General features: G+C 43.6%; 1 protein-coding gene, 1 long non-coding RNA gene and 1 other non-coding gene across 3 annotated transcripts; all 3 read right to left on the bottom strand.

Moving 5' to 3' along the window:
- Positions 1–38681: 38681 nt before the first annotated feature.
- On the bottom strand, positions 38682–41266 carry LOC130295871 (uncharacterized). The gene is made up of 3 exons (XR_008849031.1): positions 41183–41266; positions 40787–40907; positions 38682–38822 (listed from the first exon to the last, which is right to left on the bottom strand). It is a non-coding gene; the product is annotated as an uncharacterized LOC130295871 (long non-coding RNA).
- A 37549-nt stretch (positions 41267–78815) lies between these two features.
- Positions 78816–126651, bottom strand: PPM1A (protein phosphatase, Mg2+/Mn2+ dependent 1A). Its single transcript, XM_056547369.1, has 6 exons — positions 126307–126651; positions 104316–105172; positions 100478–100595; positions 96045–96156; positions 88870–88927; positions 78816–80935 (listed from the first exon to the last, which is right to left on the bottom strand). Exons 2-6 carry the CDS (start codon positions 105147–105149, stop codon positions 80906–80908), a joined length of 1152 nt encoding a protein of 383 aa, XP_056403344.1. The 5' UTR covers positions 105150–105172; positions 126307–126651; the 3' UTR covers positions 78816–80905.
- Positions 119293–119475, bottom strand: LOC130295992 (U2 spliceosomal RNA). The gene has a single exon (XR_008849087.1). It is a non-coding gene; the product is annotated as a U2 spliceosomal RNA (small nuclear RNA).
- Positions 126652–144179: the final 17528 nt, after the last annotated feature.

The raw sequence follows: 144179 nt of genomic DNA, 5'->3' as shown, positions 1-144179 counted from the left end.
AGTTTATTATGAAGCACAGTGATGTCAGTTTATTATGAAGCACAGTGATGTCACAGTTTATTATGAAGCACAGTGATGTCAGTTTATTATGAAGCACAGTGATGTAACAGTTTATGATGAAGCACAGTGATGTCACAGATTATTATGAAGCACAGTGATGTCAGTTTATTATGAAGCACAGTGATGTCAGTTTATTATGAAGCACAGTGATGTAACAGTTTATTATGAAGCACAGTGATGTAACAGTTTATTATGAAGCACAGTGATGTCACAGTTTATTATGAAGCACAGTGATGTAACAGTTTATTATGAAGCACAGTGATGTCACAGTTTATTATGAAGCACAGTGATGTCAGTTTATTATGAAGCACAGTGATGTCACAGTTTATTATGAAGCACAGTGATGTCACAGTTTATTATGAAGCACAGTGATGTCACAGTTTATTATGAAGCCCAGTGATGTCAGTTTATTATGAAGCACAGTGATGTCACAGTTTATTATGAAGCACAGTGATGTCACAGTTTATCATGAAGCACAGTGATGTCACAGTTTATTATGAAGCACAGTGATGTCAGTTTATTATGAAGCACAGTGATGTCACAGTTTATTATGAAGCACAGTGATGTCACAGTTTATTATGAAGCACAGTGATGTCACAGTTTATGATGAAGCACAGGGATGTCACAGTTTATTATGAAGCACAGTGATGTCACAGTTTATTATGAAGCACAGTGATGTCACAGTTTATTATGAAGCACAGTGATGTCACAGTTTATTATGAAGCACAGTGATGTCACAGTTTATTATGAAGCACAGTGATGTCAGTTTATTATGAAGCACAGTGATGTCACAGTTTATTATGAAGCACAGTGATGTCAGTTTATTATGAAGCACAGTGATGTAACAGTTTATTATGAAGCACAGTGATGTCACAGATTATTATGAAGCACAGTGATGTCACAGTTTATTATGAAGCACAGTGATGTCACAGTTTATTATGAAGCACAGTGATGTCACAGTTTATTATGAAGCACAGTGATGTCAGTTTATTATGAAGCACAGTGATGTCACAGTTTATTATGAAGCACAGTGATGTCACAGTTTATTATGAAGCACAGTGATGTCACACTTTATTATGAAGCCCAGTGATGTCAGTTTATTATGAAGCACAGTGATGTCACAGTTTATTATGAAGCACAGTGATGTCACAGTTTATTATGAAGCACAGTGATGTCACAGTTTATTATGAAGCACAGTGATGTCACAGTTTATTATGAAGCACAGTGATGTCAGTTTATTATGAAGCACAGTGATGTCACAGTTTATTATGAAGCACAGTGATGTCACAGTTTATTATGAAGCACAGTGATGTCAGTTTATTATGAAGCACAGTGATGTCAGTTTATTATGAAGCACAGTGATGTCACAGTTTATTATGAAGCACAGTGATGTCAGTTTATTATGAAGCACAGTGATGTAACAGTTTATTATGAAGCACAGTGATGTCACAGATTATTATGAAGCACAGTGATGTCACAGTTTATTATGAAGCACAGTGATGTCACAGTTTATTATGAAGCACAGTGATGTCACAGTTTATTATTAAGCACAGTGATGTCAGTTTATTATGAAGCACAGTGATGTCACAGTTTATTATGAAGCACAGTGATGTCAGTTTATTATGAAGCACAGTGATGTAACAGTTTATGATGAAGCACAGTGATGTCACAGTTTATTATGAAGCACAGTGATGTCACAGTTTATTATGAAGCACAGTGATGTCAGTTTATTATGAAGCACAGTGATGTCAGTTTATTATGAAGCACAGTGATGTCACAGTTTATTATGAAGCACAGTGATGTCGCAGTTTATTATGAAGCACAGTGATGTCAGTTTATTATGAAGCACAGTGATGTCGCAGTTTATTATGAAGCACAGTGATGTCAGTTTATTATGAAGCACAGTGATGTCACAGTTTATTATGAAGCACAGTGATGTCAGTTTATTATGAAGCACAGTGATGTCACAGTTTATGATGAAGCACAGTGATGTCAGTTTATGATGAAGCACAGTGATGTCACAGTTTATTATGAAGCACAGTGATGTCACAGTTTATTATAAAGCACAGTGATGTCACAGTTTATTATGAAGCCCAGTGATGTCAGTTTATTATGAAGCCCAGTGATGTCACAGTTTATTATGAAGCACAGTGATGTCACAGTTTATTATGAAGCACAGTGATGTCACAGTTTATTATGAAGCACAGTGATGTCACAGTTTATTATGAAGCACAGTGATGTCACAGTTTATTATGAAGCACAGTGATGTCAGTTTATTATGAAGCACAGTGATGTCACATATTATTATGAAGCACAGTGATGTCAGTTTATTATGAAGCACAGTGATGTCACAGTTTATTATGAAGCACAGTGATGTCACAGTTTATTATGAAGCACAGTGATGTCAGTTTATTATGAAGCACAGTGATGTCACAGATTATTATGAAGCACAGTGATGTCACAGTTTATGATGCACAGTGATGTCACAGAGACTACAGAATGTACAACTGTACGTATGATGAAGATGGCGGGATGCTATCGAAACGTCACATATACATGGGGGAATAAAACACTTTGTTTTTGCACCTTATCTGGGAGTGCCGCTGGATCTTTAGTTTTGTAGATAGATAGATAGATAGATGATATATATATAGATAGATAGATAATAGATATGAGATAGATATATATGAGATAGATAGATCAGTGTATCCCAACCAGGGGGCCTCTAGCTATTTAAAAACAACAACTCCCAACATGTCTTTGGCTTTATGAGCATACTGGGAGTTGTAGTTTTGCAACAGCTGGAGGCCCCCTGGTTGGGAAACACTGATCTATCTATCTATCATCTATCTATCCATCTATCTATATCATATATCTATCATCTATCTATATCATATCATATCTATCATCTATCTATATCATATCATATCTATCTATCTATCATCTATTAATCTATCTTTCTATCTATCTCATATCTATCTATATATATCTATATATCATCTATCTATCTCTCATATCTATCTATCTTTCATCTATCTCTCATCTATCTAAGATAGATATGAGATAGATAGATAAATAGAAAGATAGATAGATACATAAATAGATGGATTATAGATAGATGGATAGATAGATATGATATAGATAGATAGATATTAGATAGATAGATAGATAGATAGGAGATAGATGGACAGATAGATAAAAAAAAAAAAAAACTCCAGAAGAGCAGCACAACAAAATTAAGAAAACCAATGCAATGGTGCACGCTGGGTGTGGACCTTGGTGAGAGGTTCACTTGTACTAGAAAAAAGCAAGAGACCAGCAGCACACAGAAAAATTAGTGCAAAAAAGGTGGAGATTTATTGCATTATCCCAGTGTACAAGCTCCTTGAGAACGGCGACGAGAGGTCGCTGAAACGTCGCTTCTTTTGTACACTGGGATAATGCAATAAATCTCCATCTTTTTTGCACTAATTTTTCTGTATGCTGCTGGTCTCTTGATTTTTTTTTTTTTTTGGATAGATAGATAATAGATAGTTGATTGATATAGATCAGTGTTTCCCAACTAGGGGGGCCTCCAGCTGTTGCAAAACTACAACTCCCAGTATGCTCATAAAGCCAAAGGAATGCTGGGAGTTGTAGTTTTGCAACAGCTGGAGGCCCCCTGGTTGGGAAACTGATCTATCTATATCATATAAATGTATCTATATCATATCCATCTATCTATATCATATCCATCTATCTCCTATCTATCTATCTATCTATATCATATCTATCTATCATCTATCTATATCATATCTATGTATCTATCATCTATCTATCGATCTGTCTATCATCTATCTATCCATCTATTTATGTATCTTTCAATATATCATCTCTCTATCTATATATCATCTATTTATCTATCTTTCTATCTATCTCATATCTATATATATATATATATATATATATATATATATATATATATATATTTATCTATCTATCTATATATCATCCATCTACCTATCTATCTCTCATCTATCTGAGTTGGATAGATAGATAGATAGATAGATAGATAGATATGAGATAGATAGATATGAGATAGATAGATATGAGAAAGATAGATATGAGATAGATAGATATGAGATAGATAGATAGATAGATATGAGATAGATAGATAGATAGATATGAGATAGATATGAGGATAGATAGATAGATATGAGAAAGATAGATAGATAGATAGATGCATAAATAGATGGATATAGATAGATGGATGGATGGATAGATATAAGATAAATAGATAGATAGATAGATAGATAGGAGATAGATATATAATAGATTGATAGATAGATAGATCAGTGTTTCCCAACCTGGGGGCCTCCAGCTGTTGCAAAACTACAACTCCCAGTATGCTCATAAAGCCAAAGGAATGCTGGGAGTTGTAGTTTTGCAACAGCTGGAGGCCCCCTGGTTGGGAAACACTGAACTACCTCCCACTGTCTCCCGAACTACAACTTTCCCCCTCTCCCCCAAGCAAGTTACTTACTTTAAAAGGGCAGCATCAGCAGTGGGCACTGGGCAGGTAAGTCTTCCATACTGGTGGTGTCCGGGCCTGTATACACACAGCGGGCCTGCTCCACAAGGTCCAGTATACAGGGGAGTGAGAGAGGGGGAGGAGCTTCCTGTCTGCTCTTCCCAGTCTGCATAGCGCGGCCCCTGCGTGGTGACAGGGCTGCAGATTTATTTAAAAAAAGGATGCCGGAGTAGATGGCTCTGGGAGGCGTCGGGTGCAGCGGGGGCTCGGGCCCCTTACTGGTGGCCATGAGAGCTGCTAGTGACCTCCTGCTGCTAGGGGCGGCACAAGGGGGGGGGGCAATCATGATGTAGGGAGGGCCGTGACCCCCCCCCCCCCCCCCCAGAGACGCCACTGGCTGCAGGGGTGGTTGAACGCAGCGTCCATCCGGGTGCTGTCAAACTTGCTGTGGTCGGGGAGTATGCGGTGGTATGTGGCCTAATGCTCGCCTTTGGGGCCGGACCTGTAGAGGGCAGCGGGCCCCCTCTCACGCTGGGCCCTTGTGCAGCTGAACCAGCTGCACAGGCGATATGTCCGCCCCTGCCCCTATATGGTATGCAGATCCTTTGTACAGCTGGTATCTACCTTTATATGATCCTGGATACAACTACGTATATGGTATACAGGTTTGCAACAAAGGCCAAGACCACAGCACCAAAAATTATAAACTGATACGTTTAAGAGCTGTAGTTTATTGGTTGCCCAAAAGTTTTTTTTGAGGAACCAAAAAATAATAGCTCTTTTTTTCCAATTTTGGTGCTGTGGTCTTGGACTTTCTTGCATGTTTGGTATCCGGATTGGCTATCTGGATGACTACGGGGACAATGGATTTATCTAGTGCTGTCTTATCTGTTTATGCACGTGTGCATGCAAGCAAGAGTGTATTTGTGTGTTTGTATATGTGTGTGTGTGTGTGTGTGTGTATATGTATGTATATATATATATATATATATATATATATATATATATATATACGCATGCGTGCGGCGTGAGTTGGTAATTGAATTCCGTTATGTTCTTGACCTGTTCTCCGACTATGCACAGTTCCATTTGGCCAATGCACTTTAGCGCAAGGAAGGGACCGGCTCCAAGTTGTCATACACCGCTAGGGTTTCTAGGCAAGGGATGTCTTAGGGCTCACTTCTGCCTGCCCCTGTTCATTACACAAAGTCTATCAAAAGGTGGGAAGTATGTCCAAAAACTTTCTTTTATACTGAATAAAGGGATGTACTTCGTAGATAATATGGAGAGAATGATGGACCCCATAGAGAAGTGCAGGATCTAAAGACAGGCCTAATTATTCTGAGAAATTGGTTTAGCTTCAATTTGGCACTTGTTAGAATAGGCAGAATATGTTGGGAGCCCCAGTGGGGACAGAGACTGGTGACAATCTCTGTACAGCGCTACAGAATACATAAGAGCTTTAAAAGCAACAACAAAAATTTTTAATAATAGACCCTACAGAAAAGTGTTGGGTCTAAGTGAATAACATATGATAGAGAAATGTGTGGAACAGAAGGGATGAGGCAAGACAAAGTCAGGCTAGCGGGAGGTCAGGGCTGGCAGCACAGGAGCATAGTCAGTAGGGTAGGAGAAGGTCAATAGGCAGGCGGCTGGGATCACAGTCAGGTCACGGAACGCAAGGTCTGGTACATGGCAAGGAAACACGGAATACAGCTTTCTCTCAGGCACAAAGGCAAAGAAAGATCCAGGAGAGAGTGGGGGAGGTGCAGAAACATATAATGAACATGCAGGTGCAAAACATAATTACGGACACACTGGCGCTTTAAATCTGAGAGCTCCGGCGCGCGTGCCCTAGGAGGCGGGGACACATGTGCCGGAGCTGTGAGGAAACAGCAGGGGACAGACGTGAGTGACGAGCTGGGATTCGCATGCGGGCGTGTCCCGCAGTGCGAATCCCAGCCCCACCGGCCAGAGGAGGAGAGGGGACAATGCGCTCACGGCCCGGACATGCGGCCGGAGCGCAAGATGTCACAGTACCCCCCCCCCCCCATTTTGTCTCCCCCCTCCTCTTGGGACTGAGGAAACATTTGAGGAGACCACAATCCAGGATGTTCTCCTCAGGGTCCCAAGATCTCTCCTCAGGACCGAATCCCCTCCAATCAACCCAAAAAAATTTCTTGCCACGTACCAGTTTCGAGGCCAAGATCTCTTTAACTTGAAAAATATCAGAGGTACCGGAGACAGGAGTGGGAGCGATGTTATTTCTTTGAGAGAATCGATTAACAACTAGGGGTTTGGGGAGAGACACATGAAAGGAGTTAAGAATGCTGTTACGCCGAGCGCTCCGGGTCCCTGCTCCTCCCCAGAGCGCTCGCCGTGTTTTCCTCTCTGCAGCGCCCCGGTCAGACCCGCTGACCGGGAGCGCTGCACTGACACTGCCGGCGGGGATGCAATTCGCATAGCGGGACGAGCCCGCTCGCGAATCGCATCCCAAGCTACTCACATGTCCCGGTCCCCGGCTGTCACATCCTGGCATGCGCGGCTGCGCTCTCTAGGGCGCGCGCGCGCCAGCTCTCTAAGATTTAAAGGGCCAGTACACCACTGATTGGTGCCTGGCCCAATCACTGTAATTAGGTTCCACCTGCTCCAGGCCTATATTACCTCACTTCCCCTTCCCTGCTTTGCCGGATCTTGTTGCCCTTGTGCCTTGAGAAAGCATTTCCTGTGTTTGCCATACCAGTGTTTCCAGACCTTCTGCTATCACCATTGACTACGAACCTTGCCGCCTGCCCTGACCTTCTGCTACGTCTGACCTCGCCTCTGTCTAGTCCTTCTGTCCCACGCCTTCTCAGCAGTCAGCAAGGTTGAGCCATTGCCGGTGTATACCACCTGGTTGCTACCGCCGCAGCAAGACCATCCCGCTTTGCGGCGGGCTCTGGTGAATACCAGTAGCAACCTAGAACCGGTCCACCGGTACGGTCCACGCCAATCCCTCGCTGACACAGAGGATCCACATCCAGCCTGCCGAATCCTAACAGTAGATCCGGCCATGGATCCCGCTGAGGTCCCGCTGCCAGTTGTCGCTGACCTTACCACCGTGGTCGCCCAGCAGTCTCAACAGATAGCGCTACTAGGACAACAGTTCGCCCAACAAGGACAGCAGTTGTCGCAGTTGACCGCCATGCTACAGCAACTTCTGCCACAGCTACAGCAGCAACCATCTCCTCCGCCAGCTCCTGCACCTCCTCCGCAGCGAGTGGCCGCTCCTAACCTCCGCTTGTCCCTGCCGGACAAATATGATGGAGACTCTAAACTCTGCCGTGGTTTCCTGTCTCAATGTTCCCTACATTTGGAGATGTTGTCGGACCAATTTCCCACAGAACGGTCAAAGGTGGCTTTCGTGGTTAGTCTCCTGTCTGGGAAGGCCTGGTCATGGGCCCCACCGCTCTGGGACCGCAACGATCCTGTCACTGCCACTGTTCAGTCCTTCTTCGCTGAGGTTCGTAGTGTCTTCGAGGAATCAGCCCGAGCCTCTTCTGCCGAAACAGCCTTGCTGAACCTGGTCCAAGGAAATTCTTCTGTAGGCGAATACGCCATCCAATTTCGTACCCTCGCCTCCAAATTATCTTGGAACAACGAGGCCCTCTGCGCGACCTTTAAAAAAGGCCTATCCAGTAACATCAAGGATGTGCTGGCCGCACGAGAAATTCCTGCCAACCTGCATGAACTTATCCATTTGGCCACCCGCATTGACATGCGTTTTTCTGAAAGACACCAGGAGCTCTGCCAGGAAAAGGACCTTGACCTCTGGGCACCTCTCTCCCAGTATCCTTTGCAATCTACCCCTGTGCCTCCCGCCGAGGAGGCTATGCAAGTGGATCGGTCTCGCCTGACCCATGAAGAGAGGACTCGCCGCAGAGATAAAAATTTCTGTCTGTACTGTGCTAGTACCGAACATTTCCTAGTGGATTGCCCTATTCGTCCTCCACGTCTGGGAAACGTACGCACGCACCCAGCTCACGTGGGAGTGGCGTCTCTTGGTGTGAAGTCTGCTTCTCCACGTCTCACTGTGCCCGTGCGGATTTCTCCTTCTGCCAACTCCTCCTTCTCAGCTGTGGCCTTCTTGGACTCTGGTTCTGCGAGAAATTTTATTCTGGCCTCTTTTGTTAATAGGTTCTGCATCCCAGTGACCCGTCTCGTCAAGCCGCTCTACATTTCTTCGGTCAACGGAGTAAAATTGGACTGCACTGTGCGTTACCGCACAGAACCCCTGCTTATGAGCATTGGACTGCATCACGAAAAAATTGAATTTTTTGTTTTGCCCAACTGCACCTCTGAAGTCCTCCTTGGTCTGCCATGGCTCCAACGTCATTCTCCTACCCTTGACTGGACCACCGGGGAGATCAAGAATTGGGGTCCTGCTTGTCACAAACGATGCCTCACATCTGCTCCCACTTGTCCAACTCCTGAGGTCCCACCCATACCGCTCCCTCCCAAGGCTTACCAGGATATTTTCGGCAAAAATCAAGCTGGGATTTTGCCTCCTCATAGCCCCCTTCCTGGTAACACTCTGCCCCGTGGCAAGCTTCACCCTCTGCCCCCCCTCCCCCTTCCCACTTCTTCTGGATTGCCTGCCATTGTTGAAGTTACCCAGGACTTCTCTACCTTCTGGAAGGAAACTCAAGAATCGCTCCCAATGGCCTTGTCTCCCATGAAGGGACAAGCAGACAAAAAGAGGGGGAGACCTAAGGGGGGGGGGGTACTGTCAAGCCGAGTGCTCTGGGTCCCTGCTCCTCCCCGGAGCGCTCGCGGCGTTTTCCTCTCTGCAGCGCCCCGGTCAGACCCGCTGACCGGGAGCACTGCACTGACACTGCCGGCAGGGATGCGATTCGCATAGCGGGACGCGCCCGCTCGCGAATCGCATCCCAAGCTACTCACATGTCCCGGTCCCCGTTTGTCACATCCTGGCGCGCACGGCTGGGCTCTCTAGGGCGCGCGCGCCAGCTCTCTAATATTTAAAGGGCCAGTGCACCACTGATTGGTGCCTGGCCCAATCACTGTAATTAGCTTCCACCTTCTCCAGGCCTATATTACCTCACTTCCCCTTCCCTGCTTTGCCGGATCTTGTTGCCCTTGTGCCTTGAGAAAGCGTTTCCTGTGTTTGCCATACCAGTGTTTCCAGACCTTCTGCTATCACCATTGACTACGAAGCTTGCTACCTGCCCTGAACTTCTGCTACGTCTGACCTCGCCTCTGTCTAGTCCTTCTGTCCCACGCCTTCTCAGCAGTCAGCGAGGTTGAGCCATTGCCGGTGTATATGACCTGGTTGCTACCGCCGCAGCAAGACCATCCCGCTTTGCGGCGGGCTCTGGTGAATACCAGTAGCAACCTAGAACCGGTCCCCCGGTACGGTCCACGCCAATCCCTCGCTGACACAGAGGATCCACATCCAGCCTGCCAAATCCTAACAAATGCGTAGAGAAGGGGGTAGACGGAGTTTGTATGAAACAGGATACATTTTTTGTAAGACCTCGAATGGACCTAGGAATCGAGGACCTAATTTGTAATTAGGGATTTTGAATCAAATGTATTTTGAAGACAACCAGACTTTATCACCAGGAGAGAAGGATGGAGGAGGTCTTCTTTTCTTGTCTGCCTGGGTTTTCATGCGGGAGGAGGCCAGGGATAAAGACTGCCAAGTCTGTCGCTAAAATGGAGGAGAAATCACGGACAAGTTCGTCTACAGCTGCGACACTAGAAGAAACTGATACAGGAAGAGGAGACCGGAGATGATGACCAAAAACAATAAAAAATTGAGATGTCCTCGTGGATTCCGAATCTTTATGATTATAGGAAAATTCGGCCCAGGGAAGAAGATCAACCCAGTCATCCCGACGAGATGAGACAAAATGGCGTAAATAAGTCTCCAAAATTTGATTTACCCTCTCCACCTGACCATTGGACTGGGGGTGATAGGTAGGGGAGAAATCCAAGCTGATGTCAAGGCAGGAACAGAGAGCTCGCCAAAATTTAGACACAAACTGAACTCCACGATCTGAGACAATACTTTCTGCAAGACTGGTGTGGTGCTCTGCAGCGTCCGTTGCTGCTGCTGCGCCGTGTCTGTGGGGGGGTACGGCCCATAGACTGGTTTGAGTGACATTGGGGCCGCTCTGCCAGTGGGTCGTTCCCCCTGTGGGCACTGGTGTCGCGGCGGTGGTGGACGCCGCCCAATGCTACGCCATTTTATGCAAGGGACGTTAGGGACCCACTCTTAATAGGTGGCCTTGACGTGGCGAGTGGGCTTGTACCTTTTGATCAAAATGTATACTAACAACCTGTTAGTTTTTGAAATTATGCTGAGAAGCAATTAGATCAAAATACAAAATTGTGGATGTGCGGCCATGTCTGTTTTTTCTACCCGGATTCACTTTCTGCAAGACCATGCAGACGGAAGATATGGAGTAAGAAATGCTTCGCCAGTTGTGGGGCTGATGGGAGATCGGGAAGTGGAATAAAATGAGCCATTTTAGAAAACCAATCATCCACAACCCAGATGACTGTGTTGTTATGAGATGGCGGAAGATCGGTAATAAAATCCATAGCAATGTGAGTCCATGGAGTCTTAGGAATGGGCAATGGCTGCAAGAGTCCTGCGGGCCTCTGTCGAGGGGTCTTGTCACAAGCACAGGTCACACAGGAACGTACAAACTCAGAAACATTGTGTTCCAGATTCGTCCACCAATAATGTCGGGATATTAAAAGAGAAGTCTTACGCACTCCTGGATGACCAGCCAATAAAGAAGAATGACCCCATTTCAAGACTTTGCGTCTCAATCTGACAGGTACAAAGATTTTACCAGTAGGTACCTGCAGAAGATTTTGATCGTGATTTTGTTGAGACCTCTGTAATCAATACATGGGCGGAGAGAACCATCCTTCATGCCCACAAAGAAGAACCCGGCTTCGGCAGGTGAAGAGGATTTTCGGATAAATCCTTTTAGGTTCTCTTGGATATACTTTTGCATGGCTTGAGTCTCAGGTACAGACAGAGGATAGATTCTACCACGAGGAGGCATAGTCCCAGGCTGTAAATCAATGGGGCAATGGTAAGGACGATGCAGAGGTAAAGTCTCAGCCTGTTTTTCGCAAAAGACATCAGACAAATCTTGATAAGGGGAAGGCAGACCAGGCATAGGAGGTAAGGAAGAAACTACTTTAGGCAGGACCTGCACCAGACAACGATTTTGACAGCACCGTCCCAAGCTAGTGATCTCCCTAGACTTCCAGTCAAGCTGCGGGGAATGGCATTGGAGCAAGGGAAGACCGAGAAGTATCTGTGAAGTACAATGAGGAAGTGCGTAGAATTCAATCCTTTCCTTATGCAGGAAAAAAACACTTTACAGTCCAGATTTTGTCCATTGACAGAAGAGATGAACAAGGCGACTCACAGGAAGCCGATATTCCTGCACGAGAGAGGCATCAATGAAGTTGCCAGCGGAACCAGAGTCCAAGAATGCTGAAGCGAAGAATGAAGTTTGAGCAGAAACGTGGAGTTGAACAGAGATACACAAACGAGGAGAGGTAGTATTCACACGCAGGGACGCCTCTCCTACGTGTCCTAGATGCGAACGTTTTTCCGGACGCAGTGGACAGGAAGAACAGTCTTTGAGAAAGTGCTCCAGACTGGCACAATATAAGTATGATCCACTTGCATAGCCTGTGCGGCAAAAGACACTGAAGACTTAAGAGGTGGACGTTGAAACACTGGTGCCAAGCAAGGATAACGCCATGTTTGGGTTGGTTCACTTTCATTACAAAGTTCCTCCTGTCTTTCGGCAAAACGCACATCAGTACGTGTAACTAAACGGATCAGATCAGACAGGTTACAAGGCGGATCTGTTGCAGCAAGGACGTCCTTTATTCTGCTGGACAGTCCTTTTTTGAATGTAGCACATAAGGCTGCGTCATTCCATGACAATTCTGAAGTAAGGGTGCGAAACTGGACAGCATAGTCACCCACGGAGGAAGTCCCTTGTCTTAGGTTAAGAAGAGCGGTCTCAGCAGAGGAGGCTCGTGCGAGTTCTTCAAAAATGCTGCGAAACTCAGCTAAGAAGGCCATGATATTAGAGGAAATTGGATCACTGCGATCCCAGAGAGGAGTAGCCCAGGCCAGGGCCTTTCCAGACAAGAGACTGACCACAAACGCCACCTTTGCACGTTCCGACGGGAACAGATCTGCCATGAGCTCCAGGTGCATGGAGCAGAGTCACAAAGCCTCGACACAATTTAGGATCTCCGTCAAACTTTGTGGGAAGGGAAAGGTGAAGCTTTGATGCTGTTGCATGGGCAGAAGTTGCTGCATCATGGCGGACAGTCTATTTAGTTGCTGCGCCTGACGGCCCAACTGTTGCAACTGATGGAACACAACGGAAGGAAGATCTGAAACCTCTGGCAGAGGTACCTCAGCGGGTTCCATGGCCGGATGTTACTGTAAGACTCACCGCAGTCGACTGGCATTCAGTAGATAGTAGATCCGTGACACCACGGTGGTCTGGAGCTGGTGCTGTAGTGGATCCGCTGGACCTGTGTGGTAGATGACACGGCCGTACCAAGGAGCGGAGTCTAAGGTGCCACTGGTTTTCACCAGAGCCCGCCGCAAAGCGGGATGGACTTGCTCAGGCTGGCGGCACCCAGGTCGCTACCCCTGGCACGACTCGACCACACAGGTGGCTGAGGTGAAGCGTGGAACAGAAGGGATGAGGCAAGACAAAGTCAGGCTAGCTGGAGGTCAGGGCTGGTGGCACAGGGGCGTAGTCAGTAGGGTAGCAGAAGGTCAATAGGCAGGCGGCTTGAATCACAGTCAGGTCACGGAATGCAAGGTCTGGTAAACGGCAAGGAAACACAGAATACAGCTTTCTCTCAGGCACAAAGGCAAACAAAGATCCGGCAGAGAGTGGGGGGAGGTGCAGAAACATATAATGAAAGTGCAGGTGCAAAACATAATTACGAGCGCACTGGCCCTTTAAATCTGAGAGCTTCGGCGCGCGCGCGCCCTAGGAGGTGAGCACACGTGTGCCGGAGCTGTGAGGAAACAGCAGGGGACAGAGGTGAGTGACGAGCTGGGATTCGCATGTGGGCACGTCCCGCAGTGCAAATCCCAGCCCCGCCGGCCAGAGGAGGAGAGTGATCAATGCGCTCACTGCCCAGACATGTGGCCAGAGCGCAAGATGTCACACTCTAAAGTCCTGCAGTGTGCAAGTGAATGATACTAGAGGAGAACAGTTCGTAAATGACAGATCCTATAGAGGTGTGCAGTGTTAGTGAATCATTGATATTATAGAGGTGTGCAGTGTTAGTGAATTATTGATATTATAGAGGTGTGCACTTTGCAAGTAATGGATCCAATATTAGTGCGCAGAGTGTAGGTGAATAATGGATACTATAGTGGAGTTCAAGGTTTAAGTCAATAATGTAAACTACACTGCTCAAAAAAAAATAAAGGGAACACTAAGATAACATAACCTAGATCTGAATAAATGAACTAATCGTATGAAATACTTTCGTCTTTACATAGCTGAATGTGCTGACAACAAAATCACACAAAAATTATCAATGGAAATCAAATTTTTCAACCCATGGAGGTCTGGATATGGGGTCACACTCAAAATCAAAGTGGAAAACCACTACAGGCTGATCCAACTTTGATGTAATGTCCTTAAAACAAGTAAAAATGTGGCTCAGTAGTGTGTGTGGCCTCCACATGCCCATATGACCTCCCTTTAAAGCTTGAGCATGCTCCTGATGAGGTGGCGGATGGTCTCCTAAGGAATGTCCTCCCAGACCTGGACTAAAGCATCCGCTATCTCCTGGACAGTCTGTTGGTGGATGGAGCGAGACATGATGTCCCAGATGTGCTCAATTGGATTCAGGTCTGAGGAACGGGCGGGCCAGTCCATAGCATCAATGCCTTCCTCTTGCAGGAACTGCTGACACACTCCAGCCACATGAGGTCTAGCATTGTCTTGCATTAGGAGGAACCCAGGACCAACCGCACCAGCATATGGTCTCACAAGGGGTCTCATCTCGGTACCTAATGGCAGTCAGGCTACCTCTGGCAAACACATGGAGGGCTGTGCGGCCCCCCAAAGAAATGCCACCCCACACCATTACTGACCCACCGCCAAACCGGTCACGCTGGAGGATGTTGCAGGCAGAAGGACGTTCTCCACCGCGTCACCAGACTCTGTCACTTCTGTCACATGTGCTCAGTGTGAACCTGCTTTCATATGTGAAGAGCACAGGGCTCCAGTGGTGAATTTGCCAATCTTGGTGTTCTCTGGCAAATGCCAAACGTCCTGCACGGTGTTGGGCTATAAGCAGACAACCATCACCTGTGGACATCGGGACCTTATACCACCCTCATGTTGTCTGTTTCTGATGATTTGAGTGAACACATGCACATTTGTGGGCTACTGGAGGTAATCTGGCAGTGCTCCTCCTTGCACAAAGGCGAAGGTAGCGGTCCTGCTGCTAGGTTGTTGCCCTCCTACGGCATCCTCCACGTCTCCTGATGTACTGGCCTGTCTCTGAAACAGCAAACCTTCTTGCCACAGCTCGCATTGATGTGCCATCCTGGATGAGCTGCACTACCTGAGCCACTTGTGTGGGTTGTAGACTTCATCTCATGCTACCACTAGAGTGAAAGCACCGCCAGCATTCAAAAGTGACCAAAACATCAGCCAGGAAGTGTAGGAACTGAGAAGTGGTCTGCAGAATCACTCCTTTATTGAGGTGTCTTGCTAATTGCCTATAATTTCCACCTGTTGTCTGTTCTATTTGCACAACAGCATGTGAAATTGATTGTCAATCAGTGTTGCTTCCTGAGTGGACGGTGTGATTTCACAGAAATGTGATTGACTTGGAGTAATATTGTGTTGTTTAAGTGTTCCCTTAATTTTTTTGAGCAGTGTATATAGAAGAGCAGGATATAAGTGAATAATAGATTCTATGGAACAGTATAAGGTTGAAATGAATTGTTGATCCTATGGAAGAATGCAAGGTTCAACTGTACAACAGTTTTTCTAGAAGTGAGCCACCATTTAAAGGGGTACTCTGGCGCAAAACATCTTATCCCCTATCAAGAGGATAGGGGAAAAGATGTTAGATCACGGGGGATCACGTCGCGTACTCCGCTCCATGCCGAATCACTGGCGATTACAGCCGCACGCCGCCTCCATTCAGGTCTGTGGGAGGAGGCGTGGTGGCTATGTACTAACCGTCATGCCCCCTCCCATAGACATGAATAGAGGTGGCATGGCGTGACATCACGAACATGGGAGCTCCACGCTCCCGTGTTCCGGACGCCGCTGTCGGCCCAGAGATCGCAGGGGTCCCCAGCGACGGGATCACCACGATTTAACATCTTATCCCCTATCATTTTGTTAGAGGATAAGATGTTTTGCACTGGATTACCCCTTTAAGTGAACGATCCTAGAAAAAGGCAAGAGATCTAACTGAATGATGTATTTTACAGATGAGTGCAAGGCATAAAGCAGATTTCCAAAGAAGTAGAATAAAGAAAAGCCTAACAAATGATAAAAAATAAAACTATTGGAGCAATGGTTTTTTAACAAATGTGAGCACATCCTACAATACCTAAAACTGCTATACCATACATGGAAACTTAAATGGTCACTCTCATTAAAACATATCTTTGCTATTATACTCCTTATGATAAATAATAAATATTTCTAATATACTTAGTTTTTTTTTTTTAAATGACGTTTTCTATGTTTTATTTGTGCTTAAAAAAGCTCAAGAGCACATTTTCCCCCATCTCATACACAGATTTTGGACCGAAGCCCAAACACAGAAAGTGCAGCCTGGAGTGCTGAAAAGGGGGGTCCAGCCTCATCCAATCATAGCTCCTCTCACACTTAACTGCCATATGCTGTTGGTTGGACACACCCCTCTAAGCACTCCAGGATGCACTTCCTGTGTTTGGGCTTCAGTCCAAAGTATATGCATGAGATGGGGGAAAATGTGCTCTTGAGCTTTTTTAAGCCCAAATAAAACATAGAAAAATTATTATTATTATTTTTTTTTTTTTAAGTATATTAGAAATATTTTTTATGTACCATAAGGAGTGCAATAGCAAAAATGAGTTTTAATGAGAGTGACCATTTAAGGAAAAAACACATAAATAAGTTAATTCTAAGTAAAACCCATCCATACCTATGCATTCTTTTAAACTCTTGTGCTTGTTAGTCATTTTACAACATTTTACAAACTCTTGTACACTGAGCCCTAATAAACACATAAATACAAATGTTAAATCTTAATTCAGTTCCTAATCATTGGCCTTATTTATCACCAGGTATAGAAACTTAGATTACATATTTCCATTCTGTATAAAGAAGTTATGATTGCCTGACCTTCTGCATGCTTCCAGCCCTGAATGTGCTCCCGAATTGCCTTATTATGAAGCTGTTCTCCAGCCTGCATTCGGCCGCTGAAAACGTGCTTTTTGGACCACCCATGAAAGCATGTTTTTATTCTCCTGATTGTGCCAGTGAAAAGAAAATAGATACTCCTGCCTTTTAGCTGCTCCCAGCCTTCCATGTACTTGTTCTTTTCAAGCTAATTAGGTTAACTCATTGACATTATAACACAGGTGTACAAACACCTGCATGCCATACAAAAACGTTTCATTATATGGAACAATGCTTAAATATGTCTAGAGAGTGGGAAGAGATTGAGGCATTTTTATTTTACAAAATTAATTTGATGAGATATAAAAAAAAAACCCTATGCAATCATAACAACACTAAAAGGAAATGATAAAAACTGCAGGTTTAATCGGGATGCACTCTGACCTGATGTATCAGGGAGAAAAATTATTTCATTACTCTATTGTATTTGGTTGCTGTGTTGGTCTATGTCAGTTTTGGTATAGTAACTATGGATACTTTTTGTGTTTCATAATTGTTCCTGTAATAATTGGGTTACGTTCACACACTGTAAAATGAAAACAAAAAAGGCAGTAAAATAGTTATAAAAAGAGGCACATTTATAAATAATGTGTTCTTTTAAAGTCTATGGAAAAGTGGCCATCAGTACACACATTGCATTAAAAAAATGGCAGTAAGTCCAATGGTGAAGTTTTTTCTTTAACCTATTTTACTATTCTTTTCATTTTACACCGTATGAACCTTGCCTTAGAATTTCAGTGCCAGGTGTTTTTGCCATGAAAATACCAATTTCGGAGTCCATAGAATGAATATACTATTGTCTATTCTTTCTGTGGAGTCCGCATGGAAATGTATTGCTGTCTATGAGACGGCGCATTTCAGAGCGGTCCTAGTGCCTGCATGTTCTGCCAATGCGTTGCTTTCGTGGAATGTCCGCACGGAATTTTTTTCTCACAGAAATCCTCTTTCAGCTCCATGGTAAGATTAAACAAAATTTAATCGGAATTGGTGCAGATTTGGAGCAGAAATTCGAAGTGTCATTGACTACGTGGGATTTTGCTTGCGGATTCCAGAGGAAGAATGGACATGTTAAAGCAGAATTAGCATCCCCAATGGACATTTCCACACATAAATTACTCTGTGTGAACAAAGTCACAGAAATCTCATTAAAATAAATGGTTCAAGGTGGAATCCGTGTCAAATTCCTCCTGGATACAGTCTGAACTAGCCCTTAAAGGGAACCACACTTGACTATAAGCCAAGTAAGGAAATGTGAACATCATAGGAGGAGGGTTCCCTGCTCCTTTTCATTCAGCTGCTTAAAAGTAGTGGCTCACACTTAATGCAGATAGGGAGACAAAAAGAGGGGGAGAGGATAGCGCCTCGGGTAATTCAGTGGGATAATCCCGGTCCACAAACCCCAATGTTAGTGGTACTCACCTGGGGTATGGGTTGATATGTGCATATCACCCCTCCGCTTGGGGTCAGATGATCTCGGCTGCAGCCTGCAGGGTCCGGCCGGGTACTCGGTAGGTGGCTGGCAGAAGACTTGGAAATAGGGCAAATAATTAAAAGCGGTCTGCTATGGCGCTGCCTTATAGAGATCGCAATGTTGGTTCAGTCTTTTAACTATATTTTTGCAATTGAAAAAGGGGGAACTTACCCCCGATACGCGTTTTGCATGTCTGTATCTCAATTTATTACTAATAAATGAGATTTTTTACTTAAAAGACTGAACCAACATTGCGATCTCTATAAGGCAGCACCATAGCAGACCACTTTTTGTTTTTTGCACTATTTCCATGGCTCACACTTATGCAGACTCTACCCAGCAATGTATTTCCCGGTTAGACCATTCATTTGGATACAAGCCACCTGCACTTTACCCCACATTATCAGCAGAACAGAAGATTTTCTCTAAAGTGTGCATATCAGATCCAAACTCCTGGGCATATTCATTTTCTAATATATCTTTAAAACACAGTCAGAGCTCTGTTTTTCTGCTATAGAGCTAATTCATCTGCATAAATATTAAGTTAAAGAGTTTATGTTTAGAAAACCCATTTTCTTACACCCTATTTTTGAAAATTGAATCAATACCGGTTGGGGGTTGTCCTCTGTTCAGGACTCTTACCTCTTGGCTGGTCAGAACAGCAGTTACAAAGAGAATTTTTCATTCTGTCCTGTCCAGATTACGCAAACAACCTATTACCTTAAAAGAACACTATGCAATGCTTACTGAGGCGGAGCTGAGTGTTAAGTGCTATGCACCAACCTAGCAAGGAAACTGTTAACAAGCACTGCTAAGAAGCGCTAGTTAACTCCTTGGGAGGTATACAGCTATATATAGATGGCTGTATACTGTATACAGTGAGCAGAAACTCACTTACCCACCTCATTCCTGATCAAGCCTGGTCCAGTGCAACTCTGCATCAGCTACAGACATCAACGAGGGTTGGTAAGTAAGGCTCTGTGCCTTTTCAGCATGCTTTTTTCTTTAAAAAAGGAATGTTAATATTTATTATGTAGGGGGCATGGCGCCGACAGAGATGGGCGCACGCTAGGCCTGCTCCCGCTCCTGTGGCCGCAAGTCAGCCCGAAACTCCCGGTGACCCTGCTACCTTAAATGGGGAGAACTTCCCGACGTCGCCTGAAGCCTTCCTACACTACCCGGCTGTCCCCCGCTACACCTTGTGGCATCATTCCCTACCTATGGGTGCCTCCCGCTTCGGAACCAGATTGCCTGCCCGCCATCACAGGCCCAGCGCAAGGCCTGCGGTCTTGCTCCCGGGGTCCTACCTCAGTCCAGGCTGCTGATCCTCCTGTGCTGCAGCTTCCTATACCGGAGGACCTGTGGACACCTCCACAACAGCTGCCGCCTGTAACTGCTGCTCAGACCCGGATCTGCACGATGGTCCAGTTGCCTCCGCCCTGCTCTTCTGCGTAGTCCAGAGAGCTTCTGGTCCCTGACGTTGCTTCTGCCGGAGCAATTAAAACACCTTCTGAATGCCTGGACCTCACAGTAAGTGGTTCCCTCACCCTGTCAGCCGGGGATTCCAGTCCCCTGGGTGCCACTCTGCAGCCCTTGCCTCTGGGGACTTTGACCTCCTCCCCCTTCTGTGCGCAGGGCCACCATCTTGGGCCTCAGTAGTATGGGGATAACTCTCGTCTCCCCCCTGCCAGCAGGTGCCCTCTGCTAGTACTCCTCGCTCTGAACCCCCCTCACCTGCATCTCCTGCCAGGGGGTCTGAACGGCCTTCCTCTGTATTGCCTACCTCAGAGGGGTCTTGGCTTGTGCTGCCTGACCATTCCCTCTTGCTTTCCCCTGAGCCCCTCTCTGCTAACTTCCTCCTACCTACTTCTCCCAAACCGCAGAGGGCCATGTCTGCACAAAAGATGGCTGCTGGAGCCTCCCGCTTGCCCTCCCAGGGGAGCTCCCCACTTTCCTCTGGGCCCACAGTGCCTCATATGACAGTGACAACCAACCTGTCCTGAGATGCCCTTTTCGGAGGTGGATCTGACCTGCTCAGGCATACCTGCACCCTCACCTGCTCTTCAGGATTTGAGTCAGCTCCTTTCCCAAATTCCAACTAAAGTACACTTCCGTTCACTTATTGCTGAAGTCAATGATACCTGTCGGGCTGAGATCTCATCCTTGCGCCAAGACTTACAGCATGTTTCTGACTGGGTCGAAGGTTTGAAGGATGGCCATGATGCCACCAGGGCCTACATTGTTCAGCTTAAATCTAGAATTGCATCTCAAACTGACTTTCTCAGTGATCTCCATGCCCACGTTGGGGACTTGGACAATAGGGGGAGGCGTAATAACATTTGGGCCTCCCGGAGGCCACCTCTAAGGAAAACCTTCATGGCAGCCTGAAGGCTATTTTCAACCTTTTCCTGAGTGAGCCCTCTTCCCATAAGATCAAACTGGACAGGGCTCACAGGGCCCTCCGCCCCAAATCCGCTACAGGACCTCCTAGAGATGTCATCTGTTGTGTGGTGTACAATTTCCAGCTTAAGGAGGCCATCATGACTAAAGCTCGACCTTTGCGGAACTTTGATTTTGACGGGGCTCCTATCCAGTTGTTCCAAGACCTATCCTGGCTGATGCTATGGAAGAGACAGATGCTTCAACCCCTCCTGGCAATTTTGCGCTCCCATCAAGTGCCTTATAGGTAGAATTTCATGCAGCCGCCCAGTCCCCCTCTGCTCTAAAGAACTCCTCTGGTGTGCTCCACTATCACCCTGCTGATATTTCTTGCCTTTTTGTTAACTATTACTCTGGCCTTTACTCCCTTCCTTCTCATCTTCCGTCTGATCCGGTGGAGCGAGCACCTGCCCTTGATTCTCAACTCTCTCGATGTGGCTTGCCCACTTTGACGGAGGCTGATCGTGAGGTTCTCAATGCTCCTATTACTAGTAAGGAACTCCTGGAGGTCGTTAAATCTCTTCCTGCTGGTCACTCCCCCGGCCCAGACGGATTTATGTAACTGTACTACAAGACTTACTCTTCTATTATTGTCCCTAAACTTGTTCCTCTTTTTAATTCCTTCATTGGGCAGGGGGAGGAGATCCTGCAGTCCTTTTTGCACTCTTTAAATCACTTTGATACCTAAACCTGGGAAAGACCCTCCCGATTGCTCTAGTTATAGACCCATCGCCCTTCTCATTTAATGATTTGAAACTCTTTTCTAAGGTTCTATCTGTTCGGCTCTGCTCCTTCCTCCCTTCCCTATCCACAAGGATCAGGTTGGGTTTATACCTTGCCGTCAGGGAGGTGACAATACTAGGAGGGTGGTGGATCTTGTTGACTTAATCAGTCGCAGGTCTGAACAGGCATTGATTCCCGGTTTAGATGCAGAAAAGGCCTTTGACAGGCTGGGGTGGCCGTTTCTTTTTGCTACCCTCCAGAAATTTGGTATCACTGGAAACTTTCTTACTGCACAGTGGGGTCTCTATTCCTCTCCTACTGCTTCTCTTAAACTTCCTCTCCAACCATTCCTCTGTCTAATGGCACTCATAAGGGATGTCCGCTTTCCCCCTGGTCTTCGCTTTGTGTATTGAGCCTCTTGCTGCCATGATCAGGAGGGATACAGATATTGCTGGCATCTCCCTTCATGACAGGGAATTTATGATTTGCCTATTTGCTGATGATGTCCTTCTTACCCTCTCTCGTCCTTTGCTTTCTCTTTCTAATCTTTACAAAGCTCTCCACGCTTATGGTGTGTTTTTTGGTTATAAGATTAATCTCTCCAAAACTGAAGCACTTCCTCTGAATCTTCCCTTACCCCTGTCTACTCTCTCAGCTCACCTGGGTAGCGCCGCGCATGCGCCACTTGTCGTACACCCGGAAGCGGCATTCTCCTGCATATCTATCTATGCAGGAGAACGCCGCTTCCGGGTGTACGGCGCGTGGCGCATGCGCGGCGCTACCCACGTGACCTACACCAGAAGGAAGATTGCGATGAGGCAGCCATGAATATTCATGAGCCGGGCAGACGCTCCGCCCGGCGAAAATGACGTAAGCGAGTCCGCGCTGATGCTGCGGACCTCCCACTGAGCACCAGGACTGGGAATACCATATAACTAACAATGAAGATATCTGGCGAACCGCTGCACAGTTTTTAATGAGGTAAGAAGCGTTTTAATCAGGATCACCCGCACTACAAGCCTGTGTAACAGGTTTAGTGTGGGTGATTCTGATGACAGATTTCCTTTAAATGGTCATCTTCTGCTATTAAGTACCTGGGGGGTTTTCTTACTTTTCGCTATTCCTCTCTCTACTCTACTAATTAGCTCCCCCTTTTTCGTGAACTCAGGGCTCTATTGGAGAAATGGAAGTCGCAATATATTTCCTTTTTTGGCCGTGTTGCGGCAGTTAATACGACAATCCTCCCTAAGATGCTTTATTTTTTCGAGACGTTGCCAGTCCGCGTGCCATTGTCCTTTGCTCTTTTCAGTCAGTTATAGTTTTAGTTTTATTTGGGATGGGAAAAGACACCGTCTCCCAATGTTGGTCATGATGGTTGCTAGAGCTATCGGGGCCTTGCGGTTCCTGATCTAGCAAAATATTATTCGGCAGCTCACCTGTGCCATCTTGCAGTGTGGTCAACGTACCATGCATATAGCGCTTGTTGTCTGATGTCTTGGGTGTATACGTCCCTCTGGACCCCCTTGCCTATCTTTTACACTTGTCTCACTGTACTTTATCTAAGAAGCCTTTTAAGCTCTTTATGCATATTGCTTTAGCTGTTAAGACCCTTATTGCCAAGCATTGGAAGAGGACTCTCCCTCCCTCTGAGACAGATTTGTTAACTCGTCTTCATGAGATCCGTGCTTTGGAATCTCTCACAGCTTCCTTGAACAACTCTATTCCCTTATTCCTCTCTGTCTGGGAACAATGAGACCACTTTTATGATCAACAGCCTCCTTGATCCCTACTGCCTCTCTTTCCTTCCCCCCTTTTTCTCTCTTTCTCTTCCTTTTTCTTTTTTCTACCGGTCTTGTGGTTGTCTTGTGTGTTGGTCTTCGTGGTCCCCTTTTGTTCTCCCCTTCCCCTTGTTTTTCCCATTGTATGTAGCCCTCTGGGCTTGACTGCCTGTATTTGGTGGAGGAAAGTCTCATGCCTACATGAGTCTTCTTCATGGTCGGAATCCTAGCTTTTGTGTGCTTGTACCCTGGTATTGGGGCTTTTGTTTTATTTTGGTTGCTCTTGTAGGCCTTACCTGGCTTCCTTTGTGTTTTTCTTTTTTATTGTTTTACTGGCTGTAACAGGGTCTTTGGCCCTTTCAAATGTCTTTCTTTCCATTTGAATTTGTAACCATAAAAATTCTTCAATAAAAGTAAAAAAAAAATAAATAATTATTATTATTATGTAAAAAGACCCTTTCTGGCAGTGTTTCCCAAACAGGGAGCCTCAAGCTGTTGCTAAACTACAACTTCCAGCAATCACAGACAGCCTTTTTTGGGAAACACTGCTTACTATTTGGGAAACACTACTTAATACACTTTATGGAGAACCCCCAAAATGTACTAACCCATTTATGTTTTTCTATTCTTCTCATTTCAGATATGTGTCCAGCGTTTTTCTTCCCCTTTGTTTGTTTTTCAATAAAATGGTTAATGAGAGCTGTGTTTGTTTTTTTAATAAAACATTTTTTTGCGTTAGCCCCTAAAACAGTTAGTGCAAACCCTAATTTAATACCCCGGTACCCACCGCAAATCGTGTCATGGGAAGAGCCGGTACTAACAGGCCCATATAGAGCATACAGGGAGCCTCTAGCTGTTGCTGAACTAAAACTGTTAGCATTTCCAGAAAGCCTTTGAGAGTTGTATGTTAGCAACAGCTGGAGGTTCCCGGTTTTTGGAAACACTGCCAGAAAGTGTCTGTTCACATTTTAAAAATGCCTTTTTTTTTTACAGTAAACCAGTGATCTATACAGATTGCTGGTTTACTGTATATTCTTGCTAGGCAGGATATATACAATACTGTATAGCTGCTGGAACAGCTCAGCCTTGCTAATAGCACTGGATACTGTATGCCCATCAGAGGTAAGTAATGATGCATCACTACTTACCTCCGTAGAGACAGAAACTATGGAGTTTTTGCCAGAAAAGCGATTTTGGAAAACTGACACTAAGTCCAAAATCGCTGATAAAGGGTCAAAATGAGGAAAAGAACACTAAACTTAAAAATGCCAAGTGGTGTTTTATATTTTCCTATTGACTCCCTGCCAACATTTGGCTGCTGCGTTTTTGCCCAAAATATGAAAAAGCATTATATATGAAAATGTGATGGCGGTATATATTCTTTTCCTTCTAAATGGGTGATTAGTTTTAGTCCCCTTAATCTGTAAAGTATTTCCATGATCATTACTCCCTGGTCCCAGGCTCTTGCGTCCTTTCTGTATGCTTTAATTAGCACAACAGTCAGTCTAACGTATCTCTGCCTGGTTCAACCAAAGTGTGACCATAGAGCGGTTGAAGAGGTTTGGTGACTGTCACAGCACTATGTAAAATGCTTTTTCCATTTGTGGGAGATGAGCTCCTTAGAGCCAGGCAAAAAACGTGAAACAGGAGCTAGAGTTAGTGGTACAAAAGTAAGGTTTAAACAGGGCTTCTTCAGTTTTCATTTTCTAGCATAACAAAAATAAAGCCTTTACATTCAGACAAAAAATACAAATTAAATACTGCTCGTCCAAACACTAACTTACATAAATCTTCCCTATCTATAATGGTGGCTTGCTACCAGCCACCCATGAAAGGAGTCATCAAATGGAGTTACTTACATAAGTTCCAACGTGCCCTTTGAGGCTGGCCACCTCAAGAATCTAACTCCCTTCAGATATTCAAGTTCCTCACTGCTTCAGCATGCAGACAGAGTTACATCTTCTTTGAAAGCCCAATAACAATCTGGCTTGTGCACCTGTACTCATTTGTGCCACACTGAAAACCTGGACGCGTCAGGAAGGGAATGAAAAGCCCCACTACGAACCTGCCTTTCATTCCATAAAAAGCCAGGCCAGGAAACAGACTATTTAAGGTCCCTTAGCAGATTTGGTCTGCTACTGATTTTACACTATCCAGGATTTTTCATATCTCACCTGACTTTCCCTGGATGAGATATGCGGTTCATGAAACCTGATATTTACTGATATTTGGCTCACATTAAACTTTAACGTGGTCATGGCAGGAAACAATCAACCCCAAGTGCAGTTGTGCACCTAAGCTGGGGTGGAGGTCCTGCACTTGTGATCCGTTGCTATGGGCGATCCCCAGCATAATATGAATACAATGGAGGATGCCTGCAGATGGTCACAAGTACCACAATGGCATCCTACACCAGATAAATGTGTATATGGATGCGTATTACATAATTTAGACATTAAACAACTACATTAGCGTGGTCCAAAGTGATAAGAGGTGCTCAACCCCAAGTGCAGTTGTGCACCTAAGTTGGAGTGGAGGACCTGCACTTATGGACCACAATATGGTTTCACTCCTGTGGTAGATGCAAACAATGGCATTGGCTAACCTTCAAAACTGATGTAAAATTGAGACATTAGCCAGTATGTCCTTATATGAAGGACACACCTGAGCCTGCACACCGAACGCCAAGGTTTCTCATATGGTGCAGGTTTCTCATATGCTGCACCATATGAGAAACCTTGGCGTGGTGTGCAGGCTGAGGTGTGTGCTTCATATAAGGATATACAGTGGTCCCTCAACATACGATGGTAATTCGTTCCAAACGACCCATCGTTTGTCGAATCCATCGTATGTTGAGGGATCTGTGCAATGTAAAGTATAGGAAGCTGTACTCACCTGTCCCCGCCACTCCGGACCAGGTCCTCACCGCTCCCGATGCTGTCCAAGGGGCTCCCGATGCTGGCCCGCTGCTCCCGTGTCTTCTTCGTGATCCTCCGGCTTCTTCCGCATCTTCTGCAGGGTCCGGGCCTCGCTTTCTGGTGACGTTATTACGCTGCTGCGCCAGCGAGGCGTGCGTAGTGACGTAATAACGACGTCGGAAAGCGAGGCCCGGACCCTGGAGAAGATGCAGAAGACACCGGAGGATCGCAAAGTGGACCCGGAGCAGCGGGAATAGGTAGGCGAACCTGCCCGGGATGCTTAAACTGCTATCCGACAGCAGCTTAAGCATTTTGCGTTGTCGGATAGCAGTTAATGCGATGGCCCCGACATATAAAAGCATCGTATGTCGATGCTGACATCGACATGCGATGGCCTCTGAGAGGCCATCGTATGTCGATTTTATCATATGTCGGGGACATCGCAGGTCAGGGGTTACTGTACTGGCTAATGTCTCAATTTTACAATAGTTTTGAGGGTTAGCTAATGCCATTGTTTGCATCTACCACAGGAGTAAAACCATATTGTGGTTCATAAGTGCAGGTCCTCCATTCCAACTTAGGTGCACAACTCTGAGCACCTCTTATCACTTTGGACCACATTAATGTAGTTGTTTAATGTCTAAGTTACTGATATTTGGACATTTTTCTAAGTGCTACCAGCTAATCAGTAGGTCACTGAGTATTGTGCTATGTTTCAGTTATGTTGTCAGTTGTCTGGGATTCAGCAGTAGGTAAACACATTACATTCTACACAAAGCAGGACGCTCTGCTTCTTACTGCATACTACTGATCAGCTAGCAGGACCATCCATGGCCCCACTATTTCCAAGTAGCATATGCACACTATTGTCTCCCATGTAAGCCTTTATTTACCCTCAGTACCACTATGCTGTGTAGCTAAGTGGTTAGTGAATTAGCATAGTATGCAAAAGGTATGGTGTTCAATTCCTAAACTACATTTTGTTTCTCCAGTAGGTTATTTTCATTAGTGCTATTTTTATAGTTATGATAGGTATAGCACCATTTTGCTGAATTTGTTTATCAATTTTTTTTAACATATCAATTTTATACCTTCCTTTCCTTTATATTTGAAGTAACCCAAAATGACCAAACCACTTTATCTGTTTCTCTCTACCTTAATTCTTTAATTCTTCCATCTTTAGAGCCGTATGAGAACTTGTTTTTTGCAGAGCCAATTGTACTTTGTAATGACACTTTTTACTTTACCATAAAGATTACAAGATTACTGCATTACTTAACACGTTAACGACCATGGACGTGTATACACGTCCAGGGGGGATGCACATTCCAACACAGGACGAGAATACAGGTCCATTGTTCTTGTGGGTGCTGCCCAGTGCACCCACGAGATCTCGGCAGGGACTTGGCTGTAACCCACAGCCGGGACCCTGCCGCACTGCCAGGACCAAAGTAAACTTCGGTCCTGGCAGTTTAACCCTTACAGCCGCGGTTGGAAGTGACCGGGGGCTGTAAGTGTTTTGAGCTCCCTCTGTCTTCCCTGCAGCACCCCGCAGCACGATCGTGGGGTGCTGCGTGTGATCCCCGGCGTGCGGGGGCCTGCCGCACTGCCAGGACTGAAGTAAACTTCGGTCCCGGCAGTTTAACCCTTACAGCTGTGGTCGGAAGCGACCGCGAGCTGTAAGGAGTTTTGACAGAGAGAGGGTACTCCCTCTGTCTCTCTCCTGTAGCACCCCACAATGATCGCGTGGTGCTGCTAGTTACCTGGACAGCCGGGGGTCTTTACAAGGACCCCCAGGTCTGTCCCGGTTATTGCCAGAGGCATGTCCTGATATGCTGCCTTCCAGTGTAAAACTGGTAGGCTGCATATAACTGCAATCCTTTGGAATACTAAGTATTCCAAAGCATTAAAAAATAATATAAAATAAATGAAAGTGTAAAAAAAAAAGTGTAAAAACAATGGGAGAGATTTATCAAAACCTGTCCAGAGGAATAGTTGCCCAGTTGCCCATAGCAACCAATCAGCGCGCTTCTTTCATTTTTAACAAGAAGCAATCTGATTGGTTGCTATGGGCAACTGGGCAACTTTGCACAGGTTTGGATAAATTTCCCCCAATAAGTGTAAAAAAAAAAAGTGTTAAATAAAATAAAAAATACATTAAACAAATATAATGAAAAATAAACATGCATAATGTGTAGGATCACAAAGTGCACATCCGCAGCACATTACATGCTGCTGATGCCCGCCAGCAGTCACAATAATGAGCTCCCTGCTGCGGCTGGGTAACTTTGTGTGTCCACTCATAGCAGCTTTCCCGCCGGAAGTCATGAGCGGACACACTGAGCTACCCAGCCGCAGCAGTGATCTCGCCCATGTTACTACCGGGGGCATCCGTGTGTGAAATATGCTGGGGATGCACTCTATGTGACCCTACACTGCATCCTGTTCACACTATGTTTCAGCAGTATGTTAGAGGTATCCATCCATCAGCTTAAAAAAAAAGTGATGCTGACGTATACTGTAGCAGCTCCATTCATTTCTGAATGAGACTGCTACAGTATACATTGGCATCCCTTTTTTGACATGACAACACACACCTATACTACAGAAATGCAGTATGAATGGGGACTATCACCCCATCCTCCAACAAAAGAAACCATTTTTTTCAAGATTATTTTTTTTTTAACGCCCAGTGATTAATATATTTGCCATGAGTGGGTACTTATTCCCACAACATGATGGATATATCCATTAGGAACTTTAACTGACAGCCGCACTTCACTGCTAGCCGACCAAGGACTGATCAAAGCGGTCCCTGGTCCAGCCAATACACTTGTAGGGGTGCGGAATTGTTCTGCCAGCTCCGATCCTTTGCAGGCATGGGCTAAGTAGGGGTACTGCCCAGCCGGGACGAACAGCATGATAACATATGGGCGCTTTTCCTCCATTTCAAAAGTGACTTACCAAAATGATGTCCCACAAATAAAGAATTTATGGGGAAAAAAAGCTAATTGCTATTTTATTCCACTGACTTTGAAATAATTCTAGACACACAATAAGGGATCAATGTACTCACTTTTGCCCTAGGTGAATACTTTAGGGGGTGTAGTTTCGAATATGGGGTCACTTCTGGGGGTGCGGTATTGTTCTGACAGCTAGAATGCTTTGCAAAATGAAGTGCTGCCTATAATTTGTATAATGATATCTGGAAACCAAAATGGGGCTCCCCTCCTTCTTGGTCCTACCACGCGGCCAAGAAACCAAATATGGCCTAAGCGGGGGTATTACCTAACACGGGCCGAACAGCTCAATAAAATATAGAGTGCATATCTTGCATTATCAGAAGCTATGTACAAAAAATATGTCCCACAAATTATGCATTTGTAAAAAAAAAAAAAAAGCAAACTTCGAATTTTTAACACTGACTTTGTAATAATTCCTGCCAAAAAACGATGGTGTTAAAATACTCACTGTACCCCCTAGCGATTACCTTGAGGGGTCTAGTTTCTAAAATGGGGTCATTTGGGGGGGGGGGGGTTCCTATGTTCTACCACCTTCAAATTTCTGCAAACCTTGCATAGCACATATAAAAAAGATGTACTCTTCAAATTTTCAAGTTAAATTGTTTAACTATATAATTGTTTAAGTATAAATATATGCAACCTATTCGTATTAAAATAGCGAAAAATCTTTATTTTAAACTACAAATGATATCGGCTTACTTTTATTATGTACATGAAGGACAACTTGTGACAAAAAAACAATGTCAGAATTATTGTGATTGGCAAAACGTTACCAGAGTTATTCTCTAATAAAGTCAGACATCCCCGATTTGAAAAAACAGGTCTGGTCTTTAAGGGGACGTACAGACCCAATTGTCTTTCTCCTTAAGGAGTTAAATAAAGTGGAGTAAAATTGAACAGCCCCCCAAAACAGGAGTGCTAGAGACTGGTACAGTTTTTTCTCCGGCGCTCCCATGGAGAATGCATGGAAGGGACGTGTTGACTCCGATCCGTGCACAGAGAGATTCAGGCACCATTCTGAAGAATGTGGAGTCCCATCAGTCGTAATCTGTGGATAGAGGATAAATTGACAAATGCTGGACAATCTCTATGGGGAACATTTATCAATGTTTGCTTATGTATTCCATTTTTTATTTATTTTTTTCTTACTATTTTTTTGCTTATGTGCGACTTATTCATCAACTGCTTTCAGCCTGTTGATAAATTTCGTTCACTTAAGCACTTTTTCTCTTTTTGCTTTGGTAGTGGCTTTTTCTGCTCCATGTCTGAGCTGGAGTAAATTTAGTACGTTTTTTTCATGAGATGCGACTTTTTAGCGACTTTCGCACTTGATAAATCTCTGACCACTGCAAGACAAAAATCACTTTTTGCTTTGGTAAGCAAGATTTTTATTTTTTGCTTAGGGCACCGAACATGCAAAAAGTCGCAGAAAATAGAGCGTAGTCGCACGTGCGACTTTTTTGCGACAATTTTAAGCAAAAAAAACCTACTAAATGCTTTGACAAATGTCCCCCTATAAGTTCTGACAATTTCACACACACCAAATATGTGTATGTGTGAGCGTACATGTGCAAGTGTGTACATCTACGTGTGAGCATGTGTGTGAGTATGTTAGTGTGCATGTGAACATGAGTGTGTGCAAGTGGGTGAGTATGTATGTGTGTGTGTGTGTGTGTGAGAGAGCTGGGCACTTTTATATGTATAGTGAGCATGTGTATGTATGCATCACTGTATATTTTGGGTGTAATTATATGTGTACAGTGACCCCTCGACCTACGATGGCCCTGACATATGATAATTTCAACATACGATGGCCTCTAAGAGGCCATCGCATGTTGAAGTCAGCATCAACACACGGTGCTTTTGTATGTCGGGGCCATCGCATCAATGGCTATCTGGCAGCGCAGACTGCTTCAGCTGCTGCCGGATAGCCGTTTAATGTGCCTTGTGTGGTCCGGTGAGTGTCACTCACCTGTCCCCGAAGTTCCGGTCGTCCTCTTCGGGCTCCGCTGCATGGCCGACGCTCTCCTTCGTCGTCATCACGTTGCCAATAGGAAAGGCGTGCGTAGCGACATGATGGCAGTGATGGAGAGCGACGATCCAGGGCAGTGGTGATGGTCCAGAGCGGCGGGGACACCCCAGGGACATGATGGCGGTGATGGAGAGTGACGATCCAGGACAGCGGTGACGGTCTGGAGCGGCGGGGACAAGTGAGTATAACTTTCTATATTATTATTGCACGGATCTCTCAACATACGACGGATTCAAGTAACGATGGTTCATTTGGAAGGAATTACCATCGTATGTTGAAGGATCACTGTATATATTAAAAGTGCATCTGTACATGTTTGAATTATTAATTTATGTATGTGTGACTAAGCCCACTTTCACATTATACTATTGGACTGTTTGATCCATACAAGGGCTGTCATTAATTCCACTGTAGTATACAGTGACAGACATTGCCTATATGACCTAACTGAGCCTGGGCCATGTTTATCTAGGTCTATCCAGAGAACAATTGAGCTGTCACTATGATATTCTGTCATTCCAGTCCCCATCCTTAATTATAATAAGGATTACATTACAGATGACATCATCCACTTATAGCAGCAGTAAAATGACAATAGTTTCTCTTGGTATTCAGCAGTTATAAGCCGTCCTGCTGGCTGCTGGTTACTAAATTAATTCTTATAGTATAGTTCTGTCAGAATGTAAAACCAATGCTGCCAAAAATTGAAAAAATTAAATAAAATAGTTTCCCATTAATACTTAGTGAATAAAATATCCCTATCTGAGGGAAGTGTCCCTTTAAGGTATTTCCAAAAGAGTAAAGTGCCTATAGACCCAGTACAGTGACCCCCCCCCCCCGACCTACGATGGCCCCGACATACAACAATTTCAGCATACAATGGCCTCTCAGAGGCCATCGCATGTTGAAGGCAGCATCAACATACGATGCTGTTACGCCGAGCGCTCCGGGTCCCCGCTCCTCCCCGGAGCGCTCGCAACATCCTCGCAATTGCAGCGCCCCGGTCAGACCTGCTGACCGGGTGCGCTGCGATACCTCTCCCAGCCGGGATGCGATTCGCGATGCGGGTGGCGCCCGCTCGCGATGCGCACCCCGGCTCCCGTACCTGACTCGCTCTCCGTCGGTCCTGTCCCGGCGCGCGCGGCCCTGCTCCTTAGGGCGCGCGCGCGCCGGGTCTCTGCGATTTAAAGGGCCACTGCGCCGCTGATTGGCCCAGTTGGCTTAATTAGTGTGTTCACCTGTGCACACCCTATTTATACCTCACTTCCCCTGCACTCCCTCGCCGGATCTTGTTGCCATTGTGCCAGTGAAAGCGTTTCCTTGTGTGTTCCTAGCCTGTGTTCCAGACCTCCTGCCGTTGCCCCTGACTACGATCCTTGCTGCCTGCCCCGACCTTCTGCTACGTCCGACCTTGCTCTTGTCTACTCCCTTGTACCGCGCCTATCTTCAGCAGTCAGAGAGGTTGAGCCGTTGCTAGTGGATACGACCTGGTTGCTACCGCCGCTGCAAGACCATCCCGCTTTGCGGCGGGCTCTGGTGAATACCAGTAGCAACTTAGAACCGGTCCACCAGCACGGTCCACGCCAATCCCTCTCTGGCACAGAGGATCCACCTCCTGCCAGCCGAATCGTGACAGATGCTTTTGTATGTCGGGGCGCAGACTGCTTCAGCTGCCACCGGATAGCCGTTTACGGTGCCCCGTGTGGTCCGCTGACGATCACTTACCTGTCCTAGGGGCTCCGGCGCATCCTCTTCAGGATCCCCTCCATCATCAGCGCTCTCCATTGACGTCATCATGTCGCTGCGCACGCCGTCCCGTCATCCAATAGGAGCGGCGTGCGTAGCGACGTGATGGCGGCGAAGGAGAGCGAGGATGCCGGGGAAGCAGAGGCCTTGCCAGAGCATCAGGGGCACCTCGGGGACATGGGGACAGCGATGGATGGTGACATCCCGGGCAGCGGTGACGAGCGATGACGGTCCGGAGCGGCGGGGACAGGTTGGCTGTCCGGGCATGCTGGGTGTTGTAGTTTTGCAACATCTAGAGGTCTGCAGGTTGTAGACCACTGTCCTATACTTTACATTGCATGGATCCCTCAACATGCGATGGTTTCAACAAACAATGGTCCGTTTGGAACGGATTACCATCGTATGTTGAGGGACCACTGTATTCTCATCTGGGTCATTCATGGCACATCTGTAGAATATGTCTGATAGATGTGTATTCTACCACTTTTTTTTCTCAAGATAAAGGCCCAATCCCCTTTTGCCCCAGTTATGAAAATAGTGTACTTGGAAATGATGTTCTGTTTGTCAAGTTCCCTTAACCCCTTCAGGACACAGGGCGTATGGATACGCCCTGCATTCCGAGTCCTTAAGGACGCAGGGCGTTTCCATACGCCCGTGGGAAATCCGGTCCCCACCGCTAGCCGGTTGGGGACCGGAGCCGGATGCCTGCTGAAATCATTCAGCAGGCACCCTGGCACATCGCCCAGGGGGGTCCTGAGACCCCCCCATGTCGGCGATCAGAGAAAATCGCATGTCAATTCAGACATGCGATTTTCTCCAATTCCGGGCTGATCGGGTCTCTGGTGACCCGATCACCCGGAAAATAGGGCTGATCGGAGTTGTCAGCAACACCCCCGATCATCCTAAAGGATTGGAGTGAGATCGCAAAGCTGCGATCTACTCCTATTCCCTGCCATTACTCAGAACAGAGTTCTGACCAATGGCAGCGCAGGACAGGGGGTTGCCTTGGCAACCCCCCGTTCTGCCCGCCCCTGGATGTCAAGGGGCTCTGGGAAGAAGATGGAGGCTGTACCAGCAGGAGAAGATGCCTGGGGACCTACAATCTTCGCTGGAGCCTGCAGGATCCGGATCAGGTAGGGAATCGACAGTGGGGGGGGGGGGGGGATTGAAAGTGAAAGTAAATCGATCTTTACTGTGGCAACCACTAGGGGGGCCAAACTGCAACTCCCAGCATGCCCAGACAGCCAAAGGTTGTCTGGGCATGCTGGGAGTTGTAGTTTTGCAACATCTGGAGGGTCACAGTTTGGAGACCACTGTTACAGTGGTGCCCAAACAGTAGCCCTCCAGATGTTGCCAAACTACAACTCTCAGCATTCCTCGACTGCCCAGGCATGCTGGGAGTTGTAGTTCTGTAACATCTGTCCCTTCAGATTTAGCAATTTTCATGACATTTTTGAAAATTGCTGCTCTACTTTGAAGCCCTCAAATTTTTTCAAAAAGCAAAAGTATGTCCATTTTATGATGCCAACATAAAGAGGACATATTGTATTTGTGAAGAAAAATAAAATTTCTTTGGAATATCCATTTTCCTTACAATTAGAGAGCTTCAAAGTTAGAAAAATGCAAAATTTTCAAAATTTTCATGAAATTTTGGGATTTTTCACCAAAAAAGGATGCAATTAACGCCGAAAATTTACCACCAAAATAAAGTAGAATATGTCACGAAAAAACAATCTCAGAATCAGAATTTTCGGTAAAAGCGTTTTCGCGTTATTAATTCGTTAAGTGACGGTGGTCAGAATTGCGAAAATGGGCTCAGTCCTTAAGGTGAAAAAGGGCTACGTCCTTAAGGGGTTAAACCTCGCTTACCAGGCTGGGGTATGCCACAAATGTCCCAGAAGGGAATATCTTTTTAAAAGTGCCTACCGTATTTTTTGCTGTATAAGACGCACTTTTTCTTCCCCAAAACTGAGGGGAAAAAGTTGGTGTGTCTTATACGGCGAATACACACACCTATCGCGGCGGTCCCTGCGGCCATCAACAGCCGGGACCCGCGGCTAATACAGGACATCACCGATCGCGGGGGTAGAGTGGAGTTTTTTTGAGGGGGGCAGAGTGGAGTTTTTAATAATTTTAGCACTGCTGCTCCTTGCAAATTACCGTGTGTGACCTGCAGGCACACAGGAATGTTTCAATACAAATATAGCAGAATAGTTAGCAAAGATGTCTGCGCAAGGAAATGACCTTACTAAAATAGCAAATAGAGCAAACAGTGCTAATTGTTTTTAAATAGTGTGTAGTATACAATAAAGCATATGGGAGTTTTACCAAGTTAAGTAGTATATGGGAAAACAGGGTATTTTTGGATTTCCAAAAGGGAATCTATAGGAATTAAATAAACGAATTTAACCCTCCATATACTGGTCTATACCAGTTATGGTTATACGGCGAATACACACACCTATCGCGGCGGTCCCTGCGGCCGGGACCCGCGGCTAATACAGGACATCACCGATCGCGGTGATGTCCTGTATTAACCCTTCAGACGCGGCGATCCAAGCTGACCGCCGCGTCTGAAGGGAAAGTTACACTAACCCGGTGAAATCGCGGCGTCCCGAACAGCTTACAGGACACCAGGAGGGACCTTACCTGCCTCCTCGGTGTCTGCTCCGTGCCGAGATCCCCTGCATGGCCGGCGTTTTCCTTCAACGTCATTACGTCGTCACGCACGCTGTACCGTCATTCAATAGGAGTGGCGTGCGTAGCGACTTGATAACGGCGACGTGATAATGGCGACGTGATGATGGCGACAGAGAGCGTGGATCCCGGCGAAGAAAACTTCCGGAGCGTTGGGGACACCACGGGGATGCGGCGACATCGATGGAGCGACACCCAGGGAAGCGGTGACAGGTCCGGAGCGGCGGAGACACATGAGTATTACCTCCTATACCAGTGGTCTTCAACCAGCGGACCTCCAGATGTTGCAAAACTACAACTCCCAGCATGCCCGGACAGCCGTTGGCTGTCCGGGCATGCTCGGAGTTGTAGTTTTGCAACATCTGGAGGTCCGCAGGTTGAAGATCACTGTTGGTTTCAGAATCTTTTTTTTCTAGATTTTGCCCCTTTAAAATTGGGTGCGTCTTATATGCCGGTGCGTCCTATAGGGCGAAAAATACGATAGTTACTTGAACCTATTCTGGCTTAATATAACCTCAGGAAGAAGCAATTTCTTACAGACTGAACTACATGGGGATAAACTTAAAACAGCAATACATTTATAATAGACATTAAATTAAGATTCAGCCCCAAGCAGCGATCTAGGGGACCTTGGCTGCTCACACAATATGGATGTGACAGGTTCCCATGTATGTAAGTATCTATTACTTTCTACTAAAATCTTATATGGAAATTTGCATTTAGAGAATCACTGCTTCCCCAACACAATGATAAAGAATTCTATACTATATCTTGTATGCAAATAGTAACATGCATACCCATGGCCTTTGTGTGACATGCTAAGGGACTAGTGTCTGAACCACATTGCATCAGTTCACGTTCGAAGAAAAGGAGTTGCCGCCCCCTAGTGTTTGATGCCAACAGAAATGTAACCCAGATTCCATACCGAGTCTCAGAGAGACCATATCACTAATGAAAATATTTTTATGCTTGCTGGGATCAGAAAACATATTCTAATAGAGAAGGAGACCATAGCTCAATGCAAACATAATTTCTGAAAATAGGTTAAAAGTTTCAAATGCAGTTTATGCTTCATTAGCCAAAGCCGCTCTCATGGCTGTCCAGGGAAGCATCTCTGTACAATGCGTGGTGCGGTAATAATGAAGCCTAGCCCCCAGGGCCCTATAATCTCATTCGGACAAGCCATGCATAAAATGAGACACATTACGGCCATATCCAGATGTGATTACATCTGCTATTATTTCAGAAGTAAAAAGGCTACTCAGACAATCAATTTCTAAGATTAGACTTTCATCCATTTTTTTGTATTAATTGGTATTTTAACCTCTTCCCTCTTTGGCGATTTTTTCATTTTTGCACTTTTGTTTTTTTCCTCCTCCCCTTCTAAAAATCATAACACTTTCAATTTTCCGCCTAAAAATACACGAGGGCTTGTTCTTTGCGGCAACAATTTTACTTTGCAATACTATTACTAATTTCACCACAAAATCTACGGTGAAACCAGAAAAAAATATTAAAAAAAAATTTAAAAAGCAGTCTTGTAATTCTTAGCGGCTTCTGTTTCTACAAAGTGCAGTTTTCAGTAAAAATTGCACCTTATATTTATTCTGTAGGTCCATACGGTCGCAAGGATACCCAATGTATATAGGTTTGGTTTTATTTTACTACAAAAAAAAATAAAAAAAATAACAACTACATGCACCAAAATTAATATGTTGAAAAATGTCCTCTTCTGACCCTATAACTTTTTTATTTTTCCGTATAAGGGGCGGTATGAGGTCTCATTTTTTGCGCCGTGATCTGAAGTTTTTATTGGTACCATTTATGTTTTGATCAGACTTTTTGATCACTTTTTATAAAAAATGTTATGGTATATAAAGTGACCAAAAATACGCTATTTTGGAAAAAAAAATTTTATGTGTACGCCATTGAACATGTGGTTTAATTAATATTTACAATATATTTTGGACATTTACGCACGCGGTGATACCACATATGTTTATTTTTATTTACACAGTTTTTTGTTAAATGGGAAAAGAGGGATGATTTGAACTTTTATTAGGGTTATTAGGATTAAATCACATTTCTTAACTTTTTTTTTTACACCTTTTTTGAAATGTTATATGGGGAACTATAACAGTGCACACACTGATCTCTTACGCTGTTCACTGCCATGCAATAGCATGGCACTAATCAGTGTTATCGCTGCTCGACTGTTCCTGCCTGGATCTCAGGAACGGAGCAGTCATTTGGCGATATTAGTCAGGTCGGGATCCTCCTCACGTCCTGCAAGCTGTTTGGGATGCCGCAATTTCACCGTGGTGGTCCTGAACTGCCCCACTGAGCTAACCGGCAATTTTTACTTTCATTTTAGACGCGGCAATCAAGTTTTATCGCCGCGTCTAAAGGGTTCATGCTAGACATCAGCCCGATCGGCGATGTCCGGCATTGGCCGTGGGTGCTGGTTGCTTATCACCTGCTGAGCGCGCGTCATACCTCGGGAGCCGCAAATGGAATGTACGTCCATTTGCGCCAAGGAGTTAATGTGATATATATACCCAGCGTGTAAAGACGTAGCAGGAAATATGTACATTTTATTATATCTTCGATCATCTCTATATACAAAACACAATTTATTTTACATCTCACCCTCTATCACTCTACATATACACTACAGAAAGCTACCTATAGTATTAAGCATTAGGTGGTATGTGTAATATGAGTTAAGCACCATAGACTTATTCAAATAGAAGATTTACATTGATTTTTGGAAGAGGTTTACCACGTTTTATTTTCCATAGGAAGGAGATTAACAGAGGTGATTCAGAAATGTGATATGCAGTAGTTTGTTTTGCAAAGAATTCATGATCCTAGGGATGGGGTAGATTGCCATATCTTGCAATTGTAGACTGAGGCCATGTGGAATACCTGTACCGGAACATTGAGAGCACTAGGGTTAAATTATCATAATGATTTGTCCTCCTGTTTATAGTTGACATATTTATAGCAATATATCTTAGTCTCTTTTATATGAATAGTGTTTTGGCTTATAATTGGCTTTCTCGAGGGTTAAAGATGTGTGTTCACCAGCTTCCATCATATCTAGAGAAAGCATCACATGATGAGAAAAGTGCGTTGGTCTTCTGTCATCCCGTTTGTGTTACCAGAAATTCTGCAATAAATGTAAAATCTGCATTTACGAGTGCCAAGGATTCTTCATTTTTTCAAGTTTATGTGGATCTATTGTGCTATTTTTACCCTGAGCAATGTGGTTTACAATACACTTGTCTATGGTCCTGGAAATTATAGCGGAACTTACTTATCGGGTGATCGTGACTGTTTGAAGATTTACATCAATTTGTACAGAAGTGTGAAATGGGTCAGATGGGTTGTGCACATTGGTTGACTTTAAAGGGGTACTCCGGTGGAAAACTTTTTTTTTTATATATCAACTGGTGCCAGAAAGTTAAACAGATTTGTAAATTCTTGCCTACTGAGGAAGGGGACATATTTAGCACCCTGAAACGCGTCTAGGCAGATACATAGTCTGAACAGAGCGTTATCTACATGCACTATCTTGATTGAAGCCGGCACAAAGCCACGGAACATAACCATCTTTTCGTACTTGCTGCACCTATCAACCAGTCCTTCTCACCGAGCGCATTACAAACCTGCTGCTTGCATTACCAGAACCCAGCCGCAAATAATACAGCGAGGGTCCCACACCTGCACGGGTGTTTGCTGACACCGCAGACTGTGCAAAAAGGAGCCTCCTGCCAGAGCCCTTCACCCGTATAGGCTTGCACGCCGGGAACAACGCAGCTAATGCGGGACTTGTATCCATTGGCTTGTCGCAGTACGGGACCAGTTGCTACAGTGAAACCATCTATCTGTTTATAGACTGTGGGCAGCACTATTTATATCAGTTTAAAAGTGACTTTGCTTTTACCACCACAAGTGCCGGACTATTGATATTTGCTGCCAGAAAATCTGCAGATTTCTTTAAAATCGGTAGTTGCTTCTAAATATTATTCTAATTCTGTCATTAAGGCCCAATGAAAGTATAAGCTATTATTGATATATTGCTCTGAATTTTTATACCAAATAGGTTTTTTATACCCATGTTATTCTAATTGTTGTTTTAATAAATTCTTTCATTTTTTCAAAACTATGTCTCCAAAAATCACTCATTGTGTACCCAGAAGGGTGGCATTCTAGAGGTGTGGTTAATCTCTGTTCTAGATTTGTAAATTACTTCTATTAAAAAATCTTATTCATTCCAGTACTTATTGGCTGCTGAATACTACAGAGGAAATTCTTTTCTTTTTGGAACACAGTGCTCTCTGCTGACATCGCTGTCCATTTTAGGAACTGTCCACAGCAGCATATGTTTGCTATGGGGATTTTCTCCTACTCTGGAAAGTTCTTAAAATGGACAGAGATGTCAGCAGAGAGCACTGTGCTCGTGATGTCGGCAGAGAGCTCTGTGTTCCAAAAAGAAAAGAATTTCCTCTGCAGTATTCAGCAGCTAATAAGTACAGGAAGGATTAATATTAATAGAAGTAATTTACAAATCTGTTTAACTTTCTGGCACTAGTTGATAAAAAAAAAAAAGTTTCCACCGGAGTACCCCTTTAAGCAGGCCTATTGCATGGTAGATCAAGCAACTTCAGTTGTTTAAAAACACCGGGGAAACCACTCCTCTAGATAGACATTACAAATGGCATAAAATGTGGCAATCTCTGATAGAATATTACCATCCTAAAGTATCTTCTACTTACCTTGCCATGGTCTGACATAACTTTTCCTAATTGTGCAAGCAATTGCCATGAGTGGTCTACCCCCACTCACTTTTTTTAACCATTTCTTTCTTCTCCCCTTCCTTCTCTTACCAATATGTATTTTGTGAGTGTTGTCTAGTTTGCACCATGCACTGGGAATTTGCAGTGTCCTCACCACATTGAAATGTCCTCACCCCAATGATGGTCTACAGTCCTTTGACTTGGCTACCACCTAAATTGGAGCACAAATAAACATTAAAATAGATACACAGAGGCAAATCTATTAAAATATAATAAGTCAAAATAAAGCATGGCACTCTCCACTGGAGCTTCTTTTTCTGCAGAGAGTTTGTTCGTTGAAAGCCTGCAGAGTCTAGTTTAAATTTATCAAAATAAAACATTGAAATTACATGAAATATTTTATATTAATATTTGCTGTAAAAAAACTAGACCTAATTAATACTAAACCTATTAATATTTGCTCTAAAATACTAGTCCTATTCATACCATGTCATGGGGAAACTTGCTTTTCCTATGGGTTTCCATTGCTTTTTTGGTAGAAGGAATAGCATAGTCTACAGTCATATTCTTTCCTGAAAAATAAACAAACCTGATAGACCTACCTACTATACTGTGAGTAAGTACATTTTCTTATAGGTGCAAATATATTATTGGACTTGTCTTTTTTCTTTTGCTATTTTTGAAATGAATTGTATTGCACAAAGATGTCGTTTTGTTTGTATAAATGAAGTTTTGTATGTTAAAAGAATTACCCAGGATTAGAAAAACATAGCTGCATTCTTCTAGAAACAGTGTCACTTGTGTCCTCAGTTTGTCGGTGGTGTTACACCTAAGTTCCATTGAAGTGAATGGAGCAGACTTGTAATATCACACACAACCTGAAGACAGTTGTGGCACTCTTTTTGGAAGAAAGCAGCTATTTTGTAATCCTGGATAACCACTTTAACTTATTATAGAGATAATATTTTTTTCATGGTGAAAAATCATGTCACAGAATATATGGTCCTAACGGGGCGCCGCCATAAGCGCTTATGGTGACGTAGCGTCGACCTAGAGGTCAACGGTGACGCCCCGTCTCCTCCCCGTCCCCATACAGTTCTATGGGAGATAGAGATGTATGGAGGAGGCGTGCCGGCCGCAACATCATGCTGCGGCTGGCACGCCCCCTGCACGGGAGAGCCGCGGCCCCGTACAGGAGATCGCCGGGGGCCCCAGCGTTCGGACCCCCCCGCGATCAAACACTTATCCCCTATCTTGAGGATAGGAAATAAGTGTTTGTAATGCTGCAAATGTCCTTTAATAGCTGTGATACAGTGTTCCTTGCATACAAAAGGTATTTAAGGTGAATCTGACAGCTTGTTGACCCGCACTAAACTCAATACACAGGGTTATAATGTGGAAGACCTGAATTAAATTAGGTATAACTTACCAGAATCACCAGCCACAGCGGGACATTGCTTCTGCCGCTGATATGCTGAGAACAGCGTGACTCACCAACCCGCAGGAAGCGGAAGACAGGGACCGGAGAACGGGACACCGCCATCGGAGCAACGGGTAATGTGGGCAGGTGAGTTAAAGTTTGTTTTGTTTCATTTTGCAACCCCGGGCAGGGAGGATTAATTAAAAAAAAGAGTGCCAGAGTACTCCTTTAATAGGGAATTTTTGTATAGAGATTTGAAAAGCGGTCATGGCCTAGACATACTCAGTTTAAAGGGGTATTCCAGGCAAAAACTTTTTTATATATATCAACTGGCTCCGGAAAGTTAAACAGATTTGTAAATTACTTCTATTAAAAAATCTTAATCCTTCCAATAGTTATTAGCTTCTGAAGTTTTCTGTCTAACTGCTCAATGATGATGTCACGTCCCGGGAGCTGTGCATGATGGGAAAATATCCCCATAGGAGCTGGAAAGCTCCCGGGACGTGAGTCACCAGAAAGCAGTTAGACAGAAAACAGCAACTCAACTTCAGAAGCTAATAACTATTGGAAGGATTAAGATTTTTTAATAGAAGTAATTTACAAATCTGTTTAACTTCCCGGAGCCAGTTGATATATAAAAAAAAGTTTTTGCCTGGAATACCCCTTTAAATACTGTAGGACTAAGAAAATATCATCACACTGAAAAAAGTTAGTTGTTTGCTTTAAAAAAAAAAGACAAATAAAATAGCTGTTTTAGGCTGGGTTTACACCACGTTTTTCAAATACGGTAACCGTATACGGTTTGCCGCAAAAAAACGTATACGACCGTATCTGAAACCGTATGCATAGAGAATGCATTGTAAACCGTATTCCAAATGTTGTCTACGGTTGCATCCGTTTTGCCTCGGATACGGTTTTGCCAATTTTTCAACCGTAGGCAAAAACGCTGTCGACCACGTTTTTGCCTCCGGTTGGAAAACCGTATGCGAACCGTATGCGGTTCTTTTAACATTGTTGTCTATGAGAACCGTACACAGAATTTTAGAATACGGTTGCACACGGTTTTTCTAATCCGTTTTTGGAGTTGACACATGCGCAGATTGGAATTTCAATAGAACAATAATAACTTTATTAAATTGCTGGAAAACTAATTCCAACAAAATAGAAAAACCGTTGGCAAAAACTGATGCAAACGGATAGAACCGTACGGGGAAAAACCATATACATTTTAATTTGAAGTCATACGGTTGCATACAGTTTTTGCCATACGTTTTTTTGCGTTAAACCGTATATGGTAACCGTATTTGAAAAACGTGGTGTGAACCCAGCCTTACAAATACAGCTCTGTTTTTTTATATCTTAGTTTGGGAAATAATAGATATAATAATTTGATGTGGAATGTAGTTGAAATTATAAAACATAAGAAATCAGAGTAAGATTTTGGTACAAGGAATACAGCTACATCATGTATTAAAGTTTTATACTTGGTTAGTCTTTAAATAACATAGAAAGTTTATTACATCACCATAAAAATATTTAAAGGGCTTAACCATGTTTTATAAAGCTTTAAAATAATAAACTAGCAGTTACTTTTCCAATCACATGCTGATCTCCTGTTCAGGCTCCTGTTGGCACATGGTCTTCCTTTCGGACCTGTCATCATGTGACCGACACAGCCAGTCAGTGACCTCAGCAGTCATGGGCTATACTCCTGGCATGATAATGTGATAACAGCTCAAAAAGGAAGATTGGGGTGCTGTCGGGAGGCTGAACGAGAGATGATGGAACACACCATGATGAGGAATCCACTGACACCTGGCTTATTGTCATATCATCAGACTCTTCTTCCTCCTCCTGAGAAGATCTCGAACAAGTCAACTAGTCCACAAAGACCTTATTATAGTCTGAAACCACACAACCCCTAGAAGACAGTGACTTTTGTTTTCTGATGCTGCAGCTACTACTACCAATAGGCACCTGGCTGCTGCTGCTGCTGCTACCTGTACTCGTGCTGGCATTGCCACCAGCATTCTTACTGGCAGAGGTAATGGCAGGGGTGTTCTGTCCTCTACCCTGTCCAACAATTCCCTTATCAGACATATATATATATATTTTTTATTTTTTTTTAAACCGGATGTTATTCTTATGTTTTTGGTGTGATTTGTTACTCACCTGCCAGTCAAGATTCACACTCAATGCTATAAATGCAGAGTTATGTTAAACCCAGCTAAAAATGCTATGTTTTTTTTTGTTTATTAAACTCAGAAAATAGACATAACTGAACCTTATATGGCTGTTCTGCGTTTACTCTCAACACTTTTAAATGTGTAGTTATGTCAAACCCTGGTAGAAATACTATTTATTTTATTAAACTAAGAAAATACAAATAACTTGGCCTTAGATGGACCAAGTGTTTTTCTGTTTTTGCACTTTTGTTTTTTTCCTCCTTACCTTTTAAAAATCATAACCCTTTCAATTTTGCACCTAAAAATCCATATGAGGGCTTATTTTTTGCGCCACCAATTCTACTTTGTAATGACATCAGTCATTTTACCCAAAAATCTGCGGCAAAATGGAGAAAAAAAATCATTGTGGGATAAAATTTGGGCTCCGTTTCTATGCAGTACATTTTTCGGTAAAAATAACACATCTTTTTTCTTTAGGTCCATACGATTAAAATGATTACCTATTTATATAGGTTTGATTTTGTCATAGTTTTGGAAAAAATCATAACTACATGCACGAAAAAAATGCAGGAAAATTTATACGTTTAAAATTGTCCTCTTCTGACCCCTATAACTTTTTTATTTTTCCACGTATGGGGTGGGATGAGGGCTAATTTTTTGTGCGGTTATCTGAAGTTTTAATCGGTACCATTTTTGTTTTGATCTGACTTTTTGATCACTTTTTATTCCTTTTCTTATGGTATGAAAAGTGACCAAAAATACGCTATTTTAGACTTTGGAATTTTTTTGCGCATATGCCATTGACTGTGTGGTTTGATTTATGATATATTTTTATAGTTTGGACATTTACGCATGTGGCGATACCCCATATGTTTATTTTATTATGGTTATATATTTTTTATATGGAATTTGGGAAAAGGAGGTGATTTAAACTTTTAATAAGGAAGGGGTTAATGTGTGTGTTTTAAAACTTTTTTTTTACACTTTTAGTCCCCTTAGGGGACTTTTAGGAGGAATCATTTGATTCCTCACACAGATCAATTGGATTACATACAATCCCATTGATCTGTGTGCTCTGCGCTCGATTGATGAAGCCTGGCTCTGCCAGGCTCTATCATTCTGAGCACCAGAGCCACCGCAGCAGGAGAGGTAAGCCCTCAGGCTACCTCAGTAGTGGATCGCCCCCCCCCCCCCCCCGCAATCGCGCTGCGGGAAGACGATCCACCCCACTGGACCATCAGGGGCGGGATACAGGCACCTTTAGATGCCGCAGTCAACTTTGACAGCAGCAATCTAAAGGGTTAATAGCCGGATGCAGTGATCGCTGAATGTCAGCTATTAACGCCGGCCCCCAGCTACAGGAATCAGCTGGGGGCCGGCCGGTATGACGCGGGCTCGAGTCGGGAGCGTGCGTCATACCCCGTTAAAGGCCATTGGACGAGTATAGACGTCCATGGTTGTTATCGGGTTAAATGCGTAGTTATGAATGCTTTGCTTAGCTTGCTCTGGAATTATTTAGGATTTGTGAAGGGATCAGTAGTGTTTGCTCTCTCTCTCACAAATGGTGGCTGCAATGCTGTGCAAGGGTCTTTAATAGCCTGTTAAACCCACCCCTCTGCTGTGTCCTCATTGGCCTAGAAGCTGTAATTGCACATAATGCAAAGCAATGATTGGATAACCTGGGGTCATGTAATCTTGCTGATAGCTGCAAGGTATGTTGGGCTACCCTGACGTCATCTCGGCGTCCCCAGTTCTTCCTTTCATTTAGGTGCCAAAACACCATGTGTTCTTATCCCTTCTGTCATAGTGCAATTTATGCACTTCCTCAGCACCCAGCTGCAGCAATTAATGGTGGACTATGATAAGATAGAGATAGACAGCAGGTGGTCTCTGCTATCTGCTATGTGTCTTTGCCCTGGGCCACTTGTTTGTTCCCCCCCTGGGACCCAGCTGGAACAATAAGTCATGGGGATAGGCAGGAAGTCACTCTCAAAGCCAGCAAAGGAATAGAGAGGGCGCTACCTAGTGCATTACCACTAAAAACCAGGGTGAACAGAGGTAATTACAATGCTCACCCAGAATGTTACACTCGCCAAGTGTAACAATGGAAAAGGGCTTGTGTGTAAGTATGCCGGCAGCCGGTCCACCTTCGAAAAGATGCACAAAGAAACAAGGAGCCTCCAAGGAGGTGGCGGACATCAGGAGGCGCTGGACACACTCGGAGGGTAAAATCAACTTTAATCACCCATCATGCAACGCGTTTCACAGATTATGTGCTTCATCAGACACTCTCAAAGCCAGTCAGCAAACAAGTTACATTTCAGTGCACTGGTTGCACTATTATTTCATGGCTCCTCCTTCCCTTACATCAGTCTCTACCTTCCTCAGTGGAACAGAAATGGATGTTGGCTGTCCGGTAGAAAGTAGTAAATGTTCCAGTCTAGCAGACAGCTCAGGAGCTACACAACAGGGGCTTGCAAATGACTCGATGTGGCTCATGAGCTACAAGTTGGAGACCCCTGGGCTTACCAGAAAAATTATACTTACAAATACAATAGTAAAAAAAAATATAAAACTTTGACTGTAATTATTTCATTTCTACACTCAATGACCTGATAAAAGTTTACAGTGAAATAGAAAAATGCCAAATAATTAGCTACTTCATTTATTAAGAGATACCTTTAGCTATGGGATGACCTCTAACATAAGTGACCCTCTAATAGTTTACCATCGCTTCCTTCAGCACCATCTAGAGGCAGGAATCCAAGCATTAATCAGTCATCACCTTTTCTTAGACTGTTTTTTATTAATATTTTTGCCAACCCAATTCTCTGCATCACTATGACGACCTTCCCCTCAATCCTGGCCGACAGCAGACCACAGTCCATTTCTGAAATTATAAATCCTGACCTTTCCGAACCGCTTGTGACCAAATCAGTATAAAGATAAATGCAAAGGTAAATATAGCTTTCTATTCAATTTGCTATAATGTCAATTTCCAGCTCTGAAAAAGGATTTAACTCTATTCAGCACACCAGGAAGAAAATATTCTCTCTCGTGCAGAGGAGAGATTTCATCCCATAATAAAAATGGACCGCCGAGATAAATCTTTCACCGATGATGGGGAAGTCTTAGTTCCATTGGTCGGTTCACCGTGGCACACAGAGGAAGCTGAGGGATTAAGGGCAAATTGAGAGAAACCTGGCGTGTAAGGAGAAAGCCAAGGCTAAGGAGGTGGGGAGGGAAAAGGTTTGCTAGTTTTTATCAAAACTCTTGATCTGTAGGAACACATTTGTCTTCCGATCAGCAAAAAATGTCCTAATCCAAAACAATCAATGTGGCATTTGGCTTGGCTCTTTACCTTTCATGTAGTCTTTTTTCCCCATTTACAAGTATATAATTATTTACACCAGGTGCAACACCGCCATACATCTCTTATGACTTTACTATTCACAGGCACATGAATTGTAATTTGCCAGCCTTTACTTAAGTTTCTTTGTGTAAAAATCTTTTACCCTGGGTGTACTGTTACTTTGACAAGTAGCACAGTACAATGGAAGGGAAACAGATTTGAGTCTATTAACAATGGGTATTAGCGCTCCCTGCCATAAGCCCCAGGTGACTGTACAAAAAAGATTACAGGCTCTCTAGTGCTAAGAGAACTGTGTCATATTAAAATGTCAATACTACAGAGGTAAAACACGTATAAATCTTTTAAAATGTGTATATATAAAATTATGTTAACAGAACTAATAAAGCCTTTTGTATGAGCGTGACAAACAATGTATCCTGGGCATTATTCAAATAAAATAAGTATGTTTAGCTGATAGCGATCGCACTATAATCAGCTCCGCATTGCTTTCCTTTTTGCTTTGTAATGTAATGGAGCACTTTAACTATGCCCTATTCATTTACAGTGAATGTCCGCTCTTGATTTTTTTTTATTTAAACAGGTTTAAAATCTGTGTTGGTCAATTTCTTAACATATCTTTACAGTGGCCATTGCTTTGTTTTTTTTTCATACAGTGCTCCAAATTCCCACTGTACAAATAGAGTTAACCCCTTAAGATGTGGCCTTTAGGATGCAGCATTGTTGTTTCATTCCCTATTTCTGTTAGTACCTTTTTTTTTTTTTTCTTTTTTATTACGGCAACATAGCTTTATAAAGACTTGATTTTTTTGTATGGCAAGTTGTATTTGTAAATGACACCATTCTGAAGGACGTACAACGATTGGAAAACATTTAGACATTTTTAATGAGAACGTAGATTAAAAACAGCAATTATGCAATGTTGGGGGTCATTTTTTTGTTTTCTGTATAGTATAATGCTGCTGTCACACATAGCCGTTTTTGTTGTTGTTTTTTTTTTTAACTACCCCCTCCAGTTTTTGAGCCAAATAAGAGTGGATATAAAAATAATTAAAAATATAAAGAAAGGACATATACTCCTCATTCCTGCTGGATCCATTTCTGGCTTTGGTTCAAAAAACAACAAAAAACTGCCTTTTACCATTATACGACACAGAATAAACCATATACATAAAAAACACCAGCCAAACTGATGTGAACTTTATTCTGCAGTTTGATTTGATTAAGGATATACTACATTTTTACAGATTTTTTGTAATGATTTGCTGCATTTGTATAAAACAAATGACAAAGAAATTAGTGTACCTCCTGTTAACAAAAACTTTTGATATTATGTTGATAATACTTTTATATGTATATTTGTAATATATTTGCCCATGGCTTGTCAATAATCCTGCTATATGAGCCCAGAGCATGTCAAAGAGCCTCAGTGCACAGAGCCCTGCTTGTCCACCCACACTTCCTGTATTTGGTCTCCTCACAGAGACACACAGACAATAATTGTAGGGACAATAATATACAACTTTTTTAACCAATGTATATTACAAATATACATATGAAAGTATTATCTACATTATATAAAAAGTTTTTATTAATCACAGGTACACTTTAAAGGGTACCTTCCATCAAAACAACTTTTGATATATTATAGATTAATGGATGCAGAATAACTTTCCAATAGCATGTTATGACCACTAGGGGTCTCCCTACCAGTCCTGGCCGCAAACCTTTTTTTTTTTTTTTCTTTTATAGATTTCAGACTCATGCTGGAGTCCTAAATCTCCGACTGCAGCCGGGACACAAACAAGCTCAGCACTGCTACCTGCCTGTTAATCAGACAGGCAGGAGCCAGCACTGTGCTCATAGCATTGCAGGGAATACTCCAGACTCTGCCTTACTGCCAATGCCTGTCTGGGCATGCCGGGAGTTGTAGTTTTGCAACATCTAGAGGATCACAGTTTGGAGACAACTACACAGTGGTCTCCAAACTGTAGTCCTCCAGAGGTTGCAAAACTACAACTCCCAGCATGCCCGGCTGCAAACGGCTGTCTGGGCATGGTGGGAGTTGTAGTTGTGTGCCTCCAGCTGTTGCAAAACTACAACTCCCCGCATGCCCAGACAGCCAATTGCTGTCTGGGCATGCTGGGATTTGTAGTTTTGCAACATCTGGAGGATCACAGTTTGGAGACCACTACACAGTGGTCTCCAAACTGTAGTCCTCCAGATGTTGCAAAACTACAACTCCCAGCATGCCTGGCTGCAAATGGCTGTCTGGGCATGCTGGGAGTTGTAGTTGTGTGCCTCTAGCTGTTGCAAAACTGCAAATCCCAGCATGCCCAAACAGCTGTCTCGGCATGCTAGGAGTTGCAGTTGCGTACCTCCAGCTGTTGCATAACTACATCTCTCAGCATGCCCTTCGGCGATCAGTATATGCTGGGAGTTGTAGTTTTGCAACAACTGGAGGCACCCTAGTTGGAAAATACTGAATTAGGTAATTAATTAGGTAAATTTTCTGCTGCAGCGCAAACTCCTAGCGGGAAACTCACTGTAAACCTGTCAGTGCGAATGTACCCTAAAAACACTACACTAACACACAATAAAGGGTAAAACTATACACCCCCTTACACTGTCCCTACCCCCCAATAAAAATAAAAAACATATCGTACGGCAGTGTTTCCAAAACAGAGCCTCCAGCTGTTGCAAAACAACAACTCCCAGCATTTCTGGACAGCCACTGACTGTCGAGGCAAGCTGGGAGTTTAGCAACAGCTGGAGACACCCTGTTTGGGAATCACTGGCGTAGAATACCCCTATTGCAATCCCTATTTTAGTCCTCAAATGCGCATGGTGCTCTCCCACTTTGGAGCCCTGTCGTATTTCAAGGAAACAGTTTAGGGCCATATATGGGGTATCTCCGTACTCAGGAGAAATCGCGTTACAAATTTTGGGGGGCTTTTTCTCCTTTTACCCCTTATGAATAGGAAAAGTTGGGGTCTACATCAGCCGGTTAGTGTAAAAATTTTTTTTTTTTTACACTAACATGCTGGCGTTGCCCTTTACTTTTTATTTTCACAAGAGGTAAAAGTAAAAAAAGACCCCCAAAATTTGTAACGCAATTTCTCCTGAGTACGAAAATACCCCATATGTGGCCGTAAAATGATCTGCGTACGCACAACAAGGCTCAGGAGTGAGAGTGCACTATGTACATTTGAGGTCTAAATTGTGATTTGCACAGGGGTGGCTGATTTTACAGCGGTTCTGACATAAACGCAATAAAAAAAATACCCACATGTGACCCCATTTTGGAAACTACACCCTTCACAGAATGTAACAAGGGGTATAGTGAGCCTGAACACCCCACAGGTGTTTGACGAATTTTCGTTAAAGTTGGATGGGAAAATGCTGGTGATACCCTAAATTTTTCATTTTCACATGGTAAAATAGGAAAGAAGCCCCCCAAAATTTGTAACCCCATTACTTCTGAGTAAGAACATACCCTATAAATGGATGTTAAGTGCTCTGCGGGCGAACTACAATGCCCAGAAGAGAAGGAGCGCCATTGGGCTTTTGGAGAGAAATTTTGCCGGAATTGAAGGCCACGTGTGTTTACAAAGCCCCCATAGTGCCAGAACAATGGACCCTCCCCCCCCCCCACATGACCCCATTTTGGAAACTACACCCCTCACATAATGTAATAAGGGGTGCAGTGAGCATTTACGTCCCACAGGTGTCTGACAGATTTTTTGGAACAGTGGTCTGTGAAAATGAAAAATTTCATTTTTCATTTGCACAGGCCACTGTTCCAAGGATCTGTCAAACGTCAGTGGGGTGTAAATGCTCACTGCACCCCTTATTAAATTCTGTGGGTGATGTAGTTTCCAAAATGGGGTCACATGTGGGGGGGGTCCACTGTTCTGGAACCAGGGGGGGCTTTGCAAATGCACATGGCCCCCGACTTCTATTCCAACCAAATTCTCTCACCATAAGCTCAATGGCGCTCCTTCTCTTCTGAGCATTGTAGTGCACCAGCAGAGCACTTGACATCTACACATGGGGTATTTCCATACTCAGAAGAAATGGGGTTACAAATTTTGGGGGGCATTTTCTCCTATTACCCCTTGTAGAAATTTTACATTTGGGGAAAAACCAGCAAAAATAAAAATTCATTTACACATCCAACTTTAAGTCGTCAAACACCTGTGGGGTGTTAAGGCTCACTGGACCCCTTGTTACGTTCCCTGAGGGGTGTAGTTTCCAAAATAGGGGGGCATTTTCTCCTAATACTCCTTGTAAAAATGTAAAATTTGGGGGGGGGGGGGGGAAACTGCATTGTAGTGGAAAAATGATTTATTAACAAAAAGTTGTCAAACACCTGTGGGGTGATAAGGCTCACTGGACCCCTTGTTATGTTCCTTGAGGGGTGTAGTTTCCAAAATAGTATGCCATGTGGGGGTTTTCTTGCTGTTCTAGCACCATAGGGGCTTCTTAAATGTGACATGCCCCCCAAAAACCATTTCAGAAAAACTCACTCTCCAAAATCCTATTGTCGCTCCTTCCCTCCTGAACCCTCTAGTGCACCCGCCGAACACTTAACATACACATATGAGGTATTTCCTTACTCGAGAGATATTGGGTTACACATTTTTGGAAGATTTTTTCTCCTTTTACCCCTTGTAAAAATTCAAAAACTGGGTCTACAAGAACATGCCAGTGTAAAAAAATGAAGATTTTGAATTTTCTCCTTCACTTTGCTGCTATTCCTGTGAAACACCTAATGGGTTGACACACTTACTGAATACGATTTGGAATACTTTGAGGGGTGCAGTTTTATAATGGGGTCATTTGTGGGGTATTTCTAGTATGAAGGCCCCTCAAATCCCCTTCAAAACTGAACTGGTCCCTGAAAAATTCTGATTTTGAAAATTTTGTGAAAAATTGGAAAATTACTGCTATACTTTGAAGCCCTCTGATGTCTTCCAAAAGTAAAAACATGTCAACTTTATGATGCAATCATAAAGTAGACATATTGTATATGTGAATCAATATATAATTTATTTGGGATGTCCATTTTCCTTATAAGCAGAGAATTTCAAAGTAAAAAAATGCAAAATTTTCAAACTTTTCATCAAATTTTGGAATTTTTCACCAAGAAATGATGCAAGTATCGCCGAAATGCTACCACTACCATAAAGTAGATGTTACGCCGAGCGCTCCGGGTCCCTGCTCCTCCCCGGATCGCTCGCGGCGTTCCTCTCTCTGCAGCGCCCCGGTCAGACCCGCTGACCGAGAGCGCTGCACTGACACTGCCGGCGGGGATGCAATTCGCATAGCGGGACGCGCCCGCTCGCGAATGGCATCCCAAGTCACTCACCTGTCCCGGTCCCCGGCTGTCACGTCCTGGAGCGCGCGGCTCCGCTCCTTAGGGCGCGTGCGTGCCAGCTCTCTAAGGTTTAAAGGGCCAGTGCACCAATGATTGGTGCCTGGCCCAATCAGTCTAACTAGCTTCCACCTGCTCCCTGTCCATATAACCTCACTTCCCCTTCCCTTCCCTGCCGGATCTTGTTGCCTTGTGCCAGAGAAAGTGTTTAGTGTTGTCCAAAGCCTGTGTTCCAGACCTTCTGCTATTGCTATTGACTATGAACCTTGCCGCCTGCCCCGACCTTCTGCTACGTCTGACCTTGCCTCTGCCTAGTCCTTCTGTCCCACGCCTTCTCAGCAGTCAGCGAGGTTGAGCCGTTGCCGGTGGATACGACCTGGTTGCTACCGCCGCAGCAAGACCATCCCGCTTTGCGGCGGGCTCTGGTGAAAACCAGTAGCAACCTAGAATCAGTCCACCGACACGGTCCATGCCAATCCCTCGCTGACACAGAGGATCCACATCCAGCTAGCCGAATCAAAACAGTAGAATATGTCGCGAAAAAACAGTCTCGGAATCAGAATGAAAGGTAAAAGCATCCCAGAGTTATTAATGCTTAAAGTGACAGTGGTCAGATTTGTAAAAAAAAAAAAAAAAGGCCTGCGTCCTTAAGGTGAAAATGAGCTGCGTCCTTAAGGGGTTAAAAATATATACAACTTTTTTGGCACCACCATATTCTGAGATCCATAACTGTGAGAGGGCTTAATTTTTTTGTAGGGGGAGTTAAAATTTCATTAGTACTTTATGAACAATTTTAAAGATTGATGCCAGAAAAAGACCACATAATACAATGAAAGTCTGTCCCTTCATCCATTAAATTGGCCCTTAAAGGGAATCTGTATATCATACTCGGAGCTCAAGGGTCAAAGAGGCATTGCTAAACTGCAGAAGCAAGCTTCCTCTCTCGCCCAACCCTCCGTGCCCTGCATGATTAATGTACAATACTCATCTCCCAGCACTGCCTTGATGAAAAGAAGTTTATCTTTTACAAACACAACTATTTTACATTTTATTTTAGTATCACTAGAGGACTTGACCATGCAAATACTTGATAACTGCAGTACCTCCATACTGTATTTTGGTCAGTGTAATAGTATGTAAAGATGGCACACCAATGAACGTTCTTTAGGACATTAGGCTCCAAGCTGCCACAACCACATCTTACAATCACACTGTAGCTGTCAGATAGGGAGTGCATAGTAGCTAATGGGTTAAATTTCCAGGATAAGTGTTGTCTCTTAACCTGTACCTTTTAGCAATGTTTTGCTAATACACGTACAGCATGTTGTGTAAGTACATAATACAGCGGTTTATAAAAAGAAGTTAATAGATAAAATTCTAGCTACCAGCAGCCACCCCTAGAAGGAGCATATGAACTTACAGTATACTGTTATACATTATACTCAATAGAAAGAAAAGGCAAGCTATCGGGATGTTACCTTTTGAATCTGTTTCTATGCAGAAAATTCATTAAAGCTGTGTATCAGCGTTTTCACATTTACAACAATACATAAGGAAATTAATCAGCATGCCATTGTGGGTCTACAAACAATCTAATTTAAAGAGAGGTAAAAACTCACTTAAAAAAAAGTTTGAAAATAGTTGGTTGTAAGATTGCTTCACTTAGATGAAAATAAGATTGAACATTTTATTAGGATGAAAAGATGAATAATAAACATAAGTAAACTACTTTGATACTTTTATACTGCTAATTGCCTTGTGTCTTTACCCTTTTATGTAAACATCAAAGCACATTGGCAAGACTTACAGATCATGGAAATCATGTTATTTCCTACAGGATATTTAACTTCACTGATGTAATTTTCTTTTCTATCTCATCATTTCCTTGCACACGGAGCACTGACCATGTGACTTCCTATATTTCCTGTGGGTCTAGCTTATCCCAAACTTTAGAATCTTTAAAATAAAACCCAAAATAAATATTAAATCCCATATTTTTCGGCAAGTCATGTAATAAGCAATACCTACAGTTTACTCAATTTTATTTTTTCTGCTAGGAGATCCACGTAGAGCACAATTAAATAATTAAATCTAAGAATGCATAAATAGATGATGCAGAAAAAGGCACAGTCCCGCATTATCCACATGCTAACCTTCCAACATTTCTTTCAGATTTGCAGTTTTAGTTTTTTCACTGGTAGGCCATGCTAGTAACAACAGTAAATAGAGCTATGTCTTATGGCCATGACACACTTTCCCCCAAACTCTTCCTCTTTGTTTTCTTGTACAGTACAAAGACAAAAACATCTCCAGCTTTATTTAGCCAACAGAAACAAAGTAACTCTTTCCTCTCAAACTTTGTATTCTAAAAGGAGCGTACAGATTGTGTCCATGTTACTTTGCAACTTGTCAGGGTTTAAAGGGGTACTCCTGTGGAAAACTTTTTTTTTTTTTTTAAATCAACTGGTGCCAGAAAGTTAAACAGATTTGTAAATCACTTCTTTAAAAAAAATCTTAATCCTTCCAGTACTTTTTAAGGGCTGTATACTAAAGAGAAATACAAAAAAGAAATGCATTTCCTGTGATGTCCTGACCACAGTGCTCTCTGTTGAAATCTCTGTCCATTTTAGGAACTGTCCAGAGCAGCATATGTTTGCTATGGGGATTTTCTCCTGTTCTGGACAGTTCCTAAAATGGACAGCAGAGATCAGCAGAGAGCACTGTGGTCAGGACATCACAGGAAATGCATTTCTTTTTTGTATTTCTCTTTAGTATACAGCCCCTAAAATGTACTGGAAGGATTAAGATTTTTTTTAATAAAAGTGATTTACAAATCTGTTTAACTTTCTGGCACCAGTTGATTAAAAAAAAAAAAAAAAAAAAAAAGGTTTCCACGGGAGTACCCCTTTAACCCCTTAACGACGCAGGACGTATATTTACGTCCTGCGCCGGCTCCCGCGATATGAAGCGGGATCGCGCTGCGATCCCGCATCATATCGCGTGGGTCCCGGCGCTAATCAACGGCCGGGACCCGCGGCTAATACCACACATCGCCGATCGCGGCGATGTGCGGTATTAACCCTTTAGAAGCGGCGGTCAAAGCTGACCGCCGCTTCTAAAGTGAAACTGAAAGTATCCCGGCTGCTCAGTCGGGCTGTTCGGGACCGCCGCGGTGAAATCGCGGCGTCCCGAACAGCTGATCGGACACCGGGAGGGCTCTTACCTGCCTCCTCGGTGTCCGATCGACGAATGACTGCTCCGTGCCTGAGATCCAGGCAGGAGCAGTCAAGCGCCGATAATGCTGATCACAGGCGTGTTAATACACGTCTGTGATCAGGATGAGAGATCAGTGTGTGCAGTGTTATAGGTCCCTATGGGACCTATAACACTGCAAAAAAAAAGTAAAAAAAAAGTGTTAATAAAGGTCATTTAACCCCTTCCCTAATAAAAGTTTGAATCACCCCCCTTTTCCCATAAAAAAAATAAAACAGTGTAAAAAAATATAAAAATAAACATATGTGGTATCGCCGCGTGTGTAAATGTCCGAACTATAAAAATATATCATTAATTAAGCCGTACGGTCAATGGCGTACGCGCAAAAAAATTCCAAAGTCCAAAAAAGCGTATTTTGGTAACTTTTTATAACATAAAAAAATGAATAAAAAGTGATCAAAAAGTCGCATCAAAACAAAAATCATACCAATAAAAACTTCAGATCACGGCGCAAAAAATGGGTCCTCATACCGCCCCGTACGTGGAAAAATAAAAAAGTTATAGGGGTCAGAAGATGACATTTTTAAACGTATAAATTTTCCTGCATGTAGTTATGATTTTTTCCAGAAGTGCGACAAAATCAAACCTATATAAGTAGGGTATCATTTTAACCGTATGGACCTACAGAATAATGATAAGGTGTAATTTTTACCGAAATATGCACTGCGTAGAAACGGAAGCCCCCAAAAGTTACAAAATGGCGTTTTTTTTTTCGATTTTGTCGCACAATGTTTTTTTTTTCCGTTTCGCCGTGCATTTTTTGGGTAAAATGACTAATGTCACTGCAAAGTAGAATTGGCGACGCAAAAAATAAGCCATAATATGGATTTTTAGGTGGAAAATTGAAAGGGTTATGATTTTTAAAAGGTAAGGAGGAAAAAACGAAAGAGCAAAAACGGAAAAACCCTGAGTCCTTAAGGGGTTAAATACAGGCAGACATGGCAAGCTGACCCTCCCACAGGCTGAGAAAGCAGCAGCAGACTCAAAAAAGCCTTAAAAGTTTAAAGAGGTAGGTAGAGTAATTCATACATTTATTCTCCCTATTTGTATTCAGCTGTTTTATAAATGTTTTGCCAATTAGTTTAATACCATAACTGTGCTACCACATGAGCTCCTGCAATTTAGCAGAATGTTGTAGTTTCCAAGATACTCTAGGGAGTTTTCAATAGGTTTCTAAATGTAGGTTAGCTCTGTAGCATTACAGACACAGTCCAACAATGTGCTTAAGGATGTATTCACACATACAGTATCCTGTGGGTATTTAATGCAAATGTTATGCTGCAGAGTTGAATGTAAACTAAGTGACTGAACAGTTTCAAATCTGCAGCTTCAAATTCTACGCATCAAATATGTGCTGGATACTGAACAGGTGAATACATCCTAAGGGTCTATTCACACGTACAGTATTCTGCGCAGATTTAATGCGCAGGATTTCAACTGTGTTCAGTTTACATCGAAATATGCTGCAGAAAATCCTGCGCATCAAATCTGCACAGAATACTGTATGTGTGAATAGACCATAAGGGTATGTTCACACGAACGGATCCCCAGTGCGTATCACGCTGCAGATCCGCCGCTGAAGGCCCGCTGTATGCTGCCTTTACAGGTGCCTGCTCGGAGCGGCAATATGCCGCTACGAGCAGACACACTATGATGTGCAAGTTGCCGTGCGCATGCACAGTATACTCGCACATCGCAGCCGGTCTAACTCATAGAGCAGGGGGAGCTACCACGATGTGTGCGAGTACACCGTGCATGCGCAGTGACACACACATCGTTTCAGTGTGCCTACTTGTAGCGGCGTATTGCCACTCCGAACAGGCACCTGTAAAGGCAGCATACAGTGGTCCTTCAGCGGCGGATCCACAGCGTAATATATGGTGGGGATCCGCTCGTGTGAACGTACCCTAAATGAGTTTTGCTACAGTTTAAAAAAAAAAAACTAAAAAACATTTTCATATACCAAATTAGGACAGTCTGAGTTAAAAGAGTTATCTGGAACTTTTCAATAAACTAGCATTGCATTGACTTTTAAGGGTGTTGTATATACACTTAAATTTTTTGTGACTTCTTAGGCTGGGTCACATCCCAGCTCTGCCTTTGATTTTTTTAATTTCTTTTCTGTCTGCCCTCAGTGCTCTCTGCTGACACCTCTGTCCATTTTAGGAACTGTCCAGAGTAGAAGCAAATCTCCATAGCAAACCTTTCCTGCTCTGGACAGTTCCCAAAATGGGCAGCTGATAAGTTCTGGAATGATTAAGATTTTTAAATAGAAGTAATTTAAAAATCTAATTTTCTGGCACCAGTTGATTTAAAAAAAAAATGTTTTTCTGGAGAGTACCCCATTAATCCCTTGCTGCAAATGGACATTCATTAACATCCATCTGCGGCTCCCGAGGTATGACGCGTGCTCAGCAGGTGAGTACGCATCATACACGGTGGGTCCCGGTTGCTATAAGCAACCGGGACCCACGACTACTGCCAGACATCGCTGATCAGGCTGATGTCTGTCATTAACCCTTTAGACGTTGCGATCAAGTTTGAAAACAAAATTAAACATTGCCGGTTAGCTCAGTGGTGCTGTTCGGGACCGCCGCAGTGAAATTGCTGCATCCAGAACAGCTTGCAGCATGCGAGGAGCATCCCTATCTGCCTCTTCACTGTCCGATCGCTGAATTACTGCTCAGTGCCTGAGATCCAGGCAGAAGCAATCAAGCGGCATAAACAGTGATCCATGCTATGCTATGGCATACTTTTTATAGCATGAAAAAATGAATAAAAAGCTATCAAAAAGTCCCATCAATACAAAAATGGTACCGATAAAAACGTCAGAACACGGCGCAAAAAAATTAGCCCTCATACTGCCCCGTATGTAGAATAAAAACATGCTAGGGATCACAAGATGACAATTTTAAACATATTAATTTTCACGCATGTAGTTATCATTTTTTCCAGAAGTAAGACAAAATCTAACCTACAGTCATGGCCGTAAATGTTGGCACCCCTGAAATTTTTCAAGAAAATTAAGTATTTCTAACAGCGCGTGGCATTGATCACGGTGCCGCGCGTTATTAATCCTTTAGACGTGACGCTCAAAGTTGAACCCCGCGTCTAAAGTGAAACTAAATCACTGCTGGTTAGCTCGGGGAGCTGTTCGGGATCGCCGCAGCTAAATCGCATCATCCCAAACAGCTTACAAGGCAGCTGGAGGATCCCTACCTGCCTCCTCGCTGTCCGATCGCCAAATGACTGCTCAGTGCCTGAGTTCCAGGCATGAGCAGTCAAGCGGCAGAATCACTGATCAGTGGTTTCTTATGAGAAACCACTGATCAATGTAAAAGATCAGTGTGTGCAGTGTTATAGTCCCCTATGGGAGCTATAACACAGCAAAAAAAAAGTGAAAAAAAAAGTGAATAAAGATCATTTAACCCCTTCCCTAATAAAAGTTTGAATCACCCCCCTTTTCCCATTTAAAAAAAAAACTGTGTAAATAAAAATAAACATATGTGATATTGCCGCGTGCGGAAATGTCAGAAATAAAAATATATCGTTAATTAAAATGCACGGTCAATGGCGTATGCGCGAAAAAAATCGATCAATAAGTCCTATCAATGCAAATATGGTACCGTCATAAACTTCAGATCACGGCGCAAAAAATTAGCCCTCATACCGCCCCATACGCGGAAAAATAAAAAAGTTATAGGGGTCAGAAGATGACAATTTTAAACGTATACATTTTCCTGTATGTAGTTATGATTTTTTCCAGAAGTAAAACAAAATCAAACCTACATAAGTAGGGTATCATTTTAATTGTATGGACCTACAGAATAAAGAGAAGGTGTCATTTTTTCCGAAAAATGTACTGTGTAGAAACGGAAGCCCGGTGCCGCACGCTATTAGCCCAGGGTACCGGCTATGACTAGCAGCCAGGACTGACCCGGTGTGATGCGGGGTCAAGGCGTAACCCGTTTTAAACACTGGGACCGGACATAGGGCGTACAGGTACGCCCTACATCCTTAAGAGGTTAAACAAATTCTTCTCCACTGTATTCACCAAGGAAAATGAAATGCCAGGTGAAATACAAGAGATGAAGATCCCCGGGGCTCCGGTTCACGTGGTAAAAAGGTGTGTTAGAGCGCTCACTCCTGTAGAATAGCTTGACTGGGATCGTGGCAGTATAGAAGTAGCCGGACACGGTTGAGTTTAAGAGATAATAACCGGATTTTATTAGGGTAGATCACAGATAACGCGTTTCGAGGGGTGGGACCCCCTCTTCGTCAGATCCAATGATCAGGTGAAATACAGCGAGATAAGGTAAACTCCACAGTACAGTTCACTTGTCTAACCCAGGAAGAAGTACAGTGCCACCTACAAAAAAATCTAAATAGACATATCACCAGGTCCAGATGGCATTCACCCCCGTGTGCTAAAGGAATTAAGTAATGTAATAAACAGACCCCTATTTTTAATATTCAGGGACTCTATAGTAACAGAAACTGTTCCCCAGGACTGGCGCATGGCAAATGTGGTGCCAATATTTAAAAAGGGGTCAAAAGGTGACCCCGGGAATTATAGGCCTGTTAGTTTAATCTCCGTTGTATGCAAATAGTTTGAGGGTCTTTTAAGGGATGCTATTTTGGTGTATCTTGATAAAAATAAATGTATGACTCCATATTAGCATGGCTTTATGAGGGTTCGGTCCTGTCAAACTAATCTAAGCAGCTTTTATGAGGAGGTGATCTCCAGACTGGACCAGGGGCAATTGCTGGATGTCGATTAGACTGGGGGGAAATGTGTGCAAGTGGGTAAGTAACTGGCTCAGTGAAAGGAAACAGAGTTATTAATGGTACTTATTCTAATTGGGAGACCATTACTAGTGGGGTACCACAGGGGTCAGTCTTGGGCCCTGTTCTATTTAATATGTGGAGGTTAGCTGAAACAGTTAACCTAAGTTGTGGGAGGAGTCTGGTCTTTATATACCCATCTGATCCACACAGGTGCTGTCGGCAGCATGCAAGATGTCTTTGCATCGGATGCTGTGGTTTTGGCGGGAGGTTTGATCGCATATGTCACAGAGAGGCACTGTTTGCTAGCCTAACTATGATGCAAGGAATATGGTAATGTGTCACGGTACCTTTCATGCTGCAGGCTGTGAAGCAGCTACATCTTGCTCTTACAATATGCTGTAAACATTCAGTAAGCACATGTAGCTGTGCAGGCTCCAGCCCTGGCCTGCTGGCCGTGAGGTAATTTGCATATTTCAGCCTGAGGTTAACTCTTTCCTGCCTCAATCTCTTAGTCTGCAAAGATCACTCATAGGAGGTCACAGCTGTGGCTTATACATATAATTGACTGCAGCAGGATGATGTGTTTGGGCTGACAGAGCAGCACAGGCTGCTGAATCTCCAGGTTTAACCCTCTCAGCATTGGGCTCCATATTTCTGCTAAGTATTTTTGACTGTGTTCTTACATTTACGAGATTACTTTTCCTTCATATGTGACCTGGTGTAATCAAGTTTCATGCTCACAACCGCTCTCCATACTGTTCCCATGCTGGAGTCTCTCCTGCTGTGTCCCCGCATCTGTACGCTCTTTCATGGTGCAGCCAAGGACTAAGCTCTATCTCAGACAACATGTCATCCATTATAGGCCATGTATAAGTCGTCATTATACATTGTACTGTTATACATCACCAGTGCATTTATTTACTGTGTTTGTCAGTTATATGTACACCATGTATACATCCCTTAGTACATACCATGTAAGTTGCTGTCAGTATAATGTTAGGTCACCGTGGTTATGTCACTTATTGTAGATACACCATATGTCTCTACTATACTGTTTTATGTTACCATTCATATAACTTGTATACTTTATTATTACATACTCGTAGTCATGTACGGGTTATGTCACATTTGTCTTGTTTTTAGCTCTGTCACATTAGGCTTTCATTAATGTTTGCAGGTCAGGTATTTCAAGCTGTCACAGCATTACACTCATGGTTCTCAGGGTGAGTACATTAGGCTGTTATCATGGCATTGCTTTTACATTTACTCATGTTGGAGGTCAGGTGTGATAGGATGTCCTTGCTGACATTACCACATGGTACTCCACATTTTCATTTCACAATATGCCACACTGATGTATCCTTACAGCGTTCTGTGTTACGTTACCATACACTCCATGTTTCTCTGCATTTATCATGCATACGGTTCATACAAGATAACACGTATTCATTTCAACCAGGTACTGACATCACTTGGCTTCCTGTGTCACGGCTACATTCTACACAACTACACCACCATGATTGCGTTTCCACTCAGTTGCAATGGCAGGTAACAAGCAAAAATGTGTACTGCCATACGTTCCCACACAGTATATCAAGCTTACCTTCCACATAGTGTTCCATGCTTATGTCACACAGTATACCTCGCCTACTTTTCACATGGTGTACCATGCTTATGTTCCACACAGTATACCAAGCTTGCGCTCAACACAGAGTATTACTCAGGTTCCTACTCAGTGTACGTGCATGTTTCCCTAGCGGTGTAACATGTACATCTTCCTTCAATGTGACCCACATATGTTTCTTACAGTATTGTTTTCATGGCTTGTGGTCACGTTTTTTTTTTCTTCATGTTGAGCGCTGTCATGTTACTCTTATGTTTCTCATTGAACATGAGTCATTTTACCCCATAGCGTTAACACTACGCAAATGTTCCTATAGCAGGCACATTACGCATAAAATTATGTATACCTTTCTGGAGCTGTCACATTCTACATACGTGACTATGACATTTATGCTACAATAGTTCCGATGGCATGCGTTACCTGAGCTGATGCCGTGCTTCGCGTTATTACATTGGTTTACATTACCAGGCGTTGATACCATAGCTGATGTACTATGCTCGTTTTGGTATAGTTGATTTACTGGGCTTTGTGTTAATATAACCGATGCTGTATTACGTTTCCATAGCTGTCATATGGTGCATTAATGTCCCTATAGTGGTCATACGGTGCTTATGTTACGATAGCTGATAATTTGCATTACATAACTAGTATCTATATGCTATAACTTAGTGTTAATTAACTGATATACGGAACATTAATGTTACTCGGGGCTTATGTTACTGTAGCAGATATACTGGGCATTTAACCCCTTAAGGACCGGGGTTTTTTCCGTTTTTGCATTTTCGTTTTTTGGTCCTTGTCTTTAAAAAATCATAACGCTTTCAATTTTGCACCTAAAAATCCATATGATGGCTTATTTTTTGTGCCACCAATTCTACTTTGTAATGACGTCAGTCATTTTGCCCAAAAATCTACGGTGAAATGGGAAAAAAAATCATTGTGCGACAAAATTGAAAAAAAAACGCTGTTTTGTAACTTTTGGGGGCTTCCGTTTCTACGTAGTACATTTTTCGGTAAAAATGACACCTGATCTTTATTCTGTAGGTCCATACGATTAAAATGATACCCTACTTATATAGGTTTGATTTTGTCGGAGTTCTGGAAAAAATCATAACTACATGCAGGAAAATTAATACGTTTAAAATTGTCATTTTCTGACCCCTATAACTTTTTAATTTTTCCGTGTATGGGGCGGTATGAGGGCTCATTTTTTGCGCCGTGATCTGAAGTTTTTAACGGTACCATTTTTGCATTGAAATGCACTATTTTGGACTTTGGAATTTTTTTGCGTGCACGCCATTGACTGAGCGGTTTAATTAATTATATATTTTTATAATTCGGACATTTCCGCACGCGGTGATACCATATATGTTTATTTTTATTTACACTGTGTTTTTTTTTTAATTGGAAAAGGGGGGTGATTCAAACTTTTAATAGGGGAGGAGTTAAATGATCTTTATTCACTTTTTTTTTGCAGTGTTATAGGTCCCATAGGGACCTATAACACTGCACACACTGATCTTCTATGCTGATCACTGGTTTCTCATAAGAAACCAGTGATCAACGATTCTGCCGCATGACTGCTCATGCCTGGATCTCAGGCACTGAGCAGTCATTCGGCGATCGGACAGCGAGGAGGCAGGAAGGGGCCCTCCCGCTGTCCTGTCAGCTGTTCGGGATGCCGCGATTAGCCGCGGCTATCCCGAACAGCCCGACTGAGCTAGCCGGGAACTTTCACTTTTAGCCGCGCGGCTCAGCTCCGAGCGCGCGGCTAAAGGGTTAATAGCGCGGCGCCGCGATCGGCGCTGCGCGCTATTAGAGGCGGGTCCCGGCTTCACAATGACGCCGGGCCCGCCGTGATATGACGCGGGGTTACTGTGTAACCCCGCGTTATATCAGAAGAGCAGGACCAAGGACGTACCGGTACGTCCTTGGTCCTTAAGGGGTTAACATTGTTTTAGCTGACATATGGGCCTATGTTACTATTGCTGGTAATTTGTGTTTACTGTTGCATATATATATATACACTGTGTATTAGTGGTTAATTTAGCTGTTATGCTGAACATTAATGTTATTCAGGGTTTACACTACTATAGGCTCATATACAGGGCCTTGATGTTTTCGGAGATGTTATAAATTGCTTACGTTACTTCAAGTGATATACCATGCTTCAACATTAACGGTTCCCTACAGTGTGACATACATACGGTTCCCAACAGTGTGACATACATACAGTTACCTACAGTGTGATATACATATGGTTCTATACAGTGTGACATACATACGGTTCCCTACAGTGTGACATGCATACATTTCCCTACAGGTTAATTATAGTGTTAATTATACATTTCCTTATAGTGTACGTTTCATAGTTATTGTCCAGTCCTTTTGTTTCAGCTCTGTCACGTTATGCTTACGTTATGTACGCTAGGTTGTTTTACCTATTAGCTGTCACGATTCGGCTGGCTGGAGGTGGATCCTCTGTGCCAGAGAGGGATTGGTGTGGACCGTGTCGGTGGACCGGTTCTAAGTTGCTACTGGTATTCACCAGAGCCCGCCGCAAAGCGGGATGGTCTTGCAGCGGCGGTAGCAACCAGGTCGTATCCACCGGCAACGGCTCAACCTCTCCGACTGCTGAGATAAGCGCGGTACAAGGGAGTAGACAAGAGCAAGGTCGGAAGTAGCAGAAGGTCAGGGCAGGCAGCAAGGATCGTAGTCAGGGGCAACGGCAGGAGGTCTGGAACACAGGCTAGGAACACACAAGGAAACGCTTTCACTGGCACAATGGCAACAACATACGGCGAGGGAGTGCAGGGGAAGTGAGGTATAAGTAGGGAGTGCACAGGTGAGGATACTGATTAGGTCTGCTGCGCCAATCAGTGGCGCAGTGGCCCTTTAAATAAGGAGCGGGGCCGCGCGCGCCGGGACAACACCGACGGGGAACGGGTCAGGTACGGGAGCCGAGATGCGCATCGCGAGCGGGCGCGTCCCGCATCGCGCATCGCATCCTGGCTGGGAGCAATATCGCAGCGCACCCGGTCAGCAGGTCTGACCGGGGCGCTGTGAATAAGAGAACGCTGCGAGCGCTCCGGGGAGGAGCGGGGACCCGGAGCGCTCGGCGTAACAGTACCCCCCCCCCCCTTGGGTCTCACCCTCTTCTTGGAGCCTGAGAACCTGAGGATAAGACTTTTGTCCAGGATGTTGTCCTCAGGTTCCCAAGATCTCTCCTCTGGGCTGCAATTCTCCCAGTCAACCAAAAAGAATCTTTTACCTCTGACCGTCTTGGATGCTAGAATCTCTTTCACCGAAAAGACGTCAGATGACCCGGAAACTGGAGTGGGAGAAACAACTTTGGGAGAGAAGCGGTTAAGGATGAGTGGTTTAAGGAGAGAGACATGGAAGGCATTGGGAATACGGAGAGAAGGAGGAAGAAGGAGTTTGTAAGAGACAGGGTTGATCTGGCACTTGATTTTGAAAGGACCAAGATAACATGGTCCCAGTTTATAACTGGGGACACGAAAGCGGACATACTTAGCGGAGAGCCATACCTTGTCTCCGGGAGCAAAAATGGGGGGGAATTCTTCTTTTCTTATCAGCAAATTTTTTCATCCGGGATGAAGCCTGTAAAAGAGAATTGTGGGTTTCTTTCCATATGGTGGAAAGGTCTCGAGTCACTTCATCAACAGCGGGCAAACCAGAGGGCATGGGAGTGGGGAGGAGAGGAAGAGGGTGAAGGCCGTACACCACGAAAAATGGGGATTTAGCAGAGGATTCGGAGACTCTGAAATTGTACGAGAATTCGGCCCATGGTAGAAGATCTGCCCAGTCATCCTGGCGGGAGGAAACAAAATGTCACAAATAGTCACCCAGGACCTGATTAATTCTTTCTACTTGCCCATTGGATTGGGGATGATAAGAAGAAGAGAAGTTTAATTTGATCTTGAGCTGCTTACAGAGGGCCCTCCAGAATTTAGACACAAATTGAACGCCTCTATCCGAGACGATATGCGTGGGCAACCCGTGAAGGCGAAAAATGTGTATAAAAAATTGCTTGCCAGCTGAGGCGCCGAAGGAAGGCCTGGAAGAGGGATAAAATGTGCCATCTTGGAGAATCGATCAACGACCACCCAAACAACTGTGTTGCCATGGGATAAAGGCAAGTCAGTAATAAAGTCCATACCAATCTGTGACCAAGGTTGTTCAGGAACAGGCAGAGGATGAAGGAGACCAGCAGGCTTCTGGCGGGGGGTCTTATCCCGGGCACAGACAGTACAAGCCTGCACGAAATCAACAACATCAGTCTCCAGGGTAGGCCACCTATATAATCGAGAGATGAGTTGGATGGATTTTTTGATGCCAGCATGGCCTGCGAGGTGGGAGGAGTGTCCCCACTTGAGAATCCCGAGGCGCTGGCGTGGAGAAACGAAGGTCTTCCCTGGAGGAGTTTGTCTGATGGAAGCTGGAGAAGTGGAGATCAGACAGTCCGGAGGAATGATGTGTTGCAGGGAGGCTTCCACTTCAGAGGCATCTGAAGAACGAGAGAGGGCATCGGCCCTAATGTTCTTGTCAGCAGGGCGAAAATGAATTTCAAAGTTAAAACGGGCAAAGAACAACGACCACCTAGCCTGGCGAGGGTTCAGTCGTTGGGCAGACTGGAGATAAGAGAGATTCTTGTGGTCAGTGTATATAATAACTGGATATTTGGATCCCTCCAGCAGGTGCCTCCATTCCTCAAGCGACAACTTTATGGCCAGTAATTCTCGATCACCAATGGAGTAGTTTTTCTCCGCCGGAGAGAAGGTCCTAGAAAAAACCCCACAAGTAACAGCATGCCCGGAAGAATTTTTTTTGTAGAAGAACTGCTCCAGCTCCCACAAAGGAGGCGTCTACCTCCAATAAGAAGGGTTTAGATGGGTCAGGTCTGGAGAGTACGGGAGCAGAAGAAAAGGCAGACTTGAGATGTTTAAATGCGTCTTACGCTTGAGGAGACCAGGACTTAGGATTGGCGTTTTTCTTGGTTAGAGCCACGATAGGAGCCACAATAGTGGAAAAGTGTGGAATAAATTGTCTGTAATAATTGGCGAACCCCAAAAAACGTTGGATAGCACGGAGTCCGGAGGGGCGTGGCCAATCCAATACGGCAGATAGTTTATCTGGGTCCATTTATCTGTGCCAGAGAGGGATTGGCGTGGACCGTGTCGGTGGACCGGTTCTAAGTTGCTACTGGTATTCACCAGAGCCCGCCGCAAAGCGGGATGGTCTTGCAGCGGCGGTAGCAACCAGGTCGTATCCACCAGCAACGGCTCAACCTCTCTGACTGCTGAGATAAGCGCCGTACAAGGGAGTAGACAAGAGCAAGGTCGGACGTAGCAGAAGGTCAGGGCAGGCAGCAAGGATCGTAGTCAGGGGCAACGGCAGGAGGTCTGGAAGACAGGCTAGGAACACACAAGGAAACGCTTTCACTGGCACAACGGCAACAAGAACCGGCGAGGGAGTGCAGGGGAAGTGAGGTATAAGTAGGGAGTGCACAGGTGAGGATACTGATTAGGCCTGCTGCGCCAATCAGGTACGGGAGCCGAGATGCGCATCGCGAGCGGGAGCGTCCCGCATCGCGGATCGCATCCCGGCTGGGAGCAATATCGCAGCGCACCCGGTCAGCAGGTCTGACCGGGGCGCTGTGAATAAGAGAACGCTGCGAGCGCTCTGGGGAGGAGCGGGAACCCGGAGCGCTCGGCGTAACATTAGCGCTATACATTCGGTGTGGTTGGAGGCTGATTGCTGTCATCAATCCATAAAGCCTCATCTTTATAGTTTCCTTTCTGGTCATTAAACACGCCTTGTTACAGCCAGTTTGACCTCGCAGTTCCAGGTAAGCTTTAAGTCGTCACTTTACATGCCTTTCGTACGACACACGCTCCCGTGAGACATAGGCTGCCAGACAATCCTCGAGCCTCATATCGTTGTCATTCCTTTGTACATTACAAATGTTCTCATTTAGGGCAGATTGTATCATCAATCCATGAGCCTCTTGTTTTCTTTTGAATGTTATATACGCCCCTGTTAGAGGCAGATAGCTTGTTATACAGTGCTTATGTTACTTCAAGTGAGATACCATGCTTCAACATTAACGGTTCCCTACAGTGGGAAATACATATGGTTCCCTACAAGGTAATAAGCATACAGTTCCTTACAGTGTACGTTTCATAGTTTATTGTCCCTTTCTGTTGATTCAGCTCTTTTGTTTCAGCTTACATTATGTACACTAGGTTGTTTTACCTCTTAGCGCTATATGTTCGGTGTGGTTGGAGACTGATTGCTGTCGTCAATCCGTAAAGCTTCAACAATATAGTTTCCTTTCTGGTCATTACATACACCTTGTTACAGTCAGTTCGACCTCGCCATTCTAGGTAAGTTTTAAGCCGTCTCTTTACATGCCTTTACAGTCCACGGGCCTCATGTTGTTGCCATCTCTATCTTCCTCTTATGTTACTTTGCGTCTGATTGTGGTCTTAGTTGTACACGTCTTAGTGTTAAGTTCTTTGATGTGGGGTTCAGCTTGTTCATGTCTTCTCATGCGTGTACCTATGGGGAAATTTGCCCTTATCGGTCTTTGTAACCTGCTGGTCATGTATATTTTCTTTTGCGATAAGCCTCAGGGCGCAGCAGTAATAATCTTCTTTATGCTTGCAGGTATAAGGAGACTGCCTAAGGCTGGGTTCACACTACGTTTTGTCCCATACGGGAGCGCATACGGCAGGAGGGAGCTAAAACCTCGCGCTCCCGTATGTGACCGTATGCGCTCCCGTATGCCATTCACTTCAATGAGCCGACCGGAGTGAAACGTTCGGTCCGGTCGGCTCATTTTTGCGCCGTATGCGCTTTTACAACCGGACCTAAAACCGTGGTCAACCACGGTTTTAGGTCCGGTTGTAAAAGCGCATACGGCGCAAAAATGAGCCGACCGGACCGAACGTTTCACTCCGGTCGGCTCATTGAAGTGAATGGCATACGGGAGCGCATACGGTTACATACGGGAGCGCGAGCTTTTAGCTCCCTCCTGCCGTATGCGCTCCCGTATGGGACAAAACGTAGTGTGAACCCACCCTTACTGGTACACGAAACCTCAGGTTATGTATGTTATATACTTTTATGTTTTGTCTATGCGGGTCTGTTGTTGTCACTTTAGGTATGGCGTGGTTCAATAGGATTACTTATATGTGTAGCCCGGGACACTTTTCAAATCTTCCTCTTCCTGCACTACCTATCTAAATACCTACTGACGTCTGTGTTTTGGCCACTTTTCTAACCAACTCATTGTACCTTCTGTCTATCTAGCACTTCAACATTTTCTATATTTGACACTTGGGTTACCTTTATCCATGCAAACCCTGGTAGTACCATTCTGGTAGACGCTATGGGTCCAGTAGTGTCAAGTGGTATATACAGAAATTCTATCTTGGCATCGGCTCCATAACAGCTGAGCCAGCTTCTGGGTAGGGGCTTCTCTTTGTCAGTTATCACTTAGATGTTAAGTAAGTTAGGGCACTCTTATCACTCTTTTCCATTGACACATTCCAACCTCCAGCTGTTAACTGGAGAGTTTTGTCTGTTATCTTGGGTTCATATGACGTAGGTTATGCTTAACCATTAATTCATGTATTACCTGAGGTATTTTTTGCCCCTTCTTTAGGATACCCTTCACGGCCATCCAGGCACACCCCAGGTCTAATTATTCATGCAAGTAGTACTCTACTCACGGTACACGTAACCCGACCACAAGTGGAGGTTAGTTAACCTAATTTGTGGGAGGAGTCAGCATGCAAGGTGTCCCCACCCTCCCTCCCCCCTTTTTTTTTTCTCCAGTCACTCTCAGGATATCCCCCTTCTTTAGGATACCCTTCACAGACACCCAGGCACACCCCAGGCCTAATTATTCATGCAAGTGGTACTCTACTCACGGTACATGTAACCCCACCACAAATTCATTTATAACCTTGTAGAGGAGTAGAATTGTAAAGTAGCAATCTTTGCAGATGATACTAAACTCTAAAGCGGTAAACACAATAGAGGACAGTGCACTGTTACAAATGGATCTGGATAGGTTGGAGGTTTGGGCTGGGAAGTGGCAGATAAGGTTCAACACTGATAAATGTAAGGTAATGCACATGGGGAAGAAAAATACGGGCTAGGATTATATATTAAATGGGAGAACACTTGGGACGACTGATGTGGAAAAGGACTTGGGAGTCTTTAATAGTCAATTTAGCTGTAGTGACCAGTGTTGGGCAGCTACTGCCAAGGCAAATAAAATCATGGGGTGCATCAATAGGGGCATAGATGTTCACGACAAGGAAATAATTCTACCACTGTACAAATCACTAGTCAGACCACACATGGAATACTGTGTACAGTACTGGACACCAGTGTACAAGAAAGATATAGTGGAGCTGGAGAGGGTTCAAAGACTGGCAACCAGATTAATATGGGGAATGGGAGGACTACAATACCCAGAAAGATTATCAGAATTGGGGTAATTTAGTTTAGAAAATAGAAGGCTTAGGGGCGACCTAAGAACGTATAATGTATAAATATATCAGGGGACCATACAGAGATCTCCCCCATGATCTATTTATACCAAGGACTATCTATAACAAGGTGGCATCCTCTACGTCTAGAGGAAAGAAGGTTCCTACACCAGCACAGACGGGGGTTCTTTACTGTAAAAGCAGCGAGACTGTGGAATTCTCTGCCAGAGGAGGTGGTCATGGTGAACACTGTAAAAGAATTTAAAAAAGGGGGCTGGATGCATTTTTGGAGAATAATAACATTACATGTTATGGATTCTAGATCTATATCAACTAGTAGGGACTCATTAGGGTTATAGGTTGAACTTGATGGACTCTGGTCTTTTTTCGACCTTATGAACAATGTTACTATGTTATTGTCCTGCTGGAAGACCCAAGATCTCGGACGCAAACCCAGCTTTCTGACACTGGGCTGTACAGTGGGACCCAAAATCCATTGGCAATCCTCAGATTTCATGATGCCTTGCACACATTCAAGGCACCCAGTGCCAGAGACAGCAAAACGACCATAAAACATCATTGAGAATCTGTTAAAGGAGAAAAAAGAAAGAGACCGATACCGACGCCTAGTGCATTACCCATCGCAACAGGAGCAGTGGGGTCCAGAGATAGGCCCAAGAACCATATAGCTGGCCGCTCACCTTCGAAAAGAGTAAAAAGGGCCTTTCACCTCAGTGATAATCGGGTACTCGTAAATGTGGAGTCGCTGCTGAGCCTTCTGGGTTACAGGAACCAGCTGGACCACTAATAGGTGGACCACCAATTTTATTACCCCCTACACTCGGGAACACAGGCACATCCAGGAGATTCTACTGAAGCACTGGCCCATTGTTCTAAGTGACCCCTTCCTGCGAGATTCACTCCCTGCCAAACCTAGTATCATCTTTAGGGGGGCGAGAACATTACGCAACATCATAGCATCCAGACGACTCAAAACAACAAAAAAAAACTCCACCGCTACTTTTCTGTCCACTACCGGAGCCTCCAAATGTGGCCATGCACGCTGTAAGTGTTGCTACAGCATTAATCATCCTGCTTAAATCATTTGTCTCCTGAAGCACTGGCGAGACATTTCAAATTAATACCCTCCTCAACTGCTCCACGCAATATGTAGTCTATCTTCTGGATTGTGCCTGTGGTACCCAATATGTGGGTAGAATGACCCAGAACCACAAACAGGATTTTAACTGCATTACTGTAACCCCAATTGAGAGTATACCAAAGGATAACCCTCAGCGTTTTAATACCCTTCGCAGATGCAAAGACTACTTGATCTATAAATTACAGACCCTGGTCCCGTCTGGTTTGAACAAACTTATTGAGTGCTCCCTATGATCCACTGGTCATCTCAGTCTTTTATTCCCTTTTTATATGTATAACTCACCTTTTTATTCTATTTTACACGGATTAACAGCTGTACTTACATGTACTATTATGTCCCTATTCCTTGTAATTGATCCTCACTACCTTCTAGGAGTACTGCATGTACTACTTTAATATTCTGAGCTTTAGTATTGTAATCCCACTGCCTTTTATGTGCTTATATGGGCATTTACTCTCGTTTATGTGCATTTAGTCTATATTTATGCCTATCTTTTATTCAGTCTATTTGTCTGTGAATATTTATATATATTCATTTCTATATAATTGTGTATATACACACTGATATACTCATTGGACCACACCTCTGGCAGCCTGACGCTTCTGCCCGCTATTCATATATCCACACATCGAAAGTGTACACACCGCACAGGTGCTTTTGGCCCTCAGTGTCTAACAACTATCAGCTCCCCTATAAGATGTGCACAGACCTATATATCTGCCTGTACCTTATCGAGGAGCTCCAGCAGTCCACAGCCTTATGCATCACAGCGGCTGTCAGCTCCACTGTGACCTGTCAGCACAGATTGCAATGTATACATCTTGCGATCTGTGCTGACTGCTACGTGCACAGTCACGTGATCGCCACGCATAGCAACGCGTCCCAGGCAACTGGGTGCCGGGATGCGTTCGGAAGCCGCCGTGTGCTAGTATTCACTGACAGACAAGCACTTCCGGGCTTACGCTCCACCATATGTGTGAAAGGGTGGACTACTCAAAAGAAAAGTATTATACTAGGCAAATTTCTCTGATTTGTCACTATTAAACACATGATGTATGAACCAAATAATACTGTGCAACATTAGTATATTGAAAATAATGATTTATGTATATGATGTAATGATGTATGTATATGTTATGATGTCACTAGCCACGCCCCCTATTTTGTACTTTGGCATTTTTTATGTATTTATGTGGATGTATGTAAACTTGCAAGCATTCTGATCTAAGGAAGGGAGGGCACATCTCAAAATGTGTCATCTAATTTTTTTTATTTACTAAAACGGTTCCACTGTGAACCTTTTAACAATAACCTGGTCCATTCTAATCAATCTGAGGGAGCCTCAGCGCCATTCTACAAGGGTTTTCTTTCAAGTTTATCCTCATAAAACATCATTGAACCTCCACCATATTTCACTGTAGGTACTGTGCTCTTTTGTTTGTAGGCCTCATTCTGTTTTTGGTAAACAGAATTCTGTTTTCATTCTGTTTTCGGTAGAATGATGTGCTTTACCAAAAAGCTCTATCTTAATCTCATCTATCCACAAGACGTTTTCCCAAAAGGATTTTGGCTTACTCAAGTTCATTTTGGCAAAATGTAGTAGTTGCTTTTTTATGTCTCTGTCAGCAGTGGGGTCCTCCTGGCTCTCCTGCAATAGCTTTTCATTTCATTTAAAGGTCGACAGATAGTTTGTGCTGATACTGACGCTCCCTGAGCATGAAGGACAGCTTGAATATCTTTGGAACTTGTTTGGGCCTGCTTATCCACCATCCGGACTACCCTGCATTGACAACTTTCAATTTTTCACTTCCGTCCACACCCAGGGAGATTAGCTACAGTGCCATGGGTAGTAAACTTCTTGATAATGTTGCGCACTGTGGACAAAGGCAAATCTAGATCTCTGGAGATGGACTTGTCACCTTGAACTTGAGGACTTGAGAACCAAAATTGTGGAAAAATATCAACAGTTATTTTCTCCTCTTCACACAATGCAAAGACTAAGTGAACTTCTCTAATTTTTATCTGCTTTCAGGTGTGAATTTTATTTTGCCCACACCTGTTGCTTGCCCCCAGGTGAGTTTAAAGGAGCATCACATTGACTAAGACTTCTTGCAATAACTATTTTTTTTTTTACTTTAGCACAATAAGGTTTTTCATTCATTGAATAGAGCTCTCCTAACCCCCTATAAACTTATTTTTCCGCATATGGTTATGTATGAGAGCTAATTTTTTGCACCATGATCTGAAGTTTTTATTGGTACCATTTTTGTTTTGATCTTACTGATCACTTTTTATTCTTTTTTTTGTATAAAAAGTGACCAAAATTACGCAATTTGGACATTGGAATTTTTTACATTTACGCCATTGACGGTGCGGTTTATTTAACCATATATTTTTATAGTTCGGACATTTAAGCACACAGCAATACCACATGTTTAAAAAAGTTATGTAAATAAAAATATATATAATGTGAAACGGGGGGTGATTCAGACTTATTAGGGAAGGGATTAAAATCACATTTATTAACACTTTAATTTTTTTTTTTTTTTTTTACAATGTTATAGCCCCCATAAGGGACTATAACATAGTACACACTGATTTCCTACACTAATCACTGCCATGGAATAGCTGTGTTATTGCCACTCGATTGCTCCTGCCTGAATCTAAGGCATGGAACAGTCATTCGCCGATCGGACAGCGAGGAGATAAGTAGGGATCCTCCTCGCGTCCTGCAAGCTGTTAGAGACGCAGCAAATTCACAGCGGCAGTCCTAAACAGAACGACTGAGCTGCTGGGAAGTTTTCCCCTTTCACTTCAGACACTGCAATCAACTTTGGTCGCCACATTTGAAGTGTTAATACTGGGCATCACCGCGATCGTCAGTGTCCAATATTAGCCACAGGTCCTGGCCGCTGATGGCCACCAGGACCAACCCGTTCTATCATGTGAGCCGGCGCAGGACGTAAATATACGTCTTGCGTCGTTAAGGAGATAAATAGGGGACTATTTAAGGTTAGAAAAACCTTTGAACGTTGGCTGTCGGTGACTGCTGAGAGTTGTAGTTTTGCAACAGCTGAAGGCACACTGGTTGTGAAAGTCAGTTTTTTTTTTTTACCTAACTCAGTGTTTCACGGCCGGTGTGCCTCCAGCTGTTGCAAACTACAACTCTCAGCAGTCACCGTACACCATGCACCATACATGCTGGGAGTTGTAGTTTTGCAACAGCTGGAGGCACACTGGTTGTGAAACACTGAGTTAGGTCACAAACTCAGTGATACATAACCAGTGTGCCTACAGTTCTTGCAAAACTGCAACTCTCAGCAGTCACCGACAGCCAACGGGCATGCTGGGAGTTGTAGTTATGCAACAGCTGGATGTCCCCCCCAATGTGAACGTACAGGGTACACTCACATGGGCGGAGGATTACAGTAAGTATCTGGCTGCAAGTTTGAGCTGCCACAAACTTTCTGCTGCAACTCAAACTGCCAGTGAGAAACTACTGTGAACCCCCGCCCGTGCGACTGTACCCTAAAAACACTACACTAACAAAAAATAAAATAAAAAGTAAAAAACACTACGTGTACACATACCCCTATACAGCCCCCCTCCCCAATAAAAATGAAAAACGTCTGGTACGGCACTGTTTCCAGAACGGAGCCTCCAGCTGTTGCAAAACAACTCCCAGTATTGTCGGACAGCCGTTGACTGTCCAGGCATGCTGGGAGTTTTGCAACAGCTGGAGGCACCCTGTTTGGGAATCACTGGCGTAGAATACCCCTATGTCCACCCCTATGCAAGTCCCTAATTTAGGCCTCAAATGCGCATGGCGCTCTCACTTTGGAGCCCTGTCGTATTTCAAGGCAACAGTTTAGGGTCACATATGGGGTATCGCCGTACTCGGGAGAAATTGTGAAATTGTGTTACAAATTTTGGGGGGTATTTTCTGCTTTTACCCTTTTTAAAAATGTCAAATTTTTGGGAAAACAAGCATTTTAGGTAAAAAAAAAAAAAATTTTGTTTTTACATATGCAAAAGTCGTGAAACACCTGTGGGGTATAAAGGTTCACTTTACCCCTTGTTCGGTTCCCCGAGGGGTCTAGTTTCCAAAATGGTATGCCATGTGTTTTTTTTTTGCTGTCCTGGCACCATAGGGGCTTCCTAAATGCGGCATGCCCCCAGAGCAAAATTTGCTTTCAAAAAGCCAAATGTGACTCCTTCTCTTGCGAGACCTGTAGTGCGCCAGCAGAGCACTTTTCACCCCCATATGGGGTGTTTTCTGAATCGGGAGAAATTGGGCTTCAAATTTTTAGGGGTATTTTCTGCTATTACCCTTTTTAAAAATAAAAAAATTTTGGGAAAACAAGCATTTTAGGTAAATTTTTTTTTTTTTTTACATTTGCAAAAGTCGTGAAACACCTGTGGGGTATTAAGGTTCACTTTATCCCATGTTACATTCCCCGAGGGGTCTAGTTTCCAAAATGGTATGCCATGTGTTTTTTTTTTGCTGTTCTGGCACCATAGGGGCTTCCTAAAGGTAACATGCCCACCAAAAACCATTTCAGAAAAACGTACTCTCCAAAATCCCCTTGTCGCTCCTTCCCTTCTGAGCCCTCTACTGCGCCCGCCGAACACTTTACATAGACATATGAGGTATGTGCTTACTCGAGAGAAATTGGGCTACAAATACAAGTAAAAATTGTGTCCTTTTACCCCTTGTAAAAATTCAAAAATTGGGTCTACAAGAACATGTAAGTGTAAAAAATGAAGATTGTGAATTTTCTCCTTCACTTTGCTGCTATTCGTGTGAAACACCTAAAGGGTTAAAACGCTGACTGAATGTCATTTTGAATACTTTGGGGGGTGTAGTTTTTATAATGGGGTCATTTATGGGGTATTTCTAATATGAAGACCCTTCAAATCCACTTCAAACCTGAACTGGTCCCTGAAAAATACTGAGTTTGAAAATTTTGTGAAAAATCGGAAAATTGCTGCTGAACTTTAAAGCCTCTGGTGTCTTCCAAAAGTAAAAACTCATCAATTTTATGATGCAAACATAAAGTAGACATATTGTATATGTGAACCAAAAAAAAAATGTATTCGTAATATCCATTTTCCTTACAAGCAGAGAGCTTCAAAGTTAGAAAAATGCAAAATTTTCAAATTTTTCATCAAATTTACGGATTTTTCGCCAAGAAAGGATGCAAGTATCGACAAAAATTTACCACTATGTTAAAGTAGAATATGTCACGAAAAAACAATCTCGGAATCAGAATGATAACTAAAATCATTCCAGAGTTATTAATGTTTAAAGTGACAGTGGTCAGATGTGCAAAAAACGCTCCGGTCCTTAAGGCCAAAATGGGCTCCGTCCTGAAGGGGTTAAAAGGGGTACTCCGGTGGAAATTTTTTTTTTTGTTGTTTTTTTTATTTAAATCAACTGGTGCCAGAAAGTTAAACAGATTTGTAAATTACTTTTATTAAAAAATCTTTACCCTTCCGGTACTTTTTAGCAGCTGTATGCTAGAGGAAATTCTTTTCCTATGCTACTCTGGACAGTTCCTGACACGGACAGCGCCAGCAGCGGAAGTGTCAGCAGAGAGCATTGTGGACAACACAAAAAAGAAATTCAGAAAGTAAAGAATTTCCTCTGTAGCATACAGCTGCTAAAAAGTACTGGAAGGGTAAAGATTTTTTAAAAGTCATTTACAAATCTGTAACTTTCTTGCACCAGGTGATTTAAAAAGAAATATATAAAATGTTTTCCACCGGAGTACCCCTTTAAGGCAAAAATGGGCCTAGTCCTAAAGGGGTTAAAGCTCCTTACTCTATGTACCAGTATATCAATACCACTGTGATTAGGAGTTCCAACAAATGATTTAAAAAAAAATAGGCATCAGTTGTCAGTCTTACACATTTTCTACTACAGAAACTGTGGAGATGAATAGGAAACCGCTACAAGACAATATGGTATCAGTTTCCATCCAGTATTTTTACTACCATGCCAGAAGCAAACAGCTTGATGGCTGTAGAAGTGGAAACTGGCCATAAATGAAGGCCTTAAAAAGGTAGATTAAATGTTACTAAAAGGGACTCTCTCAAATGGTTTATAATAAAACTCATTCACTCAACATCCCTCCCTTGCATTAAAATGTAAAATCCTTAAAAAAATAAAAATAAAAATGGTATATTATTGCAAACGTAGCAATTCACTCGAGAGACCACAATGTGCTTATATATGCTGGTATCATGTAAGTAAACTGCATCTGATCTACTTTACCATAAATTCCAGTATATATTTATAGTGCAAACCGCCATGTGACTTTACGCCTTTAGATAAAGGTAACATGATTGGCTGATACATTTGGATAAGAAAAAAATTGCACTGGTTCATAAATCTAGGAAAAAATAATTTACTAGTGAACTCAGACATTATTCAGTTATACGTTATCCTCCTGATCACATGCACATAAATCACTAAACTTAAAACATGATTACAACAACATTTTTCACTGTACAACAATGGAACATTTTGCAGTCTTTATTTGAAGTTAAATAAAAGAACTGTTTGGTGAGCAAAAAAAGAAAATAAAACAAAAAACACAAGTGTCTATGTTCTTCATTCATGCTTGCAAAGGAAACAAAATGGTAAAACAGAAAATTTCAGCACCTCAGTGATTAAGGATGTGGATCCAGAAACATTGTTACAGAAAACAAAACCAAATAAAATAGAGGAGCATTTAAAGCCACAACAGACAACTCTGTAGGGAAATCCCATTGTCTGTTGCCTTCATCTGTGGCCAATATGAACATGTTGCACCTGCAAAACTAAAATGGTGGTTGAGTGGCAAAACAGCTTCCCATCATTACATAGCTATTTCTACAATGTCCATACGTTGCAAGGACATGACTGACCGACCCCCCCATATGCTATTGGAGGAGAGTTGGAAGGAGTCCATATATATTAAATGGTCAGCCAATCCTGCCAAAATCAGTAGGTTTGACCAAAATGTATCTAAATGTGTATGGCCAGCTTAAGTAATTTTCCGCTATTACTTTAATAAATTCCTACTTTTCATCTACATGGGTTCTGCAGAACTCACACAATCTTGCAAATGTTTTCCTTTGTCTGCACTGTAATGGAAGAAGTTTGAGATCAACAATTTCGAAGGCTAAAAATTAAAAAAGGAAAGAAAATGATTTAAACTACAATAAAGGACAAAAAGGTGCACAAGTCTGCAGCTTTGTCTATTATACGGACAAAGTTTGCTTGGCTTACAAAAGGTACTGTCACAGTCATATTGGGTAGTACAAAACTAGTCATTAAACATTGACATGCTGCATACTTCAATTCACAAATACTGTTTAGTCACTACCTTTCACCATCATGAACTGGGGTAAATGAAGAATTCAATCAGGACTTCATTTTACCACAGGCAAATTTCAGGATGACACATATTGTTGCGTGAAATACCTTTTAACATACAGTCAAGTTGAAAAATGTAATTATTGTAATGAAAGGAAACGGGAGGTGGGGTGGCATGCTGTCCACCAATATATTTCACTTTCAATATGTATTAGTAAATCAATTTTTTCACTTGTCACAATCTTCAAAAAGGCAGACGAGAAATTACTCTTTAATGATTGTGTTTGTCAAATCAAGCTTTATTGATAAAATGGAATTCAAAACTCTCTGTAGCAGCAACAGACCCAGCTAGTGTAGTTATTATAAAAAGGGGAAAAAACTAAAGAAAAAAACAAAAACACACGAACGACACACACAACTGATTACCTGTTAATGGATCTGAATGTTTAAATTGTGGGTACATTTGTTCATAAAGACTGCATTCAGTCACATTTTAATATCAAAAAGGAACATTCTGTAATCAAATATGTCCAAGCCAAAAATCAAAGCTGTCAGAATTGAAGGCTCTTCACCCTGAAAAATACTGTACACTAAAGTTACAAGTCTATAAACAATGTAATAGGAACCCCCAGCTGGTTATGTTGCTGCTTTTTGCCCAATCTAAAACCATCACATTACCGGATAGGGTTAGATAACTGGTTGCATCACATAACAAGCTAGACCTCCTGTAACCTTTAGAGAAATTTGCAGTCCATAATTAAATATGACAATTTTGTACAAGGACAATTGCACTTTACAAAAAGGAAAAAAAAAAAATCATACAACAGAATTTGCTGGAGTCTGATTTACAACATGTATTGTCTGAAAGTACAACAAAATTCGATTTTACAAAAAAAAAAAATAAATGTATGTAGAGAAAGGGTGTCAGGAAAACAGTACAATATTCGGGGGCATTTGTACTGATGGGAGTTTTATTTTTCATCAAGCTCGCTCACCCATATATTCCCTTCTTTAAATGAAGAAAAAAAAAAAAGTTGAGGATGGACGCTAAGAAGGATCACTGAGGTTGGGCTGTATGTTCATTGAGGATGGATGTAAACTCCATTGCTAAACGGATACATTTACCACATGTCATCAGTTGACACAGAATCCTTAAAGTGAGAGAAAAGAAAGAAGAAAAAAAAAAAATTTTAGACACTCCAGTTTGCAAAATTTTTCAAGCAAGTGTTTTATCTAGACAATTCAAAACACTGTTTACCATCACAATACATTATTTTTATTGTCCCAATGCAACTGCGACAAAAAAGACTGAACTCAGTAATTAGTCTTGATCAAAAATATTTGCTTACACACCTCCATTTTGAAAGTGTTATGTGGGCTTTATAAATGGACTATCAATATAAGATCTGTGGAAGTCTGACTGCCGCACAGGGGGAATAAATATATAGCCATCCCTCCTGTGGCTCCTGGTCCAGTGCTGAGCCAGTTTCTGGCAAAAGCACCCCAGATTACATCCTGTACATTGTGCAAAGGAACAATATAGCTGGTCTCACTGGTAGGTCAAGTGCAAGAGGAAGGCCAGTGGGTGGCTTCAGAGGTCCTGTGCAGAACATTTTTGGGGGTACTTCCATTGGAGACCATGAAGTGGCAAAAGGCTGGACAGGGAAAGTGGAGGGGTATTGTGTATTTTGACCCCTTAAGGATGCAGGAATTTTTTATTTTTGCCTCCTCGCATTCTAATAGTCATGACACTTAAATTTCCACCTACAAACCCATATGAGGGCTTGCTTTTTGCATCACCATTTGTACCCCACTCATTTCACCGCCATGTATAGGGCAAAACAAAAAAAAAATTTGTGGGGTGAAATTGAAAAAACCTCAAAACCCTAAACTGGGGGCTTCTGTTCTCATGCAGCGCACTCCAATACAAATTACACTATATATCTTTAGTCTGTAGGTCCATACGATTACAATGATACCCAATTAATAGGAGTTCATTGTTTGCGCTGTGATTTGTATTTTATCACTACAATTTTTGTTTTGATGGGACTTTATGATTTATATATTTTTAAGAGACTACCAAAACTCAACTATTTTTTCACATTTAAGTCATTGACCGTGTGGTTTAAATAAAGTTATAATTTGTTTATTCTTGATTACATAATTTTATTAAAAGAAGGGGGGGTTCAAATTTTTAATAGGGAAGCACTGATCAATGTTATGGGTGCTCCATTAGTGCGGGGTGCCTGCACTACTAGAGCACCAATTGGACGAGATGCAGAAAGGAAAGACATCCGCTTGTTCTCTCAACTGATTGGGACAAAATCCTTCCTGAGCTAGTCAGCAACTATATTTGCAACATTTAGATGCCACAATCGACTTTGATCGCAGCATCTAAAAAGTGTTTATGCTTGACATCAGCCCGATTAACGACCGCAGCAGAGATCCACCAGGTATAAAGTGCGCTGCCTGTTTACACGTTTTCAAAAGCCTGTAAACCCCCTTTAAAAGGAGTAGTCTACTACAAAGTATTTCCAGTCCGCTGTGCCTGGGCTGCAAAATAAATAAATAAATAAATAAATATATTAACTTGCCTTCCTCCATAGCGCCGCTACAGCTGTTCGATCTTCCAATCCGGTCTTTTTCCTTCTTCCGTGTGCATGGATCGTCACAAGGGACATTGCTGCTGTCGGTGATAAGCTGAGCGCAGTGTGATGATCCGTGCACACGGAAGGAGGAAGAACAGGGCAGAGGACCAAACGGCTGTAGTGGCGAAACGGAGGAAGGAGAGTTAATTTTTTTTTTTGCAGCCTGGGCACAGACTGGAAATACTTTGCAATAGACTTCTCTAATATGTATACAGAGAAAAAGTCTGCATAGCTCAAGTAGACGCAAAAGTTTTAATTAAGACTATTTGGAAGTTACAAAGAGCAGAGAACTGACCGGTGATCTTGCAAAGAAAGGTGTGTTTTAGAAATAGGAAAAGATACAGGCATTAAAAACTTTTTTTTTGGGGGGGGGGGGCAGATCCTCCATTTTTATTTGTTATTTAACATAGAAGGTGTTAAATGCAACTCAATATTTATTCCCCTAATTCTAATGTATTTAAAAATATCCCATATGTGGAACGAGAGCCCTACAAGACTCGCACACCAGCCTCAGACATACTGCATAGATTTTGGGGTTTCCTTTTAGTTAGGATATTTTGTCAGCATCATATTACATTGTAGAGGCTTCAGGTGGCAAAATATTTTAGGGAGACAAGTTGACGTTTTCATTGGTACCATTCTGGAGTACAAGTGTTACTGATTTTACACAGGCTGATATGCTGACTAACTAGAATAGAGTACTGCAGGCCCTAAATATGGTGTTTACAAACTAGGGAGTGAATTCCAGTCATACAGTGATAATAGACAGTATAAGCATTCATTTCACAGTGGTTTCAACATTACATCAAAGGGGTACTCCAGGGAGGTATATATAGGGATATATATATATATATATATATATATATATATATATATATATATATATATATTATACTTTACTATATGTAGTAAAAGTATTATATCTCCAAAGCCGTTACCTGTAAACCATTCTGCCCAATATACATGGCTCCTTTGGCCCCTATTGTCTTGTCTGGCTGCTTGATATACTTTGCCATCCTTCCCTCCCCTTGCCTACATCTCACTGCAATCACTGCAGCACTGCCAGCTAGCTCTCCATCAGAGCAGCCTCCACCCTCCTGCTCTTAGTAGCAGAGGGAGATTCAGTGTCTGATTGGCTAAGGCTGCAAACTCCTCCCAGTTCTCAGCACTCAGTCAAGAGAGCATGACTCATCAGCGCAGGGCAGAAACCATGTGGTCTGTGTCTCTAAGGAGGGTGGGGGCTGCTTTCAGAGAGTGATTTGGACAGAGACAGAGTGGATGGCTACATGATGTCATTCCCTCACTTCATGCATATAAGTGACAACCAAAAGAGGAGAAACTGCTCTATATAACTAATGAATGATATTTAGACAATTAAAATAGGTTGATGAGAGGTAAAGGATGGGCTATGAATTTAGTTCCCCGAAGTACCCTTTAACAATAACATTTAAGTTTTAGGAGAAGAAAGAGTTTAAGAGGAGGTTTTTCACCCGTGCCTAAAGCCCAAAGGTTTAGTGATTGGGCCCCAGCCCACCTTTTCTTGAGGGTTTTTTGAAGCTGTTTTAGGTAACATTTTAGGAGTACATATAATTCAATCGCATTTTTTTTCATATTTATGCTGGTAGTATTAACAACATTTTTTTAAAATTTTGGGGACTTATGGTATTTACAATTATGTCCGTACAATTATGACAAAACCCAATTTATATACTTTATAATAGTTTATTACATTTACTCTATAAAATTTAATTTTTGAGCATTGCCATATTCTAAGAAACATAATTTTTACATTTTTTTCACCAACACAATTGTGTTGACTTTTGTAGGGGTATTATTTTTGGGTATATGATTGATATTAGAGATGAGCGAACTTACAGTAAATTTGATTCGTCACGAACTTCTAGGCTCGGCAGTTGAGGACTTATCCTGCATAAATTAGTTCAGCTTTCAGGTGCTCCGGTGGGCTGGAAAATGTGGATACAGTCCTAGGAGACTCTTTCCTAGGACTGTATCCACCTTTTCCAGCCCACCGGAGCACCTGAAAGCTGAACTAATTTATGCAGGATAAGTCCTCAACTGCCGAGCCGTTCGTGACTAATCAAATTTACTGTAAGTTCGCTCATCTCTAATTGATATATCTCTATATACATAACATTTTAAAAATATTTAGCATTTTTATGTTTTACACATTTTTATTACTCAACTGTTCACACATAATACAGTGCAATACACATCTGTACTGCGCTGTATTATGCCTGTCAATGTTACACTGCATAGTATAGCGGATGATACTCTGCATCAGGCAGAGCCTGACTGGCTTCTGTAACCATGACAACAGAGGCCATTCTCATAGTCCCTTTCTGCTGCTGGAAAAGTTACCCATGACATCTTTAATCACGTCATCCATAAGGGCAGCCATTTGCAGTAATGATACTATGCTTAATACAGCACTACAGCAGACTATGATTGACTGGCCTACTTACAGGTCACCATGTAGGAGGTTAAACTGAAGCTTGGTAAAGACAGACCGCTAGGAACAATTCTTTATCAATGCTGGAATCAGAGTTTTAATTCAGTTTCTTTAAAGTGTACCAGTCATTTAAAACAAAATGAAAAAAGTTTTTATAGGACAGGGTGGCCTCTCCACTGATCAGGAGAACAAGCAAGGAGAAGGTTCCCTGCTTAGGGAAGGATCTCAGTTCTTGCAGCCCTGTGGCCGTCCAAAGAAGATGGACGAAGATCACTGCAAGCGGTTAAGTTAAGCATGCAGTATTTTCTGATCAGTCGCAGCACCAAGACCCCAAATAATTAAACCTTTTGACATGTTCTTAGCGACAAGTACACTTCAGTCAAAATACAGGAAAGGATACAACGGAAACTAATGTACACTGCTCAAAAAAATTAATAATAGGGAACACATCCTAGATATGAATGAATGATCGTATGAAATACTTTTTTGTCTATACAAATTTATCAACCCATGGAGGTCTGGATATGGAGTCACTCAAAATCAAAGTGGAAAACCACACTACAGGCTGATACAACTTTAATGTCCTTACTTAAAACAAGTCAAAATGAGGCTCAGTAGTGTGTGTGTGTGTGGCCTCTACGTGCCCGTATGACCTCCCTACAATGGCTGGGCATGCTCCTGATGAGGTGGCGGATGATCTACTGAGGGATGTCCTCCCAGACCTGGACTAGAGCATCAGCCAACTCCTGGACAGTCTGTAGTGCAATGTGGCGTTGGTGGATGGAGCTAGCCATGATTTTGACAGCCACATGAGGTCTAGCATGGTCTTTCATTAGGAGGAACCCAGGGCTAACTGCACCAGCATATGGTCTCACAAGGGGTCTGAGGAACTAATCTCAGTACCTAATGGCAGTCAGGCTACTTCTGGCAAGCACATGGAGGGATGTGCGGCCCCCCAAAGAAATGCCACCCCACACCATTACTGACCCACCACCAAACCGGTCATGCTGGAAGATGTTGCAGGCAGAACGTACTATACAGCATATCTAGACTGTCACATGTGCTCAGCGTGAACCTGCTTTCATCTGTGAACAGCACAGGGCTCCAGTGGCGAATTTGCCAATCTTGGTGTTCTCCGGCAAATGCCAAACGCCCTGCACGATGTTGGACTGTAAGCACAACCTCCACCTGTGGACTTCAGACCCTCATACCAACCTCATGGAGTCTGTTTCTGACCGTTTGAGAAGACACAGGCACATTTGTGGCCTGCTGGAGGACATTTTGCAGGGCTCTTGCAGTGCTCCTCCTTGCACAAAGGCGGAGGTAGCAGTCCTCCTACGGCCTCCTCATCTCCTGATGTACTGGCCTGTCGCCTGGTAGCGCCTCCATGCTCTGGACACTAGGCTGACAGACAACAAACCTTGTCACAGCTCGCATTAATGTGCCATCCTGGATGAGCTGCACTACCTTGTGTGGGTTGTAGACTCAGTCTTATGCTACCACTAGAGGGAAAGCACCGTCAGCATTCAAAAGTGACCAAAACATCATCCAGGAAGCATAGGAACTGAGAAGTGGTCTGTGGTCACCATCTGCAGAACCACTTCTTTATTGGGGGGGGGGGGGGGGGGGCTATAATTTCCACCTTTTGTCTGTTCCATTTGCAAAACAACATGTGAAATTGACTGTCAATCAGTGTTACTTCCTGAGTGGACAGTGTGATTTCACAGAAGTCTCATTGACTTGGAGTTACATTGTGCTTTAGTGTTCCATTCATTTTTTTGAGTAGTGTATCAGTCTATGACTATATGATTATCCATTGCAGGCAATGGCAAAAAAATAAAAATAAAAAAAAGTAATTCTAACATAATATCTCCCAAAAGCAAAACTGATGTTGCAGGAGAGGGAAGTTAGAGTTAGGGCTGGGCGGTATGACCAAATATGTGTATCACAGTATTTTTTTTTTTAACTTATAGCGGTTCCACAGTATATAACGGTATTGTAGTTTTGCAACAGCTGGAGGTCCGCAGGTTGGAGACCACTGCTGTGCGCTCTATACCTATGCCCAGGCTGCAAAAGATACAGAAAATAAACTTTAACTTACCTATGTCGGCCACACGCTGGGGACGGGAACGTCGGACAGCAGTCAGCCTATCACCGGCCGCAGCAATGTCCCGCCTCGGCCAGTGATAGGCTGAGCTCACTGTCATGTAAGAAGTCGGCCAGAGCTCCTTACATGAGAGTGGTCTCAGCCTATCACCGACTGGGGCAGGACATCGCTCCGGCCGGTTATAGGCTGACGGCTGTCCGACGTAGGTGAGTTACAGTTTATTTTCTTTATCTTTTGCAGCCCGGGCATAGGGATACAGCGTAAAGCAGTGGTCTCAAACCTGCGGACCTCCAGCTTTTGCAAAACTACAACTCCCAGAATGCTCGGACAGCCAACTCCAATGCTGGGAGTTGTAATTTTGCAACATCTGGAAGTCTGCAGGTTGGAGACCACTGGCGTACAGTATAGAGTTCCAGTGCCTGCGGCCCCCAACAAAGAGGAGGAGGGCAGTGCTTGACATGTGTGAGTAGTACCCCGGCGGGCTGATAATTTGGGGGGGGGGGGGGTGCAGAACAGTGCTGGCGGAACATAGGATTAGTTCCCCGATGTGGGGACAGCTCTGCGCTGGGCTGATAATACATTCCCGAGGGGGAGGGGCCCAACCGGTATTGCGGTATGGGGGAAAATTCATAACGTGCAGCCCAAGAAATTCGGTATTCGGTATGAACCGGTATACCGCCCAGCCCTAGTTAGAGTAAAGCCGAATCTACAGTAAGACTTGCTGAACAAGCAACTAATTAATCAGCTTTTAATTTAGCCTTGTGAAAGTGATTCCTCTTTCCAATGACTTCTCAGGGTAATTGAAACACTTGTAGAACAGATCAACTTTCGCAACAATAAAGCTGTATACATCCCCCCTAGAGATGAGTGAACTTACAGCGATTCGATTTGTCACAAACTTCTCGGCTCGGCAGTTGCTGACTTTATCCTGCATACATTAGTTCAGCTTTCAGGTGCTCCGGTGGGCTGGAAAAGGTGGATACAGTCCTAGGAGAGAGTCTCCAGCCCACCGGAGCACCTAAAAGCTGAACTCCTTTATGCAGGCTAAAAAAAGTCAGCAACTGTCGAGCCGAGAAGTTCATGACGAATCGACTCACTAACTTCGATCATCTCTAATCATCTTAAATATCTCTGCAAGCAAGACATTTGTATTTATCCAGGCAGACCAATCGTTTTTTTGGATTTCAATTGTCTAAATCAGAAAATTCATAGTTTAATATTGACAGAAAATCATACCACCTCACACTACAAGAAGTTAAAGGGGAACTACTAATCTGAGAGGAAAACAAAAAGTTTTTCAAATCAACTGGTGCCAGACATTTATACAGATGTGAAAATTACTTCTTAGTAAAAATCTTAATCCTTCCAGTACTTAGCTGCAAGATGCTCCAGAGGATATTGGTCAGGCTTGAAAGAGCTACACAACTTTTTCTGGACATCCTGCAGCTCATAAGAACTGGAAGGCTTAAGATATTTAAATAAAAGTGTTTTACAATACTGTATAACTTTCTGGAACCAGTTGATTTTACACATATTTGGTTATACAACAAACAAGTATTGTGCAGAACATAGATATCCTAAACTCTTATTCACTATTGAAGCTAGCTCTAAATTTATTTCTGCAATTTAATGTTACTAGGTCAGGGGGCTACTTCAGGCCCCATTTATTGAATCTTGGAGCTCTGGGGACAGTGAGAAGCGGACTCATTTTGGATATTTGTGGGTAATCTGTATTGCCAATATGTCAACCAAAAAAGAAATAAATACTGTCCTGCCAATTTCTGCCCTATAGTAGTTTTTCTTGTATTAGAATTTTTCAAAAAGTTTTAGAAACACTGACATTTTTGGTAATATACTTACAGTGTCGTCATTTCTATATGGGTTCAGTTTGTTGTACACTGCTTCAATTACACTCTGCCTAAATCAAATTGTAAGAATTAAACAATCACAATAGTATTATAAATAACACAGGGGTGAGTCAGCATATAACAATCAGATGGTCATGTATCAAAGAATGCAAGCACTTCACTTAATCACACTGCTAAATGTGCTAGAACAAAGTCATTGCCACTGGTACCTGAGAACAGTAGCCTTTATTCAGTGCATGGAATAGATGAAACATTTGACACCTCCACTCAAACACAGGCTGCTATAAAAAGTAGTCTGCATTACGCACTCCCGAAAAGCAGGAAGCAGAGAAAGGAGGGCTTCTTTTATTTTAAGAGTCTAAAAATAAATGGCTAACAACAAATTTATAGGGTCATCTATAGTTTGTCAGAGAAATTTTTTTATAACCTCTGTAGCTTTAAAGGGGTTATCCAGGAAAATATATACACACACATTATATATATATATATATATATATACACATACATATACACATATATACACACATATACACATACATATATATATACATATACATAATATATATATATATACATATATATATATTACTTCTATAAAAAAAATATTAATCCTTTCAGTACTTATGAGCTTCTGAAGTTAACCCCTTAAGGACACATGACGTTCTCATACGTCTCCATTTCCGAGTCCTTAAGGACACATGACGTATGAGAACGTCATGTGTTTTACCGGCCCCCCGCAACCATCTGGAGCGGAGCCGGTCCCCGATGCCTGCTGAAATCGTTCAGCAGGCATCGGGGCATAACGCCCAGGGGGGTCATTATGACCCCCCATGTCGGCGATGGCCGCAGATCGCTGGACAATTCAGTCCAGCGATCTGCGGCGGATTCCGGGTCAATCGGGTCTCCAGTGACCCGATGACCCGGAATTATTGGCTGATCGGGGCCGTCAGAGACGGCCCCGAACAGCCAGAGCAAGCAGGGGTGAGGTGGCACTGGTGCCACCTCACGATCGCCCTGATTCGTCGGCCGGATTACCGGCCGACCAATCAGGGCGCCTGCTGCGGGTGTCACTCCCGCAACCCGCTCCGCCCCTCTTCCGGAGGACGTGAGCGGGTGCGGGACGTGCACCCCGGGTGCTGGGGACCCCGATCCCCGGTGCCCCTGTTGGGATCGGGGCCCCAGGAGCAGCGGCGGCGGCGGAGACGACGAGGGACTGACCTGGTGCAGCGAGGATCGTTGGAGGTGAGTGACAGCCTCCTGCTGTTGCTTAGCAACAGCTCCCAGCATGCAAAAAGGGCATGCTGGGAGCTGTAGTTATGCAACAGCAGGAGGCAGACCACCACAACTCCCAGCATGCCCTTATGGGCATGCTGGGACTTGTAGTTTTGCAACAGCTGGAGGCACATTCTTTCTATGGAAAAGTGTACCTTCAGCTGTTGTGTAACTACAACTCCCAGCTTGCACAATCAGCTAAAGTGCATGCTGGGAGTTGTAGTGGTGCATCTGGTGGTTGCATAACTACAACTCCCAGCATGCCCGTTGGCTGTCGGTGACTGCTGAGAGTTGTAGTTTTGCAACAGCTGAAGGCACACTGAGTTAAGTAGCAAACCAGTGTGTCTCCAGCTATTGCATAACTACAATCCCCAGCATCCCCAGCAGAAGTAGTATGCCTCCAGCTGTTGCATAACTACAACACCCAGCATGCCCTTCCGCTGTCCGTACATGCTGGGGGTTGTAGCTTTTGCAACAGCTGAAGGCACACTGGTTGCAAAACACTGAGTTTGTTACCAAACTCGGTGTTTCACAACCAGTGTGCCTCCAGCTGTTGCAAAACTACAACTCCCAGCATGCACTGAGACCGTACATGCTGGGAGTTGTAATTTGCAACAGCTGGATTTCCCCCCCCCCCAATGTGAACGTACAGGGTACACTCACATGGGCAGAGGATTACAGTAAGTATCCGGCTGCAAGTTTGAGCTGCGTCAAATTTTCTGCCGTAGCTCAAACTGCCAGCGAGAAACTACTGTGAACCCCCGCCCGTGCGACTGTACCCTTAAAACACTACACTACACTAACACACAATAAAATAAAAAGTAAAAAACACTACATATACACATACCCCTATACAACCCCCCTCCCCTCCCCAATAAAAATGAAAAACGTCTGGTACGCCACTGTTTCCAAAACGGAGCCTCCAGCTGTTGCAAAACAACTACTCCCAGTATTGCCAGATAGCCGTTGACTGTCCAGGCATTCTGGGAGTTTTACAACAGCTGGAGGCACCCTGTTTGGGAATCACTGGCGTAGAATACCCCTATGTCCACCCCTATGCAAGTCCCTAATTTAGGCCTCAAATGCGCATGGCGCTCTCACTTTGGAGCCCTGTCGTATTTCAAGGCAACAGTTTAGAGTCACATATGGGGTATCGCCGTACGCGGGAGAAATTGGGCTTCAAATTTTGGGGGGTATTTTCTGCTATTACCATTTTTAAAATTGTAAAAATTTTGGGAAACCAAGCATTTTAGGTAAAAAAATATATATATTTTTTTACATATGCAAAAGTCGTGAAACACCTGTAGGGTATTAAGGTTCACATTACCCCTTGTTACGTTCCCCGAGGGGTCTAGTTTCCAAAATGGTATGCCATGTGTTTTTTTTTTTTGCTGTTCTGGCACCATAGGGGCTTCCTAAATGCGGCATGCCCCCAGAGCAAAATTTGCTTTCAAAAAGCCAAATGTGACTCCTTCTCTTCTGAGACCTGTAGTGCGCCAGCAGAGCACTTTTCACCCCCATGCGAGGTGTTTTCTGTATCGGGAGAAATTGGGCTTCAAATTTTGGGGGGTATTTTCTGCTATTACCCTTTTTAAAATGTAAAATTTTTGGGAAACCAAGCATTTTAGGTAAAAAAAATATATTTTTTTTTTACATATGCAAAAGTCGTGAATCACCTGTAGGGTATTAAGGTTCACTTTACCCCTTGTTACGTTCCCTGAGGGGTCTAGTTTCCAAAATGGTATGCCATGTGTTTTTTTTTGCTGTCCTGACACCATAGGGGCTTCCTAAATGCGGCATGCCCCCCAAAAACCATTTGTCGCTCCTTCCCTTCTGAGCCCTCTACTGCGCCCGCCGAACAATTAACATAGACATATGAGGTATGTGCTTACTCGAGAGAAATTGGGTTTCAAATACAAGTAAAAATTTTCTCCTTTTTATCCCTTGCAAAAATTCAAAAATTGGGTCTACAAGAACATGCGAGTGTAAAAAATGAAGATTTTGAATTTTCTCCTTCACTTTGCTGCTATTCCTGTGAAACACCTAAAGGGTTAATACACTTACTGAATGTTTTTTTGAATACTTTAGGGGGTGTAGTTTTTATAATGGGGTCTTTTATGGGGTATTTCTAATATGAAGACCCTTCAAATCCACTTCAAAACTGAACTGGTCCCTGAAAAATAGTGAGTTTGAAAATTTTGTGAAAAATTTCAAAATTGCTACTGAACTTTGAAGCCCTCTGGTGTCTTCCAAAAGTAAAAACTCATAAATTTTATGATGCAAACATAAAGTAGACATATTGTATATGTGAACCCAAAAAAAATATAATTTGAATATCCATTTTCCTTACAAGCAGAGAGCTTCAAAGTTAGAAAAATGCAAAATTTTCATTTTTTTCATCAAATTTTGGGATTTTTCACCAAGAAAGGATGCAATTTACCATAAAATTTTACCACTAAATTAAAGTAGAATATGTCACGAAAAAACAATCTCGGAATCAGAATGATAACTAAAAGCATTCCAGAGTTATTAATGTTTAAAGTGACAGTGGTCAGAATTGCAAAAAACGCTCCGGTCCTTAAGGTATAAAATGGCCTGGTCCTTAAGGGGTTAAAGGAGATATCCAGTGGTGAACAACTTATCCCCTATCCTAAGGATAGGGGATAAGTTGCAGATCGCAGGGGGTTCGACCGCTGGGGCCCCCCGCGATCTCCTGTACGGAGCCTGGACAGCCCGCGGGAAGGGGGCGTGTCGACCTCTGCACGAAGCGGCGGCCGACACACCCCCTCAATACAACTCTATGGCAGAGCCGGAGCGCTGCCTTCGGCAATCTTCGGCTCTGCCATAGAGATGTATTGAGGGGGCGTGTCGGCCGCCGCTTCGTGCGATGGTTGACACCTGATATCTGGCCGGAGAGCCTGGCCCCCGTACAGAGAGATCGCAGGGGGCCCAAGCAGTCGGACCCCCGCGATCTCAAACTTATCCCCTATCCTTATGATAGGGGATAAGTTTTTCACCACTGGACTACCCCTTTAAGGTTGTTCTTTTCTGTCTAAGTGCTCTCTGATGACACCTGTCTCGGGAAACGCCCAGTTTAGAAGAGGTTTGCTATGGGGATTTGCTTCTAAACTGTGCGTTTCCCCGAGACATGTCATCAGAGAGCACTTCGACAGAAAAGAACAACCTTCAGAAGCTCATAAGTACTGAAAGGATTACGATTTTTTAATAGAAGTAATTTAAAAATCTGTTTAACTTTCTGGAGCCAGTTGATATATATATAAAAACGTTTTTTTTCCTGGAATACCCCTTTAAGGCTTGTAACAATAACTTGCCATAAACATTGAAGATTTTGTTCCTGTCTCAAAGTGATGGCATATTGCTCGGTTATGCCATCACTTCATGATCAGTGAGAGGCATGACCTCTTAAGACCCACACAGGGTCTGAGAATAAAGGGCATGCAATGCTGATTGAGAAGAGACTGCAGAGCTGTTAGTTCTGCAGTCATCCCCACTGACTTAAATGGGGCTGCATAGCTGGATGTGCCGTAGAGCAGGGGATACTTTGAAGGAGATGCAGCATTGTGTCCCTTCATGCTCAGAATCAGTGTAAATACCAGAGCAGAGATTCTACCAATCAAAGTGATGGCACCGCCTACAAATATTCCACCACTTTATAAAAAGGGGTTTTCAAGTCACAGCATATCAACAGTCTATAGCAGTGATCTTCAACATGCGGACCTCCAGATGTTGGAAAACTACAACTCCCAGCATGCTCGGACAGCCAACGGCTTTACGGGCATGCTTGGAGTTGTAGTTTTGCAACATCTGGAGGTCCGCAGGTTGAAGACCACTGGTCTATAGGATATTAGATAAAAAGTCCCAGAAAACCTCTTTAAAGCCAGACAATATATTTCAATAGATATTCATAGAAACAGATAAAAAAAAAAAAATGTCAAGCGGCACCACCAGCAAAACCTCTTGCCCTCCTACAAGGAAGATATCAAGGGGACAAGAGGGAGAAAATTGCATCCATTGATTTATAGTCTATGCAGTTTTTGTGAAGGAAAGGGTTGTGTAGAGGGGGAAGGTGTTTATATAAAAAACAAACTTAAAACAAAAAGGAGCAGGGAAATGCACCTTGCACAACACACAAAACAGATCATGCTACACATACGTATGCCACAATTTATAAAAAAAATAAGTTTATTACTTCCCTCTAGGAAAATTCATGTGTGGTCAGTAGTTTCACCCCCCAGCCTGATTCACAGCCCTCTACTTCTATTTACTTCTCATAAGCCTAGCCATTACATCCCTTTGGAAACAAAATCTCTGCCCATTTGGCCACTCAGAAAAAGTGCACAGTGCAGTTGGGCAATGTTCACACAGCCGTTCCCCCCCCCCCCCCCCCCCCGTTCATATTTTCTCCGTTATTGCCTCGTAAATGGACCATTCTAACAACGGATGCCAACTGATGCAAAGGGATGCAATTTAGAGATATCCGTTTGAATCCGTTTTTCATTCGTTAGTATCAGCCGTCAGCAGACTGCCGCAGCCGGGATTACTACTACTCCCATCATGGGACAGATGGAACAGACTTCTTCCCATAATGGGAGTAGTAGTTGCCTTGCTGCGGGAGTCTTCAGATGGCTGGGGAGGCTACATTAGTGTTTGTACTACTACCCCCATCATGGAACAGCGTATGTTTCATGTTTGGGGGTGGAGGTGGGGGGTAGTAGTACAGGGGATAAGGGATTGATTGCACTGGGTCTCCCTTTTGAGACCTGATGCGATCATCAGTTATAAAGCAGGGGAGCAGGCGGCATGCTGCACTCCCTTGCGATTTATATACTACTGAGTAAACTTTAATTTTGAAATCCCTGCCGGGAGCCCTGAATGTCCGGCTCCGAGGAGCCATTCAGGGCTCCCGGCGGGGTTTTTAAAGGACTACTTTGTCCCCCAAATTTATGCCCCCATGCATGTTTATAATAATTCATTGGCCCAGTGTGTTTATCCTTATCTGCCCCAGTGTCCTTATTCCCCCTCCCGCTGCCTGCCTAATCTTCTTGGAGCAGGGCAGCAGCTGGACATGTTGGGAACCGGCGGTAGTGAATGAATGAATGAATGAATTCATTCGCCGCCGCCCGACAGGTCATCGTTGCTGCCCTGCTCCTAGCGCAATAAGCGACATGTCCCGGCGCTGATTGCACTAGGAACAGGGCAGCGGAGATGTGTCGGGCGGGGGCGAATGAAATAATGAATGAAGCCTACATGCGGGACATACGGCTTCATTCATTTACCTCTGCCGGTTCCCGACATATGCCGCTGCTGCCCTGCTCCAAGAAGAAGATGAGGAGCAGGCAGCGGGAGAGGAAATAAGGACACTGGAGTGGGAGAGATAAGGATAAGCACACTGGGGCCAACGATTATAAACATGCATGGGGGTATGAATTTGGAGGACAAAGTAGTTTAAAAACCCTGCCGGGAGCCCTGCATGACTCTTCTGTGCCAGCAATTCAGGGCTCCCGGATGGGGATTTCAAAAAAAGTTTACACAATAGTATATACATTGCAAGGGATCAGAGCATGCCTCCCGTTCCCCTGCTTTATAACTGCTGATCGCATCGGGTCTCGGAAGTGAGACCCGATGTGCTAAATCACTTATCCCCTGTACTTCTACCCCCAACATGGAACAGACTGTTCCATGATGGGGGTAGTAGAACAAAGACATTTCTTTTGTAGTGGCCATAGCAAAAGAAAAGAAAGCATAAGGAAATGCATCCATTAGCAAGCCAAATACAGTAAGAAGGTGTATGTCATTTAAACTTATTTTTTAAATGTGGCATAGTTATTCCTACACATATATTTAACAGATCACAAAATGCTCAGGTTAACTCACTTGCTTGCCAATTCACCTCCAGGTGGGAGGTTAGGGATGTTCTCAGTGGCTAATGTACGCATCACATGGACTAAGTCTGGTACACCTTCTTCACCCTGCTTCTTTATGATCTCTAGGAATTAGAAGTACTCGTTTTGTAAGTGCTATTCAAATGTAACCAGCTTCAAGTATAGCTAACCATTACAATCATGCAAAGGAATGCAGTATGGTGCGACAGGATAAGATGCCTTCTGTGAGTCATATTAAACATGTTACACAGAAAAATCAATTAACATTTTAACCTACAGATAAATCTTCCTTGTTTGAAGCCGTATGCTGTTTTACACATATACGTCAAGTTAATGTAAGAGCTAATTTTTATTTTTTTAGTACATCAGATCATCCACACACAAACAAAAAATAAACATGTTTTACACAATAATTTTTGCTTCTAAATAAAATGCAAAGATATCAGATTTGTTTTGCCAAATTATTTTATTGTGTAAAGTTAACATCTAAATTGAAATCTACAAAGGTTCTATTGCTGAAATTAAATATACAAAAATAAAAAGTATGATCTCTAGACAAGAACATCCTGGAAGAGGATTACATATAAACAGTCTGCACTAAACATGTACATTAGATTTGTGAGCTATAGATAGATACAGGTGACAAAATAAAAAAAGTCAATAAAAAGAGGAAATATATAAAAATAGAGAAACCCACAAAATATTCATCCCAAAACCCAAAGAATACCACTGATATTCGGCAACTATTTTTTTCTGTAGATTAAGGATATGTTCACATTTTCCCAATTCAAAACAACAAACTGTCACTTGTTGTTTGGATTTAAATCCAGATCACAATCATGGGTGGCAGCTTGTGGGTTGATTTTGGAGAATATGCACCAAATTCCCCAAAGGAGAAAAAGAGCTCCTGTGTGAACATAGCCTTAAGACCACAGTATTAAAACATTAAATATGCTTACTTTTAGGCTATTATAGCCTTTTTTCCTGCATAGTTGTACTAAAAAGGAATGCTTTTTTTATTCTTGAGACTATTTTCCATAACTTTTCTCAAAAAGGAAAGCTATGGAAATGTATAGTTCTTTAAGACATTAACTTTTAACAGTGAACACAAGCTGTATTTTTACATCAGCACTGATGTTTAAACAGCAGAAGTCCAGGTAGACTTAATACCCCATAACAATACTGGGTAAAAAACTGTACAGTATTATGGGGCAAACATGATACTTATATTGCCATCTGATCACAGTAGTGTATACTGAGGTTATTTTATAGCTATGTGATCCTACTGATTTCCATGTGGCATACACCTTATGGGTACACAAAGCCCATATTGGCGCAGAAAGTGCTTTGTGTGCTTTATATAGTAAAACTAACTGGAAAATAAGACGTATAAACTACACTTTACACAATCGGTGACCCAAAAGTACTAAAAGAGGGGAATTTCTAATAATCCATCTCATCCAACTACAAAACTATGCAGAACATTTTACAAGAGGTTTTAGGTTTAGGCCAGGACTAGAGACTTTTCATAGCTATACTGGAGACTGGAGCCAAGTACAACTATAGACAATGAATGGAGACTCTGGACCCTATTCTCAAGTTTGTGGGGTCTTAACATAACCTCCACAATCACACTTATGGTTGGAGACCCCTTTAATTATACACATTGGTCTATCCTCAAGTTGGGTAGCACAGCAGGATTACAACTTCTAACCCATCCACTAAGCACAAGAGATAAATTTCATATAAAAACCACAAAGTGCCGCAACATCAATTCGGAATTGGATTTTCAGTAAACAATGCTGCTGTTCCCAGTACTGTGTGTTCTTTCATAAAACTAGTAAGACAATACAAAACATGGTCTTCCATTATGTTTAGAAGACCCACTGCATCAAGGCTGAATCTTTAAAGGGGTTATACAGGCTTTTAAAACTGCTGGCCTATCCTCCGAATATTAGCTGAGGAGGATCTGACCCTAGTCACCCCTATTAGCTGTTGAATAGATCACTTTAGCGCAGCAGCGTCTATTGTGTTCTTAAATAGACTGCAGCGTGCACCATGGCCCCTTCAAACAGCTGATTGGTGAGGTTACCAAGAATTGGACTACAACCCAAGGTCACCTGTCCCTGAACACCTGAGCAGTATTTTATAATTCTTTGTCAGTCGTCAGGGCTGATTGAAGGTCCTTTCTAACACTTAAAGTGCCATATGACGTCAGTACTAAACTCCAAAAAGTAACAAACAAGACTTAAAAATCAAATACTGTGTATATTCTAGGAACCAATGTAAAAATACTTAGCAGGATCATACTTTTAGTTTTTATCCATTTTAAAAGAAAGTAGGACAAGCAATAGTGTCATTAAAATAAACTTTTGACATGTTGTCTAGACATGTCAAAAGTTTAGATCACACAGGGTTTCCGTCCAATTCACCCAGCTATTACTCTCGATTGCAGAGCCTAACTTATCTAACCTGATTTAAAATGTTTGACAAGTCTTGACAACATGTCAAAAGTTTATTTTAGTGATAGTATTGCTTTAAAGCTTAAAAAGTAATTATGTCAATGAGGGAATAGATCATGGGGGAGATTTATCAAAACCTGTCCAGAGGAAAAGTTGCTTAGTTGACCATAGCAACCAATCAGATCGCTTCTTTCATTTTTAACGAAGCCTATGCAAAATGAAAGCAGCAATCTGATTGGTTGCTATGGGCAACTCAGCAACTTTTCTTCTGGACAGGTTTTAATAAGTCACCCCCATATTTATACTGCCTTTTTTTGTGCACTTTTTTTTTTTATAAAGGATTAATGCAAAAATCTACTGACTTTCACTTCCACAGTTTGGGCTATTTTATCAAAACTCCTTCGTAAGAAGTCAAAATTGCTTTGACTCTTGCAATGGTATCAGATTTATCAAATCACACGCACTTCAGTCCAGACCACACTTTGAATAAAGTTAAGCATATTTTTTTTCCCCCTACAGTGCACACATTTCTCACAATCCTACATAGGTGAATAATGTCATCAGAAGCTGAGTGTGCAGGCTATGCTTTTATCCAGAATATCTTATATTATATAAATGCCTCACAATTAATAGCAGATTCATGTTTAAAAAGAAAAAACTTATCAGGGTTACCCACACTAATCTATTGGTACAAGTGTGTAGTGTGCGTGACACTGATGACAACCATATTTACCGGCCCCCGTTCCGTGGTCCCGCTGTCCTGCTATCTTGCGCCGTCGGAGCTTCCTATAATCGCCGCTGCTGTTTCTCTATTGGTCCCCGCTGAGAGCAGGCTTGTGGAAAGAGCAGTGGTGTTGCCAGGAAGCTCCGCCCATGCCCCAAGTATGCCACTTTTACAGAAGATATGGAGCAAGATAATGGGACAATGGAACCACAGAACGGGGACAGGTAAGTATGGTTGTCATCAGTGTCACCCGCACTACACACCTGTACCAACAAGTTAGTGTGGGTAACACCGATGACAGTTTTCCTAATTTAAAATTTTCTGACAGTGTACATTCTGAGAGTTGCATCAGCCTTTAATTACACCTCTCCCTTCATAAATATTTATATGCCCATTCGTCAGCAGATAGCCAATACCTGCTTTGACCTCAAAATCACATACCTAAATATTTATAAATGTCTATACTGTGCTGTTCCCTGAAAGAATACCACATAGCTATTTCTATATGAATATAATGTTATGCTCCTAGGTATCTTATTAATGGCACAAAAATGTGGTAACTATGCTCTATCACAGGACACAGCAATGAGCACCTCTGCTATTAATGTTACTTATACCAACACACACACACACTTACCCAAACAGTAACGAACATTAGATTTTTTTTAAACAGTGCAAATTTATAGAAAACCCTACTAGAAAGAAAACGTTATTACTGATATGTATCCATCTTAAACTATACTTAGTGTCCATTCATGGAGCAGGAACTTAGCACTGCAATTCTAAAGTGTTCACCTTACAAAGCATGCTGCAGTGCTCTGAATAACAATGCTTCGTAACTTCCCAATAAACAAAGCTAACTCAATAATAGTCAATAAAATCAAATTATCTGCAAAGAATTACATACTAGAACATAGGAAGTGGTGTTATTGTACAAACACTATTAATTTGTAAATCACAAAGTTAACTGTGATTTTTCCCCCCCAATATACAAACAACTATGCATCTGTGGATATGGAACATCCCTGAAATGTATACAGTTTGTTTTATTTTTTTTAATCTTTAGAAATAGTCATATTTTTCAAAGATTTAAAAATGGTGTCAGTACACAATATATAGCTCATATATAGATTGTAGTGAACTGTGATAGCCACATTTACATGGCACTTGAAGGCATGTTTAACAAAAAAAAAAAAAAAAACTATTCATTAGGTTACTTATTTTGGTTAAATGATCCACCTTCTACTCTGCTTTCCAGGTACTTGTCCAATTCTGCTTCTCTTTTCACTGCCTCAGGAGATACCTTTGGAGCACTTGGAAAACAGATCAGTATGACACTCATGTTGTCTCTGCTTCCCTAGAAGGAGAAAAGAGAAATAAAAACTTTGTAAAAGCAGATCTTATTTTTTTTACACCATCGATCTTGAAGTCATTCGTTGCATCCACTGACTTAAAATATATTAAAATATCTGACCTACAAGTGAAAATACACCTCACTAGAAATTCAGATTACAGCTTCTGTAATTTTATTCAGTTTTTGCCTCATTTAAAAAGGGGTAGAATGGGCAACCAAAATATATCCCCTACCCTGTGGATAGGGGATAAGTGTTTGCTGCGAGTCCAACCACTGGGACACCTGCAATCAATCTCCTGTACGGAGTTCAGTCACTTACCTGTCCTCGGCGCACTCTCGCCCCAACCTACAGAGACGAGCAGTCAAACAATTTTAGTTACCTGGACTTTGCCTTTAAGAATTTCACACATTATATATTTTTATATAGAGGTACCTATATCCACATTGAATTTTCAGTTTGACTTACATTAAAGGGTCACACACAGCGCATATGCAGAATGTTTACACTGCCAGAAATCTGCCGGGCAGGAGGAAATACTGTACACTGCGCATTTTGTATTAACAAACATGCGGGGCTTCCCTGCCCTAGCCCTGTGTGTGCAGTGAGATTTGGAGGCAGACCTGACTTGCTGACGTACCATCCAACCTTACTGTGGTGGGGAAGCCCTGTATGTCTGCCTGGTGGATTTCTTGCAGCAAGAAATACGCCGCTTATGCTGTGTGTGACCCTACCTAAAAGAGGTTGTCCACTACATTTTTTTAATCTAATGTGCCCAGACAGCCTAAACAAAACAATTCAATGCTTTTACCCATGCAGGAAATCTTAGCATCTGCTGCTAAGGTAGCTGAAAGTGCTGCTGCATCAATCACTGGATGAAGCAGGACAAAGTTGTGGCCAGCGATTGGCTGAGCAGCGCTGGGATGTCCGGTCAGAGTGAGGAAGGCAAATTAACCCCTTAACCACAGACTTAAATGTACGTCCTGGTTTGGCGGGAATTCCCGCACCAGGACGTACATTTACGCCCTGTGTATGACCGCGAGCATCGGAAGGGTGCTCGCGTCATACACGGCAGGTTCGCGCGGATGTCCGCCATTAACCCCTCCGATGCAGTGATCAATACAGATCACGGCATCTGCAGCATTGCGGCACTTTAATTGGATGATCGTATCGCCTGCAGCGCCGCCGCGGGGATGCGATCATCCAGCATGACAGCCGGAGGTCCCCTTACCTTGCTCCGGCCGTCTCCCGGGGTCTTCTGCTCTGGTTTGCGATCCAGCAGACCAGAGCAGAAGATGACCGATAATACTGAGCAGTGCTATGTCCTATACATAGCACTGCACAGTATTAGCAATCAAACGATTGATATAGATAGTCCCCTATGGGGACATAAGTGTAAAAAAAAGTTGAAAAATGTAAAAATAAAAAAGTAAAAAAAAAAAAGAAGTGAAAAATCCCCTCCCCCAATAAAAATGGAAATTGTCAGTTTTTCCCATTTTACCCCAAAAAGCGTAATTGTTTTTTAAATAAACATATTTTGTATCGCGGCGTGCGTAAATGTTCTAACTATCGAAATATAATGTTAATGATCCTGTACGGTGAATGGTGTAAACTTAAAAAATTTAAAAAAGTCCACTGCTTTTGCCACATTTTATTTAAAAAAAAATAAAAAATGATCTAAAAGTTTTATATATGCAAATGTGGTATCTAAAAAAAAAAGTACATATGACGGCGCAAAAAATTAGCCCTCATACCGCCCTATATACGGAAAAATGAAAAAGTTATAAGTGGTCAAAATAGGACGATTTTAGATTACAGATTTCGTACAAAAAGTTTTAGATTTTTTTTTTAAGTGGTACAAAAATATAAAAGTATCTAGCCACGGGTATCATTTTAATTGTATTGACCCACAGAATAAAGAACACGTCATTTTTACCGTAAAGTGTACAGTGTGAAAACAAAACCCTCCAAAATGTGCAAAATGTTGGTTTTCATTTAAATTTCCTCCCTTAAAAAAAAATATTTTTTGGGTTTGCCGTACATTTTATGGTAAATTGAGGTTTCATTACAAAGTACAATTTGTCATGCAAAAAACAAGCCTTTATATGGGTCTGTACATGGAAATATAAAGGAGTTATGGATTTTAGAAGGCGAGGAGGAAAAAACGAAAAACGCAAAAATAAAATTGGCCTGGTCCTTGAGGTGAAAATGGGCTTGGTCATTAAGGGGTTAAAAAGGTTTTATTAGACAGTCTGGGCACAGATAAAACAAAATTGCACTGGACAACCCCTAAAGTTGATGACACATTCAATTTTGAAAGTTTACGTTAGTCAGACTATTTCAACCATGCTGCTGAATGCTCATCACATGCTTTAAAACATCTTTAAAAAGGTGCATCACTTAACTGAAACCCATAAAAATAAATATAGCAGGGATTACTGTCCACATGCTAACTATACCATTTTTATGTGGTAGCTTTGTTCTGTAAAAATCAAACAACATGTAAAGAAATTTAAGAAAAACAAGGAGCGCCACATAGGGTGATACTGTCCAATGATGTAAGGCAGAGACAGTCAGATATAGACAGGGTGCATGCCCATGTATATAAAGGACAATAAAGTACATAATTTTTACTGACATGTGCCATCATTATCAGTGGATTGATTGCACGATCGAGTGGAAAGTTTTTTGGTTTTCTTCAAAAAAATAAATGTTTTTCATGCATGCCAGTGTCAGTGGTGCATGGACAGGCATCTGCTGGGCCACTAGGCACAATGCCTCTCTGCCCCTTGATACACAGGGCTCCCCTGCCATCTGTGGCCCTGTATGTTTTCTTCACTTCTGCATTGCAAAAGAGGATTACAGAACAAGTGTGGCCTAAGCCAGTCAGAACCATCATAAGTGCGCCATAAACCTCAATTATGGCATATGCAAAGGCAAAACAGACAGGGCCACCATCGACAGGTGTTGTATGTTAAAGGCCAGGGCGACTGATTAAGAAGTAGAGGTGTGTTGCAAGCTAGGAGCACTGTAGACAACAGACCACGCCTCCCCAACAATGTAGGATGCATGAAAAACAATTTTTCACAAAATAAGGCCACCAAATTACATAGAATCTAGTGTATATTTGTGGGACAAAATCTGAATGTAATTTTTACACTATCAAGCAATGTGTCATCTGCAGAAGTCATTTTCTGTGCATGTAGTATAGCTCATAGCTGCTATACTGTTGAATACAGTATCCAAAAGATGTCCTCTGCTGCTCCATGCATTGCCTATGGAAGCGATTGAGATACGCAAAGGCAGCAAGCTTTATAATGTTTATGCATTTATGTATCTCAATGACCAAAACTGATCAATCTGATCAAAGTCAAAAACTGGAGTGATTTGCCCATAACCAATCACAGCTTTGTTACCATCACTCCAGTTTGTCACAAAAAGATTGATAAACCTGGCCAATGTCCTTTTGCACAGAATAAACAGGTTGTCATTTTTTTCCCCCATATATCCTTTACTTCTACTTCCTGTCCTACTGGCATTTCCTTAGAAAAGGTTGCAGGTCATAACATAAGAAATACATTTCAGTAGGTCTTCTATACGTAGGAAGAGGATATAGCAACTATAACATTTACATTATTAATAAAGAAGTCTATAGCTATCTTTTAACATTACCCAATGTAACCTGGAACTATGTCTGCCAACACAAAACAAAAGTTATACAATACCTTGTACAAGCAGGTGTCAACTATTTCATTGCATACTTTTTCAAGGTCATCAGTAACTTCAAGTCTGGATCTTACAAAATCGCATAACTCTTCATTTCCCATGACATCCCATATGCCATCGCAAGCAAGAATTATGAACTGGTCATCTTCTTCTGATCGCTCAATTTCATAAACTTCGGGCTCTGGTGAAACAAGCTGCTCTGTAGGGCCTTTTCCATGGACACATTTGTAGTCAAAGTCACCTAGAGCCCTTGAAACGGCAAGAGACCCATTTACACGTTGAATCATTACAGAGCCACCAGCATTCTGTATACGCTCCTTTTCAAGGGGATTACTTGGTTTGTGATCCTGTGTGAAGAAATGAACTTTCTTGCTTCTACAAAGTAAGCCTCTGGAGTCTCCACAGTTGATAAAATAAATGTGATTAGGCGAGATCATAACACCTACAGCTGTTGAGCCACTTCTATCAGCACCGTGTTTCTTCTCAGAGATAACTCTCATGTGTTCATCAATTTGAAGAAAACCTGTTCTGATTCCACTTTTTACACTTTCCACAGACAGCTGTCCATCAGTCCCCTTGAAGTCTTGGTTGCTTGTAATGTGATCAAGCAAATGCTCACAGCAGTATTTGGCAACCTGGGAACCAGCGTGACCATCATATACAGCAAAGAAAGACCATCCATCGAGTCCATTTGGCAAACCAATCACAGCTGTATGTGCATCTTCCATTTCAACCCTCCATCCTTGCATGCTACTTAGCCCATAACGCAATCCATTTCCGTGCCCTTCGGCATTATGTTTTTCCATCTTTGGCTTATCCAAAAATGCCCCCATTGTCTTTCAAATTTTATTCAATTCTGTAAAAGGCAAGGAAAAAATAAATAAATAAATAACATGATTCAATATCTGTCATTGCCCAGCACAAACAAAGTTACAATTGCATCAGAAAGAGTAATGAATATATAATATACATTCAAAACAAAAAAAAATAATTTTTTTCTTTATTCTTGCCACATTATCTGTGAATGAGGGAGGAGAACGTTAATAGAAATCAGATACCTTGGCCTTAATTGATGTTTATCTGAGAGGACAGGAACATAAACAACTAGTAATAAGATGGAGCCCAGCCACAACGAAACTGAAAACCTTTTCCTGCAGCGCCCCTAGAGACAGAAATGTAGGACCCAGAACTGTACATCAGTCTGCAGCACCTATCATAACAAGGAGCTGACAGATTAGCTGAAATGGGGTACTCCGGCCCCAAGATGTCTGATCGCGGGGGGTCCCGCCGCTGGGGACCCCCGCAATCTAGCATGCAGCACCCACCTGTAAGCACTGCAGGAAGCGCCGAAGGCTCTCAGTGTTGTGCCTCCCGACCACAGGGACGGAGTATCGTGACCACGGGGACTCCGCCCCCATGTGATGTCAAGGCCCGCCCCCTCCCATATGCAAGTCTATGGGAGGGGGCGTGCCTCTGGCACTGGGTGACTTGAATGTGTGCAAGGCATTATAAAATCTGAGGATTACCAACGGATTTTGGGTCGCACTGTACAGCCCAATGTCAGTAAGCTGGGTTTGCGTCCGAGATCTTGGGTCTTCCAGCAGGACAATGACCCCAAACATACATCAAAATGAACCCAGAAATAGATGGCAACAAAGCGCTGGAGAGTTCTGAAGTGGCCAACAATGAGTCCAGATCTAAATCCCATTGAACACCTGTGGAGAGATCTTAAAGCGTACCCGTCAGATTCAACAAAATTATTTTTAATATATCACTCCGTACCTAATCCTGACCATGTACATCTTATTTTTATGCGTCTAGCACCTTTATTTATTTATTTCACTTTTAAATTTAGCTCACTAGTCCGAATTCCTCCCAAAGGGTGGGGGCGTGGCCTCACTGTGCAGGTCTCCGCCCCCTCCCTCAGTATGCTGTCTGCTCACATCTCCCCTAGCATTAGCAAAACTACAACTCCCAGCTTGTCCTCACAGACAGCAGCGGGACACAAGCTGACAGTGGGAGGATTTTTCCTCCAGCTGTAAGCCCTGCGCTCACAGCTGTCAATCAAGGAAGTGTGTCCATGATGATGCATGGACACAGCAGGACTAGTATGTGTCCAAGCAGGCAGGGGGGGGGGCAGTTTGATTGGCTTTTTCAGTATAAAATACTGAAAATGTTCTAATGAAAGCAATTGCAAAACCTATTGGTTATACATGCTTTACAACATATCAAAAGTTTTTGTATCTGACAGTGCCCATTTTCACCTTAAGGACCAGGCCAATTTTATTTTTGAGTTTTCATTTTTTCCTCCACGCCTTATAAAATCCATAACTTTTATATTTCCATCTACAGACCCATATAAGGGCTTTTTTTTGCATGATCAATTGTACTTTGTAATGAAACCTCATTTTATCAAAATGTATGACAAACCCCAATTTTTTTAAAAAATTTTTTAAAGGGAGGAAATGTAAATAAAAACCCCAATTTTGCACATTTTGGAAGGTTTCGTTTTTGCACTGTACACTTTATAGTACAAATGACGTGTTTTTTATCCTGTGGGTCAATACGATTAAAAATGATACCCATGGCTAGATACTATTTATTTGTTAAGCGGTACAAAAATATCAAACTTTTTGTACAAAATCAGTAATCTAAAATTGCCCTATTGACCACCTATAACTTTTTCATTTTTCTGTATATAAGGCGGTTTGAGGGCTAATTTTTTGCTCCGTCATCTGTACTTTTTATCAATACCACATTTGCATATATAAAACTTTTAGATAATTTTTAATGAATTTTTTGTGAATAAAATGTGACAAAAGCAGCATTTTTGGACTTTTATTTTTTAAGTTTACACCGTACGGGATCATTAACATATTTTGATAGTTCAGACATTTACACACGCAGCAATACCAAATAGATTTATAAAAATAAAAAAAATGTTTACGCTTTTTGGGGGTAAAAATGGGAAAAACGGACAATTTTCATTTTTATTGGGGGGGGGGGGGGTCACTTTTTTATTTTTCATCTTTTTACACTTTTTATATCCCCCATAGGGAACTATCTATAGCAATCATTTGATTGCTAATACTGTTCAGTGCTATGCATAGAGCATAGCACTAATCAGTATTATCGGTCATCTTCTGCTCTGGTCTGCTCGATCTCAGACCAGGGCAGAAGACGCCAAGAGACAAACGGAGGCAGGTGAGGAAACCTCCACCCGCCATTACAGATGATCGGATCACCGCGGCAGTGCTGCGGGCGACCTGATGATCTATTTTAATATGCGCATTGCCGCAGATGCCGTGATCTGTACTGATCACAGCATCTGAGGGGTTAATGGCGGACATCCGCGCGATCGCTGGCAGGCTGATAGCAGCCGGAACCAGCCGTGTATGACGCGAGCACCGCTCCGATGCTCGTGGTCATACACAGGACGTAAATGTACGTCATGGTGCTAAGGACCGCCAAGCCAGGACGTACATTTACGTCTGTGGTCATTAAGGGGTTAAAGTTGCTGTTGGGAAAAGGCGCCCTTCCAATAAGAGAGACCTGGAGCAATTTGCAAAGGAAGAGTGGTCCAACATTCCGGCTGAGGTGCAAGAAGCTTATTGATGGTTACAGGAAGCTACTGATTTCAGTTATTTCCACAAGGTGTGCAACCAAATAGTAAGTTAAGGGTGCCAATAATTTTGTCCAGACCATTTTTGGAGTTTGGTGTGACATTATGTCCAATTTGCTTTTTTCCCTCCTTTTTTGGTTTAGTTCCAATACACACAAAGGGAATAAACATGTGTATAGCAAAACATGTGTTACTGCGATCCTTTTCTGTGAGAAATACATTTCATTTTCTTGAAAAATGTCAGGGGTGCACACATATACGGCCATGTCTGTATTTACTTCATACCGGTGAATGGAAGAGAGCCACTGACATGCTAGGCCACTTTTCTATTCCTTTTTCTACCTGAAAGCAGCTACTGCCTCACCAAGCAGAACAGGGGTTGGAGGATTTATGACATATTGTGGTTATATCATAACATTTTTGAGTAGGAATAATCCATTAGACTTTCATAATTCACAATTCACAATTTTACATGAGTGAACACCACCCACTAGGGTTTCACACTTTGGGGAAAATGTGCGATTATGGAGGTAAATATAGCAATTTCGATGAGATATGATAAATGGTGAAATCCCTCCTATTCCATGTCCAATCATTATAATATAGACTAGGGCTGGGCGGTATACCAGTTCATACCGAATACCGAAATTTTTGTGCTGCGCGATATGAATTTTAACCCATACCGCAATACCGGTTTGGCCCCTCCCCCTCGGGAATGAATGAATCAGCCCAGCGCTGCGCTGCCCCCACATCGGGGAACTAATCCTGTGTGACCTGCGAGCGCTGTTCTATTCGCCCCCCCCCCAATTAATTATTAGCCCAGCGCTGTCCCCATCAGGGTACTACTCACATGTCACCCGCATGCGCTGCCCTCCTCGTCCTGCTTGTTGCGGCCGCCGGCGCTGACACTCTATACCAGTGGTCTCCAACCTGCAGACCTTCAGATGTTACAAAACTACAACTCCCAGCATGCCTGGACATCTTGCGTTTCATCTGCTCGTCTACATATGTGCAGTGCAGCCCAGTTCCTTCAGCATGTGTCTCATTTTTTTAAATTGCAAAACACTATTCTGTTGTGATATATTATGGAGACCCACTACCCACCAAAAATGCCTCCATGCAAAGCCAAGCATGTTTGTCACAATCTGCTACTATTTGTACAAACATTCTGACATCCAGTCAGTCGACTATATCATAACTCTCAATTACATGAGCAGATTAAGGTAGAGTACTTTCTACAGTGCTAAACATATACAGTATGTCCAGTAACCCAAAGCTGTCCCGGACAGGAGGGATAGCTTTTGAAAAATTGTTCAGCTGCCCCATAAGCTAAAATAAGGCATAGTTCCAGACCTATGGTGGCTTTGCTGAAGTAAGCATGCTGGAGACAACCGTGCCAAACAGGTCATACAGACCAAATCTGGCAACATGAAAAATCCATTATGATAAGTGGCTAAAGTAAAGGAACAATGTAGTTTGGGTGTTATAATTATTAGTTGGTTTTACAACAGACTACGTTTGCATTTGCAATTTAATTGCAATCAGAGCTATAACATGTACTTTCAGACAAGCCTCCACCCCACACCAAACTGTTCAAATAAAGAGTTTATCTTAAAAGTGCATAGTGCTGTAAGCTCTGATGAATATCCCTTCCATAATGACGTTGTCCTGGTTAAAGCAGCACTACAGGTTTTTTCCCTTTAAAGGGGTTCTCTGGTACTTCGACATCTTATCCCCTATCCAAAGGATTGGGGATAAGATGCCTGATCATGGGAGTCCCACCACTGGGGACCCCTTTGATCTTGCACGCGGCACCCCGTTTGTAATCAGTCCCCGGAGCGTGTTCGCTCCGGGTCTGATTACCGGCGACCACAGGGCCGGGGCGTGTGACGTCACACCTCCGCCCCGTGTGACCTCACGCTCCGCCCCTCAATGCAAGTCTATGGGAGGGGGTGTGACAGCTATCACGCCCCCTCCCGTAGGCTTGCATTGAGGGGCGGAGCGTGATGTCACACGCCGTCGGCCCTGTGGTTGCCGGAAATCAGACCCGGAGCGAACACGCTCCGGGGACTGATTACGAACGGGGTGCCGCGTGCAAGATCACGGGGGTCCCCAGCGGCGGGACTCCCATGATCAGGCATCTTATCCCCTATCCCTTGGATAGGGGATAAGATGTCTAAGCACCGGAGAACCCCTTTAACACCATCACTAGTACTAGAGTACTCTGTTTTATTTTAGCAAAGCTGGATTATGAGATTTATTACTATATGTCTCAGGAAGTGGTCTTTCCTAGGTGAGCAGACTTTCTGTAAACTACAGAATGACATCACCTATCAGATCAATCCTGCTAGCGTAAAAAAACTCTCCCAGCTCTATCTGTATACTACAGCTGCTGCTCTCTCTTTGGGATCAGGATATATAGCATTTTTGCTGTGATTTTCCAAAGATTGCAGCAAAAATAGCGCTATTCAAAATTCACACTGCTCAATGATTTTGAGGTGGCCTTTTCAGAGCATTTTTTGTCTGTGCTAACATACACTAACCTAAGTGACAAATGTGCTATATACCTAGATTTAAACATAAACAATATCCCAGGACTGACCAGTCTAGAAAGCACAATTTTTTAGTAGTGTGCGAGTACAAAAATAAACTAAAGAGACAACATTAAGGGGGTACACTGGTGGAATTTTTATTTTATTTTAACAAATCAATTGGTGTCAGAAAGTTAAATAGGTTTGTAAATTACTTCTGTTTAAAACTCTTAAACCTTCCAGTACTTATCAGCTCCTGTATGCTCCAGAGGAAGTTGTGTAGTTATTTCCAGTTTGGCCACAGTTCTCTCTGCTGGTACCTCTGTCCTGTCAGGGACTGTCCTGAGGAGGAAAGGTTTGCTATGGGGATTTGCTTCTACTCTGGACAGTTCCTGACATGGACGGTTCCTGACATGGACAGATGTGTCAGTAGAGAGCACTGTGGTCAGAATGAAAACTACACAACTTCCTCTGGAGAATACAGCAGCTGATAAGTACTGGAAAGCTAAACATTTTTAAGGAAAAGTAATTTACATAGTTAAATTGTCCGGCACCAGTTGATTTGAAAACATTTGTTTTCCACTTGTTTTTCACCAGAGTACCCCTTAAACACCTTTTGCACATAGGTTTTTTTTTTATTTTTGCATTTTCATTTTTTCCACCTCACCTTCTAAAAATCATAACACTTTAAATATTCCACCTACAGACCCATATGAGGGCTTGTTTTTTGAGCCACCGATTTTACTTTGTAGTGACGTGAATAATTTCACCACAAAATCTACAAAAATAAAAATGTGTGGGGCAAAATTAAAACTAAAAAAAAAACTCCCGCCATTTTGTAACTTTTTTAGGGGTTCATGGAATCTATTCCCAAATCAAGCATTGAAACTGATTAAACAATGTTCCACAGCAGGGAAAGAGTCGGCAAAGCTCTGAGAAGCGGGGCACACCAATGAGAGGCAACTAGTTTCCCGTCACCTGCGGACACTTCTTCCGGCCAAGGTGCACCCGAAGTCTGCATCAACGAGTACAGCTGTCTGCAGTCAGCATTAATGTAACAAAGCTACTATTGGGAGAGCATATTATAGGCAGCGCCTGATCTGACTTTATTTCTGCTACTTTTGACAATCTTATAAGGGAAGTAGTTATATCAAATGTATTCACTTTCGTTTTTTTTTTTTTTTTTTTTTACACTATTTAGTCCCCACAGGGGACTATAACATGCAATCTTGAGATTGTATGCACTGTCCAATGCTATAGCATAGCATTGATCAGTGCTTGATTGCTCTAGTAGGCTTCCTGGAGCATAAGTCGGATGGCGTGGAGGGCCTCCCACCTTCCTCTCAGCTAATAGAGACACTACACTTTCACTGCGGTGGTCCCCATTTGCTCCGCTAAGCTGCCAGTGTTTTTTTCTCCCCTGATGATCGTGGCCTCTAAGGGGTTAATGCCAGACATCACCGTGCTCTGATGTCCGGCATTAGCCACGGGGCCTGGCCGGACCACCCGACTATGACCCACGCTCAGCTCCTGAACTCGAGTCATAGAAGGGGAGCAGGAAAAAGGGCGTACAGTCCTTAAGTGGTTGAGGCAATGTTCATTCCACAGAAATTCAGCTGGAAAATTCAGCAAAATTTACTGAACATGTGGCCCCATTCACATGGAAGACATGATTTTTGTAAAATTTCTGCAGTAGAATAAGACCTGCTTTTAAATTTTGCAGAATCCCATTATACTCAATGGGACTTTGAATGTCAGCAGAATTATGTGCTTTGAGCACACAGAAATCCTGCCAAATTCTGCAAACCTGCAAAAATCCCACAGCAAACTTTGCAGAAAGGAACCTGAGCAGAATTTCCGCCATGTGAACATAGCCTAAAAGGGTCGTGTCCCGTCAACATGCCCACATCTCCCCTTCAATTAGCCAGAGCTGCTCTGTAAGACCTGCTTCCACATGGTGGACTCAAGACAACCATGTATTACATCTGGATGGCCACTATCTAAAACTACTTTTCCCCAGAATAGCCATGGCAAGGGCTTGTCTGAATAGCTTAGAGGGGCTGCCTTATCAATGTAAAAGGATAGAAAGGAATCCAGAATTCACTTAAAAGCTTAGTTTTCACACAGGTCACCAAGGGCAGTAGTACAGAAGTTAGAAAATGACCCATAATAGCAAACACATTTTCCTGTAGTTTTGGGTCAGAGTACCATACCTTGGCAAAGCTGTATTCTGGGCTAGTATTAACCCCTTAGGCAGCATCAACATACGATGCTTTTGTATGTCAGGGCCATCACATAAAAGGCTATCGGCAGCGCTGAGTGCTTCAGCTGCTGCCAGATAGCCGTTTATGGTGCCCCGTGTGCTCCGGTGATGGTCTCCTACCTGTCCTCAGGGCTACGGAGCTTCTCTTCACGATTCCCTGCATCGCCGGTGCTCTCCATCGTCGTCACCACGTTGCCACGCACGCAGTCCTGTCATCCAATAGGAGCGGTGTGCGTAGTGACAGTGACGTGAGAGCGACAATCCCGGAGAAGCAGAGACGTCCGGAGCGTTAGGGATACCACGGAGACGCGGCGACAGCGATGGAGGGCGACATCCAGGGCAGCGGTGACAGTCCAGAGTGGCGGGGACAGGTGAGTACAACTTCCTATACTTTACATTGCATGGATCCCTCAACATACATTACCATTGTATGTTGAGGGACCACTGTATGTTTACAATTGGCATCGTATGACCCCTATAACTTATTTTTCCGTGTACGGGGTAGTATGAGGGCTCATTTTTTTGTGCCGTCATCTGTAGTTTTTATCGGTACCATTTTTGTTTTAATGGGACTTTTTGATAGCTTTTTATTAATATTTTATGGTATATGAAGTGACCAAAAATGCACAATTTTAAACTTTGGTATTTTTGTACGTGTACGCCATCGACCGTGTGGTTTAGCTAACCTAATATTTTAATAGTTCTGACATTTACGCACGTGGCGGTACCACATATGATTATTTTTCTTCTTTACTACATTATTTTATAAAAAAAATGGGAAAAGGGGGGCGATTTTAACTTAATAGGGAAGGGGCTAAAACATGCAATCTTCTGATTGCAATGGCAAAACACTGATCAGTGTATGCAAAGCACTGATTAGTGTAACCGGCACTCTGCTGCTCCTGCCGATCGGACAACGTAGAGGCAGATGAGGACCCCCGTCATCCGGTAAGCTGATCGGGACATCGTGATTTTGTCGCAATAGTCCCAATCAGCTCCGCTGAGCTGCCGGGATTCTTTTACTTTAGTTTCAGATGCCGCAATCAACTTTGGTCGTGGCGTCTTAAGGGTTAGTGCCAGGCATTGGCCCGATCGGCCGTGCCCGGCATTAGCCGTGGGTCCTGGCTGCCTGTAGCAACCGGGACCCACCAGGTTTAACCCGTCCTCTGTTGGTGAGAACAGTTTAAACCCGATAAGCGGGACCAGGGAGTACAGGTACGCCACGAGTCCTTAAGGATCGGGGATGCAGGGTGTATACGCCCTTCGTCTAGTGCTGGCTGGTATGACCAAAAATGCATATCATGGTATTTTTGCAAGTTATGGCGGTTCCACTGTATTTGAAAGTATCCCTTTCCCCCCCCCCCACCGAGGGACAAATCATATACGACCCCTGACGTCAGCGCCGCTTATGAATATTCATCCCCCCCTCCCTCCAGCTCTTCTTCTCTTCGCCGCTCCTAGCTGGAGGGAAGAGGGCGCTGACATCCGTGCCAGTTAACCTGCAGAAGCCCCGCCCATGCCAGTTACAGCAAGATATACACATAAAATAAAACTACAATTGCGGGTGAACGGCTGGGCGGATCCGGGTAAGGTAGGACTAGATGGAATCAGCGTCTCCCGTACTATCCACCAGTACCTGCAGATAGTGTGGGAGAAAATATCTGACAGTTTTCCTATAAGTTGCAAGCCGGAAGCTGTCACCTCCCCCTGCAAGCGCTAAAAGCCAGGCTTTTAGCGCTTGCAGAGGGAGGCAACAGCTTGCCGCGGCTCACATCTCATTCATTTAAAGCACGGCCCGCAAATCATACATTTAAAGCACGGCCCGCCAGCGGCCGCACCTCATCTGCGGCTGATAATTCATTCATTCGAGGGAGAGGTGGGAGGGGCCCAACCGGTATTGCGGTATGAGAAAAATTCATATCGTGCAGGGAAAAAAATTTTGGTATTCAATATGAACCGGTATACTGCCCAGCCTTACCTGCGTCCCCAAGAGGTTAACACATGATATTGAGTAAGGTTGTTCACACAGAGATGCCCTCCGGAGGTACTCTCTTTCTCCTATTCTAATTGTTTTCCCCTTTCTCCTCCCACTATAATAAATGTATAACAATAAAATACTTATATGACTAACTATGAATAAAAAAAATAAAAAAATTCTGTTTTCTCAGTTATGAAGAGCTAGATGCTGTAACTGTAATGTAATATCAATGCAGATCCGCGGCCGTGGCGGGGGATAGAGCGGGTTGCGGCCGAAGCAAAGATATATTGTTTTCACCAGTGTGCCTCCAGCTGTTTCACCACTACAACTCCCAGCATGCCCTGACAGCCAATAGTTGTCAGGGCAAGCTGGGAGTTATAGTGGTGAAACAGCTGGAGACACCCTGTGTAGATGAACATGAACTAAGGGCGGAAGTGTCGGCCCCAGCAGGCACCAGTGACATCGCGCCAGCTGGCGAAGTCTGCCTGGTAGTGAGCACACTACTAGGCAGACAAAAAGCCAATTTTAATATAGTAAAAAAAAAAAAAAAAAATAAATAAAGGCAGGGATAGATGGACAATAGGTAGTGACAGAGAGGGGGGGGGGGGGAGAAAAAATAAAAATAAAAAGGATGGTGGGAACTACCCTTTAAGAGTTTTCTGTTAAATGTGGGTTTTGAAAATCTTTATCCACTTGTATTGCACAGCAAGTTCAAGGTCAACAGTACAGAACCTGCACCACGTCACATCAAAGCTCAGCCTTAGTTCACACTGAGAATTTCCAATTGTTTTCAATAGGATTCTGCAGCAGAATTTCTACAGTGGAAACTAAGCAGCAGAATCCCATTGACAGCAGTAGGAGGCTGCTTCAAAGTGGATTTCACCCAGAATTTCCCAGTAGAAATTTCCACAGAAAAGAATGAACATGTTCACTCTTTTAGTGTAATTCATTGCAGGCTGCACTGAGAATCTTTACCCGGATTTTATCCAGGAGGAAATGCTCAATAAGAACATACCCCAAGGCTAGTTTAAATGTACATTTTTGTGTTTCTATGTTACAGATGCAAGTCCCAGCCTGACTTCTCTGTTTCCCAAACTGACAGTTGTCAGTCCAAATCATTAGAGTCAGAGTCAGGCTGATACTAGAGTCTGTAATAGCCAAACAAAAATGCATATGTAATACCCTCATATGAAACCAGCTCAACTGTAAATACATTAGGCCTAGTTAATACACTACACTGTCCATCTTCATGACAAGTCTGTTTTAGTAACATACTTCATAAGGCTGAAAAAAGTCCAGAGTCCACCAAGTTCAACCTATAACCCTAATGAGTCCCTATTGAGTTGATACAGAGGAAGGCAAAAAAAAAACCTCATACAAGAGGTAAAAATTCCTTCCCGACTCAAATATTTGCTTTGTGGGTTTGCATCTGATTTTTGAAACGTAATGGTAGGACAGGAGAGAGAACAGAGGAGTGCCATCAGAAAGGAGAGAGAACAGAGGAGTGCTAGCCCACCCTCACTTACTGAACTTTGCCAATGCCTGTGCTTAAAGCTTGGACAAAGCCATGATTTTCACTGTACATTTTACAGTAAAACAAGAAGGATATTAAAAGGGGGACTCCAATGGCCAGTGTTCGGAACATTTTGTTCCAAACGCTGTGTGCACGCTGGGGGGGGGGGGGGGGGGGGTTTGGGGCGGTCGGCCATGCCCCCTCGTGATGTCAGACCACACCATTGCTGGGCCTATAGCCGCCAGTTTAGTGTGGTCGTTTGGTTACCAACGGTGGGTGGGACCCTTGTGGGGGTAATCACCTAACATGATGGCCAGAGGGCAATGATCAGTGTTAGTGATCGAAAAATTCCATGCAATATTCCCCCATAGGGACTAAAAAAATAAATAAATAAATAAATAAATAAAAAAAAGGGTATATCTCCAAACATGGCAAGGAAACTCCAGCTGCCAGAAGAGAAGCGTGCCGTACAGGCCCGAAGGGAATGACAAGAAGGAGGTAGCTGAACACACCCAGCAGAGGGCAAGACCTTCTGAAGGTGAAACTATAAGCTGCCGGAAAAGGAGAAGAGAGACACAAACAAGATCCATGTCCAGGCCCGAACGCAGAACAATCCGGCCCAGAAGACGACTAGGGCAGGAGCACATTGCTGACCGCTCAGACAGAGAGGCCAGGACACCAAACAGTCCAAAGGCCATGCTGCCAAGGGACCGGGTGGAAGAGGAAATTCAAAGAGAACACAGTATCGCCAGGAAGGGGCGAGGAAAATGGAGGGTGACGGGAGGACAACGCCCATCTAGGTGCAAATTGCCCGACAGAGGTAACCAGGAGGACAGAAGGGCCCTCGTCCACAAGGTCCGTTCACCCCCGGAGGGAGACTATGAGAGACAAACAGGCCGGTGAGGTGGTTAGAACTGTCCAGAAACCCTTGAGCAGTCATCGTCACTAGAACCAGGAGGTTCCCAGATCCGGAAATAAGTTGAGGGATCGCGGCGGTCCCACACAAGAAGCGGCTATTCAAACCCAAGCCGGAGCAAAATGCCCTAGGTGAACAGCCCCTATAGGGAAACCACCTCGGAGACCAAAATGTGTAACCGCCACCTGGAAAATAGCACAACGCAAAGAAGTCCTGCATAAGCAGAACATCAAGGGAGAGTGTCCTGAACAAGTCTGGGACCACCATAAAAGAAGTGGCATACTCTATGGAGGAAACAGCGGGCAGAGCAACAGGCAACGCTAGCACAGAGATCACTGCGCAACCCCAGCACCCTCAGATACAAGGGACGAAAGGCTAGACAAGGCCGCCCAGTGGTCAGAACGGAATGACTGACTCCAAGGAGACACAGCCCAAAAGGCACGGCACAGAGAGGGACTCAACTCCAGTGTCAATCCAGCCGAAGCAATAAGGCACATGAACAGAAGACATGATCATGGCGCAGGAGGTCGCCCACCAGACGTCGTCCAGTCATGGAACAACTGACACCCACCTTGAAAGAGGATGGACATGCCACATCAAGACTGATGCAGAAACCGCACAAGGACTGCCCGGATGTCGTCTAAGCAAGTTGCCCTGAAGGAGAGTGCCACATGAGGATCAGGGTAGCTAGAGTAGAAACCATGCCAGGACCCCACGCAGAACAAACAGGGGGGGGGGGGTGGAATAAGGCAGGAGTGAATGTCCAAAGCCCGGTGAATATGCAGGGTCACTCTATAGAGCCCCTCGAACCAGTATCAGGGTATTAGAACCGCCACTGCGAAAGAGGCAGTCATGGCATGGGCTTCTGGCCAGGACAATAGAAGACACCACTGTACACCCATGGTACATCACACATGGCAGCGATAAAGTGGTCGCTGCTGCTGGCAAAGGTGGTACATTGCACCAGGAGGGACAGTCATAGGACACCTCACAAAAGGTAGTGGGGCACCAGAATCTCAGCTGCAGTGTGGCAGACCATACACTCTCCCGGACATGATAGAGTGCTCAGCACATGCAGGATCACCAATTCAGCAACTCCCACGTGCAGTGGGGTACCAGAACTGCCGGAGCAGATCTGACTGATCTGATCTGTGCTGTCTATGGGCATCACAGAGGATCCATTCTGCATCAGTCCACTCACACATAGTGGGGTACCAGAACTGCAGCTGTGGATGCAGCAGGTGTCAAGTATTCCCTAGGAGTCGTAAAGGGTCCATTCTACGTTGGCAACTCCCACTCACCGTGGAGTGCTGGAACTGCAAACGCAGATGTGGTAAACATCACGCTGTCCATGGGCATCGCAGCGTGTCCATCCTACATCGGTCCACTCACACATAGTGAAGTACCAGAACTGCAGTCGGCGTCACGTACTCCTTGGAGCCGTAGAGTGTCCATTGCACATTGGTCAACTTTCACTGACAGTGGAGTGCTGGAACTGCAAACGCGGATGTGATATACACCACGCTGTCCATGGGCTTCATAGAGGATCCATTCTACATCAGTCCACTCACACAGTGGGGTACCAGAACTGGAGCCGTGGATGAGGCAGGCGTCATGTACTCCTTAGTCGTAGAGGGTCCATTGTACATAGGTCTACTCTCACAGTGGAGTGCCGGAACTGCATCTGTGGCAGATGACAAGCTCACCAGTTTACACTGGACTAGCCTATGGAAGCTGCAGAGACTGTCGCCCACGCCATGTCACCCCATTCAGGTACATCGCACAGGTAGAGGGGAGAATGGAACTTCAGGCACAGCAGACCTGGCACTGGTGACCGGTGGTGAAGGAAACAGACTGGTGCTGTCAGGGTTCCTGGAATTCCCCAAGGAATGACAAGGGAAGCATGGCGAGCCATGCCAATAACCATCCCAAAGTCAAGACCACTGTCAAAATCCCATACCCCAGTAAAATGAAAAATCAGGTCACTATGGAAAACGGGCCAGGGCCCGAAACCATCACTCGGAAAAACAGGGGCTAGGTATGCAAATGGCTGCAGACTTCAGTTATATAGGCAAGACGGTACAGAGCAAGGTTAATCGCCACAATCACGCGGACCAAGGAACTAATTGTTTGACAGACTGCAAAGGAGTTGTGGGAGATGCACTGTACCCGAAGATACTGCCATATCGAGTCAATGCACAGGGTGATTGAAGCAAGCTTCGGCCCCTGTTCTCAAAAATCTATTTAATATACGGTCCCCAGATGGGGGACGTATCAGATTTAATTGATAAGAACAGACACGACACCGGATCTTAGCTGAAAGGCCGAGAAGCGATGAGAATGCCTGCAAGGGGGGGGGTGATATATGAGTCGCCAGGCAACCCCCAGGTCACAGAACCGAACAGGGGGTCTGGGGGAGCTGCTCCAAACCACTAAAGCAAGAGGAGAAGGGTCATAGAAAAACTATACAACTGTAATAACCAATTTATAGAAACGCTTATTTCAATATGCAGACCGCGTACCCCTCAGAGTAAGTGCGTGCTGGTGAAGACACACCCCCAGGTGCCGCCAAAGACTGCCTACAGTAAGGAAGAAGCCGGGGGCTAAATTTATGAAGCACCCGTGGGCCGCCAGAAATCGCAGCATGCTGGAAACCTTGCCTCCCTGGCAGCCGTCCCAGAAACCAGGCTGGGGATTGACCAGGGTCTCTGTTGCACGATCGGGGCACCAGCAGCCTAGAAAAAAGAAGGAGCACTTCAAAAACACATCTCCCCAACGGCCGCCCCACTGACCAGGCCGGAGACTGAATCCCTGGTGCAGCTGGCTCGACCCCACTGCTGCACTGTCTGGTAACGGACCAGAGACCCATTACCACAGAGGGTGCAGCATGGAAAGGCCATGAAAACAGGGCTGTGGAGTCGGTAGATAAATGTTCCGACTCCGCAGTTTTTTTGTACTTCCGACTGACTCCCCGACTCTGACTCCTCTGTATTAATATGTGAATGTATTTATAAACACTTACAATTGAATCCAAGAAGCTGTCCAACCTAGTTCTTCTAAGCTCTTCTAGCAGAGAGGTAGTTGGGCAGAAGCTTTTTGTGTGCTGATCTGCTGCTGAAGATAGGGCAGTGGGAGGATCCAGGAAGGGGCATTTATTATAAAACATGATTTCCCTAGTAGAATCCCATAGTCATGTTTAAAGTTTAAGCTAGCAAATCGGAGTTTACAAGTTTTTATAGCCTTAGCTGAATGGCAGCAGATTTTCCAATGGTTTACATTCAGTCTTCAGTCTTGAACTATTGACCCTCCATTCCCTTCACTTATACAAGTGTCTCTAGTCCTGCAAAAAACATATTTACTTAATCCCTTATCAGTGAGAGGCTAGGTTACCCATGGGTTCCCTGTAAAAGCAGAACACAACACTATGGAAAGTATAAGTATTGCCGCTCCTAATTGTGCGTTGCGTGCCATATAGTGAAGCACTTGAAAAGCATGCTTCTTCACGGTCACTTAACGTGTTCATTTTGCGATTACGTGAGGCAATGCATGCATTGGTCTTTATTCTTACAGTAAAGAAGTCATTAATTATAACCGAGAATTGGGACATTTAAACTTGCTTTTTTTTCCCAATCAAATTTAGTAGGAGTCCGAGTCGGTGCATGGTTTGCCGACTCCAGGTACCCAAAATTTTGTCCGACTCCACAGCACTGCATGAAACGCGGCCAAGATCGCTCCGTGGCTGATGACTATCGAGGGGCTGGGGTATCGTGACATTATCATGCATGCTGAGAGTTATAGCTTCGCAACAGCTGAAGGCACACTCGTTGCAAAACACTGAGTTAAGTAACAAACTGTTTTGCAACCAGTGTGCCTCCAGTTGTTGTGAATGTATAGTGTTTTACTTTTTATTGTGTGTAGTGTAGAGTTTTTAGGGTACATTCACACGGGCGGGTTAACAGTGAGTTTCCTAATGCAAGTTTGAGCTGGGGCAAATTTTCCGCCGCAACTCAAACTCCCAGCGGGAAACTCACTGTAAACCCCGCCCGTGTGAATGTACCCTAAAAACACTATACAAAATAAAAAGTATGACACTACACATACCCCTACACAGTTACACATTTGAGGTAACACCAGGATTTTTGCGCAAAAAAATTTAATTTTTCATCTTCACGTCCAACTTTAGCGGAAATTTGTCAAACATCTGTGGGGTGTAAAGACTCACTGTACCCCTTGTTACGTGCCTTGAGGGGCGTAGTTACCAAGATGGGGTTACAAATTTTGGGGGGCATTTTCTCCTATTACCCCTAGGAAAAAATTTAAAATTTGGGAAAAACAGCATTTTAGTGAAGAAAAAAATAATTCATTCAAACACCTGTGGTGTGTTAAGGCTCACTGTACCCCTTGTCACGTTCCTTGAGGGGGTGTAGTTTCCAAAGTAGTATGCCTTTTTTTTATTTTTTTGCTGTTCTGGCACAATATTGGCTTCCTAACTGTGACATGCCCCCCAAAATCCATTTTAGAAAAACTCACTCCAAAATTCCATTGTCGCTCCTTCCGTTCTAAACCCTCTAGTGCACCCACAGAGAACTTTACATTCACATATTAGGCATTTCTTTTCTCAAGAAAAATTGGGCTACATATTTTACGGTGATTTCTCTCCTTTTACCCCTTGTAAAATTTCAAAAACTGGGTCTACAAGAACATGAGTAAAAAAATGAAGATTTTGAATTTTCTCCTTCACTTTGCTGCTATTCCTGTGAAACACCTAAAGGGTTAACACTTTCTGAATGTAATTTTGAATACTTTGAGGGGTGCAGTTTTTTTTATAACGGGGTCATTTATGGGGCATTTCTAATATGAAGGCCCATCAAATTCAATTCAAAACCGAAATGGTCCCTGAAAAATTCCGATTTTGAAAAATTGGAAAATTGCTGCTGAACTTTGAAGCCCTCTGATGTCTTCCAAAAGTAAAAACATGTCAACTTTATGATGCAAACATAAAGTAGACATATTGTATATGTGAAATTATATATAATTTGGGATGTACATTTTCCTTATAAGCAGAGAGTTTCAAAGTTATAAAAATGCAAAATTTACAAACAAAAAAAAATTCATCAAATTTGGGCATTTTTCACCAAGAACTTTTCCACTAACAAAGTAGACTGTCAAAAAAAAAAAAAAAAACTCTGAATAAGAATGAAAAATAAAAGCATTCCAGAGTTATTAATGCTTACAGTGGTCAGATGTGCAAAAAATGCTCAGGTTTTTAAGGTGAAAATGGTCTGGGTCCTTAAGGGGTTAAAGGGGCACTCCACTGGAAAAAAACATTTAAATCAACTGGTGCCAGAAAGGTCTTTTCTTTTTGAATTTCCTTTCTGTATGACCACAGTGCTCTCTGCTGAAACATCTGTCCATTTTAGGAACTGTCCAGAGTAGGATATGTTTTCTATGGGGATTTGTTCCTACTCTGTACAGTTCTTAAAATAGACATAGGTATCAGCAGAGAGCACTGTGGTCAGACAGAAAGAAAATAACTTCCTGTGGATCATACAGCAGCTGAAAAGTACTGGAAGGATTAAGATTAAGTAATTTACAAATCTTTAACTATCTGGCACCGGTTGATTTAAATAAAATAAAAAAATGTTTTCCAGTGAAGTAAGGGGTTAAGGACCAAATTCTAAAGGCTGCTGTAAGCGGAATCTGCCTGGAATTTTAGTAGTGTGAAGGGAGCCTTACTGCTGCAAAAGACCATGTGTGACCAAAAAGCTAATGCTGAACTACAGGTCATTACTCTGGGGAAAAAAAAACACTCAAGAAGATCTAATTACTATGCAGTATGCATTAAGGATTTTTACTTAGTATCATATACATTTTTTTTTATATCATGTAATGTCTTTTTAGGTTTAAAAGTGCAGATATTTTGCAAGTTTCTTGCTGTGGAAAATCCTGAGCAGATTACACCTGTGTGAACATACCCTTAAAGGGGGTTTCTGGCTTTTAAAACTATTGATTGACTATCCTTAGGATAGACCATCGATCACTGGATCGCCGGCTGCACTGGATCCCGGCCGACATGCCTCCTCCATGTATCTCTACGGGAGAGGCAGGGAGGCAGCATTCGTGCCTCTCCCATAGAACTGTATTGGGAGGGGGCATAGAGGGGACGTACCATCAACCTCAGAGGCCGATGCTATGCGCATTAGCCGCTCACAAAGAGCGGCAACGCGGGGCCCCGTTTGGGAGATTGCGGGGTCCAACCCTGTGGATAAAGGATAAGTTGTCTTTTGAGGCAGATGTCCTTTAAAGGGGTACTCTGGTACTTACACATCTTATCCCCTATCCAAAGGATAGGGTATAAGATGCCTGATCGTGGGAGTCCCGCAGCTGGGGACGCCCGTGATCATGCACGCGGCACCCCGTTTGTAATCAGCCCCCGGAGCGTGTTCGCTCCGGGTCTAATTATGGTCGACCTCAGGGCCGGTGGCGTGTGACGTCACGCTCAGCCCCTCAATGCAAGGCTACGGGAGGGGGCGTGATAGCTATCACGCCCCCTCCCGTAGGCTTGCATTGAGGGCAGAGCGTGACGTCACACGGGGGCGAAGGCGTGACATCACAACACCCTGCCGGCCCTGCGGTCGACCACAATCAGACCCGGAGCGTGTTCGTTCGTGTTAGTCCATTCAAAGAGATTTGTGGGTGCAGTATAGGAGAGAGGTTCACCAACCTCTAGTGAATCTACAATTCCCAGCATGCTCTATTAAGCCAAGGCTGTCAAATTTCCCTTCAAATGACCATACGAACCAGTGGCTCCCCAGCTGTAACAAAACTGCTTCCAATATGTCCTGACAGTATGGGTTCACACCACATTTTTGCAATACAGTTCCCGTATCAGTTTTTTGATGAAAAACTGATTCCTCAAAGCCGGACTAAACTGTATCAAAACGTGTGTAGAAATGTTAACCCGTAAACAGTTCAAAACCGTATGCGGTTTGAAAAATGTTGTCCGGTTGCATCCGTTTAAGAAAAAAAAAAAAACTTTTACGTTTTAAACTTTTCACTCCATTATGAATAAAGTTTCACTTGTTTGATTGAAATTCCAAGAAAGAAAAACTGTGCCACAGTGAAAAACCGTATGGAACCGTACGCATTTATGGTCCTGTACAGTTTCAATTGACTCCCATGTTAAAACAAAAGAAAGCAAAAAAATTTATAGTTTGATACGGTTTTTCACCTACCAAAAACCATGGTAGGCTATGGTTTTGGTATTGGGGGGGGGGGGGGGGGGGAACACGGACAAAACTGTACAAGACGCATAACGCATGCAGCCAGATGCATCTTTGGCATATGGTTTTCAATGGAAAGTCAATGCATACAGTTTTCAATATGGTTCCGTACGGTTTTCAAATTGAAAGCGTACAGGGGAACTGTATTGTAAAAATGTGGTATGAACCCAGCCTAAGTGTTTCCCAACCAGGGTGCCTCCATATGTTGCAAAACTACAACTCCCAGCATGCCCAGACAGCCTCAGGGATTCTGGGAGTTGTAGTTTTGCAACACCTGGAGGCACCCTGGTTGGGAAACACTGGTCTAGGTAATGCCCAGGGACCCCATATGCTCTTGGTCTGTTGGTCAAAATAGGACATTTGTCTCCAACCTGTAGTTCCCCAAAACTATCATTTCCAAAATGCCTCCCCACCGCTCAGGGACCCCATTAGCTGCCTGTAGTCTGTGTGACATTCTGGGAGTTACAGTTTTGCACCACCTGGAGGTCCTCAGTTTGGAGATCACAATCATAGGACTGTAACCTGTACTGTGTAAATACATTTGTAGGTTAATATAGGACCGTGATGTCCAGCCTGCAGCTACCTAACTGGTGCAAAATGACAATTATCAGCAAGTACAGACAGCAAACTGAGGGCCCTGTCAGTACCCTGCAGGCCTGTACTCTGCACATGAATTTGTGGGCCATTAAAAGGACTGCAGTCCCAAAACTACAATTCCCAGACCACTAACAGCTGTCAAGTTTAACCCTTCTTTGTCCAGGGTCCCTGACAACAGCCTGTAGTCTGCTAATGGACTCTATCCTCCAGGCCTGTATTCTGCAAATAGCTTCAATATAGCAGAGAAGTAGTGTCCAACATGTGGACAAACTACAATTCCCAGCATGCCCTGACTGCAGAACTACTACCCTGACATTATGCATTGTGCAAACGTGTAGGTCAGTGCCTCCCAACCAGTGTGCCTCCAGCTGTTGCAAAGCTACAATTCCCAGCATGCCCTGACTGCAGAACTACCCTGACATCATGCATTGTGCAAATGTGTAGGTCAGTGTTTCCCAACCAGTGTGCCTCCAGCTGTTGCAAAACTAAAACTCCCAGCATGCCCGGACAGCCTCTGGCTGTCCGGGCATGCTGGGAGTTGTAGTTTTGCAACAGCTGTAGGCACACTAGTTGGGAAACACTGGTGTAGGTCAATATATGACAGCAGGCAAACTCCCAGCACGTCCTGATAATCGAAAGCTGTCAAAATTACAAGTCCTCTACCCATGGACTCTAACCCGCAGGCCTGCACTGTGCAAATACACCTGTAGGTCAATGTAGGACAGTGATGTCCCACCGTGGCTTTCATTGCAAAACTACAATTCCCAGCATGCCCTGCCAGACATAAGGGCCCATGTCAGTATCCTGTAAGTGTTAACAGGCTGGCCTAGGTTCTACAGATTTGTAAGTAAACATAGGATAGCCGGCTTCATCCTGCCCGAACTACATCTACCAGTATGCCTAGAGTGACGGATGCTGGGAGTTGTAGTTCTGCAGGAAGTCGCGGGTTGGCCACCATTGATATGGGTGAATGCACGCAGGGGATGGCTATTCCTGCAATTCCCTAATATAGCGCTAAGAACATAGGTTGTAGGCGGACAGACTCCGGGCGGCTGGAGGAGGAGGAGGGTGGGGGTAGTAGTAGTGGAGGGGGCTCATCCCGGATTACCGCGCCACTCCCGCACTCTCCAGGCCGCGCTGGTGGCGCAGTGGGATTTTCCAGCGCTGTCCGCCCACTGCTGCAGGCTCAGGCCCAGCACAGCGCCCGGAGGAGAAGCCGCCACCGCCGCGGCCTGCACCTCTCCCTACCCCGCCAACTGCTATGGCGCAGTCGGAAATAAGACTCACCTGAGGAGAAGGAGAAGACGAAGGAGAAGCAGTGGAGACTGCGGAGGAGAGGCGGCCGCCTCTCAGGCGGTGGTGACGAGCTGCAGCGTCTTTCGGCCTCGAACAGACGGTCTCGTCATTCCCCTTCCCCCCAACCCCCACGGGGGACACGAAGGCCGGTGGAGCGGTCACACGGCGGCAAATGAGGAGGGGGGGGGAAGGGTCTATATGAATGAGATGTTTCTGGAGGGGGAGAAAGCCGGGCGGCCGGGGAGAGTCAGCCTGGGGACTGAGCTCGTAACACCCCCCTTCTCTGTCACTGGTTCCTTCCTGCACGCGCGGCGGGACCGAGCGTAGGCGCTGTGAGCGCGCCCGCCTACGTCATCGGCTTCGCTCGCTTTTTTTTTTTTTCTTGCTTTTTTTATCCCGCCCATTTCTTGCTGCGGTACCCGGATGGATAGAGCGGCCTGAGGCCGATGACGTCATCCTCACGATTGACAGCCGGGTCTAATGCGCCTGGAACGTGTGGTGGTTATGTTGTTGTGGAGCTATCATTCCCAGTAGGATGTTTGGCAGGGCAAATTGGGAGTTGTCGTTTCAGAACAGCAAACCAATGTAAAAGAATATAACCTAATATGTCATAAACTAAGGCTGCATTCACACTAGAATGTCCACTCAGAAAATTTCTGTCAGACATTCCAAAAACAATGGGCAGAACATGCCAGCAAAAGCGCTGCTCGGAAATGCGCCATCTCCATAGAATACATTTCTGAGCAGATTCTGCAGAAATAATTGACAAGTTATGTTTCTGCTGCAGAAATTCCTCCATGTGCACAGTGCAGCCTAATCCAAAAGGAAACAATGGGGATCTGCTGCAATGGAATTTCTGCCAGATTCCGCTTGGAAATTCCATTGTATGAACATGGCCTTACAGTTCGTCTACTTTTGCTGTATGCAAAAATGTGGTTAAAGGGGTAGTCCAGTGGTGAAAAACCTATCCCCTATCCTAAGGATAGGGGATAAGTTTGAGATCGCGGGGGGTCCTACCGCTGGGGCCCCCTGCGATCTCTCTGTACGGGGGCCAGGCTCTCCGGCCAGATAGCGGGTGTCGACCTCCGCACGAAGCGGTGGCCGACACGCTCCCTCAATACATCTCTATGGCAGAGCCGGAGATTGCCGAAGACAGCGCTTCGGCTCTGCCATAAAGTTGTATTGAGGGGGCGTGTCGGCCGCCGCTTCGTGCGGAGGTCGACACGCCCCCTTCCCGTGGGCTGTCGGGGCTCCGTACAGATAGATCGCAGGGGGCCCTAGCGGTCGGACCCCCCGCGATCTCAAACTTATCCCCTATCCTTAGGATAGGGGATAGGTTTTTCACCACTGGACTACCCCTTTAACCACATTTTTGCATACAGCAAAAGTAGACGAACTGTAAGGCCATGTTCATACAATGGAATTTCCAAGCGGAATCTGGCAGAAATTCCATTGCAGCAGATCCCCATTGTTTCCCTTTGGATTAGGCTGCACTGTGCACATGGAGGAATTTCTGCAGCAGGATAGGATAGGGGATAAGTTGTTCACCACTGGGTCACCACTGGACTACTCCTTTAACCACCCTATGGTGCCAAGGGCTGTCCAGGCATGCTAGGAGTTGAAGTTTTGAAACTGCTGTAGGCACACTGATTGGGAAGCACACAAAAAAAATAAGGGCAGGGTCACATGGGGTGAATCCGCAGTGTATTTCACACTGCGGATGTGCCGACAGCAGGTACAGGGGGACTGCAGAGCAGGCGTCTGGCTGTGGCCGGGTATCTCTGCGTGTACACTCGTAGTGGGGATTTCTACAGTAGGAGCTTGCTCTGCAGTCCCTCTCTGACTGCCGTCAGCACATTCACAGTGTGAAATATGCTGTGGATGCGTCTCATGTGACCTTGTCCTTAAACTGTTACAGAAAAGTGTTGTGGAGCATTATGTTGGACAGTATAAAGGTATGTTCACACAGCGGAATGTCTGTGCGTAATTCCACCGAAATTGATTTAATGGGATTCTGCTGCACGGTTCATACGGTGAAATTTCGATTCCGGCATCCACAGAAAAAATAGTTCGCAACAATTTAGAGACCAGTTTGGAGCGTCCTACAGTAGTCAAATAACATTGTGAAATCGAATCAGTTGATTATCAATGGATTTATCAATTTTGCCTGTTGACAGTTTCTTTTTACCCTTCTTTTTTTTACTTTGGTTTTCGTGGGCATGCACCAAATTTATCATTTGGTGCAAGTTGTTAGTAATTTTGGCTCAAATGTTGAAATCCGCTGTTCACCGCGCCTTTTACACACAACTTACCGCCACAGAGGACGGCGTATTTTACCCTGTAGAGCAGCCATTTCGGAGTCCCTCCTGCAGTATATCAGCAAGCGACATGAGTTATTTTCTTTTGTGGGGTTATAGCCACCTTGTGAAATGGATTTTATTTTCAACTTGGTTAGTTTTTTTTTTTTTTTTTTACTTTAGTGCAGTGGTCTTCAACCTGCGGACCTCCAGATGTTGCAAAACTACAATTCCCAGCATGCCCAGACAGCCGTTGGCTGTCCGGGTATGCTGGGATTTGTAGTTTTGCAACATCTGGAGGTCCGCAGGTTGGAGACCACTGCTTTAGTACTTACATTTCCTGAACCTGTGTGGCCATGTCCAATGCTGGCTCAACGGAGGGTGAAGGTTCCTCAGAGACGACTATGTCGCAGGATAGTATTGAGCAGCCCCAGAGGCGTCGCTGCTTTCACAAAAAAAATTTTTAATGTATTTTGACGCCTTTACATTTTCTGATATTGCTGAGTGTGTTTTCCATGTGCAAAATTTCTTGGCGGTGATTTGCGCCAAAAAAAAGGGATTTGTGCCAAAATTGCGCCAAAGATCGATTGGCGCAAATGATGAATTACTGACTAAAGTTAAAATCACACACAGGACCGTGTTATTTTGAGAAAGTTCTAAAAATTACAGTGGAGAAGATGCGCCAAACTTTGGAGCAAAAAGACACTGCGCCAAAGTATTGCGCCAAAGTTACGTTAAAAAAAAACCACATAAATCCTTTGATAAATACCCCCAATGTAACCATGCTAGAGAATCAAACTGGATGTAACTGAAAATGGCATCTGTCAGACGTATGGTAGCACTTTATTATGTTTTGTCTGTTTCCCTTGTATCTGTTTTTACGTTTCTCGATCATTCTACACTATTTGTAAGCTACTGGCCATGTGCAAGAAAAAAAATTGGCCCTCATTTACTTAGAAAATCGGGTTGTAAGTCTATGTTGCTTTCTTACCCGACTGCTTTTTTCCCCTGGTATTTATTATTATGTCGCATCCTGTTTGTCGCACGTGGGTTTTGTTGGTTTTGGTTTCCAACTCCTCTGAGTTGTCGGGAAAAAATCCACAACAATTCAACAAATTCGGGTTGGAAACCTTTATAAATACGTGGGAAAGCTCAGAAATGTCGGGTTGCGCCCCTTTTTCGGGTTTGGGAGAATCCACATGGGGTCCGTCAGGAAAAAATGTCACAGACTGGCGCACGATGTCTGCGACATGTCGCAGACAAAGATACGCCAAAAAAAAACAACAAAAGAGGTCGGGTTTAGAATAGTAAATGAGGGCCATTGTGTATGATTTAACAGATCAAAACATACAGTGATACGATTCAACAAGATTTACATAGATAACAATGTTTTAAAACAAAAACAGATGACATTTTATTTCTGTTGTAACAAAAAAAAAACAATTTGATAAAATATAAAATGGAAAAAACAAAACGTATATAATTGAAATCCCTCTTTGAATCATAATAAAAAATCATAATAAACCACGATTTTCAAAACAGGTGCATGCTGCGTTGGATATGATTTGTCACTAGAATCATTTTCAAGGATAGAATTTTTTTCACAGTCAAATTGCAACTATAACAAAGTTGTTCAGATAAATCGCACAAATATTTTGCTTGTGGAATTTCGATACGTTAACCATATGACCCTATATCCTAACAGTACAGTGCCTAAGAAGCAGTGCTGCACAATGCTGCAAAACACAAATAGCAACCAAATAACAGTTCCAGACATCATAATGAGGGACATTTATCAATGTTTGCTTGTGTATTCTTTTTTTTAGTAATTTTTTCCTTACTTTTTTTTTGCTTATGTGCGACGTATTTATCAACTGGTTTCAGCCTGTTGATAATTTTCTTTCACGTAAGCAATTTTTCCTTTTTTACTTTGGTAGTAGCTTTTTCTGCTCCATGTTTGAGCTGGAGTAAATTTAGTGAATTTTTAACCCTGTTGCGACTTTTTATTGCGCAGTTGCGACTGTCGCAGTTAATAAATATTTGACTACCCGTAGTCCATTTTAAAATTATTACTACGTAGTTAATTTTTGGAAAACTTGCTTTTCTCGCTTTCCAGTCAAAATGTCGCATGAAAAATCGCGTAGTCGCAGTTGCGACAATTTTGCAACAATTATAGTAAAGAAAACCTGACTAAACCCGTTGATAAATGTCCATAAATGTTTACATAATACATTAGGATGTCTGCACCCTCTATAGCTTCAGAGGCAACCACATCACAATGCATGTCCTGCGTGTGTCACACACCACTATGGCATTGGTTCTAGATATTGTCTAGATCACAGTGGTAAGGTTACCGTATTTTTCGCCGTATAAGATGCTCTTTTTCTTCCCCACGGCGGTCCCTGCGACCATCAACGGCCTGGACCCGTGGCTAATACAGGACATCACCGATCGCGATGATGCCCTGTATAAACGCTTCAGACGCGGCGATCAAAGCTGACCGCCGCGTCTGAAACAAAAGTGAAACTAACCCGGCTGCTCAGTCGGGCTGTTTGGGAGCGCCACAGTGAAATCGCGGAGTCCCAAACAGCTTACAGGACACCGGGAGGGACCTTACCTACCTCCTCGGTGTCCGATTGGCGAATAACTGCTCCGTGCCGGGATCCCCTGCATGGCCGGCGCTCTCCTTCATCGTCATCACGTCGCGCACGCCGTCCCGTCATCCAATAGGAGCGTCGTGATGGCGGCGATGGAGAGCGAGGATACCGGGCAGCAGAGACGTTCCGGAGCGACGGGGACACCCCAGGGATGCGGCGACAGCGATGGAGGGTGACATCCAGGGCAGCGGTGACGAGTGGTGACGAGTCCGGAGCAGTGGGGACACGTGAGTATTACCTCCTATACCAGTGGTCTTCAACCTGCGGACCTTCAGATGTTGCAAAACTACAACTCCTGGCATGCCCGGGCATGCTGGGAGATGTAGTTTTGAAACATCTGGAGGTCCGCAGGTTGAAGATCACTGTCCTATACTTTACATTGATTTGGTTCAGAATCTTTTTTTTTCTAGATTTTCCTCTAAAATTGGGCGCGTCTTATATGCCAGAGCGTCTTATATGGCAAAAAATACGGGTAATTATCTAAGAGCCTCAGTTAACATTAAACTGGGTTGTCTGGGGGGGGAAAAGTAGACATGGATTATGATGGTATAAAAAAAAAAAAAAGAAAAGAGCTGTACCCCGAGCCCCTACAGCTACTACACTGACACTACCAGTTTAAACTTATCCCTTCTACAGTCTCCCTTATGCCCTGCTTGGAAACCACTTTAAGGCCTCCCATACACAACAGACATGTGTCAGCCAATTTTGGCAGGACAGACTGACTTTATAATGTGTATGGGGCTTACCTACTCTTTTCCAACAGGAATATCAGTGAGAGAATGGTCAGGGATCTTTTGTTCTATAGTAGATAAGCCATTTTAAGCCATAACCACAGGAGTCTGGTAGCCTAATGAACATGTGACAATGCTGTGTATATTATATATCTATCTATCTATCTATCTATCTATAAATATATATATATAGAGAGAGAGAGAGAGAGAGAGAGAGAGAGAGAGAGACACAGCAGGAAGAAGCAGCACAACCACCCACATATATAGCAAGCGGTGACGGCTGCAAGCAGATAAATGTCCCAGGTCACGGGTCACAAAGGATATCCACACCAAAACGAAAAAATCCAGCAGCACTCCGATATGCGTGAAACTTTTAGTTCAGTTTATTCACTCAAAGTCATAGCGACTTTTCAACACATTTTTCATATCAACTGGCTCCAGAAAGTTAAACAGATTTGTAAATTACTTCTATTAAAAAATCTTAAAGGGGTATTCCTGGAATTTTTTTTATTTGACTATGCTACAGGGGCTGTAAAGTTAGTGCAGTTCATAATATAGTGTCTGTACCTGTGTGTGAAGGTTTTCTCACAATTCTTCTGTGATTTTCACTCCAATATTTATTTTTACCAGCATATAAAATGACTGTTGTCTCAGATTTTTCCCAGCCTGCAATGCGGCCGAGACCTGACTCTCTAGTCAGCTGATGACAGGGAGCCTGTCTGCTTCAATGGGTGGAGGGATCGCTTGGTGGAGGAGAGAACAATCTGCAACTAATGCAACAGCTGTAGGCACCCTGATTGAAAACCACAGGTCGTTGAATAGATGCAGCTCATTTATGTTTCAATGGGTGAGGTGGCTGATGTGTGGGAGGGAAGAAGATGGAATTGTGGGATTTGTAGTCAAAAAAAGAAAAGTCAAACAGGAAATACTAGTTCACAAACAGCTAGCCACAGTGTTATGGTAATCTCACAACACAGCCATTTAACCCCAAGACAAGCGCAGATCCTTACTAAGCATGTCCATTACTTATATAAGCAAGCATAGGAGATTCATTTTTTCTTTTTTATTCTTATTCTGTTCTTTTCTGTAGTTCATAACAGTTTAGCAGATGGGATGTTGGCACACATCCAGTCTAGCAGAGGTCTTGACACACTAGCTGGGAGCCATCAGGGTCATGACGCAACGTTTCGGGGGACCTCCCCCTTACTCATGCGTACTAGATCCTGGATATCGGAAGGAAGATGTATATTAGTACATATGATAGACACACTAATATGATTAGAAGAACTATTAATAAATACTGGGGAATATGAAAATCTGACCCTAAATACGGAAAATTATTTCAAGAACCCCCAATCTTTATACACAGCAGAGGAAAAACAATAGGCAACATGATAATACGAAGGGACATCTCAAAAAGAAAAAAGATAACCAGACATTTCTAGGAACTAAAAGAAAAGGAACATACCCTTGTTTATCATGCACTCTGTTACGCCGAGCGCTCCGGGTCCCTGCTCCTCCCCGGAGCGCTCGCGGCGTTCCTCTCTCTGCAGCGCCCCGGTCATACCCGCTGACCGGGAGCGCTGCACTGACACTGCCGGCGGGGATGCGATTCGCATAGCGGGACGCGCCCGCTTGCGAATCGCATCCCAAGTCTCTCACCTGTCCCGGTCCCCGGCCGTCTCGTCCTGGCGTGCGCGGCTCCGCTCCTTAGGGCGCGCGCGCGCCAGCTCTCTAAGATTTAAAGGGCCAGTGCACAATGATTGGTGCCTGGCCCAATCTGTCTAATTAGCCTCCAGCTGCTCCCTGTCTATTTAACCTCACTTCCTCTCCACTTCCTTGCCGGATCTTGTTGCCTTTGTGCCAGAGAAAGCGTTACAGTGTTTGCCTTACCAGTGTACCTGACCTCTTGCTATTGCTACTGACTACGAACCTTGCCGCCTGCCCCGACCTTCTGCTACGTCAGACCTTGCCTCTGCCTAGTCCTTCTGTCCCACGCCTTCTCAGCAGTCAGCGAGGTTGAGCCGTTGCCGGGGGATACGACCTGGTAGCTACCGCCGCAGTAAGACCATCCCGCTTTGCGGCGGGCTCTGGTGAATACCAGTAGCAACCTAGAACCGGTCCACCGACACGGTCCACGCCAATCCCTCGCTTGGATCCACATCCAGCTAGCCGAATCATAACAGTAGATCCGGCCATGGATCCCGCTGAGGTCCCGCTGCCAGTTGTCGCTGACCTTACCACGGTGGTTGCCCAGCAGTCTCAACAAATAGAGCAACAAGGACAGCAGCTGTCGCAGTTGACCGCCATGCTACAGCAACTTCTGCCACAGCTACAGCAGAAACCATCTCCTCCGCCAGCTCCTGCACCTCCTCCACAGCGAGTGCCCGCTCCTGGCCTCCGCTTGTCCCTGCCGGACAAATTTGATGAGGACTCTAGACTTTGCCGTGGTTTCCTGTCACAATGTTCCCTATATTTGGAGATGTTGTCGAACCAATTTCCTACAGAATGGTCGAAGGTGGCTTTCGTGGTCAGTCTCCTGTCTGGGAAGGCCCTGTCATGGGCCACACCGCTCTAGGACCGCAACGATCCTGTCACTGCCACTGTACAGTCCTTCTTCGCTGAGGTTCGTAGTGTCTTCGAGGAACCAGCCCGAGCTTCTTCTGCCGAAACTTCCTTGCTGAACCTGGTCCAGGGAAATTCTTCTGTAGGCGAATACGCCATCCAATTTCGTACCCTCGCCTCAGAACTATCTTGGAACAACGAGGCCCTCTGCGCGACCTTTAAAAAAGGCCTATCCAGTAACATCAAAGATGTGCTGGCCGCACGAGAAATTCCTGCCAACCTGCATGAACTTATCCATTTGGCCACCCGCATTGACATGCGTTTTACTGAAAGACACCAGGAGTTCCGCCAGGAAAAAGACCTTGATCTCTGGGCACCTCTCTCACAGTATCCTTTGCAATCTACCCCTGTGCCTCCCGCCGAGGAGGCTATGCAAGTGGATCGGTCTCGCCTGACCCATGAAGAGAGGACTCGCCGCAGAGATAAAAATTTATGTCTGTACTGCGCTAGTACCGAACATTTCTTGGTGGATTGCCCTATTTGTCCTCCACGTCTGGGAAACGTACGCACGCACCCAGCTCACGTGGGAGTGGCGTCTCTTGGTCTGAAGTCTGCTTCTCCACGTCTCACTGTGCCCGTACGGATTTCTCCTTCGGACAACTCTTCCTTTTCAGCTATGGCCTTCATGGACTCTGGTTCTGAGGGAAATTTTATTTTGGCCTCTTTTGTTAATAAGTTCAACATCCCTGTGACCTGTCTCGTCAAGCCGCTCTACATTTCCTCGGTCAACGGAGTTAAATTGGACTGCACCGTGCATTACCTCACAGAACCCCTGCTCATGAGCATTGGACTGCATCACGAAAAAATTGCATTTTTTGTTTTGCCCAACTGCACCTCTGAAGTCCTCTTCGGTCTGCCATGGCTCCAACGCCACTCTCCTACCCTTGACTGGACCACCGGGGAAATCAAGTGCTGAGGTACTTCTTGCCACAAAAAATGCCTCACGTCTGCTCCCAGTCTCGTCAGGCAAGCCTCAGTGCCTCCTCCTACACCTGGTCTCCCCAAGGCCTATCAGGACTATGCTTTGCCTCCTCATAGCCCCCGTCCTGGTAACACTCTGCCCCGTACCAAGCTTCACCCTCTGCCCCCCCTCCCCATTCCCATTCCTTCTGAACTGCCTGCCGTTGATGACCATACCCAGGACTTCACTGTCCTCCAGAAGGAGACTCTACAATCGCTCGCAATGTCCTTGTCCCATGTGGAGCGACATCCGGACAAAAGGAGGGGGAGACCTAAGGGGGGGGGGGGTACTGTTACGCCGAGCGCTCCGGGTCCCTGCTCCTCCCCGGAGCGCTCGCGGCGTTCCTCTCTCTGCAGCGCCCCGGTCAGACCCGCTGACCGGGAGTGCTGCACTGACACTGATGGCGGGGATGCTATTCGCATAGCGGGACGCGCCCGTTCGCGAATCGCATCCCAAGTCTCTCACCTGTCCCGGTCCCCGGCTGTCTCATCCTGGCGCACATGGCTCCTTAGGGCGCGCGCGCGCCAGCTCTCTAAGATTTAAAGGGCCAGTGCACCAATGATTGGTGCCTGGCCCAATCTGTCAAATTAGCCTCCACCTGCTCCCTGTCTATTTAACCTCACTTCCCCTCCACTTCCTTGCCGGATCTTGTTGCCTTTGTGCCAGAGAAAGCGTTACAGTGTTTGCCTTACCAGTGTACCTGACCTCTTGCTATTGCTATTGACTACGAACCTTGCCGCCTGCCCCGACCTTCTGCTATGTCTGACCTTGCCTCTGCCTAGTCCTTCTGTCCCACGCCTTCTCAGCAGTCAGCGAGGTTGAGCCGTTGCCGGTGGATACGACCTGGTTGCTACCGCCGCAGCAAGACCATCCCGCTTTGCGGCGAGCTCTGGTGAATACCAGTAGCAACCTAGAACCGGTCCACCGACACGGTCCACGCCAATCCCTCGCTGACACAGAGGATCCACATCCAGCTAGCCGAATCATAACACACTCATTGTAATAATATTATCAAAGGAGAGGGCATTCATCACCCTAAAAAAGGTTCAAAAATTCCATGCCGTGGCTTTTTCACATGCAAAACAGAAAACGTTATCTATATGTTGAAATGCCCATGTGGTAAAAATTACATCGGCCAAACAAGTAGAAAAATGTAATTAAGAATTGCAGAACATAAAAATAAGCGTCTCTTGCAAAGGGAGGCTTATTGGATCACTTTTATGGAAACGACTTCTCCATCAGGCTTAAATGGAGTCTGTAGTTATAAAGCTTTTTTGTAAAATATTTGTATTTTATGTCAACAGGAAAGATTGGAAGTCTCACATAAATATAACATGCCAATAACTAGTATGCCCTATTGGACAACAGACACATAGTTAAAAAAATTATTTGCATTTACCTGGCTCTAATCAAATGTCAATTGCAGGTGTGAGACTCCTATATCTTCCTTCCGACATCCAGGATCTAGTACGCATGAGTAAGGGGGAGGTCCCCCGAACCGTTGCGTCATGACCCTGATGGCTCCCAGCTAGTGTATCAAGACCACTGCTAGACTGGATGTGTGCCAACATCCTATCTGCTAAACTGTTATGAACTACAGAAAAGATCCGAATAAGAATAAAAAAGAAAAAATGAATCTCCTAACCGTGAGTGCTGGAATTTATTTATACTAAGAGTACAGCCCATGCTTGCTTATATACGTATTGAAAGTGGAGACGGTGAATATCCACTGTTGGGCGTTTACATGGTCTACACAGAGACTCTATCTATCACTAGTTTGCATGTCCATTACTGTTTGCCAGGTACATACTAAAATCCCCTTATGGTGGAGAACCTCTTTATTCCTTCCAGTACTTATCAGCTGCTGAAGTTGAGTTGTTTTCTTTTCTGCCTTTCCACAGTGCTCTCTGCTGACACCTCTGTCTGTCTCAACTGTCCAGAGTAGGAGCAAATCCCCATAGCAAACCTCTCCTGCTCTGGACAGTTTCTGAGACAGACAGAGGTGTCAGCAGAGAACTGCTGTATCCTATAGAAAATGAATGAAGTGTAAGTAGCTCCATTCACATGAGGCAGGGGACCCTCAGTTTTGTGATCAGTGGGAGTTTCAGTGGGCAGACTCCTATTAATATGATGCTTATTATTCAATCTGTGGATAGGTGCTCTGCTGACACCTCTGTCCATGTGAGGAACTGTCCAGAGCAGGAGAGGTTTGCTATGGGAAAGGCCAAAATGTTAAATTCTGCCTTCTTTTGTGGGTGTCTGACTGTGCCTGACAGCCAGGTTCACGTACTGTGCAATCTTTCATGAAACTCTATAATAAAGCCAATAAATAGTGCTATAAAAGACATGGCAGACATAAAGAGGTTAAAGGACTTGTCTGAGACAACGAAAAAGTAAACTGGCATGAGAGAATGCTATAAAATAAAAACATGTGCATATCTTACTTGTTAAAGAGGTTGTCCCAGCATTACAAGTTATCCCCTATCCAAATCCAACTTTACTCACAAGGTCCGACCATTAGGACCACACACAATCTCAAGAACTGATGAAAGAAGTGGGTCACCTTTCTCAAGGTTGCTATCAGACAGCTAACCCCTATCCTATGGATAGAGAATAACTTGTAATCGGGGACAATCCCATTAAAGGGGTACTCTGCTAGAAAACATATTTTTTTTAAATCAAATGATGCCAGAAAGTTTAACAGATTTGTAAATTATGTATAAAGCAGACGGCGTCAGCTCACCCAATCCTATCGCACGGCAGAAGAACCTCCAGCAAAGATACAGAACAGCAGTAGCCAGCGATAAAAGTAACTTCACCTTTATTTTCATCCAGATAAAAAACATCAACATGGATTCATCTCAGACACAAAGACAATGGCATAAGATTTGTAAATTACTTCTATTAAAAAAAATCTTAATTCTTCCAGTACTTATCAGCTGCTATATGCTCCACGGGAAGTTCTTTTCTTTTTGAATTTCCTTTCTGTCTGACCACAGTGCTCTCTGTTGACACCTCTGTCCATGTAAGGAACTGTCCGGAGAAGGATAGGTTTACTATGGGGATTTGCTCCTACTCTAGACAGTTCCTAAAATGGACAGAGATGTCAGCAGAGAGCACTGTGGTCAGACAGAAAATAAATTGAAAAAGAAAACAACTTCCTGTGGAGCATACAGCAGCTGATAAGTACTGGAAGAATTAAGATTTTTTAATAGAAGTGATTCACAAATCTGTTTACCTTTCTGGTACCAGAAAAAAAAAAGTTTTCCAGCGAAGTACCCCTTTAAATCTTCTGGCACTTCAGTTCAGGTAGATCAGTCTTTTTTTCCTGGAAACGATGATATACTTTAGACCACGTGACTGTTGAAGTAACATAGGGAGATTTAGGCACTTAATAGCATTATTGTTTAGGCAACTGTATACAAGTGTTTTTCAGATCCCATATTGTCTGGTACTTCTAATTACACACTGTATGTTATGGTTATTTGTATACTGTATTACAGTGCACCATATGGGGAGGACATCAACAGAAGGTTCTGCAAAGAAGTACCATACAGTGTAAGGGTAACCCTGAAGGGCACATGTACACTCCGGGGTTAGTAGTAGTTTGTGAACAATAAAACCAAGGGATTGTGGAGGCAAAGCAAAGGAGGATAAGATAAAAGGTAATGCAGAGACCAAAACTATAAACATACTTGTCCTAAACTCATTTGCTGTTGAAGGTGGTTGTAATGAACTGATGCCCCATGGTTTGTTGTTATGCCCAGATGACTGCTTTATGACGCTTACAATCTAATTTTGCTACTGGGCATACAAATGGGCTTGAAGCGTATCAATGGGAAGCCAGAATAGATTCAGACTGCAGGGCAAACTAGAGAGAACCCCTGCATATCATGGTAGAAATACAAACCCTGTGCAGATGGTGGTTTGTTCTGAAATGACCCCAGGATTTCATTAGTATTTCAATAATATAATATTCTGTCGTTGGGCAATGAGTAAAATAGTTTAACCATCCGACCCCGTAACACCATCATCTAGTGAAATTCATACTTTAAGCGTTCATCTAAATATCAGGATAATTACATTGATCTGGAAAAATTGTGCAAAATGCGTGAGTATTCACCACCGCAAATATAGGGGCTAGTGAGCTAGATATCTAGGCCAGTAATAAACATTTGCCCTGGAGCAAAGAATCTGCTAGTATGCCCCAGCGTTGCCAAGCAGCAGTGTTTATTGACAGTGAAACTAGTATGAGTTCTCAGCACACATCAAGGAAGGTTTTGTCATGTAAAATAAACACAGCTGATTCATGTTCATGTGGTGTCCCAGTACAGGAGGTGTTGCCCCGTACCTTCACCGCCCTGTCAGGAAGCATCCTTCAGTGTCCCCAGGGCCCCCTGCATTAGTTTCCCCATTGTAAATATGTTGTACTGTATAAAATGTGTTATCATTTTAAGAGTTATACCATGTGATATGTTACCCAGGAGGTATCAGTGACCAGCTGACCCCAAGAATGGAGCTAGCTTTTCTCTCTTTTGCACCAAGTCTTTGCTGAGGTCAGTCTTGCCTTGTGTGTGTGTCCAGAGTATTGGAGGCCTCAACCCAAGTCCTGCAGCAACAGTCAAGTACAAGTAAGCTAAACCTGCAGCATTGTCCGTCATCAGTCAAGTCAAATCAGTCTCTGTCAAATTGTCAAGCAACGTGGCCTGCACTAAATTGTCTAGTCCTACTACAAGTCCCAGCAAGCCCTTAAGGTCTCTGAGTCACTGGTCACCTCCTTGGGCCCTGGCTGAACTGTATAGAATTTACCAACAGTCTACCCTCAGTAAAGCTACCGTTGTCCGTAACTTGGCATCAGAGTCTTTATTGCCCCCGTGCCTAGCCCAGGATCCAACGGTATACTTTTGGGTAGTTTTAGGCTAAACCATGCCTTGGCATCACGAATACAAGGGGTTAATGCCATCTGCCCCTAGGATACCAACATCTACCCTGCACCTACACCCTGCCACCACATTTGCCTATAATAAAAATAATTGCCAGGGAATTTTATGGAAAATATAGCCCAGTAAATCAGATTAACCTGCAATAAATTTAGAAGTTGACCCAAGCGAAAATAAATAATAATAAAAAAATAATATTGTAAATTATACTGTTATATATTGTACCACATTTGGGTGTGGGCGGAAGAGAAAAATTGATAAAAGGTGTCAACGCAGGATGATGGATAAGCAGCCCCAAACAAGTTCCAAAGCTATTTAAGCTGTCCTGCAGGCTCAGGGAGCATCAGTGTCAGCGCAAGCTACCCATTGACATTTAAATGAAATGAAACGCTATGGCAGGAGACCCAGGAGGACCCCACTGCTAACACAGAGACATAAAAAAGCAAGACTACATTTTGCCAAAATGAACTTGAGTAAGCCAAAATCCACTTGGGAAAACGTCTTGTGGACAGATGAGACCAAGATAGAGCTTTTTGGTAAAGCACATCATTCTAGTGTTTACCGAAAACGGAATGAGGCCTACAAAGAAAAGAACACAGTACCTACAGTGAAATATGGTGGAGGTTCAATGATGTTTTGGGGTTGTTTGGGCACTGGGTGCCTTGAATGTGTGCAAGGCATCATGAAATTACCAATGGATTTTGGGTCGCACTGTACAGCCCAGTGTCAGAAAGCTGGGTTTGCATCCGAGATCTTGGGTCTTCCAGCAGGGCAATGACCCCAAACAGATGTCAAAATGCACCAGAAATGGATGGCAACAAAGCGCTGGAGAGTTCAGAAGTGGACAGCAATAAGTCCAGATCTAAATCCCATTGAACACCTGTGGAGAGATCTTAAAATTGTTGTTGGGAAAAGGCGCCCTTCCAATAAGAGAGACCTGGAGCAGTTTGCAAAAGAAGAGTGGTCCAACATTACGGCTGAGAGGTGTAAGAAGCTTATTAATGGTTATAGAAAGCAACTGATTTCAGTTCTTTTTTTCCAAAGGGTGTGCAACCAAATATTAAGTTAAGGGTGCCAATCATTTTGTCCAGCCTATTTTTGGAGTTTGGTGTGACATTATGTCCAATTTGCTTTTTTTCCTCCCTTTTTTTTTGTTTATTTCCAATACACACAAAGGGAATAAACAAACATGTGTATAGCAAAACATGTGTTACTGCAATCCTTTTCTGTGAGAAATACTTCATTTTCTTGAAAGATTTCAGGGGTGCCAACATTTACGGACATGACTGTACAATATTATGGGTGTGTCTGTTGACAAGCTTGTTCACCATTTCCAATAGCAACCAAGATAAAAGTGATGACAGCTCTAGGATATAATGCAGGCTATCAATCAAGATCAGCTCAAGATAAGCAATGCAATGCAATTACAAAATTACTTTTCTTATGTAGATTACATCTTACATATGATTTAAAACTTCAGCTTACAACCACTTTGTTATGCGTTTGTTATTACGTTTTATGACCAATCCACTATAACAGTGCACAGTTGTATACTCCGACATGAGCTTTTATGATGCCTTCCAGTTAGTTCATTGACAAGTCCCAAATGACAATCGTTGTCCACAGACAGATTAGCATAGCAACTTCAGAAATTTTAAGGGAGTATCCAGGGTCCACACTTGTCCATGGGCTTTGTCTGGTATTGCAGCTCAACTCTTATGGCTTAAAGTGGCATGGTTTCTGGAAAAAAAAATCCTCTTCTCTTAAAGGGGTACTCCAGTGGAACACAATTTTTTTCAAATCAACTGGTGCCAGAAAGTTGAACAGATTTGTAAATGACTTCTATTTAAAATGTTAATCCTTCAAGTACTTATCATCTGCTGTATGCTCAACAGGAAATGCCTGTCTGACCACAGTGCTCTCTGCTGACACCTCTGTCCATGTCAGGAACCATCCAGAGCAGGAGCAAATCCCCATAGCAAACCTCTGGACAGTTCCTGACATGGAGAAAGGTGTCAGCAGGAAGCACTGTAGTCAGACAGAAAATAAATCCAAAAAGAAGAGAACTTCCTCTGGAGCATACAGCAGCTGATAAGTACTGGAATGATTAAGATTTTTAAATATAATTAATATACCAATCTGTTTAACTTTCTGGCACCAGTTAAATAAATAAAAAATAGTTTTCCACCGGAGTACCCCTTTAATCATAAATCTTTCTAACATCTCTTTTTCACTGAAATTGTAAAAGATAGCTGATTGTGGCTAGAGCTATTATGACAATAGTTCACAGAAGTAGAATAGTTAGCTCAATTAAAACTTAACCTTTAATAGTATTTCGTGATAAGATAAGTAGTCCTCAGAAAACAAATAAAAGTTTACATAAGGTATAGATCAGATGGATGGAGAGCGAAGACAAATCAGTGGGGTTCCAATACCATCACCTATCACAACAGTATTATCCTACAAAATGCAACCTGTGCAATTAAACACTAGGAAGAAGTAATCAATCCCGACGCGTTTCCCCCCTCCACAACAGATAAAGTGGAGCAATACGGGGTTCATCAGGGGATATAGAAAGTAGGAAACAATAACCAAGTATGATACAGCTGGTAAGTGTTCGCTGCCAGCTAAACTAAGATATAAGGTCCGATAAGGACCACTCACTCAGACCCAATGGTACAGTCCTTCACCCGGAGTGGTTGTCAGGGTAGCCAATTGATGACGACTAGTTCCCTCCTGGCAGCGTAGCAGCAGCCAGGTGGAGGACTGTTCCATTGGGTCTAAGTGAGTGGTCCCTATCGGACCTTATATCTTAGTTTAGCTGGCAGCGAACACTTACCAGCTGTATCATACGTGGTTATTGTTTCCTACTTTCTATATCCCCTGATGAACCCCGTATTGCTCCACTTTATCTGTTTTGGAGGGGGGGGGGGGAATGCGTTGGGATTGATTACTTCTTCCTAGTGTTTAATTGCAACAGTTGCATTTTGTAGGATAATACTGTTGTGATAGGTGATGGCGTGGGAACCCCATTTATTTGTCTTGGCTCTCCATCCATCTGACCTATACCGTATGTAAACTTTTATTTGTTTTCTGAGGACTACTTATCTTATCACAAAATACTATTAAAGGTTACGTTTTAAATGAGCTAACTATTCTACTTCTGTGAACTAACATCTCTTTTTATTTTTGTACTTCTCTCACTTGTAAAATCAATGATTTTATAACAAGACAGGAGACTCACATTATGCTAAATTCTTTATTTACTGAATGGATAGCAGCAAACAAAGAACTAATAAACTGTAGAAAACACACGTTCTATCTCACAAAATATGCAGGGGTTAAAACAACATATGTGGAGAATGGACATTAAGTTGGGCCATAAATTGTATAGCTATAGGACGATAGACTACAGATAAGGACTTGGGGGGGGGGGGGTGGAGAGCAGATGGATGGTCCTTGGTTTGTAACCTTTTTGTTTAAATTTCTCAGCTAGCGTTTGTAGATGTGTGTCTCTGTCATCAGGGTAGGAGCAGATGTGGTGGTACCTGATGGCTTGGCTGTATATGATGCCTTTTTTGGTGTGCAACTGATGGGAACTTGAATTGTGTAGATAGCTGGATCGGTCTGTGGGTTTTCTGTATACAGATGTC

The sequence above is a fragment of the Hyla sarda genome, chromosome 11 (genome assembly GCF_029499605.1).
Source record: "Hyla sarda isolate aHylSar1 chromosome 11, aHylSar1.hap1, whole genome shotgun sequence".
Classification (NCBI taxonomy): domain Eukaryota; kingdom Metazoa; phylum Chordata; class Amphibia; order Anura; family Hylidae; genus Hyla; species Hyla sarda.
Note: the sequence above shows the minus strand (reverse complement) of the source record. Positions and strands in the feature narration are given on the sequence as shown.

Bases quoted from the DNA above. Each gene is read 5' to 3' on its own strand.
- PPM1A (XM_056547369.1), bottom strand. From the start codon at position 105,149: ATGGGGGCATTTTTGGATAAGCCAAAGATGGAAAAACATAATGCCGAA. The intron at 100,596-104,315 runs GTATTGTATAAC...TTCTCCTTCTAG, and splicing joins TTGACACCTGCTTGTACAAG to GGAAGCAGAGACAACATGAG. The intron at 80,936-88,869 runs GTAAGTATATTA...TCTCACTTTAAG, and splicing joins CATATAGAAATGACGACACT to GATTCTGTGTCAACTGATGA.